Below are 121896 nucleotides of genomic sequence, written 5' to 3' on the forward strand. Positions count from 1 at the left end.
TCTCTTTTATATCTTTTCCCACTCACCCTAAACCTATGCCCTCTAGTTCTGGACTCCCTGACCCCAGGGAAGAGACTTTGTCTATTTATCCTATCCATGCCCCTCATAATTTTGGAAACCTCTATAAGGTCACCCTCAGCCTCCGATGCTCCAGGGAAAACAGCCTAAGTCTGTTCAGCCTCTCTTTGTAGCTCAAATCTTCCAACCCTGGCAACATCCGTGTAAATCTTTTCTGGACCCTTTCAAGTTTCACAACATCTTTCTGATAGGAAGAGACCAGAATTGCACGATATATTCCAACGGCGGCCTAACCAATGTCCTGTACAGCTGCAACATAACCTCCCAACTCCTGTACTCAATACTCTGACCAATAAAGGAAAGCATACCAAATGCCTTATTCACTATCCTATCGACCTGCGACTCCATTTTCAAGGGGCTATGAACCTGCACTCCAAGGTCTCTTTGTTCAGCAACACTCCCTAGGAGCTTACCATTAAGTGTATAAGTCCTGCTAAGATTTGCTTTCCCAAAATACAGCACCTCGCATTTATCTGAATTAAACTCCATCTGCCACTTCTCGGCCCATTGGCCCATCTGGTCAAGATCCTGTTGTAATCTGAGGTAACCTTCTTCGCTGTCCACTACACCCCCAATTTTAGTGTCATCTGCAAACTTACTAACTGTACCTCTTATGCTCGCATCCAAATCATTTATGTAAATGACAAAAAGTAGAGGACCCAGCACCGATCCTTGTGGCACTCCACTAGTCACAGGCCTCCAGTCTGAAAAACAATCAGGGGCGGCACGATGGTACAGTGGTTTGCACTGCTGCCTCACAGCGCCTGAGACCCGGGTTCATTTCCCGACTCAGACGACTGACTGTGTGGAGTTTGCACATTCTCCCCGTGTCTGCGTGGGTTTCCTCCGGGTGCTCCAGTTTCCTCCCACAGTCCAAAGACGTACGGGTCAGGTGAATTGGCCATGCTAAGTTGTGTTAGGTAAGGGGTAAATGTAGGGGTATGGGTGGGTTGCGCTTCGGCGGGTCGGTGTGGACTTGTTGGGCCGAAGGACCTGCTTTCACATTGTAAGTAATCTAATCTAATCTAATCCTCCAGCACGACCCTTTCTTCTACCTTTGAGCCAGTTCTGCATCCAAATGGCTAGTTCTCCCTTTATTCCGTGAGATCTAACCTTGCTAACCAGTTTCCCGTGGGGAACCTTGTCGAACGCCTTACTGATGTTTGAGAATGTGGTGTCAATCAAGTGGGCTGCTTTGACCTGGGTGGTGTCGAGCTTCCTACTGGAGCTGCACCAATCCAGACAAATGGGAGCATGGCATCACTTCCTGACTTGTGTCTTGATGTGATGGTGCTGGTGTTGTACTGGGGCGGACAAAGGTTATAGTCCAACGGGTTTATTTAGAAACACTAGCATTCAGAGTGGTGCTCCTTCATCAGGTGGCTTTAGAAGAGGACCATAAGACACAGAATTGATAGCAAAAGATTACAGTGTCATGCAATTGAAATGATATATTGAACAAACCTAGATTGTTGTGAAGTCTTTCATCTTCTAGAATGGGTTGCAGATTTCAGTTCATTAATATGTAAATCCCAGAACTTCTTTTAAGTCATATTCTCGAGATAACTTAAGGTATTATTTTTTAAAAAGTGACATCTCAGCTCAGACAATGCATTAAAGGTGTGTGATTAGAGTCTGTCTGTATCCCAATCTTGAGTCAGACTGGTTCTATTTCCAAAGTAGGAATTTATAAAATATTGAATGGATTGACTGCCTGCAGGCCGTGCACTTAAGAGCAAAATAGAATGTATTTGCAAATATAATTCTGCCAATGCAAATTCACCCCACAGACTTACATGTGCATGTATATCCATGAGAGAGAGTGAGAGTGTTTGCATGCAAGTGTGTGCATGTGAGTGCACATGAGAGAGTGTGTGTTTGTGTGTGTGCATACTGGGTAAAGTATGATTGGATGTGAGAGTATGGGTGTGAGTTTGATGGAGTATATGCCTGTGAGTGGGTGCGTACGTGAGTGTGGGGGTGGTGTGTGTGTGGGGGGGTGCGTACGTGAGTGTGGGGGTGGTGTGCGTGGGGGGGGGGGGTTGTGCATGAGAGAAGGTCTGTGTGAGTGTGAGAGTGTATTGTGTAGTGAGGTCACCAGTAGTGTGATATGAGCCCAAGGTGGTGTGTGTGGAGGAGGAGTGTGGGGTATGGGTATGAGTGTGTGTGGGGGAGGGGAGTTGGGGGTATGGGTGTGAGTATCTGTGGGGGAATGTGAGTAGGGGAAAGGAGTGGGGTTATGGGCGTGTACATCTGTGAAAAAGAAGAGTGGGGTTATTGGTGTGAGTGGTCGCTCCTCCCCACCACACTCACATCCATACCCCACTCCCCCCCCCGCCGACAATCTCACACCCATACCCCACTCCCCTCCGCCACAGATACTCACTCCCATACCCCTCTCCCCTCCCCCCCACACACTCACAGCCATACACCCACTCCCCTCCTCCACAGATGCATCCATAACTCCACTGCCCTCCCCATCTCACACCAATACACCCCCCCCCCACACACACACATCCATAGCAAATTTGCCTCTTCAACACATACCCCATACCCTGACCCTGACCCCACTCCTCCAAACACACACACATGCACGCGCATGCCTCCACTCCCCTCCCCCCCTCAAGCTATATCACCGCTCCCGGATGCACTTGCACTCATAGCCCCTCCCCCACAGGCACACACACACCCACCCACACCCAAAGCCCCCTCCCCCACACACCTATGCGCATACCTCTACTCCCCTCCTCCATACACACAAACTATATCACCGCTCCCAGATGCACTCGCACTCATACCCCCTCCCCTACAGACACTCACACCCATACTGCTCCTCTCCCTTCCCCAGACACACCCATACTGCCCCATCCCACACGCACTCACACCCATACCGCCCCCTCCCCTCCCCATATACACCCATACCGCCCCCTCCCCCACACAATCACAATACCACCCCCTCCCCCACACACACCCATACCGCCCCCTCCCCCACACACACCCATACCGCACCTCTCCCAGTCCCCACACGCACTCACACCAATATCGCCCATCTCCCATTCCCCACACACTCACACCGTACTGCCCTCTACCCTGCCCCCCACACACACATACCACCCCTCCCCCCACACATTAACACACTGCCCCTCCCCTACTCAGACACATTGCACCCCCTCCTCTACCCCGCCACACACCCATACTGCCCCTCTCCCCCACACACTCACACCATACAGCGCCTCCCCCTCACACACTCATACCACACCCTCCCCTCCACACACATTCTGACCCCGCCACACACTACCCCCTCCCCTCACCCCATGCACACTACCCCCTCCCACCACCCACTCCCCTCCCCCCAATGCACACTACCCCCTCCCACCCCCACACACTACCCTCTCCTCCCACACACTACCCCCTCACCCCCCACACACTACTCCCTCCTCTCACACACTACCCTCTCCCCTCCTCCCACCACCCCCACCCCTCTCCCCCACGCACACTACCCCCTCCCCCCACGCACACTACCCCCCTCCCCCACTACCCCCCTCCCCCCACGCACACTACCCCCCTCCCCCCACGCACACTACCCCCCTCCCCCCACGCACACTACCCCCCTCCCCCACGCACACTACCCCCCTCCCCCACGCACACTACCCCCCTCCCCCACGCACGCTACCCCCTCCCCCCACGCACGCTACCCCCTCCCCCCGCACATGCTACCCCCTCCCCCCACACATGCTACCCCCTCCCCCCACACACGCTACACCCCATCCCCCCACACACGCTACCCCCCATCCCCCCACACACTCTACCCCCATCCCCCCCACACACTCTGCCCCCCCCTCCCCTACCCCACACACACTCTGCCCCCTCCCCTCTCCCCCCACACACACTACCCCCTCCCCTCTCCCCCCACACACTGTACTCCCCCATACGCTACACCCTTCCCTTCTCTCTCCCCTCCCCCCCCCACATATGCTACACCCTCCCCTCCTCCCTGGTGTATGGGTGTGAGTGTCAGGGAGAGGGGAGTGGGTAAGGGTGTGAGTGTCGGGGAAGGGAGGGGGGAGTGGGTGTGAGTGTCGGAGGGAGGGGAGTGGGTATGGGTGTCAGTGTCGGTGGGAGGGGAGTGGGGTATGGGTGTGAGTGTGTGGGGGAGGGGAGTGAGGTATGGGTGTGAGGGGGAGGGGAGTGGGGTATGGGTGTGAGTGTGGGGACAGGGGAGTGGGGTATGGATGAGGGTGTGTGGGGGTGGGGTATGGGTGTCAGTGTTGGTGGGAGGGGAGTGGGGTGTGGGTGTGTGTGATGGGTGTGAGTGTGGGGGAGGGGAGTGGGGTATGGGTGTGAATGTGGGGGGAAGGGGAGTGGGTTATGGGTGTGAGTGTGTGGGGAGGGGAGTGGGGTATGGGTGTGAGTGTGGGGGGGAGGGGAGTGAGTGTGGGTGGGGAGGAGGGGAGTGGGGTATGGGTGTGAGTGTGGGGGGAGGGGATTGGGTTATGGGTGTGAGTGTGGGGGGAGGGGAGTGGGGTATGAGTGTGGGGGAGAGGGGAGTGAGTGTGGGTGGGGAGGAGGGGAGTGGGGTTTGTGTGTGAGGGGGGAAGGAGTGGGGTATGGCTATTAGTGGGGGGAGGGGACTGGGGTATGGGTGTTAGTGGGGGGAGGGGAGTGGGGTATGGGTGTTAGTGGGGGGAGGGGAGTGGAGTATGGGTGTGAGTGAGTGTGGGTGGGGGAGGGGATTGGTGTATGGGTGTGAGTGAGTGTGGGTGGGGTATGGGTGTGAGTGTGGGGGGAGGGGAGTGGGGTATGGGTGTGAGTGAGTGTGGGTGGGGGGAGGGGATTGGTGTATGGGTGTGAGTGAGTGTGGGTGGGGTATGGGTGTGAGTGTGGGGGGAGGGGAGTGGGGTATGTGTGTCAGTGTGGGGGGAGGAGAGTGATTGTGGGTGGGGAGGAGGGGAGTGGAGTGTGGGTGGGGAGGGGATTGGTGTATGGGTGTGAGTGTGAGGAGGAGGGGGGAGTGGGGTGTGAGTGAGGGAGGGGAGTGGGGTGTGGGGTGTGGGTGGGGGAGGGGAGTGTGGGTGTGAGTGTGAGTGGGGGGAGGGAAGTGGTGTGTGTGGATGGGGGTGAGTGGGGGTGGGGTATGGGTGTGAGTGTGGGGGGAGGGGAGTGGGGTATGTGTGTCAGTGTGGGGGGAGGAGAGTGATTGTGGGTGGGGAGGAGGGGAGTGGAGTGTGGGTGGGGAGGGGATTGGTGTATGGGTGTGAGTGTGAGGAGGAGGGGGGAGTGGGGTGTGAGTGAGGGAGGGGAGTGGGGTGTGGGTGGGGGAGGGGGAGGGGAGTGGGGTGTGGGTGGGGGAGGGGAGTGTGGGTGTGAGTGTGAGTGGGGGGAGGGAAGTGGTGTGTGTGGATGGGTGTGAGTGTGAGTGTGTGTGGATGGGGGTGAGTGAGTGTGGATGGGTGTGTGTGGATGGGGGTGAGTGGGGGTGTGGGTGGAAGGGGGAGAATGGGAAGGGGGTGCGGGTACTCGTGTGAGGTGGAGGTTAACGTGGGCCGTGGGGGACTGGATTGGAGGAGGTTTGAGCTACGTCACTGAGGTTGCTGGGGCGACCCCGTTGCCATGGAGCCAACAGGCTCGCGCGGGTCGGACGCGGCGTGACGTGACGTGCCGCCCCTGCACTGCGTCCTTGGGAAACCCCGCGTGGCGCTGGCGGACTGGATGGAACCGGCGCCATTTTGTTGTGGCTTTGAGCGGTCGAGGTCGCTTGTTTGTTCATGTGTTCGTGAGAGGAAAAGAAAGTACACGTACACACACAAAACACACATTTGTAGCATTTGTTTAACTCAAACATCGTTGATGTTTTAAAGAAAACCATTTTAAAAAACTTCTTTGCCTCGCAGATCCGTTTTTAAAATATATATATATCTAAAAAGAGCGAGCGAGGCCTAAGGGCGGAAGACGATCCGGGCAGGAAGGCCTGAGTACCGAGGATTAAGAGGAAAACATTCAACATCAGGCCGAACAAAAAGGCTTCTAACGTTCAGATTCGACCGATTAAGGCACCCTATCATTTTAAGGTAACTATTTTTTCTCCCATCTACGGTTTTTGTGAGCCGACCTTCCCTGAGACCGCGTGTTATTTCAACGGTTATGGAACAGGCCTCGATTGAATCGACAAGGAAAACCAATCTATTTTTAAATTTATTACGGTTATGCCACCTCAACCGAGATTTTAGTGGTCACATTTTTTAACCGACAAGTGGCTCTACCACGGAGTAGGTGAAGTTATGCAATAAATTAGGGCGGGAGTCGCTTTCTCGCCGTCTCAACGCGATCTTGTTAATGCGCAATAAGTTTTGATTTCCCCCCCCCCGAACTTGCCACTTGGAATTTAATCCGCCTGCTAAGCAATGTGCACTGTATCGGACAACAAGTTTAAATTATTATTATCGTCATAAATGAAGTCATTTAAGGTCGAGAGTTCCTCGGGATATCGAATGCCCCCAACGTCATTGAGTGGTCGCGCCTGGAAAAAAAAGTGTGAATAAATATTTTTTGGGTCGGGGAGAGGGAGAGAAGATTAAGGCAATGATGAGGTAACTTGCGAATAGCAAAACACTCTCCTCGAATAGCTGTTTGACGATCTGGAGCAGCTACAAGTTAAAGTAGTCCTGTTATGCAACCTTTCCTGAGCATGCATGACGATTTAGATTAGCACATTTGAGGAAATCAGCTGCCAGTTTTTGTTTTAGGTTCTGAAGGATTAAAAGCTATTCCACAGAGTATCAAATTTTACAAATATACTTATTGAACATTGTGCAAGATCACCACCTCAGTTTTGTGATGTGTCCCTGTTATGAGTGGTGTTAGAACTTTTTAGACTAGAGATGATTCTGTTAAAAGTTATTTTTTAAATCAGATGGTATCTAGGTTTTTAAAATGAAAGATTTTCTATCTGTGGTCATATTGTGACCAATAAAGACAAGATTGTAGAGTTGCATGCATTACAACCTTTACGGTTGCACACTATCAGGCACTAAATTGTCATTCTATGCAGGGGAGGGGAGAAGCATTTCATTATATCAGCCCTGTTCATTTACGTTCAATTGGATACTACTTCCAAGGTCTTACTCCTGGGGCTTCATTATGTTACCACAAGATTCAAGTGTGGTTAGACTTGTTAACATTTGTATAAGTAATCTCTGAAATGAATAGCTGCTATTTGTTCATTGAAGTCTTTACTGAAAATTAATTATCTTTGATTAACTGGTGTCAATCTAAACACAGTTTGACTTGCTATATTTAGCATGGGTTGCCCTTTCAAACATTAGTTGAGCTGGCATACCTATGTCTTTATTATTGAACATAACTCATTGGAGCATGTATTATTCACAGTAATGTTTTAAAACAAATTTAGTTTTGGGCAAGTGTTATTAAGTGGATAGAATGATGTGTGAAATTTGTATCTTTTTTATTTCACTAAATAATCAGCATAGGTCATTCACTTCCCAAAAGCAGTACCGTGGTTCAGTGGTTAACACTGTTGCCTCTTAATGCTAGGGAACCAGGTTCAATTCCAGCCTCGGGCATCTGTCTGGAGTTTGCACGTTCTGCCCGTGTCTGCATGTGTTTCCTCCGAGTGCACCAATTTCCTCCCACAGTCCAAAGATGTGTAGGATAGGTGGATTGGCCATGTTAAATTGCCCATTATTTCCAGGAATGTGTAGATGAACCATGGGAAATGCAGGGTTATATGGATAGGTTAGGGGCATAAGTCTGATGGGATGCACTTGGAGAGTTGGGCAAAATTGATTGTTTCCACACTGTAGGGATCTTATGAAAATTGTTCGACCTTTTTATGAGATTGTGGTGTCTCGATATGGGCTTCTATTTCCTCTGATGTAGGAATCATGAACCGGGCTAACCTAAACCAAGCTCCCTAAAAACAGCAGCAGAAGCCTGTGCTTGACATATGTTGGTCCCAAACTACTTCCTAGATATCTGCAATTTTGGTAGATTCACTTCAGTTGCACATCACAGCCCTTCCTTTGATTCAAGTGATGCAATTTGTGATAACTTTTTCTTTGTAGCTGCTGCACGTAACATCAGCTTTCCTAAGAATCTCAGTTTGTGCAACAAGAAATTGACCAAGAAATTCAGTGTTTCTTGGGTATTAGCTCTTCTATACTACAACCCTTAGTACCCGCCTGTGCTTTATATCCTTTGAAACCTTTACCTAGTAAAAGTATCAATTTTAGTCAAACATTTTAATTGGTGCTTCATCTGTGTTAATTTGGAGTGGGTAATCACTGAAAAATACAGTCAGGTTTCACTAAATTACAGTGTTATCAATTTAATTTTAAGTCTCCTTATTCTGCATTCTCTTGGAGAATATGGTTTGTCTTTATCTACACTCAAATTTTATTAATTTACAAACCTGTCTAAACTTAGCAGCATGAGCTCCAACTTTGTTACCTGTTCATAATTTAATCCTTTAAAATCTGGTGTTATTCTGGTGAAGTAATATTTTATCTTCGCCATTTCTTTCCTGAGATGTGCTTGAAACTGAATACAATACACCAGGTGAGATCTCACCAAGTTTCTACAATTGAAGCATTTCTTTTAGTTTCCAATCCCTTGACATCAACATTATATTAGCCTTTGGATTAGCTGTACGTGGTTTGTGTACGTGTTGTCCCTTCACAATTTCTACTCTTTCACTGTCAGAAAATAGTTTTCTCTTGGACCCAAACTGGCTGATCTTCCTCACTTATTTGCTGTATACACATTGTGTTTTCCTGCTGTCCTCTGCAAATTTTACAAATTAACTTTTTTTCCCATCCAGGTGATTAATATAGATGATGAAATGCCATAGTCCTGGTCCAGGTAACTAGGAAGTGCCATTTGGTTTGTCTCTCCAATCAGAAATTCCCTTTATTTCATTGTCCTGCACCCCACCCAACAAATAAACCCATTGCAAGGTGATTTCCAATTCCATATGCTTTTTATTTTCGTTAATCTTTTGTGTAGAACTTTTGTACTGTTTGGAAACTTGTGTAGACCACAAGAATATCAAGGAAAATGTCTTGACGTTTAGTTATTTTTAATTAAAATCAGTTTTGTCAAGATTTACCATTCACATACCTGCGACAACTCTGAGGCTGATGTGTAGTTCTGTGTCCCAGAAATTCCTGTGACTTCGCATGTATCAAATAATTGAGTGACATTTTAATTTTCCAATCTAAAGACCTTATTTCTGAATCAAGAGAGCTTTAAAAAATGACTGTGGTGCCCCTCCTTTATTTTAATATTTTGGATGAAAAAAATCATCAGATTCTGGAGACTGACCCACGTTAAATCCTGATGTGTCATTATTATTTTTGAACATATTAAATCCACTAGGTTCCTCTAAATGACTTGAGTTTTGTTTTGTCGTTGCTATTTTGTCATTTTCCACAAGTGAAAATTGACATGATTTAACAATATACAGTTTCCTCATTGTTATGTGTTATTTGCATACATTTTAAAACACACAATATATTTCTTTCCAGTCTATATACTTCTAGAATCTTCTGCATCTGTTACTTCCCTGATACTGCTATGTTATTTGTAATAGCTCTCGAAACATGTTAAGTTTGCTGGTTTTGCATCGTACAAAATACTTCTTTGAATACCGGTTTTACTGCTGTTTGCTCCTGCTAAATATGTGATAATGCTAATAGGCTTTTCTTTTTGATAGATTTTGGGTAAATTAACAAACTTGTCAGATGGAAAAGCTAACCAAATAGATCCATTAAATTGGTCAGGTAAAATTTATTTTATTTCTGTTCACTTATAATTTTTGACTTCAATGAGGCTGGCAACTTCCGGAAAACTAGCTCTGAGATAGGACCCAAAATATCAATGTATTTAAATAAAATAATTTACTGTGTCAAATGTAACTTTCCATTTTTCTATCTTCAGAAATTAGTTGTCCCATCCGTGATGAACAGTCTTTCTGATGTCTTTGAAGAATATTTAACAAGGCACCAATGTTAAATCAGCATATCTGGACAAATTCTAGAAGCAGGACTGTCTCATTTCATAATGAAGAGTGAATGTTTATAAGGTTTAAAGAATTTGCATGGTGCCACACCAACACTGAGCTCCTTTCCATCACTCTTGTCCATGGTGCTAAAAATGAAAAGTTTATGTTGATTTTATTGGAGAAGTTTTCAAATTTTGTGTGACAAGCTGCACAATATATGCTTGTGTAACTTTCCCTTGATTTTCATTTGATCATTCTGTATACTTAATTTTCCATTTTAATAGATCCAGAGAATAAAAGCCTAGCCATTTTCTTTGAACACCACAACACTTAAGAAAATTCTTTTTTTTTAAATCTAAATTGTGCAAGGATAACTGTTGAGCTATATATATATATATATATATATATACACACACGAAAATGATTTGTTCCTTTAACTGATCTCCTGATGCAATCAAATTATGTCCAGCAATTCAGGAGGAAAATACCGTGGGGCTCTAAAGTGTTATCTAGGTGATGTCAAATGGTTGTGGGAGTGGCAATATTAGTGCTATCCTACTTGATGGAAGAAGTATGTCTTATGCAATATTTAAAAAAACATCATTTTGTACCTGTGTGTTGCAGATTCTCCTGTGTTGTTGACAAAGGAGGGCTGATTTTCTACGGACTGCTAACAAACTCCTCATAAAAAAATCTACAATTTTATATGTCCCTATATTTGAAGAATGGAGCCCAAATTGTTGCTACGGCTTCACTGCAAAATCTGTAATATGACAAATTCTATAACTAGTCACATATGAAAATTTTGCTGAGCAATGTTTTTATCCACCAGGCGGGTTGTGTTTTCCATACATTGTAGAACTATTCTGAATAATTTGGCCTTCTGTAAATAGGGGTAAAAAATGAGGTCTGCAGATGCTGGAGATCACGGCTGAAAATGTGTTGCTGGTTAAAGCACAGCAGATTAGGCAGCATCCAAGGAATAGGAAATTCGACGTTTCGGGCATAAGCCCTTCTGTAAATAGGCCAATTTTTGAATCAATTATTTTTCTGTTTATAGCAGTTGATGGCATTTGGGACAATTAAATTTTACACAAATCAACCGTTTCTTTTCACTATCATGAATATACAAGTTAGCCTAATATACAAGTAAAAAAGAGTTTTGTTGAAGATTTGGGGTGTGGGAGAAATATGCTAATATTACTTGGGGGCGCTGGGTAAAAATGGAGGCCAATGGAAGCCTCAGAGAATGAAAATCATTTAAAGGATTTAAAATATTAATAAGCAGAATATTTATTTCAGCCAGAAGTCTTTCTGAAACTAATTATATTAAGTGGGCATTCTTTTTGTGTAATTTAAGAAAAACATGGTGTAAATCCTATTTTTGGTAGCCCAAACAGCAGTGTTTGATTATCAATGACAAATGATGAGTAAACAATCTAGGTAAGTGGCCAAGTTTCAAGTCTTGAGCAATATAGAATTTTACTTAAATGGCTTCAATCTGGAGAAATTTTGAATTAGCACTACAGTGAAACTGATCACTTGAAACTTGTAATTTTCATTATTTAAATCTCTGAAATTTAATTTCATAGTTTCTACCTTAAGGACAAAAATCTAACCTTGCTCGAGCCATTAGAGTTTAGTGTTTAGCTGGCTCCACACATTGACCTAATTTTTTTCGTAAATGTAGCACACTGCAGCATAATGGAGATGAACAAAATCTCCTTAAGCAAAAAAATGCATTTTCTACAATGTTTTAGCCGTTGTACATTTGTTATAATAGTATTGGTTGGTTCAGCTGACTTAAAATGAGATACATTTACATCTGCAGTTTAAAAATATCAGTATGTATCTGATAAAGGCTGCTTATGTTTTTTAATTATCTCATAAACATGTTACTCAAATCATTATAATTGCATCTGTTAACAGCTGATTTGAGTTTAGCTTATTTTTGACTTGTATGCAAAATAATCTATATTAAAATTATATTCTTTAATTTAGACTGTTCTGGACCTGCTGAACATGTCTTAATATTTCTGTGCTTTGTATGATTTTATTTGTGACTTTTACAGTTTTTAATCTGAAAGCTGCTTCTGAGACCCTTAAGGACATCATCTATGTAAATAAGAGATTTCTTAAAACATTCGCTTAAAGTTTTCACATAGGGAAAACTTTGCCACTGCTTTAAGTAGAATCTTCATTGTGATGCAGAGCTATTAAATACTGAGTCTAGTTCTCAAACTTACATTTGCTTATATTTTATTGGATAGGGATGAAGCATGCATTATGTGATTAAGTTCTACTCTAGCAATTGTCAGACAAAAAAAAGCTAGATTTGAAATTACAACAACTTAGGTGCTATATAATTTGCTTTGTTTGCTTAAGTTTTATTCTGGAACTATATTTCCAGCAAATTTGGCAGCTTAGTTTGTGGCATGCAAATATTTGATTTATATACAAGCAAAAGGTTTCCGATCAATCTTTCAACTCAAAAACTCCGAGACTTTTTTTTCACTTTAGTAGTTTTGTCTATCCTAAAGCAAATTTATTAGTATACAGAAAAAATGCTGCTTCCAGTGAAGTAAGACAAAATGTTTGGGGAAGAAAAGTGGGTGGATTTTAGTTTGTCAGTTAGAAAGAGAATCCAAAAACATTAGTCACTCTTATCATCTATGGTGTCTGCATATAAGATATTTGATTCAAAATTGTTTCTCTATTCTTAATTGTCCCTGCTCCTGTTGTATGTTTTGCAGGTGACAATCAGAAAAGATGGCAGATGATTTGGATATTGAAGCAATGCTCGAGGCACCATACAGGAAGGAGGTGAGGAGCATTGGCACCCACGCAGGTCATAAAATACAGAACAAATAGCACCATTTATGAAACTACTGCTGTGCTATACTCATTGAATATCACAGTTCCATAACCCTTTCATTTTAATATTTACTGCATATAGAATACAGATATTTCACTACATTTAAGTAAAGTTTTTCTTTACTGTTGAGCTGGTTCTGCAACTAGAAATGAGATCTTTTTTTGCAGTAGTTTCGATTAGAGTGATGAATAAATGCCCATCTATCTCTTTTTGTAGACTTGCCTAGTGATATCACATCTCTACTACCATGAATACAGCTTTGATTCCAGTCTGAACTATCAAACAATAAGGTAGTAATTGCGTGAAGTATCGCTGTTCTGTGGTACCCTGGGTAAAATCCCAAAGCCCAAGAAAAGATGGCCTATTCTTTGGTATAGCAACAAGGTGAAAGTACGGTTTTAAACAGTAAACTTATTGCATTGTAGTATCGAAGAGTAGATGAATTGTAAACAACAACAACAAAAATCCATTATTTAGAGGTTTTAGAAGAGAAACTAATATTCTGCATGCAAAACAAGTTTCACAGAACCTAAACGTAAACTATATTGATCTGTTAAATTTTACTTTCACTGTATGCAATGCATTTATGCTATTGATAGAATAAAGTTCAACAGAAAACACGGCCCTGTTTACACAGAGAAATCAAGATTCACGATTGGAAGCTTACAAAACGGCTGGTTTTGCAGTCTCATGCAGGCTGGGTGTAGGAAGCTTGAGTGGTGGGCCATTGAATCACAGTTATGCAGTTGATTGTCAGTTTCAAATAAATGATAATCCAGATATGGGCTAGAGTCATTGTCCAAAAGATAGATGCTAGTGTATTTGTTCCACTAAATTACTTTTTAAGATTCCTCATCTTTTGATCATGCATTTGCTGAAGTTGAAACAGTTGGAAGCATAACTGTCAAGTTTTGGGTGGTCTGCTAGGATTTTGAAGAGTTTATCCCAATTGTAAATAACACTGAATGTAGTTGAAATACCATTTTGTTTTGGTATTTTTTTAATAGTTAAATTTTGAGCTAAATTGCTGAATTAATTGTTCAGGGATTGTTATGCAGGCTGTGCTCAACGTATTAAGATGAAGGATTATAACAAGATAAATTAGTATTGTGTTAGTTGGGCTTTTTGTTGCCTATTCTTCAATAAATTGTGTAATGCAGCCTGAGTAAGCCTACAAAAAGTAATTCGTCTGACATTTAGGCCTGAAAATAAATTTTAGGCCATTTTTGTGTGAGGAGGTAGAGTGCTTGTTGTATCCGATTGGTGTTTCGCTGAACGAAGTGGGATCAGTGTAGATGCACGTGAAAAGTGTATCTGAAACAGACTCTACAAGCGACAGAACAAATGCATAACGTCTTTCATCTGTTCTAACACAATATTTTGTTTTGATTAGCTCAAGGCTTGACGGTCCTTCTTTCTGCAAATTTCATAACTTGCTACACAGATTGCTATTTATCTTACACTACGCATACATGCGGGATTAAAAGGGAGTTTTTACAAATCTACTGTAAAATGTCATGACAAATACTTGAAAATTTTCCTTTTGCTAGAATCTTTTAGGTTAAGTGGCTTTACAGTACAGTCAGAAACATGCTCCCTCCGCAATATATACCACCAGGTTTAACTCTGGTCATATAATCAATTTTGTGATTGCTTTTAATAAAGAGTGGCATTTCAAAGTGTACTGGTTACCTGATCCATAGTTTAGTGTCATTGGCAAATAATTCTGCAAAAGTTCAAAATTACCACAAAATGTAGTCCTTCTATGAAATACCAGCCAGCATAAGTTATGGGGCAAGTAAGAAATAATACATTTAATTTTAAAAGAAATACTTGAACTTTCTAGTAGTTATTGACCAAATTTATATCGACAGTAGACCTCACTGTGCACCTATCTAAACATAGTGTGCTCAGTTTTTAATAATCCTACTTACGTTCCTCAAATCAAGGGGTATCTTATGAACTTTGTGGTACAGTTTTAGAAGAAAAGATAAATATTTTGCAAAATGGGTTGTGATGTGATTCGTCAAGCTTTGCCGCTGCAAAATAGTTGGATTGTGTTTGAATAGTGTTTCTTTCATTTTGACTCGTTTAATATAAATAATGTTCCCTGTGTAAACAGGACCACATTTAGGGATTGATTAGGCTGAACTGGTGGATTATTGAAGACTTCAGATTTCTTGGGAATCGACGTTACTAAGAGGTGTGATTCCCTGTTTGCTTCAGGGCGAGATGTGTGAGAGAGGTGACTTCAAGCTCTTACAGTCGCACCCTTCCAGTACACATGGGCGAAGACGCGAGGAACAGGACTGGTCGCAGGAAATCAACTGTGGCTTACAGCTAACACAGCCACACATGTCTTAGGCACACTTTAGCACTGGTACTGATCGGTGTGTCAGTAGCAGCAAGATTATCTCCTATCTTCCTATATTCCTAATTTAAAAGTATGTAATTAACAAAAACCTAATGTCCATAGAAGGGTCCGTATCAAAGAAACTTTAGAGTTTCTTATATAAGTAATATTTTTTTAAATCATTGTGTTCTATATTTTCTTATTCCCTCTTCCCTTCCCCTCACGACTTGCAAAATATTTCCCCTTCGTCATTCTGATGTTCTTCTGTCGACCTGCCTAGGATGAGAACAAATCGAGCAAAGCCAATGGACAAGAGGAGCGCAGTAAAAAGTAAGCAAATGCAGTATGTAAAGTAACAGTATTGAAGTCAGACGTGTGAAATATATTAATGTCAAATCTCATAAAGATTATTCTGTTTAAATACTAGATGTAATTTGTACCTTTTTAATCCCCTTCTGTATGAGCAGGCAAGATGATTTGTTTTCGTATGCTTTTAAACCTGGAAAAAAGTTTGATGGTAAGTATGTAAGTTTAGCTGGCTGAGTTGGAAGATGTATTTTCAGACATTTCATCACCATATTAGGTAACATCAGTGAGAGTCTGGTTAGAATGCCATGCTTCTAAGAATTCTCATGCATGTCTTTGTTTTGCCTGTACTAGGATGTGTGTTCCAGTCTAAAGTGGTGTTCTCCTTTGTCTGTATGTATAGAAACTAGTGACAGTGGGTCATGTCTTTTGGTGGCTAGAGTCATAAAGTTATATAGCACAGAAATAGACCCTTTGGTTCAACTTGTGCATACTGACCAGATATCCCAACCCAATCTAGTCCCACCTGCTAGCACCCGGTCCATATCCCTCCAAACCCTTCCTATTCATGTACCCATCCAGATGCCTTTTAAATGTTGCAGTCGTTCCAGTCTCCTCCACTTCCTCTGGCAGCTCATTCCATACATGTACCTGTGTGAAAAAGCTGCCCCTTAGGTTTATTTTCTTTCTTTCCCCTCACTCTAAACCTATGCCCTCTAGTTCTGGACTCCCCAACCCCAGGGAAAAGACCTTGTCTACTTATCTTATGCATGCCCTTCATGATTTTATAACCCTCTATAAGAACACTTATAAGCCTCCGACGCTTCAGGGAAAACAGTCCTAGCCTATTCAGTCTCTCCCTATAGCACAAATCCTCCAACACTGGCAACATCCGTGTAAATCTTTTCAGTAGTCTGGAAGTCATTTGATATGTCTTTTGTGCAATGTAATCTGGCTATAGTTTTTGATTGCGTTGTCTGCTTGTTTTCATTTAGTTTCTGAGGAATCGGCAGATTGTGTTTTTTGTATTGATGTTTTTCTTGTGCTTTGTATAGTTCTTGGGTGCTGCATATTTCAACAAGCTACATCACACTGCAGCACCCAAGAACTACAAAAAGCAGCAGAAAAATATCTATAAAAGGTTTTCAAGAAAAACGTCTACCCAGTAGACAGACTACTCAGACCCCTTGACATCATGTTAGCCCACAAACCTACTAACACATTTAAACAGTGACTAATGAAACTAAAGGATCCATTAGATAATACCAGCAAATCTAACATAATTTACAAGATACCATGCAAAATTGGTAAAAAACACTACATTGGACAAACAAGCAAGAAACTTACCAGGATACAAGAATAGCAACTAGCCACCAAAAGTCATGATCCATTATGACTAATTTCCATACATACAGATAAAGGAGGACACCACTTTGACTGGGACAATGCACACATCCGAGGACAGGCGAAACAAAGACATGCACGAGAATTTGTAGAGGCATGGCATTCTAACCAGAACCCCACTAATAAACACATCAATTTAGATCCTGTCTACCTTCCCTTGAAAAAAAGAACCAAAAATGACATCACTCACCTTTTAAGAAACCAAGACCTATAAATTGAGTGGGGGGGGGGAGGGGGGAAGAGACATACCACCAGCACTTCACCAGAGACTCTCACTGATGATGTTACCTGGAATAGTGATGAGACGTAGCGAAATATCTGAAAACAAATCTTCCAGCTCAGTGAGCTAACTTCCATATTTATCATCAACCCGATCTACAAATCCCAAAAATCGCTGAAGTTGATGGTTTCTGATAACTTGTGGAATTAAAGCCTTAATTGGATGCAAGATTCTCTCAACCTACAATAATGTTTTGGCTTAAGAGCTCTGGTCATTCAAGAGACCTGACACCAAAAATGAAAGTCTGCATCCTAATTTTATTTTAAATGAATTGACGAGCAGTGTCATTACAATATGTGACTACTGATTGACTTTCCAATATTTAAATTTTATACAAGTTAACTGTGGTGATGGAATCCCATTACGACAATAAATAGTTATTTATTGTAATACCAAGTCTGTAGGTATGTTGTGGAAGTGTAGGCATTGGACTGGGTTGGACAAGGTCAAAAATCTCACAAGACCAAGTTTATTTGAAAATTGTGCTTTTGATGATCTGTTCCTTTCTCAGATGTGGTATGACTTTAGCAAATTGACTTTCTTGGACAGATATCATTGAAATCTGTCAAACAGCTAGTGATTAATTGCTTTGCTTTGAAGCCATCTTGTGCAAGTGGGAAGATCGAACATATGTTTCATTGTAGTTAGATTGGTAATGGCTTTCCTTTTTGTTCATTGATTTAGTTGCATTGTTATTCTTTATTGATCTGAAATGATATCATTCTTACCATTCTACAGATGATTTTAAAGATCAATTCTAAGACACTGTATTTAGTTTACCCATGCAACAAATAGAACTAATAATTACATACTGTGCCAGGTATTGATTCTCCTCATATCTTGTTCATGGATATAGAAACTGCATCATTTGGATACATTCTTGTGCTCTTTTATTTTAGAAACCTTTTCCAGATTACTTAAGAACTTTGTAACTTCTGTACAATATAGATTTCCAATTAATGGTATTATCCATAGACAATTAATCCAGAGAAACAGGAAATGTCCTGGGGATCCAATTCAACAAAAGAAATCTTGGATTAAGAGTCAGTTGATGACCATGAAACTATTGCTGATTGTCGTAATAGGATTTCTAGTTTTTGTATGGAAAGAAATCCACCATCCTTACCCCTGTCCGGCCAACATGTGACTCCAGATCCACAGTAACATGGTTGACTGTCAGTTGCTCTCTCAGCAATTGTGGATGGGCAATAAATACTACCATGTCCTGTGAATGTATTTTTTAAAATCTGGTGCATTTGTACTGTATGCCTAAAATGCCAATTTTATGCTTCTTGAGCTGTTTAGTGCTGAATATAGTATCCTTGATGCGATATGGCCAAGGATCTGTACATTTAAAATGACTCATTCTCATAATTTCACCTTTTTTTATGTAAAAGCCATTATTTTGAGTACATACTTGGCTTCTAGTTGTTTTTCTCTTTGGTTATCAAAGCAAGCTCACTTTTCCTAAATTTTTTCTGTTCAGAAAATATTTTGATACATTTTGTGAATGCACTTTTCTACATAACTTCCGTTAGCCATTTTTTAAAAATCTGTCTATTTTGTCCACTCAACACTATATATGAAAATTAGCTGTTGTTACACAGCTTTGGTTTTCCATTGCGTGTGCTAGCATTGCATCATTTAGCAATAAAATCGCACTGCCAAACCTGTGGTCTACTGTTAATTAAATAGTGTGCAATGAAAAATCTTCATGCTGTCCCCATGTAATTTAACTGAATTTGAATCACTCGTCATAAACTACTGCAATCAGTAGATCTTGATTTGCATTGCCACATGATACCATTTGTATGTCTTCAGGAAAAAGAAGAGCCGAAGTCGCAGTCACAGTCGTGAAAGGAAAAGAAGCAGAAGCAAAGAGCGCAGGCGCAGCAAAGAGCGAGACAGGCGGAGAAGCAGGAGCAGGGAGAGAAAGAGCAGCAAGAGTAGAGAACATCGTCGCAGCCGAAGCAAGGACCGCCGGAGAGTAGAGAGAGGCCGCTATCGGAGCCCATTGTATGTTTCAATTTATTGAACTCCCTAACTCTTTCAACCTGAAGCAAAAACAGAAAATGCCGATAATACTCAGTATTTGTGAATAGAGAAACGTAGTTAACCTATTGACCTGACCTGCTGAGTGATTTCAAAGTATTTTCTGTTTTTATTTCAAGTTTTTGTACAACTTTCATTTTCTGTGAAATTTGAATCATTTTTCAGCTTACCTGCAATGTTTGCCAAATGTACTGAAAAATAATTACTAACTAGAGGAATGCTTGTGTGGGTTAAAAAGAGTATCAATGTATTTACATCCACTGCTTCAGAAATAATGAATTTGTATATGATCCTAAATTGGTTTGAGGCCTGTATTTTAGCCAACGTTAGTTATTGGTGGGATACATTTTGCTGATATTCTAATTTTTTTAGTTTTTTTAATATTATATGAATTAGAACTTTGATTCCTTTTGTTAATACAGGGCCAAAATATATGAATCAAAACTTAACTGTAGTGGGCAACATCCACAATACATTTCAACGGATCTCAGGCAGAGGTGATAATTTCTGCTGCTGTTACTCATTTTCCTACACAGATTATGTTAATATGTAATATAGTTGTCTATCCTGACTCCTTGCTAGCCATCTCTACCTGCTGTTCCATTAACTCATTGAATAATGTCTTATGCTCAGTTTATGGCAATCAAGTATACTAAAATGGTAGTTCTGATAGGTACAAATCTTGGTGCCATCTTTCATTCCCTCATGGTCGCTTGCCATGGGTAAAGTATTAATTATGGTTCAAGGTGATTTTTGATCAAACTAGTGGCAATTTTTAAAAATGTAATCTTGCTCTGAAAAAATGACCCACATCAGTCTGCACAGCATTAACGTAGTAGCTCTAAAAGACGGCTAATTGGGAATTACTTGCATTTAGCAATTTGAGAGTTACAAATCAGGGTCAAGCAAGAGATAACAACCTGTTAAGTGTGGGGTATTTTTAATCTATTTCTCTGCTCTTGGTGCAGCCTCTAATCCAGATGTTCTGATATGGTACTGGTATGGTATACGTTTTCAATTTTGTAAAGGTTTTCTTTAAAACTTCAGAGACACTTGAAGATTGTTCTTAGAACTGGTTTCATAATAGAATCTGAGAAAACGCTGTTCCATTCTAATTGCACCTGCAGTTCTGCTCAAGAATTGACAGCTAGCCACAAGATGGCTGTTGAGGATAATCAGTGCTTGCGCAGTAGTAGTAGTTTAAACTGACCTCAGTCAAAACAGTGGAATTGCTGATGATTTAGAAGTTGAGTTGTGTACTCATATAAATTCTTTCTGCCATCTTTACCTGCTTAGTTTGGAGAAAAGACTTATGTAAGTATCTGTAGTGTTATTTCTAATCCCTAAAATTATCCCCAGTCAAAACAAATAGCTATTTTTAACCTTGAGCTTGTGAAAATGGGTGCTGTATGTTGTGCCATTGTCATGTTAATTAGCAATAATAGTTGGTAGTTAACTTTAGCGCATATGCTTCACAAAGTTGGCCTGGCGATCGTACATGTGGTTTTGTTCATTTTGAAATGGGCATGAATCTGGTCACAAACATCGTCCACTACAACTTTAAAAGTGCTTTGTTTTTGTTCATTTTGATTATCGGTATTTGATACTGCTTCTCATTCTATTTTTTTGCTCTGATAATGGATGACATATTGCAATCCAGTTATTGATGGTGCCTAAATGACTTGGAAATGTTAAGTTTCCCAAAATTTCAGCAAATTGACTTCTTAGATGCTTCTTCCTCTGCTCTTTCTTTTTGGACAATTTCCTTCATAGAACCTCATCCATGTTTTAAGGATCTTTCCATCTAGGGGCAGTCTTCATATTTAATTGTAGTTCTTATTACAATGAAATTTTATTCTTTAAATTTTTTCTAATGTCTGCCAAACTACTTCAAACAGGAAAGTACTTCAATTTAGTGCATAATTTGTGACATTGAGGTAATGAGTAGCTAGGTCAAATGTTCCCCAATTTTACATTGGTGTGATGAATTTCTGGCATTGAAATGCATTAATTATAATTTGAATGGTCTGCAGACGGGAGTTGCTTTGACCCAAAAGGATGGTTAGGGAAGAATTAAGTAGTGTTTTGTGGTGGGATATTCTCAAAAGGATTTCATTAACTGCTGTGCATTACTTATAGCTTTCTTACAACTGAGTGTTCATTCATTTATAAACATTGAATTGCCCCACTATGTTTAAATTGATCTCTTCCAGCAGCTCTAAACTCCATTTTGATGATTGCATTGCTGGTGGATTTGTTGGGGATGTCTCTCCTTATAACTTTACGTTCATTAAATCTAACTTATGTAGTTTGGTTTTTCTCTGAATATTAGCTGTAGTTTCTAATCCCCCTTTCCAATCTTGGCTTATTTTAGAATCCATAAAATAAACTAGTCATTTTGCACCATAATCTTAAGGCTTAGCTGTTTCTATTCTACACTCTTCAAAAAACTTAAAATGCATATAGCTCAATGTGCCCCATAACTTTCTATAGAGTGGCCTGTGTATGTGTTTTTCCCTTCATTGTATTTTGACTGCTTTTTGAATGATTTTCATCTGCATCCTTTTGAATTGGGACTCTGTTTGTAATTAGCCACAACAACTTCTACCTTGCTTTGTAATTTAAGTTTCTTTTGGAAGTAATAAGTGCATGTCTATGGTAAATTGCATATCTGAAAGCTTTGACTTGGATGGAATTTGGACAGTCGATCCTTAGAACAAATAATAGATGGGGAGACAAATCTTTAACTGTTGACTAAAGTTAGTCTTGCATCCATTATAAGATGATTTTATATTGCGTGTTTCCACTAAGATAAAACTAACATTGAAGCTGTCATTTGTAATACATGTAAGACTTGTTGATGCATCCCAGCCCTATTGAAAGCCAGGTGGCTGATATGTCTTGTAGCTATAATTGGCTTTGTCTCATCTTTTAATTCTAGTTCTGGTCCAAAATTCAGCAGTGGTAGCAGCAGCAGAGGGAAGATTGGCATGCAACCCGGTATCAAAATAAGGTGTGTTATTAAATTGTATTTGCCAGGAGCCCTCCTTAAAATGACAAACTGGTCCATACTTTTTTTTTTAACAACTCTCGGTGTAAGTAGCATTCTAGAAGTATGCCCACCGATCTTTTTGAAACTTGCTGATGGCGTCAATGATTAGGCTGTAAGTTGAAGTCCTGTGGTGTTGTTATTAAAAATTTAAATAAGACTGTGAAGGCCTTTTTGGAATCTAGTGGATGATTGAAGATCATATTTGAAGATTGGTTTGATTTTCTTTAATTTAGTGATTCTGCAGAAAATTTCCACTGAACCTAACAGGCAACATTGGAATGTATAGGAGTGGGAATAATCATTACTGTTCATCCATTCATCCAGTGCCTAAAAAAAATCTGGCAGTAGCTCTCTATTATGAAATTTTTCACCACGTTTAATTGCCAGGTCTTCCTCATTTTGCTGATAGTGAGTGCTGCTGTCCTTTAGCTGCTTAGTTTGTACCCTATCGTCTTGTGAATCTTAGTTAATTCCCAACTGTCTTTTCACTTGTTATAAGTTTTGGACTTGTTCAGGAAATTATAATTTGTGTTCCATTTTCTCAAGTATCGTTCTATGTGTGTTATATAATCTTTGTTTGATATACTGTGTATCAAAGTGTTTAATGCATTTTAGCAATAAATATTGGGTTTCAAGGCATAATTATGGCTGTAAGATTTCCTATAATGTTGTTTATGGAAGTGATTTGTATTAGAGGTTGACTTTTTTGCTGTTCATCATCCTGAATGTACTGGTTTAGCTAGAGGATTTGAGTGGTAAATTGTCAACCAACTTTTGCAATAAAATAGTTACATCTGAACTAATGCTTTCAGAGATAATCATAGATTCATACAGAATGGAAACAGACTTTTCAGTCCAACTAGTCCATGCTGACCATGTTGCAAACCAAACTAGTCCCACTTGCCTACATTTCCATATCCCTCCAAACCATTCCTGTTCAGTACTTAGCCAAATGTCTTTTCAATGTAACTGCCTGTATCCATCACTTCCTGTGGCAGTTCATTCCACATACAAAGCCCTGTGTGTGTGTTTAAAAAAAAAGTAGCCCCTTTTTAAGTCTTTCTCCCCTCACCTTAAAAATATGCCCCCTAGTCTTGAAGTTCCCTACCCTGGGAAATAGACACCTGGCATTCATCTTATCTATACACTTTATGATTTTATAATCCTCTATATGATCACCCCTCAACCTCTTATGCTGCAATAAAAAAAGCCCAAGCCTATCCAGCCTCTCTTTCAACCTCAAACCCTGCATTCCCAGCAGCATCCTGGTAAATCTTTTGTGAGCCCCCCCCCCCCCCCCCCAGCTTAATAATATCCTTCCTGTAACACCGTGACCAGAACTGAATACATTACTCCAGAAGAAGCCTCCACAACATCCAGTACAACCTCAACATGATGTCTCAACTCCTATACTCAATGGTCTGAGCAATGAAAGCAAGCATGCTAAATGCTGCCTTAACGATGTCTGTTATCCAAACTTCAAAGAATATACACCTAAACACCTAGGTCTCTCTGTTTGACAATACTACCTGGGGCCCTATTTTTAAATGTAGACATTCTGCCTGTATTTGTTCTAACAAAAATGCATTGCATTTATCCAAATTAAACATTTATCTGTTACTCCTCAGCCCATTGATCCAATTGATCAATATCTCCTTGTAATCTTAAATAACCTCCTTCACTGTCCACTATACCATCAGTTTTGGTATCATCTGCAAGCTTACTAACCACACCGTTGATCTCCTCTAAATCATTTATATAAACAACCAACAAAGGTGGACCCAGTACTGATCTCTGTGAAACAATGCTGGTAATGGGCCTCAAGCAAAAACAAAATGCCTCCATCACCACCGTCTCCTGCCGTTAAGCCAGTTTTGCATCCAATTGGCCAGCTCACCTTGAAGGTCATGTAATCCAACTTCACTTATTAGTCTACCATGTGAAATCTTGTCAAAGCTTTACTGAAGTAAAACAACATCTATCGCTCTATCCTTAGCAATCTTCTTGGTTACTTCTTCAAGAAACTCATAGTTTGAGACATGATTTGCCTCGCACAAAACCATGCTGACTATCCCTAACCATTCCTTGTCACTCCAAGTGCATTTAATTGCTACTTTCAGAATCATCTCAAACAACATACCCACCACTAATGTCAACCTCGCAGGTCTGTAGTTCCCAGGCTTCTCCTTACGGCCTTTAAGTAAAGGCATGACATTGGCCATCCTCCAGCACCTCACCCATGGTTATAGATGGTACAAATATCTCTGTTAGGGAAACTGCAGTTTCTTCCCTAACTTCCCATAACGTCCTGGGATACACCTGACCAGGTCCAGGTGATTTATTCACCTTTGTTTTCTAATACCTCCAGCACTTCCTCTTCCATTATGTGAACTATTTTTCAAAACATCAGTCATTTATTTCTCTGATTTCTCTAGCCTGCATTTCTTTCTCCACAGTAAATCTGGCGAAATATTCATTTAGTATCTCTCCCATCTCCTGAAGTTCAATGCAAAGGCAACCTTATTCATCTTAAGGGGTGCTATTCTCTCCCTAATTGCTATTTTGCTCTCAATGTCCGTGTAGAGTCTCTTTGAGTTAGCCTTACAGATACGGTTAAGGACATTTTGTGTCCGCTTTTTGCCCTCCTGATTTCCTTAAGAATATCCCTGCACCCATTGCACTATTGAAGATGCATATGATCTGTTGTCAATATCGAACATGGCTCGCTCTCTTTTTTTGACAAGAGCCTCAATATCTTTATTCATCCATTATACCCAATTTTTACCAGTCTTACCGTTCACTCTGTTAGGAACATAATGCCTCTGAACACTGGCTATCAGTTTTGAAAGTTTCCCACTTGGTGGTCGTCCCTTTACACGCAAACAGTCTAATCCAGTCAACTTACAAAAGTTCTTGTCTCATACCATTAAAATTTGCTTTATTCCAATTAAGAACTTTAAATTTTATGGAAAACTTATCCTTTTCCGTAACTATTTTAAAACTGATAGAATTATAGTCACTAGTTCCAAAGTGCTCCTTCACTGACTCCTCAGTCACTTGACTTACCTTATGTCCCAAGAGAAGGTCATGTTTTGCTCATTCTCTAGTAACTATATTTACATATTGATAAAGAAAATTATCTTGAACACATTTTACAAGTTCCTCACCGTCCAAGCCCATAACAGTATGGGAGTCCCATTCAATGTTTAGAAAATTAAAATTCCCCTATTATTACAACCCTTTTATTCTTGTATATATCTGCGGTCTGTCTACATGTTTGCTTCTCAATTTCCCTCTGATTATTAGGAGGTTTATGGTATAATTCCATCAAGGTGATCGTCCCTTTCCCATTTCTACGTTCTATCCATATGGCTTCACTGGGCAATTCCTCAGAGATATCCTCTTAGTACAGTAGTATTATTTTCCTTAATCAAAAACACTACCACTCCTCTCATGCCTTCCTTTTTATCCTTCCTAAAGCATCTAAAATCCAGATAATTGAGCTGTGAGTCCTGACCTTCCCTCACCTAAGTTTCTGTAATAGCAATGTCCCTGTCTCATGTTCCCATATATGCCCTGAGTTCATCAGTATAAATAAATGCAGTTTAATTCTTCAAAGTTACCTCGTTCTCTGACTTGCTGTTGTCTGTCTTTTCTAGTTAACTTGTTTTTTTCGTTCAGAACCATCCTCATCTGCCTTTATATTTTCACTGCTACTTTAGGAACCCTCTACACCCCCACCCTGACTAGTTTAAAGGCCCCTGAAAAAGAGCAAGCAGATCGCCCTGCCAGTATATTGGTCCCTTTCCAGTTAGCGCTTGTGCTTGGAATCTTACCAATACATGATTTGCTACAACACATTTCATTTAAGAAAACGTAGAGTGAAATTAAAGTGGCATTTGTACTTTGCTCAAAGTCCTAACTTATTTCTTGTGTTTTCTTCCAATTCCAAAGTCGAAGGCGCTCAAGAAGCAGAAGCCCACATAAAAAGGATAAAAGTCCAATAAGGTAATATTTCAGAAAAGCTGCGTCTTGTACATGCTGACAAAATTGCATTTCATGCATAAATTGTGCCTTTTTTTAAACTGGCAACAAAAAACAGTCAGGCTTGACTTGCATTGGATTTAACACTGACACTTTTTAAGTTCAGAATCACATGATTATGTTTTGGGATGTACACCACAAAACCTGTTACAATAAAGGTTTGCCTCTTAATCAGTTTTGTTTTACTCTGAAATGTACTGTTTTATTTACTGTACATTTTTATCATATTTGCTTTGATTACATTTTCCCTGTTTAATTCAGGCTTTTAAAATTAGAAAAATTATCTTAATGGCAATATCATGCCAGTTTGATATAACAAATTGAATAGCTTTAACTCTTCAATTTGTTATATCAAAACGAGGGCCTATTTGAGGATATTTAATAATTACGTAGCTCTAAATCTGGCTGCTTTTATTGGAATTTTAAATGTACATCTGAAAGCTTGAGTTGGTGAGTTTTGAAACCTCCTGATAATTGAAGTTGGATTCACTTGGTGTCTTCATTGTTACCAGATATACTTGGTCTTGTAACTTATATAATGGCAATGAAAAAGAGTTTTAATAGCACAGGGAAAGGTCCTCCAACCCATTTATCCTTGCTGATCATCACGCATTTATCTATACTCATCCCATTTTCCAGTTTTTGTCCCGTGGCCTTGAATGTTATAGCATTTCAAGTGCTCATCTAAATAATGAAATGTCTAATAGTTCCTGCATCTCCCACCCTTTTTGGCACTCTTAGTTCGAAGTTGGGGGAAAGTGAGGACTGCAGGTACTGGGGATCGGAGTCGAGAGTGTGGTGCTGGAAAAGCACAACTGGTCAGGCAGCATCCAAGGAGCAGGAGAATCGATGTTTCGGGCATAAGCCTCTAAGTTAATTGCAGTGTGAAAGAATTATATCAAATTTTAATGTATGATCTCAGATCTAAGACTCTGTTTACCGTAAACCATAGGGAGCCAATCGATAATATTTCTCCTGAAGAAAGAGATGCCCGAACTGTGTTCTGTATGCAACTTGCAGCACGAATTCGACCGAGAGACTTGGAAGAATTCTTTTCATCTGTGGGAAAGGTAGGATTTTTTAATATGCTAAATGAGAGTAATGTTTTCAATATTTCTCTGGAATTTTCTTCAACAGGGAGGGGGAATACATTAGTTTAGCTTGTAAAGACATTTGAACTTCGCTGATTTCAATTTTCTTCAAAACTGCCAGTTTGTTCACTCAGCATAAGGAAGTAGCAAATTTTGCGACTTCTGATTAGTCTGAAGTGCATGATGAGATGCTGCTTCGCCATAGTATGTTAAGCTTCTATTGTACATGTTGCAAAAATATTGGTATGTTAGAGTCAGCTGTTGTTGAACTTTATTTTATACCTCCATACAAGCATTATGTCTAAAAAGCATCTCTGTTTTAGTGGTGCAAATTTACACCTGCATCATATACTCTGGCCATTTTTTGGACTTAAGACAGAAAAATATAACTGTAATCTGTCTTGAGGTTGTGTCTCTCAGTGGAGAATATATCATGCCCTTTTGAATGTTTTGCCAACCTAGCTTTGGCTTAACTGTTTTCTGATTCTATTTATAAATGTAAAATTTTGAATGTGTCAATTTCCAAACCCTTATGGAAGATCTAGTGTCTAGTGATTTGAAGGCATTATTTTATAACTGGTGCATTTATGGTTTGAAGCTGTTGAATTGAGCAAGAATTGCATCTGTGTTTGTGCAGGTTCGAGACGTCAGAATGATATCAGATAGGAACTCAAGGCGTTCAAAAGGAATTGCTTATGTGGAATTTGTTGATGTGAGCTCAGTTCCACTCGCCATCGGCTTGACTGGGCAGAAGCTGCTTGGTGTGCCAATTATTGTTCAGGCTTCACAGGTGAGGGAATTTTATCTCCATATAATCTTCAGATTAGAAACTACATTATATTAGCTGAATTCTAGATCTTTTTTTCTAATCAACTGTTCAGGGACGTTATGGTATCCCACTAGAATAGATGTGACCTGAACCCAGGCCTCCTGACCCAGAGGTAGGGGCAGTACCACAACAGTCCATAGCTGAAATCTGTGTTGACTATTAACCCTTCTGCACTTGGGTAACCTCTTACTTCACCACCCTTTAGCTCGCTATTGCATTCCTCTAATTTGGGTTTGGCTCATTTTAGTCATTCAACACAACCGATGTTAAAGTTGTGAATATTCATATTTTCATAGTAATGGTAGCAGGTGTTGGCCATTTGTCCCATTGAGCCTGCTCTACCATCCATTAAGATTATGGCTGATCTATTTGTTGTCTCAGCTTCTCCTACCTGCATTATCCCCCATTACATTTAATGCCCCTCCCATGTAAAAGCTCATCCAACTGTCTCTTTAATATATTTAATGAAACTGCCTCTTCTGCTTCCTTGGACAGAGAATTCCATAGATTCACTATTCTCTGGGAAAAGCTGTTCCTCCTCATCTCTGTCATGAATCTACTCCCCCTAAACTTGAGGCCATGTCCCCCAGTCCTAGTCTCACCCAACAATGGAAACAATGTGCCTGCTTATCTTATCTATCCCTTGCATCATTTTATATGTTTCTATAAGATCCCCTCTCATTCTTCTAAATTCTAGCGAGTACAGTCCCAGGCGACTCAACCTCTCATCCTAGGGTAGCCACGTCATCTCCGGAATCAACTTGGTAAACCTCATCTGCACCATCTCCAAAGCCTTCCTCAAGCAAGGAAACCAGAATTGTGCACAATACTCCAGGTGCAGCCTCAGCAACATCATGGACAGTTGTAGTAGAACCTCCTTACTCTTAAATTCAATCCTCTAGCAATGAAAGCCAATATTTGGGTTGCCTTCCTGATTACTTGTTGCACCCACAAATCAACTTTTAACGATTCATGTACAAGCACTCCTAATTCCCTCTGCACGACAGCATGCTGCAATCTTTCACCATTTAAGTAACACTCTAACCTATTTTTATTTGGAAAGTGGATAATCTCACATTTACCAACATTGTACTTCATCTGCCAGACCTATAGTCACTTACTTAACCCATCTAAGTCTTTTGCAGACCCTCCACATCCTCTGCACTGTTTGCCTTTCCACTCAGTTTAGTGTCATCAGCAAACTTGGATACATTACACTTGGTCTGCTCTTCCAAATCTTTTCTATGTATATCATGAACAGTTGTAGGCACCCCGCTCACCACTGATGTCCAATCAGAACACCCATTTATCCCAACTCTCTGCTTTCTAATGGTTAACCAGTTCTCTACCCACACCAGTACATTCCCCACAACTCTGTGTATTCTTATCTTATGGATGAGCAGCATCTTATCGAATGCCTTCGAGAAATCCAAGAATGCAACATCTACCTTTCCCCTCTATCCATTGCGCTTGTTGCATTCTCAAAAAACTCCAGTAAATTTGTTGAGTTCCTTCCTGAATCCATGTCAGCCTGATGGAACCCTTTACATCCAGATGTCTCACTATTTCTTCTTTACTGATAGCTTAACATCTTAAAATGCTGGAATCTAATTGGCCTATAGTTGCCTGTCTTTTGCCTACACCCTTTTTTTAAACAGTGGCGTGACATTTGCTGTCTTCCAGACCTGCCCTGAGTCCAATGAATTTTGATAAATTACCACTATTGCATCTACTGTAACTTCCTCCATTTCTTTCAGCTCCCTGGGCTGCATTCCATCAGGACCAGGGGTCATATCCACCTTTAGATCCACAGGTTTGTTCAACACTATCCCTTTAGTGATAATGATTGAATTGAGGTCTTCACCTCCTATTGTATCCTTAACAACATTCTTTGGCATGTTAGGCACATCTTCCACTGCGAAGACTGACATAAAATAGTTATTCAAGGCCTTGGCTATTTCAGCATTATCCAATATTGATTCCCCTTCCTTATCCTGCAAAGGACCTTGGACCACTTCAGCCACCGTTTTCTGTTTTGTATATTTGTAAAAACTTTTCCTACCTGTTTTTATATTCTGTGCTAATTTGCATTCATAATTTATCTATCTTTATTACTTGTTTTGTAGTTCTTTGTTGCTTTTTAAAATTTTCCAAATCTTCTTGTTTCCCACTACTCTTAGCTACTTGTACGCCTGAGATTTTAGCTGAATTCCTTCCTTTATTTCCTTGGTTATCCAAGGCTAGTCTTCCTACCCATACTATCCTTGTTTTTGATTGTAATATACTTTCCTTGAGCACTGTGAAAAGTCTGTTTGAAAGTCCTCCACTTGCTCAACTGTTCCACCATATATGTTATTTTCAAAGTCTAACTTAGCCAACCCCTTCCTCATCCCCATTATAGTCTCTCTTGTTTAAGCATAACACCCTGGTTGTAGATACTATTTCACCCTCCATTTATATCCGAAGTTCGATCATACTGTGATCACTCCTTCCAAGAGGATCCTTAAATACGAGATCATTAATTTTACTTTCTCATTACACAATACAGAGGAATCTCAATTATCTTAACGAGATGGGCACTACTTCGTTCTGTTAATTGATTCAATGACTTACCTCTGGTGCTCGGGAGTTTTGTGTTAAGTCCACTCTCCGATCAGGAGACTAGGCAGCAACACACTGCATGTGAGCCTCTGCTCACCCCAAATATCGCCCACCTCTGCCCCTGCCCTCTCTTCGGCGCAGACGGACTGGACACCAACAAGACTGTCTTTTGGGGGATGAGTCTCCAAATAGCATGCACGCACACACACACAACTTTTTACCTAAACTTTTTGACAGGTTTCTTTGCCCTGTACAGGGCAATGTTGGAGAGACAATCTGGGGAAGGTGATGGGGGGTTTAGGGTACACTGTTGTGTGGACCTCTGGGGAAAGTGGAGTGAGGAAAGAGAGGGAGCGGCATGTCAGTCATTTGGAGAGGTGCCTGGGCTCCCGTCGATGTCCAGGATTGTTCTCGGCAGCATTTCAGTTGGCCGAGTTCACTTTTAATCACTGTAAACAAAAGACGCTATCAGTGTTGGAAACACGTCTGTGATGTAGTGTTTCTATCGGGATCTCTAGATCTCCTTCCAATAATCCAATATTTGAATAATTGATATTTGGATAATCGAGGTTCCTCTGTACCAGGTCTAAGGTTGCACACTCCCTTGTAGGTCCAGTAGCGTGCCGTAAAAGAAAGTTACCACTAAATTGTATGAATTCCTTTTCAAGACTGGCTCTACCAACTTTATTTGGCCAATCAATGTGCTTCTTCAAGCCTAACCATTACAATCATTGATTGTATTAATTTACCTTGATTTCCCTCTTGCAGGCTTTAACATGAACAACATGGTTCGCCTCAGTTGCTTACTTTTGTTGAATGCTATGCTGTTTAAATAGAGTCAGAGAGTATAGCAATTGCTTTGTTTCATATTCTCACACCCCAATATAGTCAAGCATCATCTGTTGCTAAGATAGCATAAATACCATTCTCACTAACGCTGTAACTTTTAGGCCATTCAGTGCTCTGCATCGAGCTACACATCCTGTCCCCATCCTGACCTTTGCTGACCTACACTGCTTCTCCATCTTGTTTCTCATCTCAAGTTTTAATCTTGGAATCATAGAGATGTACAGCATGGAAACAGACTCTTCGGTCTAACCTGTCCATGCTGACCAGATATCCTAACCTAATCTTGTCCCATTTGCCAGCACTTAGCCCATATCTGTCTAAACCCTTCCAATTCATATACCTATCCAGATGCCTTTTAAATGTTCCACCACTCCACCATTTCTACCACTTCTCTGGCAGCTCATTCCATAAATGCACCACCCTTTGTGTGAAAACGTTGCACCTTAAGCCCCTTCTGTATCTTTCCCCCCTCACCCTAAACCTATGCCCTCTAGTTTTCCTGCATCAGGGAAACGACCGTGTCTATTTATCCTCTCCATGCCCCTCGTGATTTTATAAACCTCTATAAGGTTACTCCTCAACCTCCGATGCTATAGGGAAACAGCCCCAGCCCACTCAACCTCCTCCTGTATATAGCTCAAATCTTTCAACCCTGGCAACATCCTTGTAAATCTTTTCTGAACCCTTTCAAGTTTCACAACATTCTTCCGATAAGAAGGAGACCAGAATTGCATGCAATATTCCAAAAGTGGCCTAACCAATGTCCTGGACAGCCACAACATGACCACCCAACTCTTACAGTCGATCGTCTGACCAGTAAAGAAAAGAATACCAAACGCCACCTTCACCAACTTCTTGAATCATTAGTGTCAGACTAAATAACCTGCCATTTCTCTGTTGTGTACTCCAACATTACTACTTCAGTGATTTAGATACTTTAGATCACTCCCAAAAATCTCTCTGCCAATTCAAGCCTAAATGTTACTTTGATCGTTCGTTCTTCTGGTCTTTGGCATCTTGTTTGTTTTTGTTATGCCCCTGTGAAACTAAGTGGCACCCTTTTTCTGCATTGTAAATGCTAGATGTTAATTGGGTATGTGTAACTATCATATTTTAATTAGTAACATTGGAAATATTAGAAATGAGATGACATGCCATTTTGAAGTTGCAAGAATTGTGTGGAAGTTTTCCTTGAAAGTTACAGTGGATAGGGCTGACAACAGAACCAATCGTCAGTTTGCAAGCTTAGTCAACAGGTACATCCAAAGTAATGTTTCAGTTTTGGTCAGTTTGTGGATCTATTATCTTTTAACATAAAACTTTTTTCCCAATTAAGTACATGTAATGCATCACACAACTGATGAGCAATCTATTATGCCATTTCAGTCATGACCCTGGCAATCTATATTTTAAAAAACTTTGTCAAACTTCATAATTGTAGGGGAATTGACAGTTGTCGGATAGTAAGCATCACAGAACAAGAGTTGGCCTTTCAGATTGAAGCTTGGTCTGCTTTTAATGTACTTATTAGATGGTCGGTATTTCAATGTCTTTTTTTTTGTGGTCCCCTATCCCTTAATACCCTATGTCTATGTCATGAATTATCTAAATCAAGAAAAGCACTGATCCTCCTACCATTCCCTGAAACCTCACTGTGTACCTTCCTCCAGACCCCAAATAAACCTTACAACACTGTTTCTCTTGACTCAGCCAATTTTATATCCAGGGTGCCATTGTCCCATTTTATTCAATTGCCGACAAGCCTGTTATAACGCTCTTTAAATATATTTTGTGTGTCTGTGCACCATGTCAACTGCATTACTCTGGTCAACTGTGTTGCCTTATCAAAAAAAGTCCTCAACCAAATTAGATAACACAATTTGTCTTTAATGAGCTCATGCTGGTGAATTGACATTTGTGAATTTTGCTGATTGACCTATTATAAGAAATTCTTCAATGTCAGAATGAACTCTGCATCTCGAGCTTGTGCTTAAAGCCGTTGTAACCAGCATCTAAACCGTACTATTAACCAGTTCTCTGGCACAACTCTTATCAAAGCAGGATTGGGAGATTTTGGACAGTGCTTCCAATTTTCATGCTTTCTTCCTCTTCATCCTCTGATCCTCGTGATTGCATCAGCTTTAATTAAAGTCAGCCTTATATCTTTTTTCATCAATTTTTAGCCTACCTGCTGTCACAGTTACATTCTGTTTGATTTTTGACAGCATCTTTGATAAAGATAAATTTGAAGTATTCACTGAGTACCTCAGCCACATTGTCTACCTCAGTTTCCTTTCATACCACAGATTATCCTGGCTTGGAAATGTTTGTCATTTGTCACTTAATTGAAATACCCTCCATAACTCTGCGGCTATAGTTGATGAACATTTCAAGGGAAAACAGCAGTGTCACCTTCTCGTGAGCAGTTACAGTTGGTTAATAAATACTTACCTTGCCAGTGATGTGTATAGTTAATGAGCAAGTAAGGAAAAATGTATTAAAGTCAACAATGAACTTATTAAAATACTCGATAAACAGACAGTTACTTTCTCTTAGCCGATGAGCAGCCTTTTCGTGCCAGAGGCTTCGTTACCTTGCAACTGTCATTTAGTGGAATAAGGTTTAATATTGTCATGAAAAGAACCTGGGATCTTTTTTCAAACTTAATTCAGTTGTTTGTAATATCTGAATAAAAGAACCATCATGGACACCATTATTTAAAATGGAATTCTTTCAATGCTCTATCATTTAGTAAATATATTCTTTTTCTTTGGTAGTATTTCTACAATTTGCTGTCAATTTCATCTTACCTTGGTTACAATCATAGTATTTTAACTTGATGTGGAGAAGCTGGTGTTGGACTGGGGTGGACAAAGTTAAACAATCACATAACACCAGGTTATAATCCAACAGGTTTATTTGGAAGCAATTTTAACAAGTGATTCTATGTACTACTTCAAAAGAGGTTAACTTCACTCATTTATGTGAAACAGGCTGAGAAGAACCGAGCAGCAGCTCTTGCTAACAACCTACAGAAAGGCACAGCAGGACCAATGAGGCTATATGTAGGATCGTTACACTTCAATATTACTGAGGAAATGTTGAGAGGAATTTTTGAGCCCTTTGGGAGAGTAAGTATAATGTCAAGATTTAGAGGGGCCTTGGTCTGAAGAATTCACTAAATGCACTAAATCAAATTTTGTTGCGAAATATGGGATACTAGTTCTGTTAGACTGGTGTATTTTGATCTGTGTTTAAATACCCCTGTAACACTTCTGATTAAACATTGATTCTCTTTTGTTGGATATCATCAATATTCAGTGGCATTACCTTTGCTGAAGCCCACAGTATCAACATCCTGGTGTATGGCTATCTAGAAATTGAACTAGAATAAGTACTGTAGTTGCAAGAACAGTTCAGGGGCTATGAATCTCACCGCAAGCAACTCACCACCCTGTCACCCCAAAGTGTCTTTCATGGCATAAGTCAGGAGTGTATTGGAATGCTTGTCACTTGTCTGGATGAGTGTAGCTTCAACAAGAAATTTTACGCAATATGGAACAAATCAGCCAGCTTGGTTGGCATTGCATTCACAAGCATTTACTCTTTTCACTGCTGATGCACATTGGCAACAGCCTGCAGAAAATAATGCAGAATTCATAAAGGCTCTTTTAGACAGCACCTTCCAAACTAACAATCACTACCATCCAAAAAGTCAAGGACAGCAGAAAAAGGTCAACACCACCTACAAACTGTGCTCCAAACCACTCCTCCATCATACCTTGGAAATGTATCATCATTTCTTTAGTGCTGCTAGGTCAAAACTCTGGAACTCCCTCCCTAACAGCAATTGGTTTATCTGTACTAAATAGACTTGAGGAATTCAAGAAGGCAGCTCAACGCCACCGTCTCCAGGGTAACTAAGAATGCGTAAGACCCAGCCAGTGACATGCATGTCTCATGAATGATTTTTCATTTAAGTGATAATACCACTGGCCCAGTAATCCAGAACCCTAATGTCAGAGGATACACAATGGTAGCTGGTGAAATATGAAAAATCTGAATGAAGAAGCTAGCCAATGGCAACCCACAGACTTGCTATCAATTATTAGAAAAAAAATTGTCCTGTGCATGAATGTTCCTTAGGGAAAGAAAACTGCCCTCCTTAACTGATTGTTTGTAATGGATCTATATGGACTAGAGTAAGGTGTTCGACAAGGTTCCCCATGGGAGACTTATTGATTAGCAAGGTTAGATCTCATGGAATGCAGGGAGAACTAGCCATATGGATACAGTACTGGCTCAAAGGTAGAAGACAGAGGGTGGTGGTGGAGGGTTGTTTTTCAGACTGGAGACCTGTGACCAGTGGAGTGCCACATGGATCGGTGCTGGGCCCTCTACTTTTTGTCATTTACATAAATGATTTGGATGCGAGCAATAAGAGATACAGTTTGTAAGTTTGCAGATGACACCAAAATTGGAGGTGTAGTGGACAGCAAAGAGGGTTACCTCAGATTACATCAGGATCTGGACCAGATGGGCCAATGGGCTGAGAAGTGGCAGATGGAGTTTAATTCAGATAAATGCGAGATGCTGCATTTTGGGAAAACAAATCTTAGCAGGATTTATACACTTAATGGTAAGATCCTAGGGAGTGTTGCTGAACAAAGAGACCCTGGAGTGCAGGTTCATAGCTCCTTGAAAGTGGAGTCACAGGTAGATAGGATAGTGAAGGAGGAGTTTGGTATGCTTTCCTTTATTGGTCAGAGTATTGAGTACAGGAGTTGGGAGGTCATGTTGCGGCTGTACAGGACATTGGTTAGGCCGCTGTTGGAATATTGCATGCAATTCTGGTCTCCTTCCTATCAGAAAGATGTTGTGAAACTTGAAAGGGTTCAGAAAAGATTTACAAGGATGTTGTTAGCGTTGGAGGATCTGAGCTACAAAGAGAGGCTGAACAGACTTAGGCTGTTTTCCGTGGAGCATCAGAGGCTGAGGGGTGACCTTCTAGAGGTTTACAAAATTATGAGGGGCATGAATAGGATAAATGGGCAAAGTCTTTTCCCTGGGGTCGGGGAATCCAGAACTAGAGGGCATAGGTTTAGGGTGAGAGGGGAAAGATATAAAAGAGACCTAAGGGGCAATTCTTTCACGCAGAGGGTGGTACGTGTATGGAATGAGCTGCCAGAGGAAGTGGTGGAGGATCGTATAATTGCAACATTTAAGAGGCATTTGGATGGGTATATGAATAGGAGGGATATGGGCCTGGTGCTGGCAGATGGGACTAGATTGGATTGGGATATCTGGTCGGCGTGGACGTGTTGGACCGAACGTTCTGTTTCCATGCTGTACATGTCTATGGCACTTTGACTCTAATTGCCTAGAGAGAAACGCCTATACTCCTTGAACAATTTTTTTTTAAAAAAGCTCAACCTCAGCAGGGTTGTAAAGCCAGCTGCTTATCAAATAGCCATTAATCAATACATACGCTGATTTGCCATTCGCAGTATTAAACGTTCTTTTAAATCTTTTACAAATCTTGTCTGATATTCATCTGCCAGTTATGCTTTTCTTGAAAACACAGGCCTTTTTTTAAGGCACGCATTGATGTGGAATCTTAACTAAGTTTTTAACAATTACTGTCTCGGCAATTTGCATTCAACTACAGTCATCCGAAATTTGTAGATTGGTTCAGTTCTACACAGGAGTCTTTCCTTACTGATGATAGGTTTGTACTTGTTGACAATTGGAACTGGTTAGCAGATTATCTCAGAATTTCATTTGATTGGTAGAATGTCTACAAATAAGGTTTGACCTTTATAGGTTAGGCATAGAGTTTGTATATTTTTACATGCATATTTGAAGTTTGTTTAAACTGTGATTTTGTGCTTACTGTTCGCTTTCTTAGATTGAAAATATCCAACTGATGATGGATAGTGAAACCGGGCGGTCAAAAGGTTATGGATTCATAACAGTAAGTCCGAGGTTTTTGTTCCCCTTTTTGGAAATAAGTTTTTCCATCATCTGTTTTGAACAAGTTCTCTAAAAAGCAAGAACTTTTTAATCATTGCCCAAATTAATTTAAAACTAATTGGTGACTTGATATTTTCTATTCAGTTTTCTGATGCTGAGTGTGCAAAGAAGGCTTTGGAACAGTTGAATGGCTTTGAACTTGCTGGTAGACCAATGAAGGTTGGTCATGTTACAGAGCGATCAGATTCATCCAATGCAAGCTCGTTCTTGGACAGCGATGAACTGGAGAGGACTGGCATTGACCTTGGAACGACAGGACGCCTACAGTTGATGGCTAGGCTTGCAGAAGGTATTTTAATAGGAGTGGGTAGGAAGATTTGAAACTGTTGTGAAATTTATCCTGCAGATTCATCCTCTGTACTTGTTGAATAGGGTTACAGTAGCACTTTAAATTCAATTGCATATAGACTCAATGGACTACTTTGAAATTTTATTTCTTTGGTTTTGTTGCATAGGTTTTGTACTTTGTAATTTTCCTCACAATAAGATTCCTCAGTCCAGTCTGTTCTGTCCTCTGGTTAAAAGATTGATAAAGATATTCAAAATTTAATTATCCTACAGCAGGCAGAGCAACATTGTTGAGATGCAATTGTAATATGATTTCCTTTTCTGAAAATGCTGACTTGAATCTGAATAGCATGCAGCATTTGATCCATTTTTGACTGAATGGAAGTAGTTGACTTCCAAAATCAACAATGTTACTGGTCCTTTGGAGCCACACTGTAGAGTAAGCCAAGGCACTCTGAGACCCCTGTGAAAGCTCAAGCCTGTCCCCTTAAAAACCTGCAAATTGTTTACAAATGTATTTAGTAGTTTTTAACAGTAGCAATACAGTAGGTATTACAGTAGCTATTATATTCTCTTGTAACTAGATTCACAGTTGTGGAGAAGCCAATTTTAGGAATTTTTAAATTGTGTATCATGAATTATACATAGAATTTACCATATAGAAGGAGATAGTTCAGTCCCTCAGATCTTGTGCTATGTTAGCTCCACATGAGCTTCCACCCTCCTTTGACATCTTGTCCGAAGAGTGTTTGTAACTTTTTTATTCCTGTCTATATCATCTATTTATCTAGATTCTGCTTAAATGTACCTTTGAAGTTGCTGAGGCAAATAACAGTTGGTAACTAGTTTCGTTTTCTCACCACTCCCTGGATGAAGAAACTTATCCTGAATTGCCTCTTGGATTTAATAGTGGTTTTAGATTTATATCCTGTAACTTCAGAATTTCTCACAAATGAAAGCATCTTCCTATGTTGTCAAGCCCTTCATATTTTCAAATACTTCCATTATGTCACCTGCAGCTTGGTTTTGTTAAGCATCGAGCCCAAGCCTGTTAGTTTTCCCTGATGATTGCACCCTGTTTATTTTGTTATCATTATATGTTTTTGTCTCATGTCATTCTTTGTCTCCTTTTTTGTTATATTGTGACCAGCATTTTGTGTCATACCGAGGTCTAAGATGCTGTATGAAATATGATTTTACTTTTTGCACAAAAGTATGGACTTCTGTGACCTTAATTTGCCATCGCAACTTCAAATTGAGTTAATGTGCACCCCTATATTCTTTTATCTCTCTTCTGCATTAAGGCTTTTGCTATCCAAGTAATATGTAGCCTTCATCTGCATCCTTCCTACTCCCAACATGCATCACCTTTCATTTATCTGCATTAATATTAACGTCAATATCCATTCTTCAAACTTGGTCTAATGATGTTGTATTTTGTTGCTGTCTTCCTCAGTTTAACTGTACCCCTTTAAACTTTGTATTGCCTCAGATAATTGCAGTCCTGTTTTTTGAATCCCAATTGTTTATATAAATGAACATGGTTCGAGCACCTATCCTTTTGAACACCACTTGCCTCAACTCTACCAGTTAGAGTAATTCTTTTTTTAAACCTACTGAATTTTCTCATTTGTAGTGAATTTATGTCTGTTTTGTCATCTGGTTCCTAAATATTTCTGTATTGACATGTTGTTAATGCAATAATTATTCTTGTTTGCAATGTCTGCTTTTCTTATTTATCTATTTTATTTTGGTTCAGGAACAGGGTTGCAAATTCCCCCAGCAGCACAGCAAGCATTGCAGATGAGTGGCAATATTTCATTGGGTGCCATGGCAGCAGTAACGGGTATGATTAGATTTTTCAGACTTTTTAAGCAATGAACAAGATTGGTGTTTGTGCATGTCCTAATTAAGTCATAGAGATGTACAGCACAGAAACAGACCCTTCAGTCCAACTCGTCCATTAGCATTGCAGTACAATCACAATATGGTCAAATTTGGGGGAATCTGTTCTGTACCTCTGTTAAGACTAGAAAGGTTGCTAATATTATGATAAATAATAGATTTTCCACTCTAAGGAGAAGCCAGCTCTTGCGGAATATTAACATTGATGAAAACGGGACACCTTGTTTTCTAACCAGTGAAATGGGTGAGAAATTTGTGTTTTCTTCAATCTCACTCAGGGTGGCATGTGTATGGAATGAGCTGGCAGGGGAAGTGGTGGAGGCTGGTACAATTGCAACATTTAAGAGGCATTTAGATGGCTATACGAATAGGAGGGATTTGGCGGGATATGGGCCAGGTTCTGGCAGGTGGGACTAGATTGGGTTGGGATATCTGGTCAGCATGGACAGGTTGGACCAGAGGGTCTGTTTCCATGCTCTACATCACTGACTCTAGTTCTGCTTCTATTCCATAATGTTGAATCAGTGATGTAGATCTTTATTTCACTGGCTAAGCGGACAGATATAATAGAGCGAGAGTTATTGATCTATTGTTTGGAAAATTCTAGCTTCACTGTATGGTTTGCGCTACTCTAGTTAATCTCATTGAAGTTGGATCTTTTCAGCAGCTGATAGGAGTCGCGCAAGTTGGGGAGAAAATGCTGGACACAAAAGTTGTTCTGGGCACTGATGTGGGGAGGTTCCTCATATTTAAGTTGTGTAATGTATTCATGCCACAGAATGTCCCTTTGGAGTAGATGATAGAAATGCTAAGAGAAGGCTAGGAGGTGGCTACTACCTGTGAATTACATCTGAATTGTGTATCACCATTTTCTTTTAGGAAAGAACACTGGAAGAATATCATAATTTACATACCCTAGTTTTAGTAATTATATTGCCTTTAGATACAGTTTGCCCCTTTGACATAATCCTGAAATGTGATATTCTGTGATGAAATGAAAAGGGAATTTCTTTTTCTGTTTGGCTGTGGGGGTGCTGAAATTTTATTTATTTTTAAGGCAGATTTGGATAAATTCTTGATAAGGGAGTGAAATTTTATTGGGGGCAGGTGGATATGGCCATGATTTTACTGAATGGCTTGAGCAATCATAGTCATACAGATGTGGAAGTTAGACCCTTCAGTTCTGCCAGTCCAGTCAAGTGGCCTTTTCCTATCCCCTAATTCAAATCTTCATGTTTCGCAATCAAGTTCAGTGTAATACAAAAATACAGTACTTGTCATTACAGGGTCCTAATTATAAATTTGATGTTTAGTGGTGCAGCTAATACAGCTTTGATTTTCTTTGTATAGTATTTTAATTATATGATTCTGTGTAGTGTGCACTTTTAATCTACGAGGCTAGTTGAGCAAAGATTTGTATGTTAATTAACATTGTTTTAAATATAACTCTTTAATATTTTCTGTTTTTGCTTTGCACTTAGACTTGCAAGCAAGAATTATCCAACAGACTGAAGGTAAAAATTTGCAGGAATTTTCTTTTTCTAAAATTAAACTAGAAAATTATCACTTTTCTTTAAACATTTGGACAAATTCGAAGTGCAGAGTGCTGCACTTAGTTCTGTGTGCAGTTCAAAATGCAGGCATAGTGAATAAGTCGCATTCTTCAAGTTAATCTGTTGTACAGTAATTAAGGAAAGGACACCCTGGAGAAGGTTTCATGGAGAATTTTATATCCCACAGGCATCTGATGCCTTTGTTTAATACCTTGCTTGAAAGTCAGTACTTCCAAAAGTGCAACATTTCTGTACTGAACTGAGAAAGCAGAATCCTCTATGTATATTCCAGAATTTGTATTGTGTGGATCTTATATTCAAGACTGCACCTGGAGTGCTGCAAGTATTCTACCTTATGATCATAAGGTTTTTTGAAACTAATGTGACCATGACACAACACTGCAGTACGTAATGATGTCATTTTTCTCATTCTCAATCTGTTAAGTACTTCAAATGTATTTGATTGGATGTAATGCTGTTTGGGATTGTGAATAGCACTATTTAAATCAGAGCTTATTTTTAGTTTTTGTAAGATGTCTGGTAGTTCTGGAATTTCAAAAGTGAACTGGCACATAACTAAAATTCTACAGTGTATATTATGTCAGGATGTGAGCAGATTGTAACACACTTAAAGATATGGCCGTGGGCGGCACGGTGGCACAGTGGTTAGCACTGCTACCTCACAGCGCCAGGGACCTGGGTTCAATTCCCGCCTCAGGTGACTGACTGTGTGGAGTTTGCACATTCTCCCCGTGTCTGCGTGGGTTTCCTCCGGGTGCTCCGGTTTCCTCTCACAGTCCAAAGATGTGCGGGTCAGGTGAATTGGCCATGCTAAAATTGCCCCTAGTGTTAGCTAAGGGGTACATGTAGGGGTATGGGTGGGTGGCGGGTCGGTGTGGACTTGTTGGGCCGAAGGGCCTGTTTCCACACTGTAAGTAATCTAATCTAAGTAATCTAATCTAATATATATAGGCATTGCAGTTATGCAGGAGCAATATGAACACAAACTAATTACTTTTTGAAGTAGTTAAGGGCAATTATAAGTTATTGAAAGTACATAAACTAAAAATATTTATATTTGCTATGTACATATGTATTCAAGCAGATACATAATTAGTCTTTTGGGCATTATTTTAAGTCTTATTGTTATTTCAGCACTGAATCCTCCTGTGACTGTAAATACCCCACCAATAGCGACGCAGTGTTTTCAGCTCTCCAACATGTTTAACCCACAGTCGTAAGTGTTTTCGAATTCTTTTCTGTTGATTGTTTTCCTGAATTACATTCTAAAATATAACGCCAAATAAAGCATTGTTCGCTAGCAACCTATATATCTATTTTCCATTTATAATCTAATTATTCAGTGACCTTTGAGACAAATAATCGGAATGATTTAATGTAACGAATATAAGAACATGGGAATTCACTGCTGCAGAAATTTGAATTATCAAACTATATAAACTGAGTAGGTTGTCAATTAAGTCCACTGATAATTAATGTGGGGAAAAAATGTTTTATTCAAGAAATGAGCAAGTTGTTAAAGTACATCACTTTTGTTGCTAGGGCCAGTTGCTATAGTGTGCCTCTTTTTCAACCTGTTAGCGGCGTCAAAATGTTTAATGATTGGCATGTGGCAATCAGCATCAAAATGTTTGTTTTTTAATTAATGTTCCCAAGTTGTGTGCATAGAAATCTGATGATAACTATCAGCTTGCTATCTAAGGCAAAGTGATATTGTGTCATGTTGACAGCTTGAAAACAGTTGCAAATTCACAGAAGACTTGAATGCATTTTTGGGCCCCTACTGAGATTCTGCAGTTATGTCTCAATTAATTTCTACCCCAGATGATGATGTGCTTTTGTGTTGTTCCTGAGTGTTAGAATAGACTGAAAGTGGCCAATGCAGCACCGAGATCTGAATTAGAACATAGAATAGTGCAGCACAGTACAGGCCCTTCAGCACTTGTGCCAACCTTTTAGCCTACTTTAACATCAAATTAACCTACATTCCCTTCATTTTACTTTCATTCATGTGCCTATCCAAAAGTTGCTTAAATGTCCCTAATGTATCTGACTCTGCTACCACTGCTGGCAGTGCATTTCATGCACCCTCCTCTCTAAAGAACATACCTCTGACATCTTCTCTAAGCCTTCTTCCAATCACCTTACTTAAAATTATGCCCCAGCATGATAGCCATTTGCGTCATGGGAAAAAGTCTCTGGCTATCCACTCTATCTATATCTCTCATCATCTTGTACACCTCTGTCAAGTCACCTCTCGTCCTTCTTTGCTGCAATGAGAGTAGCCCTAGCTCCCTCAGCCTTCTTTCATTAAGACGTGCTCTTCTGTCCAGGCAGCATCCTGGTAAATCTTCACATTCTAAAGCTTCCACATCCTTCCTATAATGAGCCAACCAGATCTGAACACAATATTCCAAGTGTAGTTTAACCAGGGCTTTATAGAGGTTGATCACGGGGCTCTTAAACTCACTTCCGCTGCTAATGAAAGTCAGCACACCTTATGCTTTCTTAACAATCCTATCAACTTGGGTGACAACTTTGAAGGATTTATTGACATGTACTCCAAGATCCCTATTCCTCCATGCTGTGAAGAATCCTGCCTTTAACCCTGTAATCTGCATTCAAATTCACCCTTCCAAATTGAATCACTTCACACTTTTCCAGATTGAACTCGATCTGCCACTTATCAGACCAGCTCAGCATCCTGTCAGTGTCCCATTGCAACCTACAACAGCCCTCCACATGAGCCACAACTCCTCCAACCTTCGTGTCATCGGCAACTTACTAACCCACCCCTTCCACTTCCTCATCCAAATCATTTATAAAAATTACAAAGAGCAGAGGTCCCAGAATTGATCCCTGCGGAATATGTACTGGTCACCGAGCTCTAGGTTGAATACCGTCCATCTGCTACCACTCTCTGTCTTATATGGGCAAGTCAATTCTGTATAAAGTCAGTCAGATCTCCCTGTATCCCACACCTCCTTATTTTCTGAATGAGCTTACGTGCTAAAATCCATATGCACCACATCCACTGCTCTAGCTTTGTCAGTGTGTTTTGTCACATCCTCAACGAATTCAGTAAGGCTTGAGGCATACCTGCCCCTCTCAAAACCAAGCTGACTATCTCTAAACAAGCAATGCTTTTCCAAATAAACATCAATTCTGTCTCTCCAGTAATTTACCCACCACTGACATAAAACTGACTGGTCTGCAATTCCCAGGATATACCTATTCCCTTAAACAAGGGAATAATATTTGCCACTCTCCAATCATTTGGTACTACTCCAGTGGACAGTGAGGACACAAAGATCACTGCCAAGACTGCAGCAATTTCTTCCCTTGCTTCCTGGATATATCCTGATTGGCCCAAGGGTCTTACCTATCCTCATGTTTTTCAAAATTTTCAGCACATCATCCTTCTTAACATCAGCCTGGTTGAGCATATCAGCCTGGTTCACACTTTTCTCACAACAAGAAGTTCCCTCTCACTTGTGAATACTGAAGCAAGATATTCATCAAGGACTCCCCTATTTCCTCCGACTCCAAACACCGCTTCCCTGCACTATCCCTGATTGGCCCTACCCTCACTATGGACATCCTCTTGTTCCTCACAAGCGTGGTACATTTTGGGGTTTCCTTAATTGTATCCGTCAAGGCTTTTTCATGTTCCCTTCAAGCTCTCCTAAGTCCATTCTTCAGTTCCTTCCTGGCTATCTTGTAGCCTTCTAGAGCCCTGCCTGATCTTGCTTTCTCAATCTTTAAGTGCAAAGCTTCTTTCTTCCTCTTGACTAGATGTCCCACGTTTCTTGTCATCCAAGGTTCCTTCACCCTACCATCCCTTCCTTACCTCAATGGGACAAACCTATCTAGCACTCGCAAGAGCTCCCTAAGCAACCACCATATTTCTGTCATGTGTTTCCTGAGAGTATCTGCTCCCAATTCATACTTCACATTTCCTGCCTAATAGCATTGTAATTCCCCCTCCCCCAATTAAATACTTGCCCATATTGTCTGCTCCTATCCCTCTGCACGACTATAGTAAGGGTCAGGGGGCTGTGATCACTATCACTGAAGTGCTTTTCCACCGAGAGATCTGACACCCGATCTAGTTTGTTGCCAAGCACCAAATTCAATTTGGCTTCCCCTTCAGTTAGCCTATCTACATATTGAGTCAGGTATCCTTCTTTGACACAACTGATAAAATCTGCTCCATTCATATTTGTGCTAAGGAGGTTCCAGTCAATATTAGTGAAATTGAAGTCACCCATGACAAAACTGTTATTTTTGCACCTTTGCAAAATCTGCCTCCCTATCTGTTCTCTATGTCTCGATTGCTATTGGGGATTCTGTAGAAAACTACCAATGAAGTGACTGCTCCTTTCCTGTTGCTGACTTACACCCATAATGACTCAGTAGACAAACCCCGTCTTGTTCTCTCTGCAGCTGTTATACTATCTGTGATCAGCAGTGCCGCTCCCTCACCTTACCTCCCCCCTCCAATTTCTTTTGAAATACCTTAATTCTGGAACATGCAACAACCATTCTTGCTCTGTGATATCCAAGTCTCCGTAATGACCGCAACATTGTAGCTCCATGTACTGATCCATGCTCTTAAGTTCGTCACCCTTATTCCTGATACTACTTGCTTTAAAATAAACACATTCCAACCTATCACACTGATATGCAACCCTGCCCTATCAACTGTCTATCCTTCCTCACAGATTCTCTGCACGCAGTATCTGCCTATACACCAGCTACCCCATCCTCTGATTGGTAGCTGCAGTTCCCATCCCCTTGCCAATTAGTTTAAACCCTGGTGAAGAGCTCTAGCAAACCTCCCTCCGAGGATACTGTTACCCCTCCAGTTCAGGTGCAACCCGTCCTCCTGACATAGGTCCCACCTTCCTCAATAGATATCCCAATGATCCACATAGCTGAAGCTCTCCCTCCTACACCAGCTCTGTAGTCACGTTTTCAGCTGCACTCATTCTTTGTTCCTAGCGCAACCCTGAGATTATTGCTCTGCTGGTCTTGACTTTCAGCTTCCACCTTAACTCCCTATATTCACTTTTCAGGTCCTCATCCCTTTTCCTAGCTATGTCTTTGGTCCTGATGTGTAGCATGACTTCTGGCTGCTCACCGTCCCCCTTGACAATCTGGTAGACTTGATCTGAGACGTCCCTGAACTGGCACCCAGAAGACAACATACCATCCAGGAGTCTCATTCACACCCACAGAATCCTCCTGTCTGATCCTCCTAACCATTTGAATCTCCAATTACTATTGCTCCCCTATTCTGCTCTCTTTCCTTCTGAACCACAGAGCCAGAGAAGTGGGCACTGTGGCTGTCCCCTGGTTGATTCTTCCTCCCCGCAAAACAGTATCCAAAATGATATATTTATTATTATGGGGAAATGCCATAGACGACCCCTGCAGTGAGTGCCTATTCCTGACAGTCACCCAGCTACCTTTATCCTGTAACTTAGGTGAGACTACCTCCCTACAACTCCTCTCTATCACCCTCTCAGCCTCCCGAATGATCCAAAGTTCATCCAGCTCCAGTTCCCTAACACGTTCTCTAAAGAGCTGGAATTGGGTGCACTTCTCACAGGTCAAGTCAGCAGGGTCACCAGTGGTGACCCTTACCTCCCACATCCTGCAAGAGGAGCATGCAATTGCAGTACCTTCTATCCCCTCTGCTCCAAATTGCCAAAAAAAATTATAAAAGTTACCATACCAAGCCTCCACATTTTTGTTGTGGTTAGAGGAGGAGGGTGGGTAGGAGTCACTACATATGTTGGGTTTTGGGTTTAGCCGCTGCCCGAATATATTAGTTCACTTACCCAGCATTGATGGGGATATTCTGATGTGCCCCTGTCACTGGATTCTTGTTTCAGTTATATTATTTTAATTGCCTGTAAAATGTTCGCTCTTTCTAGTTAAGTTGGTTATCTTTATGTTACACTCGGAATTCATGCTTTCATTTGAGGCATTGAAATTATATTGGGGATCTGTTAGTGACAGCAACCTCTTAATAAGCTTTCCCAAAGATAGTTTTTTATGAGAGTCCCAGTGATAAATGGAACTTCTGTTTGGTGGTTGGTGCCGTCACAATTGATCCTATTCTTATGTTTACCTGATATGGGATTGAAGATTTTACTAACTTGCTTACTTAGAGGATCCTCACTTTTTTCAGAATGGAGATAATTAGGAACATCCAAATTCCCTTTCCCTTCCTAACCCAGGTGGTGACCTTGATTTTGGTATCCACCGTTGCCTAGACAGCAATATAGGTTAAATCTAGGTCCTTCTGTCTTTATGCATCTGGTCAGTCCTTAATAAACCCAGCTAGGTAATAAGGTCTGATTTCCAAGTTTAAGTTCCTATTTCTCAAAGTAACAAATTGATTTTACTTGGGATACGTTTGTTACTTGCTATTCACTAAGTTTTGTACATTCAGTGAGTGGTTGAGTTCCTAATGCTTCAATTTCCTAATGCTTTCACCTATTTTTAAATTTAATGTATGCTGAGATTCTGGATTAGGAAAATTAGAGGTACTTTAGTATGTGATGGTAACTATTGCACAACTTCCTTCTAAAGGGAAGATGATCCAGCCTGGGACCAAGAAATTCGCGATGATGTGATTGAAGAATGTAATAAACATGGAGGTGTAATTCACATATTTGTGGACAAAAATTCGCCCCAGGTGAGTAATTTGTCCAAATGAAAGTTTTCTGTTTGTGTTGGCATTTTCAAGGGTTTGTTACAGAGAAGCTTGCCATTTGAATCAGTGGTGTAGCACAAGTTAGAAAGCATTTTAAAACAAGTATTCCATTAGAAAAACAGTTGATGAAGCAAACAATTTCAAGTAAGGACAAAACCGTTCATTGATCAGGCAGAAAGTTTATGTAATTAGTCCACGCAGTGCTGTGGGTTTCGGCTCCTTATTCTCTCGCTATCTGACTTGACGCTATAATAATGTACTCTTAAAAACAGCAAAATAGTAAAATACGTTCTTCAAATGTAACAACTGTGATTTCTGTAAGGAGCTTTCTGAAGTAGATTCACTAATAATGTTTAGTTGAGAATTTGATAAATACTTGAAAGGGCACCATTAGAAGGCAGGTGTGCTGAATTGGGGAATTGCCAGAGGTAAAGTAGGAAAAAATGGCCATGCTCACTGTATGTTTTTGTGATTCAACATTTCACAGGCAGTCATTTGGACTGTAAAATCCATTGTTTAGCTGTTTCCAGGCATCCTTTTTTCTTAATATACGGTCTAGTTATGCATTAATTGCTTACGGTCACATTCCACCTTGTGTTTTCAGTAGTCCTGCTGTTCTGACCAATTGTGGTTGTTTTAGTTCCACTTGAATATTAGGTCGGAACAATTTCATATGTAGCAATGGTCACGAGTGGGTAAACAGATGTAATAACCTTTCTTAATGTAAAAGTTTAGTGCGGGGAATAAAAAAAAACTAATGCTAAAACTTAATGAAAACAAAAAATACTGCAACCGTAAATTTGTGAAATGGTAGGCTAAAGTTGAATATCGGTGTTTTGTCAAAACTTGTCAAAAGCTATAATCCAGTATTCATTTCTCATTTTAGGGAAATGTCTATGTGAAATGTCCGACTATTGCTGCTGCAGCTGCTGCTGTTGGTGCCTTGCATGGAAGGTGGTTTGCTGGTAGGTTATTCATGAAATTATGCTCAAAGTTTTTTTCACATATTTGTGCATATTGCTTAAGCTCAAAACTTGTAAAACTCGTAAAGGGTTTCCCTTGGCTTTTGTTGGAATGAGAGTTTCTAGAACCAGATGTTTCAGAATGAAAGGCAACCCATTTAGAACTGAATGAGGGGGAATTACTTCAGACAGTGAAGCTTTGTGGAAATTTTCATTCCATGGAGTTATGGAAGCTCAGACATGGTGTATGTTCAACGACACGGATTCAGTAGATGATATCAAGGGGTACTGGGGAAGAGCCTATGGTGTTGAAGTAGATGGTTAGCCATTATTTAGTGTGGTAGAGCTGGCTGGTAAGTTTGAATAGCCTATTCATCGAAGTTACATCTATGTAAGTTGAATTACATTGGAAAACTGGAGTGTGTTGTTATTGATGAGGAAACTTACATGACGTACTGGGCAATGTTTGGTGCAGTTTTAGTTCCATTATAGATTTTTTTGCCATCTTCTAGATGTTAACACATGAGCGAAATACAATAAATGTTGAAATCTGAAGCAACTGAAAATGTTGAAAAAACTGAGTAGGTCAGTGGCGTCTGTGGAGGAAGAAACAGTTAATGTTTCAATTCCGATATGACTCCTTGAAACCTGTTGTGGTTCTGCTCGCCGAGCTGGAAGTTTTTGCTGCAAACGTTTCGTTCCCTGGCTAGCCACAAAACGACATGACCAGCTGTCTCTAGTAGCTGTACACTCAGACAACCAGCAACATGAATTTGACTGGGAAAACACCACTATCATAGGACAAGCCAGACAGAGAACAGCCAGAGAATTCCTAGAAGCATGGCATTCATCCCCAAACTCCATCAACAGACACATTGACCTGGACACCATATACAAACCACTACAGCTGAAACTGACACCCGGAAACGGCAAGAACATCCATCAACAGACACATCGACCTGGACCCCACATACAAATCACTGCAGCGGAAACTGACACCCGGAAGCGACAAGAACAAACCAATATAAATACCGGAAGAAACATCAAAGCAGCGCTTCACAGGAGGCTCCAACAGCACTGATGATGTTCCCTAGCCAGGGAACGAAACGTTTGCAGCAAAAACTTCCAGCTCGGCGAACAGAACCACAACAACGGACACCCGAGCTACAAATCTTCAATCAGATTTTAAACTCCTTGAAACCTATTGTGTGTTTCTTTCTCTACAGCTGCTGTCTTGTCTGGAGTTCCTCCAGTATTTTCTGTTTTTGTGAAGACATTGGCTTCTTTCTATGATTTTTGACTATGACTCTTTGTTTGAACAAGACGCTTTTACAAATGTGTATTATCGCGGGGTTAATTGGGTTTTAGACCAATATCTGTGGAGGGGTCTGGTTAGATCCAGCCCAGCTTCTTTCCTGAACTGAGTATGTGCAAACAGAATGATGGCGAGGGGAGGTGGGCCTTGCTGCTCAATTCAATTTTTTTTAAGTACACTTGATTGTTTTAAATTTGTGAAAATACATTACATTACAGTTCAAAAAGATATTACAGAAAGGGCTAACGCACCAGTTTCTTTCAATATAGTAGTGTTATACTTTATTGTACTTTACATTTAGAGGTTAAGTTTACAATATAAAATTCATTTCTAAACACTCGCTGGATGTACATTGCCCAAAGGATTATCCACAGATTCCAACTTCTCAGTGTACTAGGCTTAGGGGGAGCCTTAGATTAGAGCGAGGTACTGATGATGCCCATTATGTTGCTCCAGTTTTCATTCTGGCTGTGGTTAACTAAGCTTATTCAGATCCTGAACTGAATCTGCAGTATCCTGGTCAGGAGACTGAGACAGTCTTTAAATGATTTGCTTTTGTGCCTAATTTGATATGGAATTGTAACTTGTTTTTCTTTCACAGGAAAAATGATCACGGCTGCATATGTGCCACTTCCAACTTACCACAATCTCTTCCCAGATTCATTGACAACTACCCAGCTGTTGACTCCAGCAAGACGATAGGAGCTGCAAGGAAACTGCATTACTGCACTCACTTCTAATTTGGAGGAAAGTGGACAATTATATAGTGGTCACCTGTACAGATGATACACGTGAAAAGTACTGGGGGATTCTTGCACAGCCCCAAATGAACTGATGATAAATGTTTTTTTTTCTATCTTGCCAAGCCCCAGTGGAAGGAAATAAAATGGCAGAAGTAGATTTACACAAACACCCTCAGGCTGTTTTATTTTAATTTTGGTGCAGTATACTATATTTTGATGACACAGTAGCATTGACGATCTGATCAGCAAAAAGCCTGCAAGTATTGAAAAAGTTGTATTTGGGGTTTTGAAGTTATTTTTGTGGTTTCTGAAATAAGACTACTGCAGTCAGGTAGACTCCATAGAAATAGCACTGCACTCGTACAAATTTTAGTTACATGTTTAGTTAATTAATTTTGATGCTCCTCTGATCAAACGTAGCAGATGAGCCTTTTTATAAATAATTATCAGTTTAATAAAAACTTGTCTGGAAAATACTATTGTATCTAAGTGCGGTATTGGAAAAGGTAGCCTAATACATAGATTGCAGCTCTTGTGAATTAAAGATCATACCGTTAATTCTCAGCACTGATCATTCACTGCATTTTCTCTGCTAACTATATGGAATCCCAGTTGATTCAATAAGATGAGGGTTAGTGGCTGTACTGAAGCAATCTATGGGGCAAGTTATAAGGAGTGTTGAGGTGAGTTTACATACAATTGGGGAAAAGGGGGCCAGTTTGGATTCTTCAACCTAACTGGAAAAAGGGCCCTGTCTTTTGCTACAAAATTGTTTTTTTTTGGTGATTCATATTGCCAACCATTCTAGGTTGATGTATTGAGAGCCCAGAGTTCAAACATGAAAGAGTTTATACTGATATCCAGAGGTTTGGATTCCTACCAGTTGGAATATATACAGAAGGTATATACAGATTTTAATTTGTGCAACATGTGCACATGGGAAAATTTCAGCCAGTTTCCATTCCATGTTCAGAATTGATAATTGGAGTGGCTTTCTTTCTATACCAGAGTCAGCCTCGGTCTGTCTAATATTAGAAACATCACTACACCTAGTTCTAGAAGGTGTTAAATCTAGATCTGGCTAGCATTCTTATGACCAAAGTTCTGGGTTTTAATTATATAAAAGGTAAATTGTAATGAAACTGCATTCTAAATAGCCTTTGTGTACAGTTGATCTCTAGGCAACAGTTAAAGATTAAAATTATTGTATATACAGTTTGCCTTATTTGGTCCATTCTCAGTGGTGACCTTCACACCCCAATGAGCTTCTTATGTAAATACAGTTATAAAAGTGATGTGCTATCCTTGTGCTTCCATAGGATCGAGGCCAGACAAACTTAATCTTACCTTAAAACCATCATAAACCTTCAGTTGAAGATGATTTGATGGGAGAGGGCCTAATTTGAGGGGTGGTGGAGGAGAAATAGAAATTAAACAAAACACCTCAGTAAGTAATGAAATACTACAGCATTGCTAAAACATGAAGAAAGTTCCAAACAAAACAACAAACCTCATCAGTCAGGCTTCTCTGGCAAGAAGTATTACTATCAACATTTTGTTACTAATGAACGAAATAGAGGTGTATAGTTCATATTGAGAGAATATTGTCAGTTCACAAGTTAAGTGCATGGACAAGCTTACGTTGTAGTTGGAACTGTTTTTCCCTCATTGCACATTTTTTTTAAACTTGTCAAATAAGATGAGAGCCAAATATAATCATTTTCAGTGTATCTTTGGATACTAATTACAGGTAAGCGTGGTCTTTCTGTAATTTAGCTGTGTTTAGAATAAAACTTAAGGCCAGTTAAAGGAAATTGTTTCTCACTGCCTTTATATTGTAGAAGGTCTTCAGCAGGAAAAAGCATTGGAAAAGTTCGTTAATAGAGATTTCCTTGTAAATGCACAATCAAGAAATTAAGCTGAAAAGGGTAATAGTAATTTTGTCTGGCCCTTCGTGGTGTCTTTTGCTTTTCTTTTAAGCTCTATGAGCTCTGGAGTGTAAACATTACCTGATTTCTTTTTCCCTACTCTAGTGTGATTTAAAAGCAGCCTGGTATTTCTATTCCAAAGTAAGGATTTTGTAATTGGTATAAATTTTGTATAAAAATGCAAAATCAGTCAATAAATAAGAGAAAAAACTCTTGGGGGACAATTTGAATTTTGTTCACATCTATATTCCTGGGTGTTGTGTACGGATATGAGTGATTTAACTCATTTGAGTGGTTCTAATAGTTGTTTAATTCGCATGGATATTCATGCATTTCTTTCAGGCTGTAGATATTGTTGATTCATACTTCTAACATTTCCTGCTCTGATCAAAAGCCTAAGTATATCAAGCTTATGGTAAAACACAAACTTGCGTCAACACATATTGTATGATGTTCTGTAACCAGAATAATCAATTATCCTTTAACTTTAATATAGTCATCCAGAGATCAAATGGAATAACTACCATATTATCCCCCAAAAGTCTCTGAAATATACCCTAAATTGGGGTCAGCAACCGGTAACTATAGAGCCAGTTCTGCTCTAAACATTTTTCAGGTGGATCATATCAACTTGAGCAAAAGCCTGAAAAATAAGGCAAGAAAGGTGTTTTTTTATTGTGGAGAGGAAGAGACAAATTTATCATTTTCATAAATGATTTATTTTAAGAAAACATCATTGCATCCTAACCTTTGAGTGTTTGTAGCTATATGGTTTTAGGATTTATGGTTATGATTATTGTTTCTAACGTTGCAATAAATTGCAGCGGAATTTCAATTATCCTGCATTTGATTATCTGAATATGAGGTTATCCCGCAAGATCACAAGATCCCAATGCTTGACTAATCTGTGTTATCTGGCATTCGATTGTCTGAACAAAATAAACTCTGCCCATGTCGTTCAGATTTTCGTGGTTCCTCTATACTCTGCTGTTAGGTCTTTTTGTATAATCACAAACATTATTCATTAAGAAATTTGTAGTCTTTGCATCTGAAATTGACACCTATTTTAAAGATGACTTTCAAAATGTCAAAGAATTCAGCATTAGTTCTAATATTGCTTTTTTTTTAAAAAAAAGGGTTGCTGATCCCTGCACTAGACTGATGTGTCTAAAAATACTCGGTCAAGATTAACTTTGAGATAAATTGATAAAAGAAAGCCATAAGATTTTTGCAGGTTCTGAACTGGCGCAATCTTATTAAAAACAAATTTGGTAGAAATGGGCGTATGACCTAAAAATTGCTTTTAAAAAGTACCAAAGTCCATCTGAATTGTATCTTCGCTCCTTGGCACAATGATAATGGGAACATGACTAATCCTAATCAATTCCTCAGCCTACAGAGATCCAAAAATGAGATCAAGAAAACTTTGGTGGTATACATCTATGGAAACAAATTAAAGCCAGGAGAAGCTGGCTATGCTTAAATGGTCCAGATATTTGCATTCCAGTTTCTGAAGAGATGTGTGTGTGAAGGTTGCTGAAAGACTTCATATAATCTTCCAAACTTCCCTAGATGTAAGATAATCAGAAGCTTTTAAAGTGACAATTATTACACCCTTGTTCAAAGGAAGTTGCAAGTATATTCCTAGTAACTAAAGTTGGTTAAGTTTAACAACTCTAGCTTCAAGAAACAATAACCAAGGAAATAATTAACAGGCATTTTGAGCAGTTTGAGTTGATATGAAGCAGTATTGATTTGTAAAAGGCAGATGGTGTTGACTATTTGAGCCTTGATGGAATAATAAGGTTAATGAGCATACTTGGTGTTGTCAATGTTGATTTTCTTAAATGACAATGTATAACATAGAGTTGATTAATAAAATTGAACTTTGTGGAATAGGATAGTCTGTATCAGCTTGGATTTTCTTAGGACAGCAGACAATGAGTTGTAAATGGCAGTTTGATTGGGGATGTGTAATTGATCCTTTGAGGAGACTATGTTGGGACTGCTACTTTGTCCATACATATGAGTGGACATTTGTTGATAAAACCAGACATGGTAGCGAGTTTTGGCAAGATTTTTATCTCGGGTTGAGATAATTACATTCCACTTGTGTTCAATGTTAAGTTATGCCTTGTGGAACTTGATTGTATAATCTTGTTCACCATGACTCCATTCTGGATATAGGTTTGCTCGCTGAGCTGGAAGATTCTTTTTCAGATCTTTGGTCACCACACTAGGTAACATCTTCAGTGAGCATCCGGATGAAGCATTGCTGATGATTCCTGCTTTCTATTTATATGTTTGGGTTTCTTTGGGTCGGTGGTGTCATTTCCTGTTCTCTTTCTCAGGGGGTGGTAAATGGGGTCCAAGTCAAATGTGTTTGTTGATAGAGTTCCGGTTGGAATTCCATGCTTCTAGGAATTCTTGTGCGCGTCTCTGTTTGGTTTGTCCTAGGATGGATGCGTTGTCCCAGTTGAAGTGGTGTCCTTCCTTATCTGTATGTAAGGATACTAGTGAGAAAGAGTCATGTTGTTTCGTGGCTAGTTGATGTTCATGCATCCTGGTGGTTAGTTTTCTGCCTGTTTGTGTTCTTGCAAGGTATTTTGTAAGTGTCATTTAATGTTGCTTGTTGCCTGTATAGGATCTTTCAAATTCATTAGTTGCTGTTTTAGTGTGTTGGTGGGCTGCTATGATGCCAAAGGGTCGGAGTAGTCTGGCAGTCATTTCAGAGATGTCTTTGATGGAGGGGAGGCAAGGGTTTCTGGGCACATTTTGTCTGCTTGTTTGGGTTTGTTGCTGAGAAATTGGCAGACTGGGTTCATTGGGTACCCATTCTCTTTTAATACACCATATAAATGATTTTCTTCTACTCTGCATAGTTCCTCTGTACTGCCAAGTTTGGTGGCTCGTTGAAATAATGTTCCGATGCAGCTTCGTTTGTGGATGTTGGGATGATTGCTTCTATAGTTCAATATTTGGTCCTTATGTGCTGTTCTCCTGTAGACGCTGGTTTGAAGTTCCCCATTGGCTGTTTGCTCTACTGTAACATCTAGGAATGGCAGTTTGTTGTTGTTTTCCTCCTCTTTAATGAATTTTATGCCAGTCAGGGTTTTATTGAGGGTCTTGAAGGTTTCCTCTAATTTGTTTTGTTTAGTGATGACAAAGATGTCATCCAGGTAGCAGACCCAAAGTTTGGGTTGGATGGTCAGCAGAGCTATTTGTTTGAGTCTCAGCATTCTGTCTCTAAGAACCCTGATATTGGACATCCCATGGGTGTTCAATTGGTTTGTCTGTAGGTTTCGTTGTTGAAAGTAAAGTGAGTGGTATGGCATAGGTCCACTATCTTGACAATATTGTCCTTGCTGATGAAGTTGGTGTTTGGTGTATGTCTGTTTGGGTCTTATAGTGTAATCAGTATTTTGTTGGCCAGGTTGATGTTGAATAATGTGAACAGGGCTATTACATCAAAGGAGACCATTATTTCATCATCTTAGTGTCTTTGATGATCTTCAGGAATTCTTGGGCGGAGTGGATGGAGTGCTGTGTGTCTTGTATGAAGTGCTTTAGTCTTTGGTGTAGATCCTTAGCCAATCTGTAAGTTGGTGTTCCAGGTAGCAAGACTATGGGTATGAGGGGGGCCTCCTGGTTTGTGAATTTTGGGTAAACAGCAGCTAATGAACTTGAAAGACCCTACACAGACAAGCAAAACTCATACAAAATACCATCCAAGAACTGTAACAAACACTACATTGTACAGGTAAAAAATGAGGTCTGCAGATGCTGGAGATCACAGCTGCAAATGTGTTGCTGGTCAAAGCACAGCAGGCCAGGCAGCATCTCAGGAATAGAGAATTCGACGTTTCGAGCATAAGCCCTGATACAGAGGATTCCTGATGAAGGGCTTATGCTCGAAACGTCGAATTCTCTATTCCTGAGATGCTGCCTGGCCTGCTGTGCTTTGACCAGCAACACATTTGCAACTACATTGTACAAACAGGCAGAAAACTAACCACCAGGATATATGACCATTAACTAGCCACAAAATGACATGACCTCCTCTCACTTCCTTACATACAGTTAAGGAAGAACACCACTTCAACTGAGACAACACACCCATCCTAGGACAAAGCATGGAATTCCAACCAGAACTCTCCCAACAAACACATTGACTTTGACTCCATTTACCACCCCCTGAGGAAAAGAACATGAAATGACATCACCAACTCAAAAGAAACCCAAACATATAAATAGAAAGCAGGAATCATAAGCAGGGCTTTGTCTGGGGGCTCACTGAAGATGTTACCTAGCATGGTGACAAAATGTCTGAAAATGACTCTTCAAGATCAGCGAGCAAACCTATATCCAGAATGGAGTCATGGTGAACAAGATGATATGATCAGGTTCCACAAGGCATAAGTTAACATTGAACACAAGTAGAAGGTAATATAGAAAAATTGAGGTTTTAATTTTGTAAAAGGCTATAGGGAGAAGTATTAAACTAAATGCTGCACTGACAAGGACAGGTACCTAGGGATGCATATGCATGCACCTTTGAAGATAGCAAGACATGCTGAGAAAGCAGAGATGTATGTGGAATCTTGGGCTGCATAAAATACACATGGAGTGCAAAAGTAAGGATGTCTTGCTGAATATTTTGAGCCAGTAAGAATATTTCACTCAATTCAGATCATTGCACTTGCAGAATTGGGTAAGAATCCTTGAGGGGGACAGAGATGACTTGCTAGAGTAGTTCTGTAGTTGAGGAATGTTATCTGCAAAGCTTGATTGGAGAAGCTGGTATTACCATTATAAAAATGGTTGAGATTTTATGTAGATGTTGGGATAATGTTGACAAAGGAAAGCTTTTCTTTATTCTCTGGTACAAAGTCAAGAGTTTTGGGTGACAAATGTAGGGTGAATGAAAGGAAGTACACTTTTATCCAGTGAGCAGTAATGGGCTGGGATACACTCTGGGAAACTGGCAGAAGCAAAGATTATAATTTCAGCTGGAAGTTAAATGGATTCTTGAAGAAATCTTGCACTGCTATGAGGTTTGAGTGGGGTAATGGGACTGAATTACTGCACAGAGCAGTAAGCTGGATGGTTTCTTGTGCTTTTATAATTTGACTCAACTCCCAAATATGTTGCACTTAGTACATTTAAGGTGGTAAACAATAAATATATCCTGGAATTGGATAACCAAAAAACAAAAAGCCAGATTTAATCCTTGATGTACCTTCCATATGGAACACAGCTGATTTCTTGTTGAGCAGTGTGCAACAACGTGAATTTTTAAAGCCTGTCAAAGTAATAAAATATTCAAGTGTGTTTCTATAAGAGTGCTGGAACAAAATTTGATGGAGCCACACAAAATTCTCAGACAGATGACAGTGAGTGGTGGTTGATGGAAAATACTCAGCCTGGAGTCCGGTTACTAGTAGTGTGCCACAAGGATCTGCTTTGGGACCACTATTGCTTGTCATTTTAATAAATGACTTCGATGCAGGCATAGGTGGATGGATTAGTAAATTTGCAGACAATACTAAAGGTGGTGGAGTAGTGGACAATTTGGAAGAATGTTATAGGTTGCAAGGGGACTTGGATAAACTGCAGAATTGGGCTGAGAGGTGGCAAATGGAGTTCATTGCAGCTAAATGTGAGGTGATATACTTTGGGAAGAATAACAAGAAGGCAGAGGACTGGGTAAATGGAAAGATTCTTGGTAGTGTGGATGTACAGCGGGATCTTGGAGTCCTTGTACATTCATTCCTGAAAGTTGCCACCCACGTGGATAGTGCTGTTAAGAAGGCATACAGTGTGTTAGGTGTTGTGGTTCTGTTCGCCGAGCTGGAAGTTTTTGCTGCAAAAGTTTCGTTCCCTGGCTAGGGAACATCATCAGTGCTATTGGAGCCTCCTGTGAAGCGCTGCTTTGATGTTTCTTCCGGTATTTATAGTGGTTTGTTCTTGCCGCTTCCGGGTGTCAGTTTCAGCTGTAGTAGTTTGTATATGGGGTCCAGGTCCATGTGTCTGTTAATGGAGTTTGTGGATGAATGCCATGCCTCTAGGAATTCCCTGGCTGTTCTCTGTCTGGCTTGTGCTATGATGGTAGTGTTTTCCCAGTCAAATTCATGTTCCTGGTTGTCTGAGTGTATGGCTACTAGGGATAGCTGGTCGTGTCGTTTTGTGGCTAGCTGATTTTCATGGATGCGGATTGTTAGCTGTCTTCCTGTTTGTCCTATATAGTGTTTTGTGCAGTCCTTGCATGGTATTTTGTAAACTACGTTAGTTTGGCTCGTGCTGGCTATTGGGTCCTTTGTTCTAGTGAGTTGTTGTCGGAGTGTGGAAGTTGGCTTGTGTGCTGTTATGAGTCCTAAGGGTCGCAGTAGTCTGGCTGTCAGTTCTGAGACGCTCCTGACGTATGGTAGTGTGGCTAGTCCTTTTGGTTGTGGCATGTCCTCGTTCCGTGGTCTATCTCTTAGGCATCTGGTGATAAAGTTGCATGGGTATCCGTTTTTGGCGAATACCTTGTATAGGTGTTCCTCTTCCTCTTTTCGCAGTTCTGGTGTACTGCAGTGTGTTGTGGCTCTTTTGAATAGTGTCCTGATGCAGCTTCGTTTGTGTGTGTTGGGGTGGTTACTTTCATAGTTTAGGACTTGGTCTGTGTGTGTTGGTTTCCTGTGTACCCTTGTGGTGAATTCTCCGTTGGGTGTTCTCTCTACTAACACGTCTAGGAATGAGAGTTGGCTATCCTTTTCCTCTTCTCTTGTGAATCGTATTCCTGTGAGTGTGGCGTTGATGATTCGGTGTGTTTTTTCTATTTCTGTGTTTTTGATGATTACAAAGGTGTCATCGACGTATCTGATCCAGAGTTTGGGTTGGATTTGTGGTAGGGCTGTATGTTCTAACCTTTGCATAACTGCCTCTATGAGTCCCGAGATTGGTGATCCCATGGGTGTTCCGTTGATTTGTTCGTATATCTGATTGTTGAATGTAAAGTGTGTGGTGAGGCACAGGTCTAGTAGTTTAAGAGTGCCGTCCTTGTTGATAGGTTCGGCCTCCTGTGTTCTGTTATGTATGTCCAGTAGGTTGGCTATTGTTTCTCTGGCTAGGGTTTTGTCAATTGATGTGAACAGTGCCGTCACGTCGAATGATACCATGGTTTCTTCTTTGTCTATGTGTGTATTCCTGATGATGTCCAAGAATTCCTGTGTTGATTGTATGGAGTGTTTGGATCTGCTGACTAGGTGTTTCAGTTTTTGTCGTAGTTCTTTGGCCAATTTGTTCCTCTTCCTCTTTTCGCAGTTCTGGTGTACTGCAGTGTGTTGTGGCTCTTTTGAATAGTGTCCTAGGTGTGTTAGGTTTCATTGGTAGAGGGATTGAGTTCCAGAGTCGCAATATCATGCTGCAACTTTAGGGAGGTTTAAACTTTACAAAAGTTGCAGCCACACTTGGAATATTGTGTACAGTTCTAGCCCCCATATTTCAGGAAGGATGTGGAAGCATTGGAAAAGGTGCTGAGGAGATTTACCAGGATGTTGCCTGGTCTGGAGGGAAGGTCTCATGAGGAAAGGCTGAGAGACTTGGGTCTGTTCTCATTGGAAAGAAGGCTAAAAGGGGATTTGATAGAGACATACAAGATGATCAGAGGATTAGATAGGGTGGACAGTGAGAGTCTTTTTCCTGGGATGATGATTTCGGCTTGTACGATGGGGCATAACTACAGATTGAGGGGTGATAGATTTAAAACAGATGTCAGAGGCAGGTTCTTTATGCAGAGAGTGGTAAGGGTGTGGAATGCCCTACTTACTAATATAATCAACTCAGCCACATTAGGGAGATTTAAACAATTCTTAGATAAGCACATGGCTGATGATGGGATAGCATAGGGGGACGAGCTGAGATTGGTTCACAGGTCAGCGCAACATCAAGGGCTGAAGGGCCTGTTCAGCGCTATATTGTTCTATGTTCTAAAGAGGTACAATGACAAGTTTAGTGTTACCATTCACTATGCTATTTTAGGTATTAAGTACCTAGGTACAAAATAACATTACAATTCTCGGTATAAGGGAGTAAGAAATAAAATTAAAAGTTCCAAAGTAACAGTCCTTTAGCTATGGGTCGGCAGTTGCTCTATGCTGGGCTTTCCCCACGAAGGCTCAGTCTCTCCCCTGCACTGGTCCCGATCTCTTGATCCCTGTGCCTTCTTGCCATTGGCTACCATCTGAGCCGCTTAGCCACAAGTTGCCAAAGTCCCACTCCAGGCCCCCAGCTGAATCACATTGCCACCAACCACCAGAGTTCTGCTTGGCCACACTACTCGGCAAAGTCTGAACTCCCTCCAGGAAGTAAGTAGAAAGGTGTGTTTAAAAAAAAATGAGAAAAGAAAGAAAAGTGGTTGGAATGGGTGAGCTCCAACTGTGGAGCCCTACCCTGCCACTCATGGGGCAGCTTTACCAATCTTCTGGCACCAGCAGTGCTCAGAGGTATCTAAAATGATGCTTGACCTCATTTGGTCCTTTGGGATGTGGTGGGCTGCCTCATTCTTATAGTCTACAGTCTGAAATTAACTATCTAGAATTAATCAACAACGTGCACGGTGTAAACATCAATTTTTCATAAGGACTTATTTAATGTCCAGGATCAGCACAATTCCTTTTTATTCATTCAAGGCATATGCATGTCAATACCTGAGCGAGCAGAATTTATTACTTATCCCTATTTGCCATTAAGAAGGTCATCATTTGAACTGCTTCAATCCATGTGCTGTAGGTTGACCCACAATGCGTTCAGGGAGCGAATTCCAGGATTTTGACCCAGTGACAGTGAAGAAATGACAGTATATTTCCAAGTCAGGACGATGAGTGTCTTGGAGGGAAATTTTCAGATTATGGTGTTCCTGTGTGTCAGCTGGCCTTGTCCTTCCAGGTAGAGGTTGTGGTTTAGAAAGTACTACCGAAGGATCCTTGGTGAGTTCCTCCAGTGCATTTGTAGATGGTACACACTGCTGCATATAAATGTCAATGATGGAGAGAGTGAACGTTTGTGGATGTGCTGTCAATTGAGTGGGCAACTTTGTCCTAGATGGTGTCAAGCTTCTTGGATGTTGTTGGAGCTGTACTCATCCAGGAGAAAGTGAGGTCTGCAGATGCTGGAGATCAGAGCTGAAAATGTGTTCCTTGGATGCTGCCTGACCTGCTGTGCTTTTCCAGCAACACATTTTCAGCGCTGTACTCATCCAGGCAAGTGGAGTGTATCCCACTATGCTCCTGACTTGTGCCTTGTAACTGGTGGGCAGGCTCTGGGGAGTATGGACGTGAGTTATTCATTGCAGGTTTCCTAACCTTTGACCTGCTGTTGTAGACATTTATATGGTTGGTACAGGTGAGTTTCTGGTCGATGGAAACCCTCAGGATATTGGTCATGGGGAATTCAGTTAATACAATGCCATTGAATGTCAATGTTTTGACCATAGTTTGATTATTGTCGGAGATTTAGCTGGCACTGTGTGATGAAAATATTACTTGCCACTTGTTATCCCAAACCTGAATGCATTTTGGATGTGAATAGCTTCAATATCTGCGGAGTCACAAATGGTGCTGTACATTTGTGAATCAGTGAACATTCCCTCATGATGAAGCTTCATCGATGAAGTTGAAGAACTCCTGCAGAGCCATCCTGGAGCTGAGATGATTGACCTCCAACAAACATCTTCCTTTGTGCCTGATATGACTCCAAACAACAGTTTTTTTCCTAATTTCCACCGAGTACAGTTTTGTTCGGACTCCTTGATGTCAAGGGCAGTCACTGTCAACTTGCCTCTGGAATTCAGCTTTTTCTCTTTTGTCCATGTTTGAACCAAGGTTGTTATGACATCAGGAGTTGAGTGGTCCTGGTGGAACCCAAACTGGGCGTCAGTGATCTGGTGCTTGATAACACTTCTGAAGACACCTTCCATCACTTTACTGATAATCAAGAGGAAACTGACTGGGCGTAATTCTCTAGATTGGACATGTCCTGCTTTTTGTGTACAGGACGTACAATTTTCCACATTGTCAGATAGGTTCCATGTTGTAGCTGTACTGGACTGGCTTGACTAAGAAAACCACAAATTCTGAAGCATGTCTTCAGTACGGTTGACAGAATATTCTCAGATCCATAGCCTTTACAGATTACTCATGTGATGAAGCTCCAGGGATGAGAAATGACTATAGTAAACGGGGCAATGGGCTAAAAAGATTTTACTGCCTCTAGGTGATCATATTTACCTTTTCATTTTATATGTCACTTAGAACATAAGAACTAGTAGGAGGAGTAGACAATTCAGTCACCTCAAGCCTGCTTCACCAGTTGATTGTGGCTGATTTCAGTCTCGCCTCATTTCCACTTTTCTGCCTAATCTCCATAACCCTTCAGCCTATTACTAGTTAGAAATCTGTCTGCTTTCCTCAAGCTTACTCAATTTCCCAGCATTCTCTATACTCTGGGGTATTGAATTCCCACAGATTCCTGACCGTTTGAGAAGTAATTTCTCCTCGGCTCTGTTCAAAATCTGTTTAGGACAGCATTAACTTACTATCTCAGAAATAAAAAGCAGAAATCAAACACACATATCTAAGGAATAAGAAAATCATGTGAATAAGGAAGTTGGCTGCTACAGAATTATTTTGTTCTCAATAAAGTAAGATTTTTGACACAACTAAAATATTCAGTGCTTCAAAACTTTTATTTTGTTTACTTTTGCCACGTATTTCTGAATGATTCCACTAATTATTTTAAATTGCCAAAAGTTAAAGTTTTAAAATACATGACATGGAGGCTCAGTGAGGTATATGTCTCATCGTCTAATGCTTCATGACTTTGAACTGGAGAACTGTCCTGACTTCTCCAAATGCTGGAATTTTAGTCTGTCCTCACTTGTAGAAGTGAGAATTTTTGGAAGTCTCATAGTCTCAAAGTGATCACTCAGGTCATTATGAGGCATGATGGCTCAGTGGTTAGCACGGCTGCCTCACAGCACCAGGGATCCTTGCTAATACCAGCCGCTCTGTAGCCATTTAACATGTGGCGATAGCCACATCACCTTGAACTCTCTTTCCCTCAACACAGCTTTGACAGTAGTGGACAATGCAACTCGCACAGAGACACAGACTTGCACACACAGTCACGGACAGAAATAGACACTGAGCCACATACACAGCCTCACACTGTGAAACACTGACACATATATACAAGCACACGTGGCACTATAGATAGGTTTGCTGAAATTACACTTAATAACCTGTCAATGAATGTTTAATTGTGTCTCCTATTTTAAAGTTAAACTCTTCAAGTTTTAAATCTTAAATTCCACGCTTTCAAAGGACAAAAATAAAAAACCCTATGATCACAGTTTGGAGCTACTGTGAATAAATATATGACTGTATCAATGCATCTGTAAGGCATTTTGAACTTCCATTTACTGAAGCTTGACAATGTGCAATATTATATCGATGTCCTGTTTTTAGAAGGTGGCTGTATTATCTCACTTGTTCAGTTCAGTATTGCCTCATTAAGACCACTCCACCATCTCATTTGCTTCCTACAATGCCAATAAGAATTGCTGCAGTATTGGATCATAGAATTGTAAAATGATACAGAAAATCAACTGAAAAATAGTAAAGAAAGGGTTTAAACATAAAATACTGACAGTCTGAAAAAATAATTCAAGATTGAAAATACCAAGAGAATCGGTCAGTATTTGCTCAAGTAACATATCTCACGCAGTCTGAAACCAAACAGACCAGAGCGAGCAGAAAGGATATATAGTGGGAAGTCTAAAATAAATTTCTAAAAAAAATTACCAAGAAACTAATCAATAGCGATTTAATACTGGTGATCGTTTAACCTGATGGTCACCAGGCCTCAGGCATGGGGAGATGTTGTGATAGAGTGTCTTTTATGGTAACCTCAAACTGGGGGGGGAGAAACTGAATCCAAGCTGTTGCACCATAAAACAACAATTCAGCCAACTGAGCTAACCAACTATTTGTAGGCTATTTATATCCTCTTCACTTATTCCCCTTCATCCAAATCATTTGTATAAATTGTAAAAAAACTGAGATCCCAGCACCAACCCTTGTGGCACATCACTCGTGACATCCTACCAGCCCGAACAAGACCCATTTATTCCTACTCTTTGGCTGACTAAGAGGAAGCAATATTCTATCCATGCCAATACATTACCTCCCATACCATGAACTTTAAATTTTCTGCAGTAACTTTTGTAATGGCACCTTACCAACTGCCTTCTGGAAATCTAAGGGACTGAGATCACATCCACTGAGTCCCTTTCTCTACACAAGTTATTTCTTTGAACTCAATTATTGGAGTTATTTAATTTAATTTCCCTTTGACAAAACCATGTTGCACAGCCTGATTACCTTAAACTTATCTGTTATAACTTCTTTATTAATAGCTTTAACCTTTTCCCCTATGATAGATGTTAAGATGGCTGGCCGATATTTTTCTGCTTTCTGCCTCATTCCTTTTGTGAACAAAGGGAGTCCCATTAACTAATTTCAAATCTAAAAGGATACTCTGCCAGGTCTAATGAATTTGGAAAATTAAAACCAATGCAGAAACTCTCACTAGCTACTTTAAGACCTTAGATCAAATCTATCCCCTGGACCTGGGAACTTGTCAACTCGCAGTTTTGATGGTTTACTCAGTAATTGCAGTTTTCTTGATTGCTTCTGCCTTTTCTATTCCTGATTTATAGCTTTTTTCTGGGATATTACCTGAATCATCTCTAGCGAAGGCTGACACAAACTCTCAAATTCATCTGCATGTTTATCCTCCATTTCTAACTTCTCTGACCAATTTTCTACAGTACTAACACTGTTAATTTTCTTTAAATATTTGAAGGCACTTTTCTTATCTGGTTTCCACATTTTTGGCTTAATTTCTCACATTCTAATTTCCCTATGACATTAATCTTTTGGTAATTATTTGCTGTCAAATCTCTGACCTGCCACTTACCTTTGCAATTATATGGCTTTTCTTTTGAGTTTGATACATTTACTTTTTTACTTAGTCACAGATCGCAGGTCCATCTCTTCCCAAAATGTTCTTACTTGTAGTACAGTATCTATTCTGTATTATCTGGAATATCCTATTAAATGTTTGCTATTCCATTTCTATCGATCCATCCCTTAACCTAAATTGTCAGTTCACCTTTGCTAGCTCTGCTTTCATGCCTTTGTAATTGCTCTTATTTAAATTCAAAAGAGTAGGTTTTAAATCCTAATACACATAACATACATAAAAAAGTAACCAGATTAAAACCACAGACTGAAATAAATGAAGATGATTTATTAACTATTATGGAGGTGTGGCTGCATGATGACAAGGATTGACCCTTTAATATTGGGGGGTATATGTCATTTAAAAAGAATAGGAAATGACGTAAAGGTGGAGGGTAGCAAGTTAGTCAAGCATTTCTGTGCAATAGAAAGACAAGTAAAAAATGAGGTCTGCAGATGCTGGAGATCACAGCTGCAAATGTGTTGCTGGTCAAAGCACAGCAGGTCAGGCAGCATCTCAGGAATAGAGAATTCGACGTTTCGAGCATAAGCCCTTCATCAGGAATGAGAGAGAGAGAGAGCCAAGCAGGCTAAGATAAAAGGTAGGGAGGAGGGACTTGGGGGAGGGGCGATGGAGATGTGATAGGTGGAAGGAGGTCAAGGTGAGGGTGATAGGCCGGAGTGGGGTGGGGGCGGAGAGGTCAGGAAGAGGATTGCAGGTTAGGAGGGCGGTGCTGAGTTGAGGGAACCGACTGAGACAAGGTGGGGGGAGGGGAAATGAGGAAACTGGAGAAATCTGAATTCATCCCTTGTGGTTGGAGGGTTCCCAGGCGGAAGATGAGGCGCTCCTCCTCCAGCCGTCGTGTCGTTATGTTCTGCCGGTGGAGGAGTCCAAGGACCTGCATGTCCTCGGTGGAGTGGGAGGGGGAGTTAAAGTGTTGAGCCACGGGGTGGTTGGGTTGGTTGGTCCGGGCGGCCCAGAGGTGTTCTCTGAAGCGTTCCGCAAGTAAGCGGCCTGTCTCCCCAATATAGAGGAGGCTCATCTTCCGCCTGGGAACCCTCCAACCACAAGGTATGAATTCAGATTTCTCCAGTTTCCTCATTTCCCCTCCCCCCACCTTGTCTCAGTCGGTTCCCTCAACTCAGCACCGCCCTCCTAACCTGCAATCTCCTTACTGACCTCTCCGCCCCCACCCCACTCCGGCCTATCACCCTCACCTTGACCTCCTTCCACCTATCCCACCTCCATCGCCCCTCCCCCAAGTCCCTCCTCCCTACCTTTTATCTTAGCCTGCTTGGCTACTCTCTCTCATTCCAGATGAAGGGCTTATGCTCGAAACGTCGAATTCCCTATTCCTGAGATGCTGCCTAACCTGCTGTGCTTTAACCAGCAACACATTTTCAGCAATAGAAAGACAAGACCTTGGTTCAGAGGATCAGGATGTAGCATCAGTTTGGGTGGAGATATGGATTGGGTAGTGAAAGAAGTATCGAGAATTGGTGGTTCTCAGGCCCCCTAACAGTAACCACATCACAGGAGGAAATACGCAAATATTAATACTGGATGCATGTCATGAACTGTAATAATCAGTTACTTTTAACCCACAAATTGACTGGAAAATTCGCATTGGTAGTAGCAGTCTCAATGGAAAGTTTGTAGAGTGCTTTAGAGATAGTGCAACAATTTCTAAGAAACTAAAACCAGACAGAGAGCAGTTTATATAAGATGTGATATTGTGCAATATGAATGAATTAATGACTCAGTGTAAAGGCATCCTGGGATAGCAGCAACCACAATGGGATGGAAATTTACATTCAGTTCAAAAAAGGGTGAAGAATGGGTCTACAGCTGGGAAATTAAACTTCAATAAGGGCACCTAGGCAGACATGAAAGCTGAGCCAGCTGAAGTGGACTGACAGTACTGGGTCAGGGACAGATCAGTATAGAAGCAGTGGCAGACATTTAAGGGGATATTTTAGAATACTTACAATAAGTATATTCCTAAAATCACAAAAATTCTAAGGAAAAGGAGCCACTATCTATGATTAATTAGGGAAGCATCAAATTTGAATAAAAAGTATACAGTTGTGTTAAGGTAAGTGCTAGATCAGATGATTGGACAGAATATAAAGCATAGCAGAGAAAGATTAATCAATAGAAAGAAATTAGAGTATGATAGGAAGCTAGTTAGCAATATTAAAATTAGAAACAAAAGGGTATGGGAAGTGGGGATCAAAACTGATGCAATTACTTTGCTTGGTGTAATTTATAGATCATCAAGTGGAAAAGATATAGAGGAGTAAATATACAAGGCATTATATGGCAGAAGGCTGTCAAGACTGGGTAATTAAATATACTCAAGGCTGAGATAGACAGTTTTAATCAGCAAGGGAATTGAAGATGATCACATCATCTCATTGAATGACAGCACAGACTCAATGGGCCAAATGGCATACCTCTGCTCCTACATCTTGTGATGTTTCAATATCCTGGCACTTCTACCACCATCTACTTAAATAACTCTAACCCATGATTTTAGACAGCAGTGTTAGAAACCAATGTTAGCAGTGCAGGGATCGGAGGATGTTGGGTATGAACGAATATCAATAAAATACATAAACACAAAGTGCATATAAAATTAATAAGTTATACAAGTGTAGCTGTAAAAGGAAAACTCACATCATTAGATCCTTCATCCCAGTGACATTTCAGTTCAAGGCAGTGGAGGTGCCTCAGGAGAATGAATTTCAAATTAAAAGAACTATTTAAAAATAATTACAATTGATCTGAAGGAACTAAAGAAACAGATTGGAGTTCATGATTGTTAAAGTACAACTTCAATTTTTTCATAAACTACAAAACCAGTGCACAATATAATAAACCCCTCGTTGCATGAAACCATCTGAGTTGACAGCATCTCACTTTTGTAATCAGGAAGTTGTTTGCAGACAGCAAGCACTGCTCCTGGCTTTGTGCCTGCCATCGTCTCCTCCTATGCACACATCGTTTACTTCTTCACTTGCCCCATTGCTATTCCAACTTGTCTTTCCCATTATCTACTTTGTCCTTTCGTCACTTCTGCTCTCCGTTCTTCTGCTTTCACCCCCCCACAGCTGCAAACACTTCACTGATTCCAAACTTGTTCGTAAACTGTTACATTTCTAAGACTGTCAGATCCAACCACAGGTCGGAAAATGTCATGACTTGCTGAGTGCTTTCTGTTTTGATTTCAGCTCTTTGTGAGCAGGATGTGGGCTTTGCTGGCCAGAACGGCATTTATTGCCCATCCCTAATTGCCCTTGAAAAGGTACTGAGCCACTCCTTGTATTGCTGTAGTTCATTTAATGTCAGGATACCCACAATGTTATTAGGGAGGGTGGGTGGCACAGTGGTTCAGGTCCAACCTTGGTGACTATCTAGGTGGAGCTTCCATCTCTGCATGGGTTTCCTCCCACAGTCCAGAGATGTGTAGGTCAGGTGGATTGGCCATGCTAAATTTCCCATAGTGTCGAGGGATGTGCAATTAGGTGGATGAGCAACGATGGTTACAGGGACAGAATGGGATGCTCTTCACTGGGTCAAGATGGGCTAAATGGCCTCTTTCTGCACTGTATGGATTCTGAGAGTTCCAGGATTTTGATCCAGCAAATGTAAAGGAACCACAATATAGTTCCAAGTCAGGACAATGTATAGTTTATAAAGAAATTTGCAGATGGTGGTGTTTCCATGCATCTGTTGCCTTTATCCCTCTGGGTAGTAAAGGTCATGGATTTGGAAGGTGCTGCAGGATCAGCCTCAGTGAGTTACTGCAGTCCATCTTAAAGCTGGAAAACAGACTCTGTGTTAATGATGGAGGGAGTGAATGTTGCAGGCGGTTGATCAAGCAGGCTACTTTGTCTTGGATAGCGTCAAGCTTCTTGAGTGTTTTCGGAGTAACACTCATCCAGGCAAGTGGGGAGTATTCCATCAGTCCCAACTTACATCTTCTAGATGGGACAACAGGCTTTGGAGAGTCAGAAGGTTTTGAGAACTCCCAGTCTCTGACCTACTCTTGTAATTACAAGTAGAAAGACCCATGTGCCTGAAAGCATCTTCCTAATTTGGTTAGTCTCCATACTGTACAATGTGACTCTGGAAAAGTGCAAAATAGATTCAGTGGAATGATAGTAAAATGGAGAGATTATACCTACTAGGAAATATTGAACAGACTGGACTTCATTTCTCTAGAAGAGTGTGCTGAGGGTGACTAATGGAGACCATTTGAACGTTGATGTCTGGTATTGGCTTTCTGAAAGAGAAATAGTCCCATCGTCCACAGCTCAACAAATGTTTCCCTTTTAAGAATGTGTCCACTCACTTTTAAAACTTGAATCTGCTTTCAGTGCCTTTTCAGAAAGTGCATTTTTGATCAGAATCACAATGTGTTCAAGGAAAAAAAAACTCTTCACCTTTCACTGCCAGGACTTTTTTTTAAACCTTAAATCTATGTCTTCAAGTCACCTATCCATCAACTATCAGGAATAGTTCCTTCATATTTTTTCTATCAAACCCAGTCATGAAAAAAAGAAATCAGCATTCTGTCTCGCAAGAGGATGGAAGAAATATGATAACTGGATGGGCAATAAATCCTGACCTGGCCAGTGATGTCCACATTTCATGAATCCAAACAAAATGTTAAGTAGTTAAGGAAAAACCAACTTGGGATTCCTACTAAAGGAACTATGCCAGGAACTCTAATTTCCAATTAAGCAACAAACATTTGCATTTATACTGTACTTTAACATCTCAAAGTGCTTCACAGAAAAAATTAGCCACAAAACTCAGCCTTATGTATTAGAACAGGGACAGAAAGCTTTGACAAAGTGGCAGGTTTCAAAGGGAGTTGTGCAAGAGAGAATTAAAGAGCTGGAGAGGTTTAGGATGGGAATGCCAGACAGCAAGGCTGAGGCAGCTGAAGGCAGGCTCACTCGTGGCTGAGCAATTACAACTGTGGAAGCAGGAGAAACCAGAATTGGAGGAATGCAGATGGTTGAACGGTTGGAGTTTGTAATAAAGCTGAAAAAAACCGGGGCTTTCAGCCACTCAAACCACATTTCACTGAAGCTAATTTCCGGGCGGCACAGTGGTTAGCACTGCTACCTCACAGCACCAGAGACTCGGGTTCAATTCCCGCCTCAGACGACGGACTGTGCAAACTCCACACGTTCTTCCCGTATCTGCGTGGGTTTCCTCCGGGTACTCTGGTTTCCTCCCACAGTCCAAAGATGTGCGGGTCAGGTGAATTGGCTATGCTAAAATTCCCATAGTGTTAGATAAGGGGTAAATGTAGGGGTATGGGTGGGTTGCGCTTTGGCGGGTCGGTGTGGACTTGTTGGGCCAAAGGGCCTGCTTCCACACTGTAAGTAATCTAATCTAATTGGGGATAAGAGGGAGATTGAAGAAGAGGCAAGTCTCAATGTGTCATTTCCTTTCCTTTCATTATATCGTCATCACCAAAAATTGTTTTGTTGCCTTGTTAGCACCAGCCCACAGTTTCCGATAGAGGATCAAGTTGAATGTGTTTTCAGTCGATGCTGTCTTCAGCTCTGTTGTATGCCCCAATGAGGCGAGAATTCAGCTGCACCACCACCACCGTTAGGTCATCCCTGTACGTTCTGGCCATCCCCTCAGGCAAGCTCAGCATTTTCGAAAGGCGACTGTGTTCAATGTTGCCAAACTCATTGCTGCCCAGTGCATGGCGAATCAAGTGGGTGGCAGTGTTTTGGTCTTTGAAAGCTGAGGACATGCGGGCCTTCCTCTCCAGCAGGAGGCTGTGCATCTGGCCCACTGTTACTTTGTAGCCTGCTGCAGAGATGGGCTGCTGGATGTGGAGACGGGTGAGATGCTCCCCTACAATCTGCACCACATTCTGCCTATGCATGATGTCCCACAAGCCATCGGTAGCCAAAACCAGGAACTTGTCCTGAGGCCTAAGCCTGTGATAAGTGACTTCGGGTTCGGCAGTGAGGTAAGGGGGAGTGTGGTGGTTGGCCGGGTAGCTTCTGAAGAACTCGTCGCCTGTCAGCAACTCTGGTCGGCTTTCCAGCACTTGCTTCTGGAGTTCCAAACTCCACTTGAACTTCACGTCTCCGAACGCCCTGAAAGGCATCAGGAGACCCAGCAGCCTGTCGTGCCGCACAACCGTCTTCTCCTCTGACGCGGGATGCTCCGACCGGACCCTGTGCACCTCCTCAGGGTTCTGGGCATTGTGACTGGTGCTCAGTGTCAGGGCCGACCAGGAACCGTCGGGATTTTGGACGCCCAGCACGGCCCGACTATCGCCAGCGTTTGCCACGTGCACGTCAGTGCCATCGATGTGTGCGACACAAGCTGTGGAGCCGGACAGAGCCACCCGAAGTGCATTGTAATTGGTGTATGGATTGCTGGCTTCGATCTGAGCTTCGAGGGAGATGTCACTGTCCAGGCGATTGAAGGCACGTTTTAAAGCAGCACTAGTATCCAGCTTCTCTTCATCTGCCAGGTCAATACATTCTTGCCAGTAAGTCCTTAAACTGGTGAAGTAAAGCCTTCCTGTCTCCCTGTTGACATAATCATTGGGATGCTTGTGCCAGTGCAAAATGGGCAACACTGGTCGCTCATTTTCGACCGCGTCTTCTATCTCGATTAAGGTCTTGCGAGGCAGCAAGGATACAGCAATATAATACAACAATCTTTCACTGATAGCCTGAGCACAGGCATAGCCAGCATGCCCATCGAAAACCCCCAGCAGCATCCCCCGGCTCTGTAGGCAGCTGGCTGCACTGCGCCTGTCCTCAATGGGGACATTAGAAGCTAGCTGATTACTGTCAAAGCCCAGCACGGAACTGATGTTCCTGCCGTCAAACTCTGGCACCTTGAAGCTGTACTCGTTGGTTTTCAGGATGCTGTTAATTTGTGGTAGAGTGAGCTGGTAGGACTGAGGTTGGGCTTTGTAGCTTCTGCCATGCTGGAGCTTGCTTGGCCTCCTCCGATTACCGGAGCCAGGCACAGCTTTGCCAGAGTTTCCACTGCAACGATCCTTGGATGTCCATTTCCCAAAGTGGTTGCTCAGTGCGGAGGCTGAAAGATAGATTCCTCTGGAGTTCCCAGCGTGACGGATACGATCTGTGATGCCACTCACTCCCAACATTTCCTTCAATGTGGGTAATCCTGATCAAGGCTCCATTAGCTTTGTCAGTATTGTGGCAGTGACGATACCTGTATGAGGGAACATATAAACATTTAGACTTAGCAGTACATTGGAAAAGTTACCAGGGTGTTGATTGTAGATAGCACTGTCTACTTCGAGACAGGAGGTCATTGTTTGAAGTCTCATTCCAGAAACATAGTTTAGCCTGACAGTCCAATGGGTGTTGAGAGACTGCCACACTATCAGAGGAGCTGTCCTTCAGAATGAGATGTTAAACTGAGGCCTCAATTTGCCCTCGTAATGTGATTATGAGCAATCTTAGCGTATTACTTTGAAGCAAAGTAAAGAGTCCTCCCAGTCTCCTGCCTTATACCTCAATCAAAACAGAATCATTTGGTCTTTTATATTATAGCTTGGTGGCCGCACATTCTATATTAAAATATGGAGTGCTTTTCCAAAGTCTTTGTCATTGAATCATAAAGTGAAAATGGCAGAGAAGGCCATTCCTCCCATCAAGTCTCTTACCAACTTTCCTTAGACAATCCAGTCTGTTCTTTTGCCCTGCTTTATATGGCAAGCTTATTTCCTGCGTGCCCATATAAATTTCTTTTGAAGTTATTAATTCTCTCTGCTTCCACCTCCACCACAGGCAGTGGGAGTTCAGGCATGCAGTGTAAAAGAGTTTTTCTAAAACTCCCTGGAATTTAGAAGAACATGGGGAGATCAAATTGAGGTATTCGAGATGATGAAAGGTATGGATGAATGGAGCAGATGCTTCCTCTCGTGGGGCATTCCAGGCCGAGAGATCACAGTCTTAGGATAAGGGGTAGCTAATATAAAAGAGAGTTGAGGAGTAACTACTTCTCCCAAAGGGTTGAGAATCTGTGGAATTTGCTACCCCCAAAGTGCAGCGGATGCTGAGTTTAAATTTGAGGAGGAGTTAAACAGATTCTTAATTGTTAATGGGTTGAAGGGATGTGGAGAGAACTCAGGAAATTGGGGCTGAGGACCAGAAAGAGTCAGAGTCATTGAGATGTACAGCATGGAAACAGACCCTTCGGTCCAACCAGATATCCTAACCTAATCCAGTCCCATTTGCCAGCACTTAGCACTTATCATTCTAAACCCTTCCTATTCATATATCCATCCTGATGCCTTTTAAATGTTGTAATTGTACCAGCCTCCACAACTTCCTTGGGCAGCTCATTCCATACAAGCACCACCTTCTGCATGAAAAAGTTGCCCCTTAGGTCCCTTTTAAATTTTTCCCCTCTCACCCTAAATCTATGCCCTCTAGTTCTGAACTCCCCCACCACAGGGAAAAGACCTTGTCTATTTACCCTAATCATGTCCCTCATGATTTTATAAACCTCTGTAAAGTCACCCCTCACTGTCCAATGCTCCAGTGAAATTAGCTCCAGTCTATTCAGCCTCTCCCAATAGCTCAAATCCTCCAACCCTGGCAACATCGTTGTAAATGTTTTCTAAATCCTTTCAAGTTTAGAACACAGAACAATACAGTGCACAGTAGGCCCTTCGGCCCTTTTATGTTGCGCTGACCAGTGAACTAATCTAAGCCCATCCCCCTACACAATCCCATCATCATCCATATGATTATCCAAGGATTGTTTAAATCTCCCTAATGTGGCTGAGTTAACTACTTTGGCAGGCAGGGCATTCCACACCCTTACCACTCTCTGCATAAAGAACCTGCCTCTGACATCTGCCTTAAATCTATCACCCCTCAATTTGCAGAGATCCCCCATCATACATCTTCGGAAAAAGACTCTCACTGTGCACCCTATTTAATCCTCTGATCATCTTGTATGTCTTTATTAAATCCCCTCTTAGCCTTCTTCTTTCCAATGAGAACACACCCAGGTCTCTCAGCCTTTCCTCATAAGACCTTCGCTCCAGACCAGGCAACATCCTGGTACGTCTCTGCACCTTTTCCAATGCTTCCACATCCTTCCTGTAATGGGATGACCAGAACTGTACACAATATTCCAAGTGCGTTCGCACTAGCGTTTTGTACAGTTCTGGCATGACATCACGGCTCCAGAACTCAATCCCTCTACCAATAAAACCTAACACACCTTATGCCTTCTTAACAGCACTATCCACCCGGGTGGCAACTTTCAGGGATCTATGTACATGGACTCCAAGATCCCTCTGCACATCCACACTACCAAGGATCTTTCCAATGACCCAATATTCTGCCTTCCTGTTATTCTTCCCAAAGTGAATCACCTCATGTTTAGCTGCATTGAACTTCATTTGCCACTTCTCAGCCCAATTCTGCAATTTATCCAAGTCCTCCTGCAATCTGTAACATTCTTCCACACTATACACCACTTAACTGACTTTAGTGTCATCTGCAAACTTACTAACCCATCCACCTATGCCTGCATCCAAGTCATTTATAAAAAAATGACAAACAGCAGTGGTCTCAAAACAAATCCTTGTGGCACACCACTAGTAACTAGACTCCAGGCTGAATATTTTCCATCAGCCTTCTTACAGAAAGCCAGTTTCTAATCCAACCTGCTCACTCACCCTCAATCCCATGCCTCTGCATTTTCTCCAAACGCCTACCATGTGGAACCTTACCAAAAGGCTTTACTGAAGGCTATGTACACCACATCAACTGCCCCACCCTCATTTAAGTGCTTGGTCACCTTCTCAAAAAGCTCAGAGGTTTGTGAGATATGACCTGCCCTTGACAAAACCATGTTGACTATCTGCAGATTGTTTTTTGCTAGATTATTATAAATCTCATCTCTTATAATCCTTTCCAAAACTTTTCCTACGACAGACGTAAGGCTCACTGGTCTATAATTACCTGGGTCATCTCTACTGCCCTTCTTGAATAAGGGCACAATATTTGCAATCCTCCAGTCCTTAGGTACTAAACCTGTAGACAATAAGAACTCAAAGATCAAGGCCAAAGGCTCCACCATCTCTTCCCTAGCTTCCCAAAGAATCCTCAGATAAGTCCCCTGGGCTGGCTGGGATTTATCTACTTTTATTTCTTCTAGAATTGATAACACCTCCTCCTTCCTAACCTCAATCCTTTTCAGTCTAACACCCTGTATCTCAGTCTTCTCCTCAATAATATTCTCCTTTTTCTGAGTGAAAACAGATGAGCAATATTAGTTTAGCACTGCTCTGATCTCTACAGGGTCCACACACAACTTCCCACTCTGTCTTTGACTGGCCCTATTCCTACCCTAATCATCCCTTTATTTCTCACATACCTATAGAAGGCTTTAGGGTTCTCCTTTATTCTATTTGCTAAAGACTGGCCATGTCCTCTCTTTGTTCTTCTTAACTCTTACTTTAAATCCTTCCTAGCTAATCTGTAATTCTCCATCACCTCATCTGAACCATCTCATCTTAATGTCACATAAGCTTCCCTCTTCTGCTTAACAAGAGATACAATTTCTTTAGTAAACCACAGTTCCCTTACCTTATCATTTCCTCCCTGCCTGACAGGGATATACCTATCAAGGACACACAATATCTCTCCCTTAAACTAGCTCCAATTTCGATTGTCCCCATCCCCTGCATTTTGCTACCCCATTCTATGCCTCCTAAGTCTTACCTAATTGCAACATAATTGCCCTTCCCCTCTTGCCCTGTGGCATGTACTATCCCTTTCCAATTGCTAAGTGAAACGTAATCTGGTTCATTAACAAGTACCAGATCCAGTGTGGCCTCCCCTCTTGTCGGCCCTTCAACATACTGTGTCAGGAAACCCTCCTAAACACACTGGACAAAAACTGATTCATTCGATGTACTTGAGTTATAGCATTTCCAGTCAATGTTGGGGAAGTTAAAGTCCCCTATAATGACCACCCTGTTCCCTTCACTCCTACCCAGAATCGTTTTGCCAATCTTCTTCACATCCCTGGAACTTGCAGAGGCCCAGGAGTGTGACCTCTCCTCTCCTGTTTCTAACCTCAGCCCATACCATCCCTTGTCAAAAGTTCTTTCAGCCACTGTTTCACTGTCCTTGACTAACGAAATCACACCTCCCTCTTACCTTCCCTCATCTTAATGGAAGACCTAAACCCTGGAACCTGCAACATCCATTCCTGATCCTGCTCTAACCATGTCTCCAAAATGGCCACAAAGTCCCAGGTATCTATCCATACTGCAAGCTCACCTACCTTATTTTGGATACTTCTGGCATTGAAGTAGACATACTTCAAACCAGCTTGCTGTCTGCCAGCAGATTCCTGTGACTGTGAAATCCTGTCCATGTCCTCCCTACTCATATCCTCCTGTGTACTGGAACTACACCTCAAGTTCCCATTCCTCTGCTGAGCTAGATTAAACCCACCTGAATAGCACTAGCAAATTTCCCACCTAGGATATTAGTACCCCTCTGGCTCAAGTGAACATATCCTGTTTGTAGAGGTCCCTTCCTGTTTGTAGAGGTTTCACAACATCCTTCTGATAGGAGGGAAACCAGAACTGCAAACAATATTCCTGTACAGCCAGAGCAGACTTGATGGGTCAAGTGGCCTAATTATGCTCCCATACCTGATGAAATTATGAAAATCCTCTGAACCCTTACCAAAAATCTTCAATCTGTGTCCCATGTACCAAACCGATCTGTGAATGGAAACAGCTGGTCTTTCTTTACCTTATCTCAACCTGTCATCAACTTGGACACCTGTATTCGAATTACCTTCAGGATCCTTTGCTCCAATGAGAAAATTGGCAGTTGTTCTCCATCTTTGTTGCTAAAAACTGTCATCCCAGAAACCATTCTGATAAATCACCTCTGCACTTCCTCAAGGATCCTGATATTGTTTTTAAAGTTGTTGAACAACAACGTAGGAAGTGTTTTCGTTGTCAAGTAAATTGAGCTTTCCAGAGGTCCAGAATAATTGCTTGTTCGTTGTGCTTGGAGCCTGTATTTATGAAGCCAAGACCCCAGATGCTTTGCTAATCACTCTTAACATGACCTCCCATCTCAACCATGCACCCATCCAACCCCAGCACACTGCCTCTTCTTCATCCTTCCAAAATCCATCACCTCATGCTTCTCAAATTATCAATTTTCATCTACCACTTACCTGCCTATTCTATTAGCCTATTTCCTGTGGCAATGGATTTGTATCATTGATTTGTTCACTGTATGTCACTCATTCAAATCTTATACCAAATTTCTATTTGTTTTGTGCAGTAGTCCCTCAAAAGTGAGGGAGACAAAGTGTTCATGGCAAGAACCTGCACACTGAGGTTTTTTTTAAAACATGGAGAAGTTGTGCACTGCAGCTGCCACACATTTCTGGCTAAACATGAAACTCTTCAACTCTTAGTGTCTGCCATATCAGAAGGATGTACAGATTAAAAATCTGATTCTGACAGGGCTTGACAACATAGACTTTGAGAAGATATTGCCACGAGTGGAAGAATCTCAAACTAGGGGACAGAGTCATACAGCACAGAAACACACATTGGTCCAACCAGTTCAAGCCAAACATAATCCCAATATAAACTACTCCCACCTGCTTGCTCCTGGTCCATATCCCTATACACCTTTCTTATTCATGTACCTAACTATGCATCTTTTAAACATTGTAACTGTGCCCAAATTCACCACTTCCTCAGAAGCTTCATTCACACAAACAACCCACTGTAAAACATTTGTCCCCTGTTGTTTTTAAGTCTTTCTCCTCTCACCTTAAAAATACACCCGCTAGTCTTGAAACCTCCCATCCTATAGAAACGACACCTGCCAATAACCTTGCCTATGCCCCTCATGATGTAAGATCACCTCTTAACCTCCTATACTCCAGTGAAAAATGTCCCAGCATATAGATATAGAATAAGAGAATACTCATTTAAAACTGAAATAAAAAGGAATTTATTATGTGAGAATACAACTAATAGATGCAGATGCTGGAGATCAGAGCTTAAAAATGTGTTGCTGGAAAAGCACAGCAGGTCAGGCAGCATCAAAGGAGCAGGAGAATCGACGTTTCAGGCATAAGCCCTTCTTCAGGAATGAGGATGGTGTGCCAAGCAGTTAAGATAAAAAGGTAGGGAGGAGGGACTTGGGGGAGGGGCGTTGGGAATGCGATAGGTGGAAGGAGGTTAAAGGTGAGGGTGATAGGCTGGAGAGGGGGTGGGGGTAGAGAGGTCAGGAAGAAGATTGCAGTCAAGAAGGCGGTGCTGAGTCTGAGGGTTGGGACTGAGAAAAGGTGGAGGGAGGGGAAATGAGGAAACTGGAGAAATCTGCATTCATCCCTTGTGGTTGGAGAGTTCCCAGGCGGAAGATGAGGCGCTCTTCTTCCAGGCATCGTGTTGCCAGAGTCTGGCAATGGAGGAGGCCAAGGACCTGCATGTCCTTGGTGGAGTGGGAGGGGGAGTTGAAGTGTTCCGCCATGGGGTGGTTGGGTTGGTTGGTCCGGGTGTCCCAGAGGTGTTCTCTGAAATGTTCCGCAAGTAGGCGGCCTGTCTCCCCAATATACCAGGGAAGCAACACACCACTTTGATTTTTTTGCTGCTGGCCACAGAAATGTCTGTCTGTACCTCGGACTAGAGAATCCCCTAACACAATTGATCTCTTGGAACCCGACGTACCCCTTGTTGCAGTAGACCCACTGTTGCACTACCAACTCTTTAAATACTTCAGTGGTCTAACCTCCACAACTTTCTTGCATGGAGAACTCCAGATTGTATTCACGCATAAGGTTGTTAAGGTGAGAGTGATAGGCCGGAGAGGGGGTAATTCAACACGGCGAGACATCGAACAATTCTTCTAACGCCTTCGCCTCCGCGCCTACTTCTTCAACAAGGACTCCCGCCCACCCTCTGACGACCCTTTCTCCCACCTCTAACACACCCCATCCACCTGGACACCTGGAGGGGTGGGGTTCAAGGGTGTCCAGGTGGATGGGGTGTGTTAGAGGTGGGAGAAAGGGTCGTCAGAGGGTGGGCGGGAGTCCTTGTTGAAGAAGTAGGCGCGGAGGCGAAGGCGTTAGAAGAATTGTTCGATGTCTCGCCGTGTTGAATTACCCCCTCTCCGGCCTATCACTCTCACCTTAACAACCTTATGCGTGAATACAATCTGGAGTTCTCCATGCAAGAAAGTTGTGGAGGTTAGACCACTGAAGTATTTAAAGAGTTGGTAGTGCAACAGTGGGTCTACTGCAACAAGGGGTACGTCGGGTTCCAAGAGATCAATTGTGTTAGGGGATTCTCTAGTCCGAGGTACAGACAGACATTTCTGTGGCCAGCAGCAAAAAAATCAAAGTGGTGTGTTGCTTCCCTGGTGCCAGGGTCAAGGATGTCTCAGAGAGGGTGCAGAATGTTCTCACGGGGGAGAGGGGTCAGCAGGAGGTCATTGTCCACATTGGAACCAACGAAATAGGAAGGGAAAATGTTGAGATTCTGAAGGGAGATTACAGGGAGTTAGGCAGGAATTTAAAAAGGACATTCTTGAGAGTAGTAATATCTGGATTACTCCCAGTGCTACGAGCTAGTGAGGACAGGAATAGGAGGATAGAGCAGATGAATGCATGGCTGAGGAGCTGGTGTATGGGAGAAGGATTCACATTTTTGGATCATTGGAATCGCTTTTGGGGTAGAAGTGACCTGTAGAAGAAGGATGGATTGCTCCTGGATTGGAAGGGGACTAATATACTGGCAGGGAAATTTGCTAGAGTATTTAAACTAGGAAGATGGTGGTTGGGGGGGGGGGGGAAACTAAGGGAGATAGTGAGGAAAGAGATCAATCTGAGACGGGTACAGTTGAGAACAGAAGTGAGTCAAACAGTCAGGGCAGGCAGGGACAAGGTAGGACTAATAAATTAAACTGCACTTATTTCAATGCAAGGGGCCTAACAGGGAAGGCAGGTGAACTCAGGGCATGGTGAGGAACATGGGACTGGGATATCATAGCAATTACAGAAACATGTCTCAGGGATGGGCAGGACAGGCAGCTCAATGTTCCAGGATACAAATGCTACAGGAAGGATAGAAAGGGAGGCAAGAGGGGAGGGGAGTGGCATTTTTGGTAAGGGATAGCATTACAGCTGTGCTGAGGGAGGATATTCCTGGAAATACATCCAGGGAAGTTATTGGGGTGGAACTCAGAAATAAGAAAGGGATGATCATCTTATTGGGATTGTATTATAGACCCCCTAATAGTCAGAGGGAAATTGAGAAACAAACTTGTAAGGAGATCTCAGCTATCTGTCAGGATAGTAAGGTGGTTATGGTAGGGGATTTTAACTTTCCAAACATAGACTGGGACTGCCATATTAAGGGTTTAGATGGAGAGGAATTTGTTAAGTGTACAAGACAATTTTCTGATTCAGTATGTGGATGTACCTACTGGAGAAGGTGCAAAACTTGGGGTAAAAAATGAGGTCTGCAGATGCTGGAGATCACAGTTGAAAATGTGTTGCTGGTTAAAGCACAGCAGGTCAGGCAGCATCCAAGGAACAGGAAATTCGACGTTTCGGGCATAAGCCCTTCATCAGGAATGAGGAGAGGGTGCCAGGCATGCTAAGATAAAAGGTAGGGAGGAGGGACTTGGGGGAGGGGCGATGGAGATATGATAGGTGGAAGGAGGTCAAGGTGAGGGTGATAGGCCGGAGTGGGGTGGGGGCGGAGGGGTTAGGAAGAAGATTGCAGGTTAGGAGGGCGGTGCTGAGTTGAGGGAACCGACTGAGACAAGGTGGGGGGAGGGGAAATGAGGAAACTGGAGAAATCGGAGTTCATCCCTTGTGGTTGGAGGGTTCCCAGGCGGAAGATGAGGCGCTCTTCCTCCAGCCGTCGTGTTGTTATGTTCGGTTGGAGGAACGTTATGCCCGAACCAGCAACACATTTTCAAAGGTGCAAAACTTGACCTACTCTTGGAAAATAAGGCAGGGCAGGAGACGGAGGTATCATTGGGGGAGCACTTTGGGGCCAGCGACCATAATTCTATTAGATTTAAAATAATGATGAAAAATGATAGTCCAGATCTAACAGTTGAAGTTCTAAATTGGCAAATTTTGACAGTACAGAACTTTCGAAAGCTAATTGGGGGGCAGATGTTCGCAGGTAAAGGGACGGCTGGAAAATAGGAAGCCTTCAGAAATGAGATAAGGAGAATCCAGAGAAAGTGTATTCCTGTCAGGGTGAAAGGGAAGGCTGGTAGGTATAGGGAATGCTGGATGACTAAAGAAATTGAGGGTTTGGTTAAGAATAAGAAGGAAGCATATGCCAGGTATAGGCAGGGTAGATCGAGTGAATCCTTAGAAAAGTATAAAGGAAGAATGAGTATACTTAAGAGGGAAATAAGGAGGGCAAAACGGGGACATGAGATATCTTTGGCAAATAGAATTAAGGAGAATCCAAAGAGTTTTCAAAAATACGTTAAAGGACAAAAGGGTAACTGGGGAGAAAATTGGACCCCTCAAAGATCACAAAGGCAGCCTTTGTGTGGAGCCGCAGAAACGGGGAGATACTAAATGAGTATTTTGCATCAGTATTTACTGTGGAAAAGGATATGGAAGATATAGACTGTAGGGAAATAGATGGTGACATCTTGCAAAACGTCCAGATTACAGAGGAGGAAGTGCTGGATGTCTTGAAACGGTTAAAGGTGGATAAATCCCCAGGACCTGATCAGGTGTACCCGAGAACTCTGTGGGAAGCTAGAGAAGTGATTGCTGGGCCTCTTGCTGAGATATTTGTATCATCGATAGTTACAAGTGAGGTGCCGGAAGACTGGAGGTTGGCAAAAGTGGTGCCACTGTTTAAGAAGAGCAGTAAAGACAAGCCAGGGAGCTATAGACCAGTGAGCCTGACGTCAGTGGTGGGCAAGTTGTTGGAGGGAATCCTGAGGGACAGGATGTACATGTATTTGGAAAGGCAAGGATTGATTAAGGATAGTCAACATGGCTTTGTGCATGGGAAATCATGTTTCACAAACTTGATTGAGCTTATTGAGGAAGTAACAAAGAGGATTGATGAGGGCAGAGCGGTAGATGTGATCTATATGGACTTCAGTAAGGCGTTAAACAATGTTCCCCATGGGAGACTGGTTAGCAAGGTTAGAGCTCACGAAATACAGAGAGAACTAGCCATTTGGATACAGAATTGGCTCAAAGGTAGAAGACAGAGGGTGGTGATGGAGGGTTGTTTTCAGACTGGAGGCCTGTGACCAGTGGAGTGCCACAAGGATCAGTGCTGGGTCCTCTACTTTTTGTCATTTATATAAATGATTTGGATGCGAGCATAAGAGGTACAGTTAGTAAGTTTGCAGATGACACCAAAATTGAAGGTGTAGTTGTCAGCGAAGAGGGTTACCTCAGATTACAACAGGATTTGGACCAGATGGGCCAATGGGCTGAGACGTGGCAGATGACGTTTAATTCAGATAAATGCAAGGTGCTGCATTTTGGGAAAGCAAATCTTAGCAGGCCTTATACATTTAATGGTAAGGTCCTAGGAGTGTTGCTGAACAAAGAGACCTTGGAGTGCAGGTTCATAGCTCCTTGAAAGTGGAGTCACAGGTAGATAGGATAGTGAAGGAGGAGTTTGGTATGCTTTCCTTTATTGGTCAGAGTATTGAGTACAGGAGTTGGGAGGTCATGTTGCGGCTGTACAGGACATTGGTTAGGCCACTGTTGGAATATTACGTGCAATTCTGCTCTCCTCCCTATCAGAAAGATGTTGTGAAACTTGAAAGGATTCAGAAAAGATTTACAAGGATGTTGCCAGGGTTGGAGGATTTGAGCTATAGGGAGAGGCTGAACAGGCTGGGGCTGTTTTCCCTGAAGCGTCAGAGGCTGAGGGGTGACCTTATAGAGGTTTACAAAATTATGAGGGGCATGAATAGGATAAATAGGCAAAGTCTTTTCCCTGGGATCGGGGAGTCTAGAACTAGAGGGCATAGGTTTAGGCTGAGAGGAGAAAGATATAAAAAAGACCTACAGGGCAACTTTTTCACACAGAGGGTGGTACATGTATGGAATGAGCCATCAGAGGAAGTGGTGGAGGCTGGTACAATTGCAACATTTAAGAGGCATCTGGATGGGTATATGAATAGGAAGGGTTTGGAGGGATATGGGCTGGGTGCTGGTAGGTGGGACTAGGTTGGGTTGGGATATCTGGTCAGCATGGACAGGTTGGACCGAAGGGTCTGTTTCCACGCTGTACATCTCTATGACTATCTCCCATACGAATAGTGAGGACCCCTGTATTAAAGTAAAAGTCGCCCTGGCACTGATAAGGGGGAACTTCCTACCATTATCCAGTCTGAAAAAACCACGAAGCATGATCTGAAGTGATGAAAGGTTAGAGTCCTGAAACATTAATTCCATCTTTCTCTCTCACTGATGCAACCTGACCAGCGGAGTATTTCCCAGAACTTTATTTCTTTTAGATTTCAGACATCCAGTATCTGCAATACTTGGGGTTTTTTGTCATACTTTATAAAAGTCTAAGCTGGAACTGATTTTCCGATTTGATGAACTTTGACCTTGTCAATCAACCTTTTATGTAGAAACCAAAAGAACTGTGAATGCTGTAAATCAGAAATAAAAACAGAAGTTCCTGGGGCAACTCAGTAAATCTGGCAACATCTGTAAAAAGAAATCAGAGTTAACGTTTCAAGTCCTCAGTTCTGTTAAAGGTTTCCTTATATTCTACTTAGATAATACCCATCACATGCTTTTTATCAACCTTCATTGTTTCTTCATTAAGATATTAAGAGGCATAGACAATAGACAATAGACAATAGGTGCAGGAGTAGGCCATTTGGCCCTTTGAGCCACACCACCATTCATTATGATCATGGCTGATCATCCACAATGAGTATTCTGTTCCTGCCGTATCCCAATAACTGTTGATTCCACTATCTTTAGGAGTTCTATCCATCTCCTTCTTGAAAGTATCCAGGGACTTGGCCTCCACAGCCTTCTGGGGCAGAGCATTCCATATATCCACCACTCCCTGGGTGAATAGGTTTCTCCTCAACTCTGTTCTAAATTGCCTACCCCTTATTTTTACACTGTGTCCTCTTGTTCTGGACTCACCCATCAGTGGAAACATGCTTCCTGCCTCCAGAGTGTCCAATCCTTTAATAATCTTATACGTCTCAATCAGATCCCCTCTCATCCTTCTAAACCCAACTGTATACAAGCCCATTCGCTCCAATCTTTCAACATTGGATAATCCTGCCATTCCAGGAATTGACCTTGTGAACCTACGCTGCACTCCCTCAATAGCCAGAATGTCCTTCCTCAAATTTGGAGACCAAAACTACACACAATACTCCAGGTGTGGTCTCACCAGGACCCTGTACAGCTGCAGAAAGACCTCTCTGCTCCTATACTCAATTCCTCTTGTTATGAAGGCCAGCATGCTATTAGCCTTCTTCACTGCCTGCTGTATCTGCATACTTGCTTTGATAGAGTCACACAGTGCAGCAACAGATCCTTAGGCCCAACTCACAGGTTTCCTGAACTAGTCGCATTTGCCCGTGTTTTGCCCATATCCCTGGAGACTTTTCTTATCATCTGCCTGCCCAAATTTCTTTTAAAGTGTTGTAATTGTACTTACCTCTACCATGTCTTCTGGCAGCTTGTTCCACATGTGCACCATACTCTGTGAAAAGAAATGCCCCTCAGGTACCTTTCAAATCTTTCCCCTTTCATCCAAACTGTTTATATAGATGATGAACAGTGGACCCAGCACTAATCGTTGCAGCACACCACTGGTCACAGGCCTGCAGTCTGATTAACTACCCTCTACCACCACCTTTTGTATCCTACCGTCAAGCAAATTTTGTAACCAGTTGGCTAGGTCTCGCTGGATCTCATGGAAACTTGCTAACGTTAATGTAGGCAATATCTAAAGCTCTGCCTTCATCTACCTTTTTGGTCACCACTTCAAAAAACTCAATCAAGTTTGAGAGACACAACTTTGTACATAAAAAGCTAACCTAACTATCCCTAATCAGTCTTCGCCTTTCCAAATGTACATAGATCCTGTTTCTCAGAATCCCCTCCAATAACGTACCTACCACTGACATCAGGCTGACCGGTCTGTACTTTCCTGGCTTTTCCTTGCTTTAATGTTGCCACATTAGCCATTTTCCAGTCTTCCAACACCTCACCTGTAGCTGTCAACAAGACAAATATCTCTGCTCAGGGCACTGCAATTTCTTCCCAAGATTCCCATAATATCCTGCGACAAACTTTATCAGGTTCCAGGGACTGATCTACTTTTATGAGTTTTAAGACCTCCAGCATCAGTAATGTGGACTCTTTTCATTACAATGGAAAAGAACAGCCGGTCAGGCAGCATCCAAGCAGCAGGAGAGTCGTCGTTTCGAGCATAAGCTCTTTATCCTGATTATTTCTACATTAAGGTGACGAGCTTTTGCCCGAAACATCGACTCTCCTGTTCCTCAGATGCTGCCTGACCAGCTGTGCTTTTCCAGGACCACCCTTTTTGATTCTGATCTCCAGCATCTGCAGTCCTCACTTTCTCCTCTTTTCATGACATCAAACTCGTTTCCCTGAGTTCTCTAGCTTCCATGTCTTTCTCCATAGTTCTTTGGAGATTTTGATTTTGCACCAACACACAGAAATTAAAATCAAAAAGTGAACTATCCGGCACTTAACCACCTTAAAGTGTCTGAGAAGTAAGATCTTGAACCAATTATTTTTCTCAGCCTGACATCTGCTGCAGTGTTCCTCCTGATAGTCATTGAATTAAATTTAATTTAAATCTCATGAAAATCATTGAGTCACAGGTTGAATCTCAGACAGATGTATTTCTACAGGCAGGACTTTTCTCCAGGTGGGTAGAGAGTGCTTGGTACCTGGATTCAAGTATTTTCTGCGACTGATCAAACCTACTACAATTAGACCAATTTCTCAAATAGGAATAGAACATTAAAGTTAGAACAGAAACAGCGTTATTCCCAATAAACTAATCAAGACATAGTGAAATAAAGAAGAAAAGAAAAGACTTGCATTTATAAATTTATCTTGTTCAGGTATGTTACAGTACACCGTTGGTGTAGTGGAATCTGAACCCAGGCCTCCTAGCTCAGATTTAGGGACACTACAAAGTCAGTGTGTCTGCTTCATTCACTCTCACGATAATTGGACTGAAGCACATTTTATCATGTTCGTGAATGGATGCAGTGGTTCAAGACTTGCATTTATATGGTGTTTTTCATGTAATTTCAAAGCACCTTCCAGCCAATTTACACAAATAAACTCCCATGAACAAGGTGATCGCAACCAAATAATATTTCTGAGATGTCGATTAAGGGATAAATATTAGTCAGGGGTCTGGGGTGAACACGTCTGCCTCTTTTAAAAACTAATGCTGTGGATCTTTTATATTCACTCAAGTGGACAAGTAAGTCCTTAGTTTGACATCTTGACTGAGAAACAGCATCTGACTTTGTCAGTTCTGTACTGGGGTATCAGCCGAGATCTTTGTGCTCAAGCCTGGAGTGGGGCTTGAACCCAGACTGAAAAGTTAAATCACTGTTCCACAGCTGACACTACACAAAAAGCAGCTGGAGAGAATTTTAAACAGCCAATATAGACAGAATGAACCAAATGGTTTCTTTCTGTGCTCTAGGATTCTGTGAAATTTGAAAAGAAATCTTGTTGCTTTTAAACACTGAAGCAAAAAAATCCAAACCTACGTTATGTGTCACAGTAACTTTGTTAATCAGTCCAATATCCCAGCAAACAAGGTCAACTAATCAGTTTTCACTGCTGAAATTACGAAATTGACCAGCTTTGGAAAAACTATTACTTGTTTTCTGTGAACCGCCAAATAATCCACAATTGATTCGCACAGAAGAAGAATTGTTCAACAAAAATCATATGAATTCTGGGTCAGTCAAATACCCAGTCTGTCACTAACTGACTAGGCGTTATCCTGTCTGGAGACCGGAGATCAGGGAAAGATTTAGCTGGTTTAATCTATCTGCTTCACTCACTCTCTGCATTGTCAAACTGAAACATTCTATCATGTTATGAAATGGATGCAGCAGTTTAAAAAAGGCAGCTCACCACAACCTTCTCAAAGGTAACTCGGGATGGGCAATAAATGCTGACCCAGCCAGCGATGCACATGCGCTGCGAATGAACACAATAGAAAGCAGCAATTTATTGAAGTTTTAAACAGGGTTAAATAACAGCTGCACATCTTGCCCTTTTCTTTGATTTTATGGAAAGGAAAAGGTTATTCTGCCCTTCGAACCTATTGCAGCATTCATTAAGTCATAGTTAATATGCTTCTTAGCTCCATCTATGAGTTTTGGTTCTGCAAACTGTAAGGAAAGGGTTAATAGACTGCTATGCATTTATAGCAGTGATGGTTATGTACAAACTGCATAGGTGCAGTTGATGCTTGTTATCTGCAGTAATACTGCTGAATTAAATAAAACAATTTGAATTAAATAGAACTGTTCATTGCCACAAAACTGGGTGAAATTCGCATAGGTAGATTGAAAACAGACAGGCAATTGCAGCAGAAAAGAAATTGCTGTAAAAACTCAGCAGGTCTGGCAGCATCCGTGGAGAGAAAGCAGAATTAACGTTTCAGGTCTAGTGACCCATCTTCAGAACTGAATTCTGAAGAAACTTTGAATTCTGAAGAAAGGCCGCTGGACACGAAACATTAACTCTGTTTTCTCTCCACAGATGCTGCCAGACTTGCTGAGTTTTTATAGTAATTTCAGTTTTGCTTCTGATTTCCAGCATCAGCAGTTCTTTTGGCTTTTTGGCAATTAAAGCACATCTGAAAGAAGATCTCTTCCTAACAACACTATGGGTATATTGTTACAAATGAATTCTAATGGTTCAAGATAGTGGATCACCATCATTGACTTGAGCGGAATTACGGATGAGGAACCAATGTGCATTTGTTGAGCAGGAGTCAAGAAAAGACAGAAGACAAACATCAATGGGAACAGTCATACCTGATTCAAGCGGGAAATCAAAGCCAAGGATCATTCTTAAGTGGCCAAATCACATCAAATTGACCATCTGAAGAGGTAGCTGAATGAGTTAATTGAAACCATTTTGTTTATATTTCACAGAATCTCTACAATGTGGAAACAGGCCCTTTGGCCCAACAAGTCCACACCAACCCTCCAAAGAGTAACCCAACCAGGCCCACTCCCTACTACTCTACATTTCACCCCTGACTAATGCACCTAACCTACACATCCCCGGACACAATAGGCAATTTAGCACAGCCAATCCATCTAACCTGCACATCTTTGGATTGTGGGAGGAAACCAGAGCATCCGGAGGAAACCCAAGGGAGAATTTATCAATAAAAAGATGTTGAATTTAGTATAAGACATACCAATTGTAATTCTTGGTCTCCAAGCCTAAGATAAATGGGAAAATAAGCTGCTTAGAGACCCTTAAACACCCTTGCCAAACAAAAGTCTGCTAATCTCCATTGCTTTGAGATTTCAAGTGGCCACCAACCACAAGAGCTTCCTGCAAACAGCAATTGATTCGTGTTTTATTGTTTAACAACAGCTGTGCCATAAAATTTCCAAATGCAAAGGGAAAGTACCAATGCTGAAAATCTGAAATAAGAACTGAAAGTGCATAGCAATGTCAGACACTACCTGAGGGAAGAGGTGCAAGGTTAACATTAACAGAAGAGTCCAGCATTTTATGGTTTTGCAGATTGGTGCCAACACTGTGGGTTGAACTCCCATAGTGGTTGAGGTCACCATGAAAGAGTCTCCTTCTCAACCTGGAGGAGAAAGTGAGGTCTGCAGATCAGAGCTGGAAATGTGTTGCTGGAAAAGCACAGCAGGTCAGGCAGCATCCAAGGAGCAGGAGAATGACATTTCGGGCATAAGCCCTTCTCAACCTGCCCCATCAAGTTAGACCATCACCAGTCCTCTCTCTCTAATGGTCTGGTAACACTATGGCGACTTTACCTTTGGAATAATAATTAAATGACAATGCAATATAATAAAACAAAGAATTGCAGATGTTGGAGACCTGAAGCTTAAAAAAAAGAGTAACCTACAGGAGAAATTCAGCAGATCCTTGCAGTATCTGTGAAGAGTGTTCACGTTTCCAGTGACCTTTTCTCTTCAGACATTGCAGAACAGACGGTGCAAGTCTGTCCTGAGAGATCATGGCCTGTGCCCACAGCCTGCAATCTCATATTTAACTCACCGAAGGATTTGCATCCAGCAGAATTCAGCTGTTGTACCACCCCTCCTCTCTTATATACCTCCACTCCACACAAACTGGTACAACAGGTTGGAGCGCTCACGCCCTGTATCTGACCCTGCCAGCAGCTCGGGAGGAGGGGGCGGCTCCGTCAGGCTAGGCTGATGGACAGGCACACCGACCAATCGTCGCTGGAAAGGCGGAGGTGTGTCCGGCGTTGATCGTGATGGACTGTCACACTGGCCAATAGACGCTGGAAAAGGGGGCGTGATCATGATGTACTGGTGTAATGACGGATCAAGCACTGGGAAAGAGCTGTTCTTGATCGACAGTGACACTGACCAATCGACGCTGAAGGAGGGGCGGGTCTGGTGGTGATTTTGATGGATAGGTACACTAACCAATCGACATTGGAAAAGAGGGGGCGTGTCAGGCAGTGATCCTGATGGACAGGAGCATTGACCAATTGGAGCTGCAATGGAGGGGGGCGTGTACGTCTCAGTCAAGTGGACAGGCGCACCGACCAATCACAATAGACGCAGTTCGTTGAGCTGCGGACCAAGTCGAATCGGGCAGATCCTAAGCACCCGTGCGTGAGGCAGGAGCCTGCGGTTCACCTCTTTGTTTTTAAATAATTGTGGAAACAACTTGTAATTCATTTCGATTAATAATCATCAAATAGATCGGAGCGTTTTGAAACAGATTTGCGGAACGACAATATCGGACTCGGATTCCATGAAATAATAAAAGTATTAACAGTACTATCTTCTCCCTCTCTGTATCACTGGCCTGGTTTAATTTATCGGTGTGACATCTATTTCCAGAAGTCTATTCGTTTTGTTTCATTCACTTTCCCAGCGACTGGCTTCCCGGGGCAGCGGCTTGCGACATTTCCGTTGCTAAGGTGAGAGGTCACCGGCAGCTTCCGGTACTGGGTTGCGTTGCTTGCCCCGCGGGTTTAGAAACCCGCCCCCGGGTCGAGGGGGCTCCTTCGCTGGGACATGCTCGGCAGGACGGCCCTCAGGGGCTTCGCGGGGGCCCGAGGAATCCTGTGCAGGAGGTTCGGCGCCTCACAGAGCCGGAGGGATGGGGCTGAGAAAGGTGAGTCAGCGGGACGCGCACTGAGAGTGGGGGAGGGGAATGGATTTAAAGGTGTGTTAGCGGGAGGGGGGGGCGGTAAGGATTGGAGGGGGTGGGGGATGGATTTGGAGGCGGTGGGGGATGGATTTGGAGGCGGTGGGAAGAGGGGTGGGGGATGGATTGGAAGGCGGTGGGAAGAGGGGTGGGGGATGGATTTGGAAGGCGGTGGGGGATGGATTCGGAGGCGGTGGGGAGAGGGGTGGGGGATGGATTCGGAGGCGGTGGGGAGAGGGGTGGGGGATGGATTCGGAGGCGGTGGGAAGAGGGGTGGGGGATGGATTCGGAGGCGGTGGGAAGAGGGGTGGGGGATGGATTCGGAGGCGGTGGGAAGAGGGGTGGGGGATGGATTCGGAGGCGGTGGGAAGAGGGGTGGGGGATGGATTCGGAGGCGGTGGGAAGAGGGGTGGGGGATGGATTTGGAGGCGGTGGGAAGAGGGGTGGGGGATGGATTGGAAGGCGGTGGGAAGAGGGGTGGGGGATGGATTTGGAGGCGGTGGGAAGAGGGGTGGGGGATGGATTTGGAGGCGGTGGGAAGAGGGGTGGGGGATGGATTTGGAGGCGGTGGGAAGAGGGGTGGGGGATGGATTGGAAGGCGGTGGGGGGAGAAGGATCTAGGATCTTGGGGGCAAAGATGATTGGAGTATGGATCTGGGGATGGGGGAAGAGAATTGGGGGATGGATTTTGGGGCGGGGCAGTGGGAAGAGGATTTGGGTATTGATTTTGGGGCGGGGACAGTGGGAAGAGGTTTATGGGAGGAGTGGAAAGAAGATTGAGGGATGTACTTTTGGGAGTAGGAGGAATTGGGGGGGCAGTGGAAAGTGTTTTGGGATGAGGGGAATAGGGTGAACGGACTTGTAGAGAAGATGATTTGGGATTAGAGAGGGTGGATTTTTGAAGAGAGAAATAATGGTTTATGTGATGCCATCTGAAGTTGAAATGGTTTGCTAAAGTGAACATAATTTTGAAATTTATTGTGTTTTTAATAGATAACGATTCTTTGAAAGATGTTGCAGATAAACTTCGACCTCTGTACTTGGATTTCCAGGCTACCACACCAATGGTAGGAATGCTTAATGCAAGCTATCCAATGAGACACAAATTAAAGGAGCTTTTTGAAGTTGCATTTGTGTAATCAGATGGCTGACCAGTTTGCCCAGGCATATTGAATTTTATGCTCCCTTGCAATTTGTATCTCCCTTTCCCTCTTACGATGGTCTAAAGATTTTTGTGCTTCTCTGATTCCAGTCTCTTGACGATTCCTGCGTTTAATCAATTCCAGGGGCATCTTTGCCTTCATCTGAGCTCTTGAATTCTCTCCTAAATCAATTCTTCAAAACTTGTTTAAGCAGTAATAATTTCTCATCTGCCTTGACGTTTTTATGAAATGTCTTAGATTAATGATAAATTATATTTCATGTGAGAACTGTAGTAAATATATTTTTAAACTGTATAGACTGCAGTAACAGATTTGTAATTCTTATGGATTATTATGAACATACCCGAAAACTTTCACACATGACAAAGTCCTGTTGTTTCTTCTGTGGTGCAAATGCAGCAACTGATTTGTGCACAGCAAGCTTCTGAAACAGAAAATTAGATACAGCTTTTTTGAGTCTTGCCACCAAACCAATGCGTACTCATCTATGTAACTCTTAATATGCTTACACCTTGTTTAAGATCCTGACTTTACTCTTAGGATCCTAGAGTATTGGACGCAATGCTTCCTTACCTTGTCAGCGCCTATGGCAATCCTCATTCAAGAACACATGCTTATGGCTGGGAGAGTGAAGCTGCAGTGGAGAAAGCCAGAAAGGTAGATCTTTGTTTTCACAGTGTCAGCACATTCTATTTAAACAATTGGTTGGTCTCAACCCCTTTTGTAATGTCGCAATCTTAATAAATATTTGTCCGAAAAAGTTTAAAGTACAATCAGCATTCCAGTCTTGATTTTAGCAGAGATCTGTAAGGATTCTCTCCTTCCTGTTTGGGGCATGGAAAGATTTTTGTTCTTTTAAAGACAGTTTCTTCATGATAATTGAGTGATGCTGTTGGTCATTGCTTCTTATTTATTTAACACCTTCATCATCAGACATTGTTGGTCTTTGGATCTCCTTTGATTTTTCTAATTAGAAAAATTTAAAATGCTCCAGTGCATGTGAATAAGCCACTATTTTGCCTAGAAACTGATGTATCTGCTGTTTAATTTCGAGTGGCTTCTCTTTTTAGTCAGAGTGCTTTAGCAAGCATGAGATTGAGTACAATAAACTTATACTCTCTCTGGTTTTCAGAACAATGAGAGGTGCCATCATTAAAACACATGAAATACCAAGAGGTCTTGATAGACCAGATATTGAGAGGTTGCCTCACGTGACTAAACAAGGGTTCTTAATCCCGGGTTAAATAGTCGGTCATTTCCAAGTAAGATTTGGAGGAACGTCTTTACTCTGAGGGCTATGAATGTTATTTACCCCGAGGACTGAATTCTCAGATGTGAGACATTGTCAAGGTAGATTTTCCATCACTGCCTTCGTCAAGTAGAGGCCTCCAAAGTATGGAAAATGGACTAGATTTTCCATAATCCTGCTATTGATCTTAGTTGAAGGCTGAAGTGTTGAGTTATAAGAGCTGGTTGGAAGAGGATGCCCCTTGGAGAAGGGGCTGACAATAACTTGGAGGGAGTTTGCGTGAATGAACGCATGAGAGTCATTTGCATTCCAAAGCTCTGACTAAATCTGGAATGGTTCTGGTATTGGGTTGAAGGTGATGTAGGCCAAACTGTTTCCTATCTGTTCTCCATACTTCTGGGTAATGTTGTGGAGGTGAGTTGCAATGCTGCATTAAGAAAAAATAAAGATGTTTACAAAGGCATCCATTGTTTGACCCCATTCTTCTCTGAGACTGTGGTCCTTCTGTTGGACAGGATCAGCTTGCATTTCATCATGGAATGGGTGGAGAATAAAATTTGTGGAGCATTCTGCTCAAATTTGTCCATCTATAAATTTTTGCAATTGACAAGAATGAAAGGTTTTACATCGGTTATGAAAAGGCTATGTAGAGTGGTTAGTACTGTTCCATGCTTTTCCACGCAGACACGGGGAGAATGTGCAAACTCCACACAGTCAGTCGCCTGAGTCAGGAATTGAACCCGGGTCCCTGGCGCTGTGAGGAAGCAGTGCTAACCATTGTGCCACCCACAAATGAATTAGATGTGAACGTAGAAGGTGTGGTTAGTAAGTTTGTAGATGACACCAAAATTGGAAGTATGGTGGATACAATAGGATCTTGATCAGATGGGCCAAGGAGTGGCAGATAGAGTTTAATTGAGATACATGTTTAGATAGAGTTAGATAAGATGCTGTGTTTTGGAAAGGCAAATCAGGGCAGGACTTATACAGTTAATGGTAAGGTCCTGGAGGGTTTTGTTCAACAAAGAGACCTTGGCGTGCAGTTTCACAGTACTTTGAAAGTGGAGTCACAGGTAGATAGGATAGTGCAGAAGGCATTTGCTATGCTTTCCTTTATTGGTCAGTGCATTGAGTATAGGAGTTGGGAGGTCATGTTGCAGTTGTACAGGACACTGATTAGGCCACTAGAGGAATATTGCTTTTGATTCTGGTCTCCCTGCTACAGGAAGGATGATGTGAAAGTTGAATGGGTTCAGCAAAGATCTACAAGGATGTTGTCAGAGTTGGAAGGTTTCAGGTATAAGTATATGGGTGGCACAGTGGTTAGCACTGCTGCCTCACAGCACCAGAGACTTGGGTTCAATTTCTGCCTCTGTGCAAACTCCACACAGACAGTTGCCATTCTCCCCGTGTCTGCGTGGGAGTTCTCCCGTTTCCTCCCACAGTCCAAAGATGTGCAGGTTAGGTGAATTGGCCATGCTAAATTGCCCATAGTGTTAGGTGAAGGGGTAAATGTGTGCAATGGGTCTGGGTGGGTTGCTGTTCGGATGGTCGGTGTGGACTTGTTGGGCCGAAGGGCCTGTTTCCACACTGTAAGTAATCTAATCTAATCTAGAGGCTGAATAGACTGGGGCTATTTTCCCTGGACCATCGGAGTCTGAGGAGTGACCTCACAGAGGTTTACCAAATGATGAGGGGCATGGATAGGTCTTTTCCTGTGGGTGGGGAATACAAAACTAGAGGGCATAGGTTTAAGGTGGGAGGAGAAAGATTAAAAGGGACTAAAGGGTAACTTTTCCATGCAGAGGGTTATACATGTATGGAATGAGTTGCTAGAGGAAGTGATGAAGGCTGGTACAATTACAACATTTGAAAGGCATCTGAATGGGTAAATGATCCCTTGGGCCGGATGGGATTTATCAGAGGATTCTCTGGGAAGCTAGGGAGGAGATGGTGGAGCCTTTGGTTTTAATCTTTGAGTCGTCATTGTCTGCAGGTTTAGTACCTAAGCACTGAAGGATTGCAAATGCTTTGCCCTTGTTCAAGAAGGGCAGTAGAGATGATCCGGGTAATTATAGACCAGTGAGCCTTGCATCTGTTGGCGGATTAGTTTTAGGATTTATAATCATCTAGCAAGCAACAATTTGATTTCATATCGTCAACATGGTTTTGTCAAGGGCAGGTTATATCTCAATAACGTCACTGAGTTTTTTTTTGAGAAGTTGACCAAGCATGTGGAAGAGGGTAGAGCAGTTGATGCAGTATACATGGACTTCAGTAAAGCCTTTGATAAGGTTCCACACATGGTAGGCTTTTGGAGAAAATGCGGAGGCATGGGATTGAGGGTGATGTAGCAGTTTGGATTAGAAACTGGGTTTCTGTAAGAAGGCAGCGAGTAGTGGTTGATGGAAAATATTCAGCCGGAGTCTGGTTACTCGTGGTGTACCACAAGGATCTGTGTTGGGACCACTGCTGTTTGTCATTTTCATAAATGATTTAGTCGCAGGCATAGGTGGATGGGTTAGTAGTTTGCAGATGACACTAAAGTCGGAGTAGTGGACAGTATAGAAGAATGTTACAGATTACGGGGGACTTGGATAAACTGCACACTTGGGCTGAGAAGTGGCAAATGGAGTTCAATGCAGTTAAACGTGAGGTGATTCACTTCCAGAAGAACAACAGGAAGGCAGAATATTGGGTCAATGGAAAGATTCTTGGTGGTGTGATTGTGCAGAGGGATCTTGGTGTCCATGTATGTAGATCCCTGAAAGTTGCCTCTCAGGTGGATAGTGCTATTAAGAAGGCATACGGTGTGTTAGGTTTTATTGATAGAGGGATTGAGTTCCAGAGCCGTAATGTCATGCTGCAACTATACAAAACGCTAGTGCGGTCGCACTTGGAAGATTGTGTACAGTTCTGGTCGCCCCATTACAAGAAGGATGTGGAAGCATTGGAAAAGGTGCAGAGGAGATTTACCAGGATATTGCCTGGTCTGGAGGGAAGGTCTTATTAGGAAAGCTGAGAGACTTAGGTCTGTTTTCATTGGAAAGAAGAAGGCTAAGAGGAGATTTGGTAGAGACATACAAGATGATCAGAGGATTAGATAGGGTGGACAGTGAAAGTCTTTTTCCTCGGATGATGATGTCAGCTTGTACGAGGGGGCATAACTACAGATTAAGGGATGATGGCTTTAAGACTGATGTCAGAGGCAGATTCTTTACTCAGGAAGTGGTAAGGGCATGGAATGCCCTGTCTGCCAATGTAGTTAACTCAGCTGATTTAGGGAGATTTAAACAATCCATGGATAAGCATATGGATGATGATGGAATAGTGTAGGGGATGGGCTTAGATTAGTTCATAGGTTGGTGCAACATCGAGGGCCGAAGGGCCTGTTCTGCGCTGTATTGTTCTATGTTCTATGAATAGAAAGGGTTTAGAGGGATATTGGCCAAGTGCAGGCAAATGGGACTAGATTAGGTTAGGATATTTGGGCGGCATGGGCAATCTGTTTCTATGCTGTATATCTCTATGACTCTATATTAAATGGTGCAGCAGCTTTAGGCTGAATTAGACTGAATTGCTTGCTCCTGAACCTATGTTCCTACGATTGTTCTACCTCAGTCCTTGGTATTTTTCAGCTGATGAATGGGGTAGAAATGGGATATGAGGAATCAAGTTGAGGGCTTTCAAGTTGAAATTGGGATCTTAGTTGACATTCCTCCTAAGTATATATTCTGTAACTTAGGAGCTTCCTGTCAATTAGAAGTGGAAAAAAGAATAAGAGCAGAATTAAAGTTTTCAGAAAAAAATGCATGTTGATGGTTGAAGTAAGCCAGAAGAAGAAAAAATGAGTTGTTTAGAAACTTACCCAAAGTTTGAATCACAATTACCAAATGCCAGGAAAGAGATTACTTCGTCTTTGTTAATGCACGTAAAAGGAGACTTTTGAAAGTCAGAGAAATTCATTATCTCTTCCAACTTACCAGCTCAGACTTTAACTAACTGAGCAAAAGACTATCTGAGGGCCAGGATTTCCGATTCTAGGTTGTGGTTTACTGAGCATCACCAATCCGTTTGAATACTCAGATATCTGTTTTATTTTATACGTGTCTTCAAAGTTATCACCACTGGTGCCTCTGGAATAATTTCCAAACCCATGATCAGACAGACAAGCCAATAGTAGAACCCTCTCTGAAGCTGTCTTCCTTAGCATTGAGGCATTAATCATTTTAAACCAGCTGCAGGGTGAGATATGGCATTCATATGCCTAACACCAGCTTCCCAGGAGAGCAAGAGGTATGCTTTAGGGATGTCCTTGAAAACATCTCTGGGGAGATCAAACATCCCCACTAACACGTGGGTGGCACTAGCTGGAATGGGCCAAATTTGTGACTGGCCAGAAAGTGTAATTTGGGAAGACACTCAATACATTGAGAGACTTCAAGAACATGCAGTTATGAAATTGAAATATTGAAGAGAGCAAATCTCCAAACACCTCATCTGCATGACCCTTCAAGCACCATCTGCCACATACAGCAGTCTGCACATTATACATTGGACTCATCAGCCACCCCAGAGCCCCATTGAAGAAGAGTGATTACCTGTTCTGGATTGATATGGATAGATGTGTGGGAAATTAGAGTTGAAATAGAAGACCAGCATGATCTTATTTAGTGGCAGTGCAGGCTCAAAAGGCAGCATGGCTTACTGCTTCTGCTGTTTACATTCTTATGTTCAGTAGATATTTGAGGTGCCCTTGAAGGTTGTAGGCAGGAAAAAATGGTTCTTTTTCTGCTTTTTCTCCTTTTGAAAGCTTTCTTTAACCTGTACTAACTGAGGCCAAGTAATCACTTGCCTAGCTCTTGGTAGTTGAGACCCAAACTTGGAGCAAGTTTCTAAACAATTCATTGTTTTCTTTTCTGGCTTACTTCAGCCATCAACATGCAATTTTTTTCACTAAAGAATTTAGTTCTATTCTTGTTTTCTCTGTTTCTAATTGAAGGAGAGAAGATTCTTCAGAAAATTGGGTAAATAAACAGAGGTCATGATTTTAAAGTCATGACCAAAAGGTCAAGAGAAATGGAGACTTTTTTTCCCTACTGGGTTTGTCAGGCTCTGGAGTGGTCCACCTGAAAAGCTGGTAAAAGCTGACCCCATCAATAATTTTAAAAGGAAGTTGGTCAAGTACTTGAGCAATGGTCAGTAACTTCTGGTTAAAGATCAAAAGAAAGTATTTGTAAAGGAGAATGGCCTCCCGCTGTGTTGCAAGTTGAAATGTTGCTTTTGATGTTGCAAATGCAATTCTGCAATTGCAAATTCACCCTATAGACTTGTGTGTGTGTGTGTTTGAGTGTGCCAGAGTATAAGCCTATGAGAGGGTGTGCTTACAGGTGAGCTTATACTCTGTCACACTCTCTCACACACACCTTATTTCCAAACTCATTCTATTGTTCAGAAAGTGCGCAGGCTGTCAATCCATGTAACGTTTTATAATTTCCTACTTTGGAAATAGAACCAGTCTCATTCAAAATTGGGATATAGACCGACTTCAACCTCACACATTTTAATGCATTGTCTGAGCTGAGATGTTACAGTTTTTTAAAATAAAACCTTAATTTATCTTGGGACTGTAACTTGAAAGAAGTTCTGGGATTTACATATTAATGAATTGATCCCTGAAACCCATGCTAAAAGATGAAAAACTTTAACATCAATCTAGGTGTGTTCAATATGTCATATCAGTTCCATGACACTATGATCTTTTGTTGTGGTTCTGTTCGTCGAGCTGGGAATATGAGTTGCAGACGTTTTGTCCCCTGTCTAGGTGACATCCTCAGTGCTTGGGAGCCTCCTGTGAAGCGCTTCTGTGATGTTTCCTCCGGCATTTATAGTGGTTTGTCTCTGCCGCTTCCGGTTGTCAGTTCCAGCTGTCCGTTGCAGTGTTCGGTATATTGGGTCCAGGTTGATGTGCTCATGTTGCTTGTCATCTGCGTGTGTGGCTACTAAGGATAGTTGCAGTACACCAAAACTGCAAAAAGAGGAAGAAGAACACGGATACCCGCGCAATTTCATCAACAGGTTCCTAAGGGAAAGACAATGGAACGAGGACATGTCACAACCCAAAGGACTAGCCACACTACCATACATCAAGAGCATTTCCGAACTGACAGCCAGACTACTGCGACCACTAGGACTCATAACAGCACACAAACCAACAGCCACTCTCGGACAGCAACTCACCAGAACGAAGGACCTGATACCCAGCATGAGCAAAACCAATGTAATGTACAAAATCCCATGCAAGGACTGCACAAAATACTACCTAGGACAAACAGGAAGACAGCTAACGATCCGCATCCATGAACACCAACTAGCCACGAAACAACACGATCAACTATCCTTAGTAGCCACACACGCAGCTGATAAGCAACATGAGTTCGAATGGGACAACACTACTATTATAGGACAAGCCAAACAGAGAACAGCCAGAGAATTCCTAGAGGCATGGCACTCATCCACAGATTCAATCAATAAGCACATCGATCTGGACCCAATATACCGACTGCTGCAGCGGACAGCTGGAACTGACAACCGGAAGCAGCAGAGACAAACCACTATAAATTCCTGAGGAAACATCACAAAAGCACTTCACAGGAGGCTCCCAAGCACTGAGGATGTCACCTAGACAGGGGACAGAACGTCTGCAACACAAATTCCCAGCTCGGCGAACAGAACCACAACAACGAGCACCCAAGCTACAAATCTTCTCACAAACTTTGACTATGATCTTGTCTTATAAATTGTGTTTTATCATCCTGCCCCACTAGTTACCTGATGAAGGTGCAGCGCTCTGAAAGTTTGTACCTCCAAAGAAACCTGTTGGACAATACCCTGATGTTGTGATTTTTAATTTTGTTGGACTAGGGTGGACAGCGGCATTTACACATCTTTTGATGTTAACTGTCCTGTAAAGTACTCCTGTAACTTGCTTAGTCAAGTTGTGAGATTAATATGTTCCTTTTAGCCTGAGCTGTCTGAAGTGCATATTTTAAAGCACTTTTTAGTTTAAGGATGTTCTTATTGTGAGCTAATTGGAATCAAATCAAGTTGTTTATTGAGTTTGTAGTTTTATTTTTTTGACCTAATCAATTGTCTCTGCAGCAAACAGCTGACCTGATAGGCGCAGATCCAAGAGAAGTCATCTTCACCAGTGGTGCTACAGAGTCAAACAACATTGCCATCAAGGTATTTTTTCTGATTGGTGTCATACAAATTATGTATGTCCTAGCTTTGGAATGCTGCAAATCTGATCTGCGTTGATGGTTAATCTGCCTGTTGACAGGACATGAACTTCTTTGTGAAATGCAATAGCTAATGTATTAACCTGAATCATTGTTTTATCATTACTAAAGATTTCTATACAGACCTTTTTTGGTTTTGAGAAATGTTTAACTGTGTCATTCAGAGTCAATAGATCCTATCTTATTTCAGCTAGGTCATCAGATGTGCAGCATTTGACTCTGGTTAAAATGTGAAGTAATCTGGTTGATTTTTACTGTTCACTGAGAGTAAATATGTGATTACATAGTTTTATTTTAAATGATATCTGCATCTTAGTTAAACTATTAATTGTTTTATGAAATGATTGAGTTTCCTGACTCTTCAATTCACTATTAAGGTTTGCAGAAATATGGAAGGTATAAATCTGTTAGCAAGTTTTTGTATTTTTTTTCAGGGATTCTGATTTTTTTAAAATGTTAAGTTTTTATGCCTTATTTGTATGTGTTGCATTCATGTTTGGAACAAAATATGACTTGTGTTGATGATTGGTTTACAGTTTGGTGAAGACTGACCTATATTATTAAATTTGAGAGGCAGAAAGAAATTTTATCTTTTATAAAGCATCACAGGAAATCCCAAAAAATGCCAAATATTTTGTGAAATAGCTTGTGTTATTGGTGAATGTTGGCACAGGGTTTGCATATAATGTGCTGCTTGATTTGTCTACATCGTAGGATAAGATTAGATGAGGAAGGCCTTTTGACCTTAACTATTTCATCCTTGCAGATTATTAATCTCTATCACATCTTGTTACATGTTTAACATCATTCTATACTTTGGATTTATATCGCAAATAGTAGGAATCCTGATGCAATGTCAGACTAAAGTATATGGGCTAGATCTTGTCCAGTTTTGCCAAGGTAGCATGTATTGCTGAAATAAAGTAGAACTGGCAAGGTCATTCATCTCCTCGAGCTGATTGAGCCATATATTCTGATTATATCTGAATTCCATTGGCTCCATAATTCTTACCTAACAAAATTGGTCAATCTCCATTATAAATTTTTTAATTGATCCCAGCCTCATAGTTGTCTCCCTTTTCATTGGAGAGCTCTATATTTTCCCCTAGGTGCTTTCTAATATCACTCAAAACAACCTAGCTCTCATTGAAAGATAATAATGCAATGGTCTGGATTCCCCAACAAGAGTAAATAGAGTAATTACTCATTTTAAATATCAGTTGGATTAACCCTTAATCTGTACTAAAAGGGGTGAAAACTGACCTCCTAATCTAAGCCTTTATTATTTGCTGTTTAAAAAGAAAAGTAAGGTAATATTTAAGAGCACATTACTGCAGATGCTGGAATCTGTACTGAAAACAATAAATGCTAGAGGTCACAGTGGTCAGGAAGCATCCATTGAGAGAAAGTAAGCCAGTGTTTCGAGTCTAAGTCAGCTAGACTCAAAATTAACTAGCTCTCTCTCCATGGATGCTACCTGATCCATTGAATAATTGTGAATTATTACGATATTTTGTGTAGCTCTTTAAGTGGGGATCCATTTCTGATCAGTTATATTTCTCCAACTTTCAGAAGTTAAGGTTTATTTCTCTTCTTTTTGTTATTATTAGGGTGTTGCAAGATTTTATAAAGCCAAGAAGAAGCACATCATCACAAGCCAGACAGAGCATAAGTGTGTATTGGATTCATGCCGTATGCTTGAGACTGAGGGTTTCGATGTGACTTATTTGCCAGTAAAGGCCAATGGACTTGTAGATTTAAAGGTAGGTTATAATTGTGACAGATATTTCAGAAAAAATTAACACTTTAAGCACGTTAATCAATATAGGTTATAGACTCCTGACAACTCCTTATAGCTTGTGGATATGGGCAATCTGTGTGAAAGAGCAACCAGAAAGTGCGAGTGTGTGGTCTAGTGGTATTAGCTCTAGACTATTAATCCAAAGACCCAGATTAATGTTCTAGGGTCCTGGATTTGAATCATGCCATGGCAGACAGTGGAATTTCAATTCAATAAAGATCTGGAATTATGAATCTAATGGTGACCATTGTAAGTTGTCAGAAAACCCTGTCTGGTTCACTAGTGTCTTTTTGAGGAAGAAAATTGCCATTCTTATTGCCTGGCCTACATGTGACTCCAGACCCACAATGATGTGCTTGACTTTTAACTGCTGTGTGGGCAGTTAGGGATGGAAAATAAATATTGGCCTGGCTAGAGACACTTAGATCCTGTAAGTGAATATCTTTTTTACAAAAAAGACCCGAGTTGTACGATCGAGAATCTGCAGTGGGACTTGATTTCACAGCCCTCTGGCTTAATGGCAAGAGTTATAACTATGAAAATCTTTCAGTCATGGTTATCTTGCATTGTATTGGTTTAAAAATTGATCCCTTCAGCATCTTCATTAACTGAAGGATAGTCATCTAAAGCTAATTAGATCACACAGCAGTTTGCCAGAAGGTAGCTTAGAGAGGGAAAAAGCTTTTTGATGTTCTGACTGTGGGATTTTTCTTAACTAGGAACTCGAGGAGGCAATTCGACCAGATACGAGTTTGGTGTCAATAATGACTGTGAACAATGAAATTGGAGTCAAGCAACCTATAGATGAGATCGGTGTGTAAGCACGGTTTATACAGTATCAGCACTAAATTACATGTTATATTGTGCAGAGTGGATTAAATATTGTTCAGGAGTGTATGTTTGGCTGGCTGCTATCATCTACATGACTTTGGTCACAAACAATTGGACTGTCATTGAAGCTAGTTCTGCTTGAACCAATTCTTGTATCTCTGCCTGAATGTCACAATTGCTCACTGGATGAACTCAATGATAACTGAACCCTGAAAGAAAAGTAAGCTATTAAGACAGAAATAACTTTGACTTACTTAGTGCCTTTCAAGTCAACAGGCCATCCCAAAATCCTTTATAATCAGTAACGTAGGAAGTGCAAGAATTACTTGCAAGGTCCTACAGATATTCATGTGGTAATGATAGCATACTTTTGTGATGTTGATTCTGTTATAAATATATCGGCAAGGACACCAGGGAGAACTCTGATGCCCTTCAGAATAGTCCCATCAGATCTTGAAAGCCTACTAAAAGCAGAGCCTTTGTTTAACATCTCACTGGAGAAACTGATTCCAAAAATGCAGCCCAGCCTCAGCACCTACTAGAAAAGCTGCAAAACTTGACCTACCTTTGGGAAATAAGACTTTGAGGCCAGTGACCATAATTCTAGTAGTTTTAGAATAGTGATGGAAAAGAATAAACCAAATCTAAAAGTTGAAGTTCTAAATTGGAGGGGTGCTAACTTTGACAATATTAAGCTGATTGGGGGGTAGATATTTGCAGTTAAAGGGATGTCTGGAAAATGGGAAGCCTTCAGAAATGAGATAATGAAAATCTAGAGACAGTATATTCTTGGTAGGTGTCAGGAATGCTGGATGATTAGAGAAATTGAGGTTTTGGTTAAGAAAAAGAAGGAAGCATATGTCAGGTATGGAGAGGATAGATTCGGTGAATCCTTTGAGCATAAAGGTAGTTGGAGTATTCTTACGAGGGAAATCAGGAAGGCAAAAAAGGGACATGAGATTGCTTTGGCAAGTAGGGTTAAGGAGGATCCAAAGGGTTTTTACAAATACATTAAGGACAAAAGGATAATGAGGGAGAGAAGAGAGCCACTCAAAGATCAGCAAGGGAGCCTATATGTGGAATGCAGGAGATGGCGGAGATAATAAATGAGTATTTTGTGTCACTGTTTACTGTGGAGAAGGACATGGAAGATATAGAATGGAGGGAACTAAATGGTAACATGTTGAAAAATGTCCATCGTACAGAGGAGGTGGTGCTGGATATTTTGAAACACATAAAGGTAGATAAATTGTCAGGACCTCAGGTGTACCCTAGAACTCTGTGGGAAACTAGAGAAGTGATTGCTGGGCCTCTTGCTGAGATATTTGTATCACCGATAGTCACAGGTGAGGTGCCGGAAGACTGCTAACATGGTACCACTATTTAAGAAAGGTGGAAATCAAGCCAGGAACTATAGAATGGTGAGCCTGATATCGGTGGTGGGCAAGTTGTTGGAGGGAATCCTGAGGGACAGGCTGTATATGTATTTGGAGAGGCATGGACTGATTAGGAATAGTCTGCATGGCTTTGTGCGAGGGAAACCATGTCTCACAAACTTGATTTTCTTTTTGAAGAAGTAACAAAGAGGACTGATCACACCAGTAGATGTGATCCATATGGACTTCAGTAAGGCATTTGACAAAGTTCCCCATGGTGGATTGATTAGCAAGGTTAGATCTCACGGAATACAGGGAGAACCAGCCAATTGGATATAGAACTGGCTCAAAAGTAGAAGACAGAGGGTGGTGGTGGAGGGTTACTTTTCAGACTGGAGGCCTGTGACCAGTGGAGTGCCACAAAGATCGGTGCTGGGTCCATTATTTTTTGTCATTTATATAAATGACGTAGATGTGAACATAGGAAATATGGTTAGTAAGTTTTGGAGATGTAGTGGACACAGAAGAAGATTACCTCAGATTACAATGGACTGTTGATCAGATGGGCCAATGGGCTGAGAAGTGGCAAATAGAGTTTAATTTCGATAAATGGGAGGTGCTGCATATTGGGAAAGCAAATCTTAACAGGACTTATGACTTAACTAGGAGCGTTGCTGAACAAAGAGACCTTGGAGTGCAGGTTCATAGCTCCTTGAAAGTAGAATTGCAGGTAGCTAGGATAGTGAAGAAGGCATTTGGTATGCTTTCCTTTATTGGCCAGTGTATTGAGTGTCGGAGTAGGGAGGTCATGTTGCAGCTGTACAGGACATTGGTTAGGCTACTTTTGGGATATTGTGTGTAATTCTGGTCTCCTTCCTATCGGAAGGATGTTGTGAAAGGGTTCAGAAAAGATTTACAAGAATGTTGCCAGGGTTGGAGGATTTGAGCTAAACGGAGAGGCTGAACAGGCTGAAACTGTCTCTTCCTGGAGTGTCAGAGACTGAGGGGTGACCTTATAGAGGTTTATAAAATCAAGGGGGTCATGGATAGGGTAAATAGACAAGGTCTTTTCCCTCGGGTGAGAGGGAAAAGATATAAAAGAGACCTATGGGGCAACGTTTTCACACAAGTTGTTAAGTGTATGGAATGAGCTGCCAGAGGAAGTGGTGGAGGCTGGTACAATTGCAATATTTAAGAGGTATCTGGATGGTTATGTGAATAGGAAGGGTTTAGAGGAATGTGGGCCAAGTGCTGGCAAATGGGACTATGTTAGGTTAGGATATCTGGTCGGCAAGGGGGAGTTGAGCTGAAGGATCTGCTTTCGTGCTATACATCTCAATGACTAAGTTAGTGTCATTGTGTATTGTTTATTTCACTGGAATGTGACTTGAACCCACCGTCTTCTGACTCAGATGCCAAAGAACTACCACTGAACCAAGACTGATACCTTCAATTTAGGAGGCCACCTGAGCATCTTTCTCAAGAATCTGATTCTAAGTATTTTAGTTTATATGGTTAGCAATAGAATTGAACAATAGCATATTCTCAAAGGATTTACATTGGGGCTGTTGGCCCCTCTGTTTATAATAGTGGCCCTTTCTTTATGATGACATAGTAGGTTTCCAATTCAATAGTCGAAGAGAAAGAAGGCTTAACCCATTAGATGACCAATGAATGGATAGTTTGACTTAGAGTGCCTTTTTTTCCCTCTCAGATTGATTTGATGTTTCAAATGAAATGTATTCCCTGAGATTTTCTTAAGAGATCTGGGCTGGGGAGCAAAGAAATCAAGTGAGATTCATGCACCTATGAACACCTGCAGAAGGAGGCATGTTTGTGCTCATTGTATGAGGTCAGGACCTGACTCACTGTGGACTTGAATGTAAAGAATGATCATTTGAGTCACTGGAGAGTTCCTGGGCTCTGTAAAACTGTACACTAACAACTTGGCAAGATCAACAGCAAAGGAGGGAAAGTGAATTGCCAAGAATAAATTGTTTGTTTTTTGAGATTTGTCAATTAAGATGAACTGCCCAATACTGATGTTCAGCTCTTTTGTCTCTTGGTAGACCTTCACTTATTTTGTGTCTGTTGTAGGTCGTATTTGCCAAGCTAAGAAAGTATTTTTCCACACGGATGCTGCACAGGCTGTTGGCAAAATTCCTCTGGATGTGAACAAAATGAAGATTGATCTAATGTCTATCAGTGGCCACAAACTTTATGGCCCTAAAGGTATAAATTTCTTTTGAATTCAGTTAAAAGTTCATCATTTGAAAGCTCTGTACCAGCATTAAGTTTCAGCTATGTTGTTACTTCTATTTAACCGTATTGGCTTGCAACTAATGGGATTTGAAATAGGGCAGGGAGTGAAATTTTTTTAATCTCGTTTCAGTTATGGAGACTTGTATGCTTAAACTATTTTTAATTCTGTTTGTACATCCATTAGTATTTCCCTATCTATTGCTCTTGGTAAATCTCAAAATAGTATTCTTTTTAATGACTATTTTATTAAATCATATAATGCATAATGTGTTCTGCCAAAAATGACCTGTATTGAAGTTGTTCCTTTTCAGGTGAGAAACCAAATTGTTTGAAGTAAAGACTTTTTGAGATCCTGCTGAGTCTAATTGTTAGATCAAGGAACCTTGCCAATTTGGAGTATTTTCAGATTTCAGGCTGATATACTGATGTGACTACTATCTGATTACTTCTACAATGAAGCATGACTGTATACATAGTTTTAATATGCTGCTCGTTTGTTGACGTGCTATCAAGTGCAAGTTGTATTTTGCTTTCCACAAATCAAATGAGGCACTTGTCATAATCAAAGTTGTTGGATTCATTTCTAGTCCCACTCCTCTGCTAATTATACGTTTTTACCATGACGAATTCTATATGGTTTGAGATTGTATTTCATTTAGTATTAGAAACAATTCAATCATGCCTCCTTTAGTCAGTAAAGAATAATGCGTTTATTGCAAGTAAAGCCTTCACAAAGTTACAAAGATTATTGATTGTAAAACATGTTGTTACACTCTGAAAGGGTAAATATGAATTATGTTCCAACATCCCAAATGTAACATGAGGCAAGTACGAGTGATAGACAATGTCAGTCATCACCCAGAGTACATTAATTTTCAGATACAATCAAACCAATCTCTCAGCAATCTTTGAAACTTCCTCAAAGGCTACTTGTTAACAACTGCCCATATTCTGAGCCACCTTCCTTTCCCAGGATTAAGCTCCCCTGGATTTTTGTGCATTAATAAGCCCGACTGCAGCTTTTCACAAGCTGCTAATTTTACCAAGCTAATGCTGCAGCTGGATTTTTACTCCTTCTGACCTTCAAACCAGGTTGGTTGCATTATGTAATTGTTACATGTGGGTTTTCAGCATGTTGCAACTGTTAGTGGCAAACTGCACTGATTCCATGTCGCTCCTAGGATTTTTCTGAACCATCACTGCTAAAATGCCATAGGACTTGGAGCCCCAACTACACAGACGCCTTATTTTTACTTGACCTTTAGCAGCACAGCTAACAGCTGCAATGCCTAACATGGAGTCAGGCCTCCTCTCTCATATGTGCACTGCTCCGTCTCTTTTAACTCCCTTTCGCTTACCTATTGAAAGCTTTGTCACAATCCCTGGCTCTCCTGCTAGGTAGAATTGAGTGTAACTAATGTGTTGGAATAGTCAGGTGTGATAACTGCTTGGAATACTCTTGCTTAAGTATTTTACAGTACAAATTGCAAACAACAAAACTTTTTAAAATCTCTTTTCCGAAGAAAAAGACAGTAGTCTACATAGAACCACCTCGGTTTGTATTATCATGGTGAGATTTTCTTTTAGACCAGAAAACTCCGTTTGTATTTAGTAAAGCCCAAGTGACTTCATAGAAGACCAGAAGTAGGCCAGGCCTTTGGCTCCTCAACGGGGAGAAAGTGAGGACTGCACATGCTGGAGATCGGAGTCGATAGAAAGAAGAGCTTACGCTCAAACATCGACTCTCCTGCTTCTCAGATGCTGCCTGACCAGTTGTGCTTTTCCAGCACCACGCTTTTTGACTTTGGCTCCTCAAACCTGCTCTGCCATTCAATAACATTGTGACTGATCTTTCTTTGTGTTTAAAAAATCATTCGTGGGATAAGGGCATCGCTGGCATTTATTGTCCAACACTAGTTATGCAAAGGGCAGTTAAGACTCAACCACATTGTTGTGCATCTAGGGTCACGTGCAGGCCGGATCAGGTAAGGATGGCAGTTTCTTTCACTAAAGAGCATTAGTGAACCAGATGGGTTTTTCTAACAATCGACAACAGATTCACGATCATCATTAGATCCTTAATTCCAGATTTAAGGTTTGTGTTCTGAATTTCATATTCACATCTACACCTAATAACCTTTAGAACATAGAATACTACAGCACAGTACAGGCTTTTCGGCCCTCGATATTGTGCTAACCTTTTATCCAACTCTAACATGAAAGTAACCTACATTTTACTGTCATTCATGTGCCTATCCAAGAGTGCGCTTAAATGTCGCTGATATATTAGACTCTACTGCCACCACTGGCAGTGCATTCCACGCATTCACCACTCTGTGTAAAGAACCTACCTCTGACATCTTCCATAAACCATCCTCCAGTCACCTTAAAATTATGCCCCCTCATGATCGCCATTTCCGCCCTGGCTATCCACTCTATCTATGCCTGTCATTATCTTGTACACCTCTATTAAGCCACCTCTCATCATTCTTCGTTTCAATGAGAAAAATCCTAGCTGCCTCAACCTTTCTTCATTTGATTCCCTTGTCAAACAATTGGTCTCTGTCTGCCTTAAACGTATTTGATTCTGGTTTCTGAAGAAGAGCATCTCAAAGTTACACATCCCTAGGAGAGAGAAAATTTCTCTTCATCTGTTTGAAAACTCTTCCTGGGTCAAGACTCAAGGTGACTGGAGAAAGGATGCTTTCCTTAGTAGGGTCATCTTGCATACTTCAATCAAATCACCCCTCACTCTTCTTAACACCAATGGAAACAAGCCCAGTTGTTCAAGCTAGCCTTTTATAAGATAATGTACAGATTTGTAGTATCAGTCACATGAACTTCTCCACCATATTCACATTTATTTTAAAATAAAGAGACTTCATATGTAAAATAAATATACAGCATGGAATGGATAGGTAGCCAGTTTCAGATGTGTATAGCTGGAAACTGTTCCTGCATGATAGGGAGAGATTATAGTGACATGAGAATCTGGATTAATTCATGGGGCCTGGAAGTTGGGCAAGAATGAGATGACAACAGGAGCATATGGGCCTTTTATGCAAGATGCTACTTGTAAGTATGTTATCTTGGGAGTGAGTGATATTAGTTTTGAATGTTATTTGTGATTAACATTTGTACTTGTTTGTGTCTATTAGGTGTGGGTGCATTTTATGTCCGGCGTCGGCCCCGAGTACGAGTGGAGGCCATTCAGAGTGGTGGGGGGCAGGAGCGAGGCTTGCGCTCAGGAACTGTTCCAACTCCTCTGGTGGTTGGGCTTGGGGCAGCATGTGAGATAGCCCAGCAGGAGATGGAGGTAGGCAAACCGTTGATGAGCATTCTGCTTTAATGGAGGGAGAAAAAGTAATTTTCCAGACCCTATTTTATGATAGGTGAATGTGTATTGTATTGTCTTGGCGTACTATACCAAATTTTATGTTTTCAGCCATCGATTCAAACACATACATATAATGTGTGTGTGTGTGTCCCCGAGATGGACCTACTCTGATTTCTTGATACGTTTCTAATTCAAATAATATCAAAGGTTGTTTCTTATTGACATTGGTATATGGCATATTTTCACCTGCTCCTTCAGGCCTCCTTGAGCCCCTCGAAGAAGTCATTTCTAACACCACCGATTTGCTTGATACAAATCTTGGGCGCATTTCAGACTGAACCACCAAGTGAACCTAAATTGCTCATCTAACTATGATGGTGTCAGAGGTGCAGATTGTAGGTTTGGCCGCATGTTAAAGATTATTCCTTCTTACCATAGTAAGAGTGAGCCTGATGGGTTATTTGCCAGTACTATTGACTAATAATGTCCATAGCTGAAAGTTGCTGGTTAATGACATGTGTTCCATTATTAATTGGAGATTCCAAAGAGTAATCCATTCTTGCCAGTAATTCATTCTGCTTGGTGTTTTCTGTTGTGTCCATACTTTGTGTGTCCTTGTTCGTTGTCCACCTTCAAGAAATGCAGAGGCACTGTTATCCCCACTCCTTTAATCTGGTGCTCTATTTCCCTACGCATATTTGATGTATCTGCTAAAGTGCTTTGTGCTGGCTTTCTGCAGATGGGCTTTGTAACAGAGCTATGCTTATTCCTGCAGTATGACCATAAGCATGTGTCCAATCTAGCCAAACGTTTGGTGATGAAGATAATGAATGCAATCCCTGACGTGGTTATGAATGGGGATGCAGAGCAGAGATATCCAGGTAACCTGATTCTACTGTATGAACTTGAAGATTGACATATAGGATTTACGGAAGTAGAACACACCTAGGCTGTTTCTAACTCTTCCAGAGCAATCTAATCTCATTTCATGACTAGTGGTGTTGAAATGCCCATCAGCCATGATTGAATGGCGAAGTGGACTTGGTGGCCTGAATGGCCTTACTTCCATTCCTAAGTCTTATTGTCTTATAATGGAAATTTTTTGGGAGGAGGAAAATGAGTGCATGACCTAGCACGGGCACAGTGGACTGAATGGCCTCTATTTGTGCATATAAATCTATTTGTCTTCCCATGTGGCTTCTATTCCACCAGTGTATGGAGAATCTGAGAGGAAAGCGCAGGATACAATGACTGGCTCAATTTTTTTTACGGAGTTTGCAGTTCCCAGTTAAGATAAATGAAAAACATTGAAAATCTGGAACATAAACACTGAATAGTCAGCTGGCCAATCTGTTTTGGGTATAGACCGATAATTAGAATTGAAAGTTGAACAGGTATTTTCATCCATTTGGTGCCTTTTAAGTTAGTGCACATCACAAATTGTGCAAGTTTACAGGTACAAAATAAATTGGGACGGGAAAATTATGGTATTTTATCCTGTTTTGCCACAGGCTTTAATATCCACTTGTCTGTCTTGAGTTTTAGGTTTAAAAGTTAAATAATCTTTGCTCTCTCACCCATCTCCAGCTTTTGGAAAGACTGTTATGGAGTTGGGGAAATTCACATCTTTACTTGGCTTATCATCCTGATGCCTTGCTCGGGATGAATAACAAATGTCAGTGATACCAACATCCCTTGAATGAATTTTTTAAAAATTCACTGTTGAGAACAAGTTTCCATTTCTCAAACTGCTATTTGATTATAGTCTGACGCAGTACAAATAAATCAGTCAAAACGTGTGGTGCTGGAAAAGCACAGCCAGTCAGGCAGCATCCGAGGAGCAGGAGAGTTGACATTTCAACCATAAGCTCTTCTTCAGGAATTTTGGCAGGGCAGGGGGGTGCGGGCTACATGGCAGTGGCACAAGTGGCCTGAGAGATAGAAAAATGGGAAGGGAAGGGAACTGGGAATGCAATAGATAGATGAAGGGTTGATGGTGATAGGTCGGACTGGAGGGTGGAGCAGATAGGTGGGAAGGAAGATGGACAGGTAGGACAGTTCAAGAGGGCGGTGCTTAGTTGGAGGGTTGGATCTGGGATAAGATGGGGGAGGGGAGATGAGCGAACTGGTGAAATAGACATTGAGATCCCTGCGGTTGGAGGATTCCAAGTCGCAAGATAAGGTGTTCTTTCTCCAGTTGTCACATGGCTAGGATTTGGCAGTGGAAGAGACCCAGGACTTGCACGTCCTTGGCGGAGTGAGTGGGGGAGTTGAAATGTTTGGCCGCAGGGCAGTGGGCTTGTTTGGTGCGAGTCCCGGAGATGTTCTCTAAAACGTTCCATAAGTTGGCATCCACCTCCCCAGTGTAGAGGAAACCACACTGAGAGCAACGGACACAGTAGATGAGGTGTTTGGATGTGGAAGGATCCTTTGGGCCTTGGATGGAGGTGAGGGAAGGCATGAATGTAGGTTTTACATCTCTTGCAGTGGCAAGGGAAGGTTCAGGAGTGGAGGGTGGGTTATTAGGGGTGAGGGTTTAACGAGGGAGTTGCTGAGGGAATGGTCTCTGTGGAATGCTCAAAGGTGTGGGGAAGGGAAATATATCTCTGGTGGTGGGGTGTGACAATATGTGTCAGAAATGGAGGAGGATGATGTGTTGTATCCAGAGGTTTCGACTCTCCTGCTGTTTCCAGCGCCACACCTTTTGACTTTGATTTTTAGCATCTGTAGTCCACATTTTCTCCATAGTACTAATAAATGTTTGTTTACCTTGCAGGCTGCATTAACCTGTCATTTGCATATGTGGAAGGAGAGAGTTTGCTGATGGCTTTGAAAGATGTAGCTCTGTCGTCGGGAAGGTAGTGTATCGGGCTGTCTTCGAGTTTTGCCTATCCAAATATCAGAGCTAGGCACCTGAGAACCCACAATCAAAGCATCTCAAAGCCATACAATTTCTAAATTTGGATTTGGCTTAGTATTACATTGAATTTAACAGTACAGTGCAGCACAGGAACATTCTGTGCCAACTACGATGCTATTCTAAACTAATCCCATCTGCCTACACATGGTCAATATCCCCCTATTCCCTGCCTGTTCACGTCTGTCTAAATGCTTCTTAAACATTGCTATTGTATCTGTTTTTACTGCCTCCTCTGATAGTGTGTTCCAGGCACCTATCTCTCTGTATTTTAAAAAAAAAAGTTTCCTTGTACATCTCTTTGCTTCAAGCTTTTTCCCACCTCAAATTAAATCTATGTCGCCATAATATTTGATATTTCTACCATGGGGAAAAATATTCCAACTGTCCACCCTATCCATTCCCCTCATAATTTTCTATGTTTCTATCATGTCATTCCTCAGCCTCTAATGCTGTAGTGAAAACAATTGAAGTTTGCCCAACCTCTCTTTATAGCCAATGCAGTTTAATCCAGGCAACAACGTGATAAACCTCTTTATACACTGTATTTAAAATAGGCCATTCTGCCTATTTTGGTGGAATGATGCAGCAAGTAACCCTCCAATTCATCTAATCTGATTCACATAGTCTTCTCTTTCTTTCTCCTTCACTCTTTATTTGACTCCCTTAAATGCATCTATTTTGTTGTCCTCAACTATTCCTTTTGAGTTCCACCTTCTCGCTGGCTTTCTCTGAAATTCTTATTGGATTTAGGAGCGATCTTATACTGACGCCCACTTTTTTTACTACACGCACACACAGATACACATGCACACATCTTTACCCACCACAAAAAAAGTGAAAAGCTTCTCACAACAGGCATACTTCCTTGTAATCTTATAAGATCAGCCCCCAGAATTGTTGTATTTCTATCTGAATATGTAGTGCTGTTTACATCTGAACAGTGGTGTTCATGGGGTGTTTGGATTGGAATGTTAATAAGTGACAGGGTGGAATTGATAAAGTAGACCATCTAGTGGGTGATGGATGATGCAACATTAAATGTAGAAATTTTACGATGACGGGCAGCTTTTTATCCTTCCAAGCAGGATTAAGAATTTGAGGAAAGAAATGACCAGAGTTTGTAGTTGAAGCAGAGGACTTCCAACATTGAATTATTTTAGGTAGCTGGTTGAAAGTGGGGAACAAAGGCATGTGCATGAGATTAATGAAGGATAAATACAAACATGAACAAGTTTTGCTGAATTACTAATTCCTATGTTGTAACTGTTTTAAATTTCATTAGCTACGCTAAGATGAGTTAACTCTGAATGGAAGATTTGAATCAGGAGTTTCTATATCTTTGCTGCTCATTTATTGATTGGCTTTACAAACTGTGCAGCCAGGGAGGTTTGGGTCGTTAGTTTTCTTTTCTCTGTAAATGTGATGCACCCTCCTACTCTATGTTCCTCAGAACCTCAGAGATTGCAAGTGTGAGAATTAGTAAAGGTTTTAAATGATGGCTAAAGTTTTGCACACTGTTGTTTTACTCTCTATTTCTTGCGCTTGCTCTCGCTCTACACAGTAATCTCCTGTAACAATTCATGTGGATCGTATCAATATACATGAGGACTTGTGCTGAATGTAGCATTTTTAGTTTTAACTTTTGGTTATGATTCTTTATTAATGCTGCATTGTTTGTTTCATTTATAGTGCCTGCACGTCAGCTTCTCTTGAACCTTCCTATGTGCTGCGAGCAATTGGTGCTGATGAGGATTTGGCACACTCCTCAATCAGGTATGATATTAGGACGGTTACTTCTCTTGCTCCCTGTCTTCCTTTCTGGTTATGGATATTTGACTTGATTGTGGGAAACTATTCATTGTCTATGAATTAAATGCTTTGAGAATATAGCCTACTGCATGCTGCCCCTCATCTTGAGTTGTACAGAATATTCGTGTTGTTCTGCAGCATCAACCTATACCAACCACCATACTGCACCTGTCAAACCCATTAACGTATTTGATCACCTTGAACACCTTAATTGCATCGCCCACTATATTTGAACTTTTTAAAACAAAATCCAGTTCTAGGTACAGTGCCTCAAATTTTTAATTAAAAAAATTATTTTTGTTTCTGCTCCCATCCTCTGAAAACAGTGAACCATGTTGCAATGGCTGTCTCTAAATTAGTGTTCCAATAAGAGACTTGACCTTGAGATTTGTCAGACTACTTATCCATCCCCAGGAAGTGGAGATATCTCTCCATTGTAGTCAAAGAAAACTTTAACTCATTTTGTTTCTTGTGGGATGTTTTATATAGCAACTGTAATCCAGTGATGTCATAAATTCTTCTTTGGTTCTTTCCCTTCCTGTCACTGTCTGCATCCAGAACTGCTTTCTAAGAAGAGTACACTTTTTTTGTATTTTTTGCATGCTGTGTTTCTGTCTCTTTGATTTGCAGGTTTGGGCTCGGGCGTTTCACAACAGAGGAGGAAGTGGACTACACTGCAGAGAAGTGCATCCAGCATGTGCAGAGGCTGAGGGAGATGAGGTGCAGTATTGCTTTTGTTAGCCAATGCAAGTGTATATTTTTATTTTGAAAGGAAGCTAGTGAATTTTCACCCCTCTCCCTGATTTTTGTTTCCTCTTTCTTGCAGTCCTCTTTGGGAGATGGTACAGGAGGGAGTGGACCTAAAAAATATTAATTGGTCTCAGCATTAGAACATCCTGAAAAAAACTGACTGTTGGAATGTCGTCATGTTCAATGGCCAGAAGATAGCCAATTCGGGATTCTGCTCGCAATAATCTGCGGAACATTATTAGTTTACATATAAGTAGGTAAACGAAGATGAACTTGATATACCTTCAGTATCAAGTCTGAGAGTGCTTTCTGGCAAACAGAGAATTTTGCTCTCTCTTATTGTAGTATATTGGCATGGTTTATGCAAGCTTATAATATATTTTTTATTAGCTGATCATAAATGATTCACTTTGTTCTTTTATTAAGAAGTATCTTACACGTGGACATGGAGTAAAATGCTGCTGCTTGCTAGTCAATGTGCCTTAACCTGTTGGGATTCAATCAGTTTCTCAGAAGCATCCGTGCACCTCTTTCAAATATTGGTCATAAACTCAGCATTTGCCATTCTGAACCCTTTTAAAGCAGCACAATCTCTGGTTGAAAACAATTCCCAATGCTTGTAGTGCTCGTTGTCACATTGATCACATTGGACCGTGCTACTGTTCAAATCAGTTAGTCTGCTCCAATCACTGTCCAGCTCGACAGTATATGGGTAGTTGGGGTGGCAGCATGAGGAGAAGAACTGCAGAAATTGGGGAGGGGGAGGGTGGGTAACACAGAACTACCAGTGAATATTCTATGATGTTTTGGAGGAAAATGAATTTGATTATCCTCTGAACTGTGCAGTGATTCTGATTGTGAAGTTATTGGTATTTTTGGAGGTACAGTTTGATAGAAAAGACGAGGGGAAGCAAGTTAAATTAAAAAGACACATGATTGTGATAGGGATGGGGAAGAAATGCAGGTGCACAAGGAGCTGGGAGTGCACACATTGTTGAAAGTTGACAATGTTGGGTGTTCAGCTTTGTACCAGGAGGCTTGGGAGTACAAAGACACTGAGTTATGATGAACTTTTTTGAAGTGTCGATTTGCTCTCAACTGGAGTGTTGTGTTCTGCTCTAGTTTAGAAGAATGTGATTGGCTTTGGAGGGGGTAAGACAGAGAATTGTGATATTAGTTCCAGGAATGGGAGACTTCAAATAGAAGGATAGATTAGAGAAGCTGGCATTGTCTGATCTTGAAGACGGTGTTGAGTAAGGTTTCCTTCATGCTGTGTGTAGACTGAAATCATTCCTAGGGCAGCAGTTTGAAGACATTAGATAAAGGACCAAAATATAGATGAGGAAAACTCTATGCAACAAATGATTAGAATTTGGAGTGCGCGTGCTACAGAGGAGCAGGCGGATTGGCTAACTTACTCTTGCTGTTGATTGACAGATGGCCTGAATGAGCATGTACTGTAACCATTTATGATACTGTCTAAGTGAAATGGAGCATATTCCCCATCTAGTGGTAGAGGTTTGCAGCTGCAGATAGTTTTAAAAATGGAAAGATCTTATTAAAATGTCACCTACTGCACATTTAATGAACCAAATTAGTAAATGAAATTCAAGACATGAAAAGTACAGAACTGTTCATATCAAATAATCCCAGTAATTAAATGCAAAGCTTTGTGCAGATCAAGTTATTTGCTGACAAAGGAAATACAAAACTGTCCACTAATGCGTGAGAGCACACAGGTTCTTTGTCAATGAGAGGGTTTGAAAGATTATCCTGTAGAAACTATCTGTGAAGGTTTGCAGTGTGCAGGAGTTGGTCACCCTGCAAACCACTGCAGTGAGAACTTTGGGACTGCAGGAGTTTCAAGAGGGAACTGTGCTGCTAGAAAATAGTGGGATTGGCCTGCAGAATCGATCGCTCAAAAACAAAACTTGATTTTAGGAACAGGTTTCCAGGATAAAGGTTGGCAAAGTGCTTGCTTTCTTGAGGTAATGGGATGATCTATTTACTGCAGGCATGACTAATATCTTTGAATGGTGTTGCTCAAATGGATACATCTTCAATTTTGCACATTTAAAAAGATGAAAGATATATCAGATCTGCAGTCTTACAGTCAGCAACAAAGAAACATTGCCAGGTCTTTTGAAACTGTATGAAGGTATCACTTCTGTATTCCTTATTTCACCAACATATTACATGTTAGATTTCTTTTTTGACTCTTTTTTTAAAATGCTTCTGTTTGAAGTGCCTCCTGGATTGCACTTCCTCCAAGTTTGTTGCAGGCCTGTCACCCAAGTGTGGACTTCTTGTGTTAACAAGTCTCAATTAGTTTCTTGTCCAGTGCTCTCACCCTGACACAAGTTCCTATCCAGTAGTGAGGAATGAGAATGAGTGTCGGCCTACATTCTCTACTCTGCACGGAAACTTGAGTGGGCTCAGATGTCGTGTCCAGCTGCGCCAAACCATCGCCCCAACTGTTCTGCAACTAAGTGTGAAGTCAGAAAAACGTTTTTTGCTGCATCTTATGATTATCCTCTTGGGTATTGCTGATAACAACAGTGTCCTGCAGATGAATTTGATTCCTGGAATCTCCAGAATAAGCCTGATGCAGTTGTAACCTTAGAAGTACCGTCTGACCCAACCTGTTTCTATGGATTTCAGTTGAGTTATCTGGCACCAAAGTTTACAACCCATTCAACAGATGGCTTTGAATAAAAAATAAAACTAGAAAAAAAGGGAAATGCTTTCATCTAATCTTGCTTTTATCAGCTCTTGCATAATATTTTCCTTAACCTACACAATTGTATTTATTTGCTGGTAAATATATGGGCAGATGTGCAAATATGTGGGTATATTCACATTCCTCCGCTTTTTAAAAGTGAAGTCTTAAGGATTTTACTGCTTAAATCCTCTCACATTCTATTTGAGCCATGATGTCAGAATCATAGAGACAGATAATATCCTGTTTGGTTCTCTGCTCTTGCAATAAAGCATCAATAGTTCTATATTGTGCTTATGGGTGTGTAGGTGTTTGAGGATAGGAGAGAGGTTGTTTCCTGAGATTGATCTGGGAGGCTGAAACAAAAATACTCTAACAGGAGTACCATGTACCCATTCAATGATATCTCCCTGAGGGTAACCTTTACTCACTGACAACCTCTATATCACCTCTGCATGGAAACCACTAGTCTGGCCTTCTGAACTAGAGGAACAAATGCACCCGGACCTATGACTTTCTAAGTTTGAAAACGGAGCAGTGATTCATTTGACAAGCTGGACGCATTAGGAGCTGTATGGTTATAGTGCAAAATGAACATGATTAATTTTCATGTCCCTTAATGTCCTGAAACAGTAGCTATAAGAATACTGCAACATAACAGCCTGCTCTTGGATAAACATTTTAAAATGAATTCTGGAAAGTTAAATTAAAAGATCACCTGGACTCAGCCAGCTTTTGTGATTCAATGGAGTCTCCCCAGTCTGCTTGGGATTGAGTCATACGCTGGGAGGAGAATAGTAAATTGGGCAAAAATCTCTCCATCTTTAGTTTGGAATTTTTCCTTCATGTATTTCACCTTATTGGCACTAAATGATACGCACAACTCGTTCCTTTGTCATGTTGTTCTTTAAATCTTTGAGGTTCTCGAGATCCATGATGTATAATGACATGCTGCTTTTATGAAATATCTGTACTTTATTTCCCAACTTCACTGATGTTTTCTGAATGAGATTTGTCACTAAAGGTTTGTTTTATATCTTTCAAATGGATCCCTCAACGCAAAGTCAAGGTGGAGAGCCGTTGATGCCATTTAGTAAATTTGATGTATATTTTCATCAAGCAAGTGATTCTTGTAATGCCCAGAATAAACCATTTTGAAACCATGTAGTCACAACCAGCAAAGCATTCTTTGGGGTTTTTTGTGATAGATTCAACTCCCTTTCAGTCGTGCATGTCTACATTTTCTAGGCTGTAGTGGTGATGGTATGGAAGGTCACTTCTGCAGAAGTGGAGTGTGCAAATCAGAATTGAAACTATCCCAGTTGTTAGCATGTTCGAGTCTGGAGGTAAGCGTTCGCATTCTGATGCAGAGACCAAACAAAATTAAGGATGGCTTCAAAGCAGCTTTCCCACAGCAGATATTTGGATAAACTAAAGTCCCACCTGCCCTCTTTGTAAGTATGAAAGAATCCCATATCTATCTCGAAAGGAGTGAAATTTTCTACAATGTTCTGGACAATATCCCTGCATGTTGGAGCTTACTATGTGTAAATTGGCTATAGTGTTTCCTATATTATTGTAGTTGACCACATTTCAAAGATACTTTGGAAATTTTCATAAGTCACCATTAAGACCACAGATTGATGATTGTTCGTTGAGGAAGCTAAGTTCCTGTGCAACTCTGATTGCATGGTTGCATTAAACATGAAGCCACTTGCTCTTTTCAAATAAACTCTCCATCATCCAGAAGAAATCAACTTGCTTGATTTGTACCACATCAACCACCTTCAACATTCCCTCCTTTCACAATGCAGCATTGTGCGCTATTTACAAAATGCACTACAGTAACTTGACAAGGCTCCTTTGACAATACATTGCAAATGCACAACTATCTGCAGTCCTTCCTGTCTCCACAACTATTATTGCTTAGAATGACAAGGTCAGCAGCTACATGGGAAAACTACCAGCTGAAGGTTCGTTTCAGGCCAAACAGCCTCTTGATTTGGGACAATATTGCTGTTCCCTCACTGTCACTGAGGTCAAAATTCTGGAACTCTCAAACATAGTGAAGCCTGCACGATGGGCTTTATATTTGAGTTCAAATCCCAAAGTGACAGTGGGAAAATTTAATAAAGAACGAATAAAATTTCTAGTCTTCACAATTATTCCTAGAGCCAATTGATAAAGAAGCATAGATATAGGAACACTGGATGTCTACTTAGTTTATACCAGTAGTATTCATGTTAGTTGAGCAATCAAGTTTCTTGGCTTTGCAGGTTAACTGACATTCTTTGGGAGTGTTTAATGATGTAATATATTTTCTTTTTGCAGTGCATGGGTGTCTAATGTTTTCAACTTGTAACCTTTACAGCATACCAGCTACCGTCAACATATCTGCACGCTAATAATCAGACCCTAGGTGCATTTGCTTGATTTTCAACTCCTCTTTTCTATATTTCTAGTAGGGTAAAATGCAAACATACATTTTAACTCCTGTCAATTGTCT

General features: G+C 41.3%; 3 protein-coding genes and 1 long non-coding RNA gene across 6 annotated transcripts; 3 read left to right on the top strand and 1 right to left on the bottom strand.

The window, feature by feature from the left end:
• The first annotated feature begins 5788 nt into the window (after window positions 1-5788).
• rbm39a (RNA binding motif protein 39a) lies at window positions 5789-51546 on the top strand. 3 transcript variants are annotated; one of them, XM_060836528.1, is made up of 19 exons: window positions 5789-5867; window positions 5970-6146; window positions 12850-12919; window positions 15605-15654; window positions 19136-19330; window positions 19789-19863; window positions 22308-22379; window positions 26373-26426; window positions 27415-27532; window positions 28191-28343; window positions 34826-34963; window positions 37741-37806; window positions 37950-38154; window positions 39913-39999; window positions 41540-41572; window positions 42767-42848; window positions 48236-48341; window positions 49246-49324; window positions 51238-51546. In XM_060836528.1, the coding sequence occupies exons 3-19, from the start codon at window positions 12866-12868 to the stop codon at window positions 51336-51338; spliced, it is 1668 nt and encodes a 555-aa protein (XP_060692511.1). In that variant the 5' UTR covers window positions 5789-5867; window positions 5970-6146; window positions 12850-12865; the 3' UTR covers window positions 51339-51546. The 3 variants fall into 3 exon arrangements, with proteins under 3 accessions (XP_060692511.1, XP_060692510.1, XP_060692512.1); XM_060836527.1 differs by having other exon boundaries at window positions 5802-6146; XM_060836529.1 differs by lacking the exon at window positions 19789-19863 and having other exon boundaries at window positions 5803-6146.
• Window positions 8922-11697, top strand: LOC132822812 (uncharacterized). The gene is made up of 3 exons (XR_009645473.1): window positions 8922-9050; window positions 9809-9875; window positions 10721-11697. It is a non-coding gene; the product is annotated as an uncharacterized LOC132822812 (long non-coding RNA).
• Window positions 51547-68606: 17060 nt separating the features above from the next.
• LOC132822813 (pyruvate dehydrogenase [acetyl-transferring]-phosphatase 1, mitochondrial-like) lies at window positions 68607-90854 on the bottom strand. The gene is made up of 2 exons (XM_060836167.1): window positions 90742-90854; window positions 68607-73608 (listed from the first exon to the last, which is right to left on the bottom strand). The coding sequence occupies exon 2, from the start codon at window positions 73538-73540 to the stop codon at window positions 71936-71938; it is 1605 nt and encodes a 534-aa protein (XP_060692150.1). The 5' UTR covers window positions 73541-73608; window positions 90742-90854; the 3' UTR covers window positions 68607-71935.
• A 445-nt stretch (window positions 90855-91299) lies between these two features.
• On the top strand, window positions 91300-120553 carry nfs1 (NFS1 cysteine desulfurase). Its single transcript, XM_060836530.1, has 13 exons — window positions 91300-91839; window positions 92866-92939; window positions 93576-93692; window positions 101446-101529; window positions 103196-103348; window positions 104106-104199; window positions 107691-107825; window positions 111014-111171; window positions 111968-112073; window positions 113969-114050; window positions 115802-115885; window positions 116552-116641; window positions 116748-120553. The coding sequence occupies exons 1-13, from the start codon at window positions 91740-91742 to the stop codon at window positions 116809-116811; spliced, it is 1341 nt and encodes a 446-aa protein (XP_060692513.1). The 5' UTR covers window positions 91300-91739; the 3' UTR covers window positions 116812-120553.
• Window positions 120554-121896: the final 1343 nt, after the last annotated feature.

This window comes from Hemiscyllium ocellatum, chromosome 15 (genome assembly GCF_020745735.1).
Source record: "Hemiscyllium ocellatum isolate sHemOce1 chromosome 15, sHemOce1.pat.X.cur, whole genome shotgun sequence".
Classification (NCBI taxonomy): Eukaryota; Metazoa; Chordata; class Chondrichthyes; order Orectolobiformes; family Hemiscylliidae; genus Hemiscyllium; species Hemiscyllium ocellatum.

Bases quoted from the DNA above. Each gene is read 5' to 3' on its own strand.
- nfs1 (XM_060836530.1), top strand. From the start codon at position 91,740: ATGCTCGGCAGGACGGCCCTCAGGGGCTTCGCGGGGGCCCGAGGAATC. The intron at 93,693-101,445 runs GTAGATCTTTGT...TTGTCTCTGCAG, and splicing joins CAGTGGAGAAAGCCAGAAAG to CAAACAGCTGACCTGATAGG. The intron at 112,074-113,968 runs GTAACCTGATTC...TTTACCTTGCAG, and splicing joins TGCAGAGCAGAGATATCCAG to GCTGCATTAACCTGTCATTT.
- LOC132822813 (XM_060836167.1), bottom strand. From the start codon at position 73,540: ATGTTGGGAGTGAGTGGCATCACAGATCGTATCCGTCACGCTGGGAAC.
- rbm39a (XM_060836528.1), top strand. From the start codon at position 12,866: ATGGCAGATGATTTGGATATTGAAGCAATGCTCGAGGCACCATACAGG. The intron at 15,655-19,135 runs GTAAGCAAATGC...GTATGTCTTCAG, and splicing joins CAAGAGGAGCGCAGTAAAAA to GAAAAAGAAGAGCCGAAGTC. The intron at 34,964-37,740 runs GTAAGTATAATG...TCGCTTTCTTAG, and splicing joins TTTTTGAGCCCTTTGGGAGA to ATTGAAAATATCCAACTGAT.